The sequence below is a fragment of the Sebastes umbrosus genome, chromosome 23 (genome assembly GCF_015220745.1).
Source record: "Sebastes umbrosus isolate fSebUmb1 chromosome 23, fSebUmb1.pri, whole genome shotgun sequence".
Classification (NCBI taxonomy): Eukaryota; Metazoa; Chordata; class Actinopteri; order Perciformes; family Sebastidae; genus Sebastes; species Sebastes umbrosus.
The window spans coordinates 16,040,162-16,168,220 of record NC_051291.1 but is presented as its reverse complement, the minus strand read 5'-3'; the positions used below and the strand labels follow the sequence as shown (position 1 = coordinate 16,168,220).

Genomic DNA, 128,059 nt, shown 5'->3' with positions numbered 1-128,059 from the left:
ATTTATTTAAATGTATCTTACTTAATTGTTATTCTATTAGGCACTGGTGCTAGAAATAGTACTTTTTTATTTTATACACTTGAACTTGTTATTATATAATTTTGTTGTATTTTTGAGCAATCTCTGGCACAAGAATTTCCTTCGGGATTAATAAAGTTCTATCTTATCTTATCTTATCTTATCTTAAATAGATAGATAGATAGATAGATAGATAGATAGATAGATAGATAGATAGATAGTAACTTTATTGTTTCCGAGGGAAATTCAAGTGTGTAAAATTACTGAATATAGCAATATTTCTAAGCTGAAACAAATATATGTGAGAGGTGAAGAAATATGATGTGAGCTGTGCCACTCTGTATTTATTTATATTATAATGGTGTTTTAGTTGCGTTAGCAGCAGTCTTTCACAGAAACCTGTTTGGCAAGCAACTGCCATGTGGAAATTGAGCAATTTTTAAGAATGTTTGTTCAGCCAAAGACATGCCTAGATTATATAATACCACGTGATTGTGACATGTACACTACAGTATTCACATATTTAGCCTCCTTAAGTTGTTTAGTCTTTAAAATGTCAGAAAAAAAAATGAAAAATTACCACCCCAAAACCCAAAGTGATGTCTTTAAATTGCTTATTTCGTTCGATAGTCAAAAAAACAGAGATATTCATTTTCCAATGAAAAAAAAAAACAGAGCAAAATAAGAAATCTTTGCATTTAAAAAGCTGAAATTAGCAAATATTTGGTATAATTAATAATTTAATGTCGATAGACTTGTTTAATTGTTCCAGGCAGCATTAGTAGGCCTATACAGGTTACTACTGTAATATAATGTCTTCTAAACAAGACATTTCTGTAGCTGTAACAATTATATTTTTAGTAATGTTCATTAGTAGGCTAATTCATGCAGACAGGTCATAACTCCTCACCACATGTGATGAGCAGCTATACAGTATAAATTAAACACGTGCAGGTGGTGTGCCAGTTCACCTCCACCACCACATGTGAGAGAGGGAGTATGCAGCGTGATGAAAACGGCCTCATACTGAGAATCACACCACTATCGGATCACCTCACCCAGGCATGGGGTGTTCATATCCATGGGTGTATCACGTCAGAACACACACACACACACACGCACACACACTCTCAAAGAACACCCTGCTGCGCTGTTGTGCAAATGGATTTAATGTGTTGCAAGGGTCTGGGTGTGTTGCAACTCTCAGCATAGTTCAGTGCAGTTTCATGGTCTGGTTTATCAGGTTGACGATCCCACCAATACACAAGTTCAACAACATTTTCACCAGATATTTTTTGTTTTCAGATGAGGAGAGGCTCAGAAATACCATTTCGAAGAAGTGACTCCAAAAATGTTGAAAATCTTGCTGCCATTGCTTTGCTAATGCACATAGTTGTATCTCTGGTGAGACAGTGTATGACGTTATGTCTGCACTTTGACCCGATTATTTGTTGTGTGCTTCTGGGGCAATGAGTTTATCTTATCATATCTTACATGATATGAAAAGAATCGTTAATGATGAGTGTAAAGTTTCATTTCCTTTGAACTAAAAGGGCAGTGCAATGGATTAACTGTAATCTATGTAGTTTATGGAGAGAAATCCGACAACAAGTTTACAATCTGGTATAAAAATATAGTTATATAAGTATAATTATATAGATAAAGTTAGAAAGAAACTGGCTGTGACTCATCCTACACATTTAAAAGAGGTTTACAGTATTTTTTGGATTCCTGGCAGCATCTCACATAACTTATAATATTTGAAAATGATTTCTACATAACTTACTATTTACTCAACACACAGTGTAGGAGCCAAATATTAAGAAAGGAGTAGTTGAATTCCTTATTATAAGAGAAACATTATGTTGATATGTAATTGGTATTTTTGCCCCACGTGGCCAACCACAGCATTGAATTGTTTATAAATTTGGCACCAGTTGATGCCATCATCCTGTTGCCATCATCCTGATTTAGTATCAGCTGTGGAGAGCGCAGCTGTTTAAGGACGCCAAGAGCCGAAATAGTTTTTTAACGGGCTTTAATATAGTTTGTTCATTTCAATAAGACAAAGTTTAAGTTAATCTTTTTTCTTTACTTTGGGTTGCCGCGGCATATCCTGTTTTGGGTTGTTTGGGTTGGTTTATGTAGTTTAACACACACGCACACACACACAAAGGCTGCAAATCAATCATATGCATCCAATGACAGAAAGGACATCTAACCGTGAGTAAACCCATGAATGAGCGCAACTTTATTTAGTAGATGCCTTGTTGACACGTTTTCTTGGCGAAAGAAATATGGCTTAGAATAGAAATTAGAAGGAAGCCATAATACACAGTTTTATTGACTAAGGCAGAGTTTTTTCAGCTAATCGGTTGAACTGGCTGGCTGGCGTAGAGTTCGTCGACAGAGTCCAACCTCACATTTCAAACGATTGATTTTTTACTATATAACTGATGTGTTTTTAGAGTTCTGTGCCAAGGACTCAGTGTATGGAGGCATATAATGTGATGTGATTGTAACCCTGTCTAGTACTAACAGCGTGGTGCAACAGATGTTTCTCTGAAGTCGCAGGACAAAGTGCTTCAAAATATGGACTTGAGGGTTCCTTTAAAATTGTCTGTTTTAGGAATTTGTCTCAGTTATCTTTCTTTCTCCTGGAGACAGAAGATAATACAGAATGACGGCTGGTCGGCCAGATAACGAAAAAGGAAATAAAGATATCTCTATCATCATTTGTCAGCGTATGTCTCTGAAAAAATGTCATCAAATTGCATCATTCGTTTATAAAGTACAGTTTTATCTTATGCTTTAAATTTGAACGTGTAGAGTTTGTTTCCTCCGGCTCTTTTCGGGTTACTGCCATACAAATTCTCGATCATATATTGTTTGTTTTTCAGCCTTTTTTGGCAGATGATCTGATATGCTTCTCAACATATGGAGTTGCTGGTTGGGAGACCTTCAGCTCCACGGCCCCACAGTCAACAACATGCACTGCAGTTGGCAGGGTATTGCAGTTTGTTTGCATAACCTTGATTTCTGATTACACCATGTTCATGCTAATCCAGCATTTAAATGTGTCGTTGTTGCTCTATCAGTGTGTACGTGGGACCATATGTGTGCAAGGCCTTCCTGGTGTAATGTGGCCATTTAGATAAGTAGCTGCTGTACCAACAAACAGAGCAGCAAAACAGACTTGGCTGCTTTATAGATTATTTAAAACGTGGCTGGACTCGGTTAAAGGAAAATTAAAGATTCAATCAACACAGTTCAATGTGTCTTTAAACCTTGTGTGCACAATATGTGGGTTTCTTTCTATTGCCACCTTGTACAGTGTACACAATATCTGATAGTTCAAACACATAGAGGACCGAAAAGGACATTTATCAGCATTTGCAAGTATTTTAAATGACTTGAAAGTCCAGATCTTTTGTAAACAGCATGTAGAGAGTATACAGTAATATATATATAAATTAAAAATAAAAATTAAATTAAATATTTAAATATACAAAATCAAGAATTACAATAAATAAATAAATATGTTTACAGGTCACGTAATTCTTCTGTAGCTCATCATACATCATTTCCTTCAAATTCCACTTACCTTTAGCTGGCAGTGATGTGTGTAAGTAGTGTGAAGAGACTATGTGTTTCTGGGATGCTGGCATCCACTCAGTTGCCACAAGTCACATCATGTAGCTAGACCGCACCTGATATTAGGTGTGTGTCTGGGTTTTATGTATTACTTTTTAAATAATGCAAATCATTATTATGCATTTGCATTATGAAAATACAAATGCAACTAGGAACTGTCACTAAGATCAGCAGTGGGTAGAAATGGAACAAATATGATTAAAAAAAGTTATTTTTATAAAACGGTCACTATTTTCCCTACAGTAGTGCATGAGACAGGTAATCTGAAAAAAATCATGTGCCTCTGTGTCCTCTGGTTTTCTCTCAGAAAACTTGAATTACAATATGCTGAAAGGTTATTATGGAATTTTTGCCCAATGATGCCAAAAACATTCTGCCTACTGCAGGTTTAAGACCTTCATCATGTTAAGCTTCCCCGTGCACCTTCTGTAAACACTATGGAAACCATAGGCCTAAAGAGCTATAGTGATGACAGCCACGGCAAAACAAGCCACGCCTGAATGTAACGCATGACATATGGTCACAAACACCCTGATCTAGCACACACACATGCACAAACAGGGTGTGACAGAAGGGAAGACTACATGATGTGAATGGGTTCACACCTACCTCATTCTCTCACTCACAGGTCATGGAAAGTTTTAACAGAGTGAGAATAACATACATACGGGGTTTAAATTCATTGGTGTTCACTGGACTCTAAAGTGCCCGTAGGTGTGAATGTGAGCGTGAATGATCGTCTGTCTCTATGTGTCAGCTCTGTGATAGTCTGGCGACCGGTCCAGGGTGTACCTCGCCTTCGCACAATGTCAGCTGGGATCGGCTCCAATGACCCCCCACGACCCTGAATAGGATACAGATAATGGATGGATGGATGGATGGATGAACTCCATGCATGTCTTCACCTGCTGTGCGTGATGGTTCAGAAATTATGCAAAACTTTTCATGAAGCCTGGAGTGACTCTTTGCATACCTTCTGGTTATAACTGTTCATTTCAATAACATATTCATGGTCGCTGCCCTGAATTCAAAGTGGTTGGATGCTAGCACCATTAATGGATTTCATTTGCAGGTGATGACGGTTAACATTTCAATTTCGCAGTTTGTGCATGCATGAGCTCTTTTTTCAATGTTTTTGCAATGAAAAGCAACCCAGATTTACACTCGGTATGGCCACTGTAACAACCACGGACTGCACAATCTTTGAGAGAAATAACTGAAGCCATTATTGTAACAAGCTTTTGGTACTATTGACCCCTAAAAATTCAGTGAGCTGCCGTCTGCAGCATCGCGTGATGAATAAGAACTATTTGTGTGATCTCTCCATAAGAGAAGGGGTTAATAAAATGCACAAAATATTAATTAGGATGAATAAAGTGGTGCTGATGTGAGACTTACAATTTCAATTCACAGTACATATTTACACATTCTACAGCAGCATCCCGAGAAGATTAAATATTCTGTTTTTTACCGGGAACTGAGCGGTCCATTCTGCTCCAGCTACAGCTTGCAGAAAGCACATGGATGAATGAGCTTACAGATAAGTGGCTGAGCGTTTTGTGTTCGACTTGGTCTTTGAGCTCCACGTGGGTTTGAAGGAAGACAGAAGAAGGGGAAAACTGAAAAAGACAGAAAGAGAGCAGTCGACAGACACAGCAACAGAATATGAATGCATGTACAGTGTGAGAGACAGAAAATGAGGTTGTGTCTTCTTCACTTCGGCTAATCCAGATCAGAGTTCGCCTACGGATGTCTTAACTGCAACAGCTGCTGGCTACACACACACACGCACGCACACACACACGCACGCACGCACGCACACACACACACGATCCCATTGTACAGTTTGCCTCTAGCGTTGTACAGCTTGTAAAATGATCAAAAGTACCTTTGTCTCTGAGACAGCATACTGTACGTAGTATCAAAAATACTGCTGTATCCCACTGACATCCTTACCTATTTTTACACTAACAATGACTTCTTATAGGGAGCAACATGCTCTGCATAACTGATATTCTTGGCTTTTTTTTCCCCATTTGTCTACTTAAATGTTGTTGTTTCCCCCTGCTGGACACAGGAGGAGCAGAAACCACAGCTTCCACCTCCTCCTCTCCTGCTCCAACATACGGAGAGAACAGGTTGTAGAGGAATTACTGCACATTGCTCAATGCCAAAAAAACTGCACAGAAATGAGAAAAGATGTTAAGATAAATTATATGAGCCAGTCCTGCAGTAAAAAAAAAAAAAGAGCAATTCATGCCACTAAGCAGCTTCATAATTAAGACAGCTGGCAGTCAAACACTACAAGTCCCTGCAGGTTAAACCAGCGGGTCAGATAAGGACTCAAACACTGTACTGATGTTTCAGGCCAGTTTGCGTGCAGATGTGCAGAGACACTTTTTGGCTTTTTTTAAAAAGACCGGCGGCTGCATGTTTCGTGCCGCTCTGCTGCTTAGCTGAGAGCACAGTCAAAGCTGTGGAGAGGAAGATAAGGGGAGTGTTTATAATGAAGTCTAAAGCTGCAGGACAAGCTCCAGATCGCCAAACACCTGAGGAGACAGAAGTCAAACTGCAAGGTGATGGTGGTGGCTGAAACAAAATGGATTTTTCTTATTAATAAATGCCCCCTTTTGGGAACTTATGTACAAGATTGACTTAAGGCACAAAAGCTGCAGACAGACTGATGGCGAAGTCAGCAAAACTCCCTAATGTCAGAGCCAACTTTTCTGCCACAACAGCAGTACCATATCTTCCCTCTACAGAAGAACAGACTTTAAAGAGCACCTATTATTCTCATTTTCAGGTTCATACTTGTATCTTGGGTTTCTATTAGAACATGTCTACATGCTTTAATGTTCAAGAAATGCTTGAGCTCCTGACTCCTCCCCCTCCCAAAAAGCCCAGTCTGCTCTGATTGGTCAGCTGGCTCACTCTGTTGTGATTGGTCAACCAAACCAAACTCTTCGGACTCCGCTCCAGCTCCGCCCTAACTAGCTTTGTTTGAGGGCGTGCCAAACCAGGTATTATGCAAATATTGGTGCCTTCAAATGGGGTCGTGTTTACCGTGTTCATGAGAAGAGTCCATATGAACGCCCCCCCTCTTGTTGTAGTCACAACCTCGTAAGTGGAAAGTTTCTGAGAGCTCCGAGTTCACGAGTTGTGACGTGTTTGTTGACGTTGTCAGAAATGGAGGAAGCCATGGAGGTTCATTTTTCAGTACATAATAACTGAATATATTGTAATTTTAGTTGTATATTATTTTTCTTGGTAATTTTATAATATGTCTGAGGAAAATGTTGTCAATGTCATGTTATGCCTTTGCATTTTCTGCATTATGTTACCCACTTAATAGCTTGCTAAATTGTTAGCCTCTGTGGCTTCTAGACACCGACAGTGACGTTAATATTGCCGTTGCTTAGCAGCGGTGTTCTCACGACTTAACCACTTGAACGCCAAGCATATTGTGAACACGACTTCCTATGATGAAAACACGACCTCACGAGTTTCATTTGAAGGCAAAATGTGTTACTTGGTGACATCACCAGGTTACGTAAGAAAAGGCGGGACTTCAAGCAAGGTGTTTGAGGCAGTTCAGGAGCAGTGTTTCTGTGGGGGACAGTAACTCCCTTTGATGTGGACTTTGGGCTTTGTAACTTTGCAGAACTTTTACATGCACAAAAAAATTATATAGCACACTAAAGGAAAGGGAAAAAGCACAAAAGCATAATAGGTCCTCTTTAAAATTATTATTATAATGATAAGAAATGAAAGAACCATTCTCAAAAGAGCAAGAAAAGGCCTCACGAGAGAAAGATAACTTGACTTTTTTTGTTTTCTTTCACGGCAGCAGATGGCTGATGTCAGGTGAAAAGGATTAGAGACACCAGCAGGTTACACTTTCACTGGTGTGACATGTGCACACACATTTCACAACACTATCAGACACATGCATAAACCATCATTGTGGAATTAATACATTAATCTGAATAATCAGCAGCAGCACTTTTGTCTGTGATGAGGAAGAACACACAGAGTCCTCTATCAGGTGAAGAGGATTACACAGACAGAGACAGTCATGCTGCCCTGGTCAGCGGTCTAATCCAATTAGCCATGAGCGGCTGAAAGTAATGGGATTGTTAGTTAGGTCACTGTACAGACCTGCTCAGCCATGACTGTGCGCTTGACATTCACTGCTAAAAGTTGTAAAGGTATATAGCTGCTGGAGTGTTTTATAGAGTTTTATAGAGTTTTATAGAGAAGAGCTGGAGTCACACTGCTGGTGCCATAAAGTAGCCACAAGAGAGTCTAAAAATATGGACATAAAATGCAAGAGAGTTAAAAGCAGTCTGGCATCCACGGAGCAGACGAGGAGTCAAGCTGTTGGTCCATCTGATGGGATCAAAGGTGTCATGGAGGCGTGGGAAAATAAAGATGAAATCAGAGAGAATGACCATAATAAGGGCAAGAAGACGGCGAACAAGTTTACGAACATACATCATATTTTACTTTTTTTATGTGAGAAAACAATGCATACATATAAACTCAATGTGATGTGGTATAAAACATGAAAACACTCTGACTGTAATATTGATATGATCAAGATTGGTGGATGCACGGGTGATTTTACTTGAAAAAAAAAAACATTACTCGTTAATCATGAGTATTGGGTTTGAGGGTTGTCTGCAAAAGAATTTAAATGTAAATGTCAAAATGGACGCTAGGTATAGGTTTTATCCTGCACCTGAGAAAAAGTTATATTTAGGAATCTCAAAGTGTAATAAAATGCTAATTGTGAGCAGGTATAAGGAATTTAAAGAGGACCTTTTATGCTTTTGTGTTTTTTCCCTTTCTTTTAGTCTGTTATATAGTATTTTGTGCATGTAAAAGGTCTGCAAAGTTACAAAGCCCAAAGTCCACTCTCCCCCACAGAAACACTGCTCCTGAACTGCCTGAAACGCCTTGCTTGAAGTCCCACCTTTTCTTCCATAACATGTTGATGTCACCAAGTAACACATTTGCATAATACATGCCTCAATACTGCCCTCAAACAAAACTAGTTAGAGCAGAGCTGGAGCGGAGTCCAAAGAGATGGGGTTCGGTTGACCAATCGCAACAGAGAGGGCCAGCTGACCAATCAGAGCAGACTGGGCTTTTCGAGAGGGGGCGGGGCTAGGAGCTCAAACAGAGCGTTTCAGACAGAGGCCCAAAAGAGGCGCTGCAGCACAGCCGGTATAAGAAAAATAAAACGTTTTTTGAACATTAAAGCATGTAAACATGTTCTTGTAGAAACCCAAAATACAAGTATGCACCTGAAAATGAGCATAATAGGTCCTCTTTAATTTAAATATTTACAGAAATCTAATCTTGAACTAAGTATCTGTAAAATGTTTGAACAAATTCCCATTTTTTGATTATTTGATACAACACAGAAACATTCTGTTTATGTGAAAACAATTTAGAAGATCCGACTAATTATTTATTGCTCCAGAATATGTGAATTTTAGCCACCTAAAATATGACATCATTAATTGTAATTTTTCAGCAGAAAGTTAGTTAAATAGTGTTAGCATCAGGTGATTTATTCAAAGGCCTTGTTGTCACAACATTTCTGAAGAGTTTTGGTGTGGCAGTGTTGTATGTTCATTGCTACATTTTTGTAATTTCATGTTGTGGGACGATGATATTATGAAACCATTTACCAAACTCAGTTGAGCGTTGATTGCAAAAGCCAATTCTGCATCGTTGCCACCTCATCTGCAGAAGTTTTAGTACAAGAGATTTAAAAATACTGCACATTACATCACAAATGGCTTGCTAAAAACTATAATTCGTGACATAAAAGACATTTTGCCAGTGCTTCAGTCTAGAATGACTTACTATATTAGTAATTCTTTGGGGATGTTTCATTCCATTTATAATTTTGGCATTGTTGTTGTGAATGGCGCTACTGTAATTCAGCTTCCCGTACTGCATTACTTCCCCATTTAGCAACTGCAGCATCATTTTCCACAACACCCTGGACACGACAAAGACTCGTCTGTAGTTATCAAGTCGGTTTCCCCAAAAAACTGCAGCGGACTAAAGAACAGAACAAAACCTTGTTGTCCAAGACTACTTTATCAAAAGAATACACAATAATACTCATGTATAAAACATAGAAAATGAAAAACAATAATAAAATATACCTTCTTTTCTGATCTACTACTTTTTTTTAAGTAGCACGTAATAAATTGCAGTCCTCTCTGTTTTTCCACGCTCACACATTCATTTTTCCACAGCACGTTCAGTCCTCTTCATGTTTGCTATCAACCGCGTCTATCGATTGGATTACATTATACACTTAAAATATTCTCAACCCGACCCATACGAGTTGCAGAATTCATGGTATAACAGTATTATAAACTGTTAAACCGGTCACCACAGGGCTTTTTGTTGACTTTAGCAAGTTGCGTAACAACATGAGATGAAGAGGTCCACTCCAGTGTCTCTTAGTGCGGGTTCATTAAGGCAGACACGGCACATTAATCTCACTAATGGAGGCTCACTTCACTGTCAGATGAAGGACGCCCGGCCGTGTGTGAGCTGCTTGTTTAAACGTCCGCGGTGCCAAGATGGCCGCAGCCCGGCGAGCCTCATTAACCTGCACAGAAACACTTGTAAGGTCACAGGTGCTGCAAATCTGCTCTGACAGCAGTAGTTACACTGGAAGTCGTTAGTCCTTTTTGACTTGAAGATTAAGTGTTTTTACTGCACTTTTAAACAGAAATCTACAGCTGGAAATTCAGCCGTGTGGCTTGTGAGACTGTCTTCAGAATTTTGCTGCAAAGTAAGTCTTCCTCATTATATTTGAACTTTTTCCCTTTGTGATTCCTCTTCTACTCGCTCTTATCCGCCTGCCTCAGACTGGACTTTTTTGCCATTTCTTTCTGGTGTTCTTATTGCGAGTGTGTACGCCAACGTCAGCACGACTTATGCGAGAATCTCTCTTGCAGGGTTAAAGGTCAAAAGTTCTTTGAAAGAGACACCGCATGGCTTCAAACTCCAAAAGGACTGCAATGATTTGTGGGATTCCCGAACACATGAGTTTTATGGGTCCAAAGTGTGCCTCAAGGTTTGTTCGAGTCTCTTTAAATAACAATCAGAGTTGTATGTTTATTTATTATTTAATTATATATTTATTTAATCTCTCATGTCTTTGTCATCACACTGTGTCCACTTTCTAGGTCCGTTTATCCTCGATGTCCTTCTGTGTTTGTCCATTTTGTCCTTCCTTTCCTTCCTTCAGGGTTTTGATCAGGATATTTTACAGGATGCGATGATGGAGTGGTGAGAAACAGGAGTCTCCATTGAAAAAATAAAAATCAGAGTTGTCCGAAACTCTTACCTTTGTCCACCTTCCCAACCATCAATCTATCCATCAATGTGCTATTCACAGGTAGGAGATTTATGAATGGAGAAGAGAAGGAAACTGGTCAGAAAATGGAACTTTGTGTGTTTTAACTTATCCTGAACAAAACCTTGAAAATTCATCTACCTTCTCCCTCCTCCTCCCTCTTCTTCTACTCTCCCTTTTCATCCCCTTCCATCCGTCTATCGTCCGTCGGCGTGCTATTTACACACAAACTGGTCCACGAGCGTCGTGCAGCGCTTGCACTTGACGTAGCAGCACCAGTGGAACTTGCAGTGGCAGCGCTCGTGCTTGTAGGTCTTGAACTGGTCGTACCCTCGGCCGCAGCACATGAGCTCGCAGCCGTCCATGCCCTCCGAGGTCTTGTTGCAGAGGCGGCCCAGCGTGCCCAGCGAGCCCGTGGTCTCGTTGCGGAGGCAGTAGTCGGGGCTGGTGTCGATGTAGGTCAGATCCTCCGGTGTCGGGGTGTTGAAGCGTTTGTCCACCAGCTCCAGCTTGCCCTGGTGGAAGTGGAAAGAATCAGGATTATTTCTGTTCAGTGTTTTGTTCATGACAACTCTAGAAGGAGAGACGCATCTGCTCTGAGTTCAGTACCTTGCGTCCGATGCGCATGGCAGCCGCGCTGTCGTACTTCTCCTTCAGGAACTCGCCGACGCGTCTGAAGTCGGCCAGCTGGAGCCAACAGGTCTTCAGGCTGCAGGAACCGGAGACGCCGTGACACTTACAGGCCACGTTTGCGAGGTTATAGGCCGCCTGGTGGAATGAGAGAAAAAGACGAGATGTTAGATGGATGTTCTTGTTTTACTTATTCCTGATTTAATTTAATTTTTTATTTGTTCTGCTAATTGTAATGCACAAGAAAAGCGGGATTCACAATCAAAACACAGCTCTATTTACACATTCCTTGACCGAGAAGGAGCAGTATCTATAGAGAGGTAACAGTAAAACAATAAATTCCAGCTATATAGACTCAGTCATATTAAACGTCTGTGCTCCAAGTCAACGTTTAGGTTTAGAAAGAGACATTTTAGAGTGAGATTAGGGGTTGGATTTAGCTTGCTGAATATCAAATGGGAAATAAAAAGCCACTCATTTGGCTTCGACGTTGACTTCCTTAAAAATCAAATGATTATTGTAAAGTAAAAAGATTAAAATGGGGGAAAAAATAAAAACGTATTCTAAATAGAGCCTCAACGATTATTCGATTAGTTGTCAGCTATTAAATGAATCACCAACTATTTTGATAATCAATTAGGATGTCATCTTGGGCTTTGGGAATGATTGACATTTTTCACCATTTTCTCATATTCTATTGACCAAACAACTAATTGATTAATTGAGGAAATAATCAAGAGATTAATTGACAATTAAAATAATTGTTGCAGCCCTAATTCTTAAAAAAGTAAACTTGGGTCCAGTCTGAAACTTGTATGTTGTGCTGTGGCTCTATTATATATTTGCTGCTACGCTGCTGCCATCTAGTGGTCAACATGTGTAACCACTCTGAGTAATGCAGAAAAAAATATCCTCAACAAGCTGTCCCTGGAAAAATCATGTAAATCCAGATGATAGATATTAACACTGAAGTTGATATAGTTTTAATTAATGAACTTTGGAGCTTTGGGTCATTTTCACAATTCTTTAAGGCTACTGCTGCCAAATTAAATGGGAGGAAAAAATGTGAATAAAGGCTGACAAGCGAGAAACCACATCCACATACATAGATCCACTCTAATCCATGCACTGCTACACCTCCTCAGGGACTTTTCTCTAAAATTAGCTTCATACAGCAACAAATGTAGAAATATTCCTGTCTGTGGTTTTCTGTCACCATTGTGTGCTGATGTAGAACCCACTCTTGTTATAATGTGCGGTAAAAATAGGAAACCAAAAAGGAAAAATGCAAAGCAAAGAAAAACAAAGAAAAGACTTTTGCTCCATACATACAGACACGGCTGTCAATACTACTCCACCAAACTAAAACAAACAGCTGACTGAGAATAGACGGGCTGCTGTTAACCAGAGGAAACGTGGCTCTATTGTAAATCCAGTTTCCCACGCAGCTCATTTTAAAGAGAAAACTATAAGAAGACATATCATTAGCTTAGCTATAAAGTCAGGGAAATCGTCCCATAATAGAGAGATCCACTCATCTGCCATTTATTACTTTCTTTCATGAGACTGAAATTTCAATCAATCAAATTATTTTAGACAGGACGACTGGCTAAATGTCAAAAAATATATATATAAGCATAATTTGCTGTTCTAGATCCTGCAAAGTCCTACCATAACCAGGCGGCAACCTCCGGGTCTAAAAAGTGAAGCCAATGCCCAAATGCCTTAAACTTGTTTTCTTTCTAACAGCCAGCAGGGGGCGACTTCTCTGGTTGCAAAAAGAAGTCTGATTGTGTAGAAGTCTAAGATAAAATGAGCCTACATCTCACTTGATTTATTACCTCAGTAAACATTGTACACATGAGTTTATGGTCTCAATTGCTATTTTCAAGTCTTCTTCAATACAGCATGATGTTCATTTAGTAAATTATGGTCCCATTTAGAGTCAGATAGACCATAAAGCAGGGGATGCTTTAGGGCGTGGCTACCTTATGATTGACAGGTCGCTACCACGGCGTTGTCCGGTCTGGGAGTTGTCCGTGTTTTCGTCTTACAACTTTAACCCTTTCACAGTGTTTTCAGTTCATGAAAGTTAATTGTAACATTTTGGTCGCCTAAAAATGTCTTATTCAGTGTTCAGTTGTACTTAGCTCCACCCTGTCGTGTCACTACTGGTTGCAAAAAAACAAGATGGCGAAGGCCAAAATGCTGAACTCAAGGCTTCAAAGTGGTAGTCCATAAACCAAAGGATGACGTAACGGTGACTATGTCCACTTTGTATAAACAGTCTATGGCCATACATTAAAACTAAACGCCCTACTTTAATTAAAAAAACAACCCCATCATCTGAGACACCATATCTCTAAATATTCCTGATCCTAGCCAGATTGTTCCATTATCTTCATGTATTTTCGGTCTTTCTTTGCAATACGAGCTTCTAAATTGTTTAGCTGTGTCTCAACATTATGAATGATTTTTTTAAACATGTGTACGCTGAGAAAACAGAACAGGAAATAGAAGATTTATGGTGGACTTCAGAGGGAGCCCTTCACACCCCTGGAGCTCCACCAGGCCAGTTAAACAGCATTCAATAAACAAGTCACACACATGCATTATACCATGTACTATGTCACTAATCATGCATTGTGTTATGTTTGCACCGATTCCCACCATACTTACTGATTCAATTATTTCTGATTACTACGTTTTCCCCCCTCACACAAATGAAAGCCATCACTCCTCACGTTGCCTGATCTCAATTACCTTCTCACCTCTGTTAACCCCTGCATCCCAAACACCTCCCCTCTCCTCTACTTTACTACCCAGCAGGCATAGCACTCGGCACCCTCCAATCCTGTGACTCGACCCCAGTGACCCCCCTCAGACAGACGCATGGGGACAATGACATGTTGTAAAGCTAGAAGCCTTGTTTTGAGCGTTTCTGGTTCTTTTTTTCCTCACATTTGACAAACCTTTGAATTAAAATGGTATATAAAAAGGGCATATTTCTATTCTATTTCGGAAAGCATTAAGCGATACTCTTTATATCTCTATATTGCTCACAGTGAGGGAGGAGTTCAACGTTTTTTTCAAAGTTACAATTAGTTTCATACATACGTCACCAGGAGGAAATCCTCATATTTTATGACCCCTTGTTGTTTTACGAGCCCTCGTGTTTCCTCAGATCCCCCACTGTGGGGTTTATTAGAGGTTCAGAACCGCAGTAATAACAAAACTAGGATTGCAACTCTTTTTTTTTTTTATTTATGGCCCCAAACTATAAGATTTTCAAGGATATTAGGGAGGTAAAATCAGCCTTTTACTTAATTTGCAATCTTATCCTGTCTCTCTATGTAGTCTTTTATTTTATTTTTCATTCATGAACTTGAGCTACATCCTTCGAATGGTACTACTGTATAGAAAAAAGCTGATTATTATTCCTATTATTAATATTACAAGCTGCCAATAACCTCATGCTGTCAAAATCAAACCATGCATAGACTGTGTGTGTGTCCTGCATCATACTGAGCTATTTGGTGGGTCGTGCCTGCAGGGCGCAGCGACACTGGACCTGATAAACACACACACACAGACACACAGACACACACACACATGGTCAGTCATCCGTGGTGGAGACACGGTCTTTGCGTCAGGCACAATAGGTTCTGCTCAGACAGGGTTAGGGGTGAGGAGCCGTGGCAGAAATAGAGAAAATAGCCCACCCTTTGTGACAGGATCAGCAATGAATGAGGAGTAAAGATCGACAAGAAGAGGGACATGTTTTCTTCTTGTTGTCACAATCAAAACTACCGCTATTAAATGTAATCTCAGCTTTAGCTTTAAGGTCATTTTGTGACTTATTATTTCCTTTATTTACCCAGCTAGGGCTCTACAATCGGACATTAGAGTAGCTTTAATTCAGCAACTGCGGGTGATGAACTTTGCAGCTGTAGAGAAACTGACTTCACACACAGATTGTTGATTTAGTGATTCAAATCAGTAACTTTCAAATAAACAAAGGAGCCAACCAGAACCAGGGATTAAAATACTTATTATCCAGCCCGTTTGCATGAAAAGGCATATGAATGACATGATAATGCAAAAGGCATTTAGCGTGCAATAAAAACGCCATTCTTGCTTTTGGCGTGTCATGTGTACGCCATGTAGCCTGTACTGACTGCAATGTAAATGCATCAGCGTAAATATGCTACACTCAGAGCTAGTGGCGTAGAATAAAAAGCAAGAAAGACTGCTTATGACCTTAGGGGAGGGGAGTGGGTCCAAAAAGCACAGGACTTTTAACCATGAGACCGGTGTTTTGTTTCGCAAGTTACGTTAGTGAATTGTTTTTTTATGTTACGTTGTTTCCGTACGTATTGTACTTAGTTTACATACTTATTTCAAGCCCAACCGTTACGTTATTCCTAAACCTAACTACGAGGTCTTGTTGCCCCAATCGAACTGCGGATGTTACCGTAGTTTTCTTGTGTGGCGTACAAATCACACGCAAAGAGCCTAAATGTGTACTCACGACATGCGGAATGTCCGTGTGATATCGCACTACTTACTGTCTTTGCCACCGGGTTATATTAACAATTCCTTGTATCCATATTCTTCATATATATTTACAGTCTATCTACCTAATGTTGTCATACTGTCTCTCCATGATGTAATTTTACTGTTAGTATTTCAGGTGCTGCTAAAACTCTTTTGGGAGTTTTTCCTTATCTGAACTGTTGGTTTGTATGCTGTAAAGGTTGTAAAGCCCTTTGAGGCAAATTTGTGATTGTGATGAGGCGATGAAGCCTAGATAAAGTGCAGATAAAGACTAGAATATCTGTTGTAGGGCTGCTTGAAACTAAATTACATTTTAAATAGCTATACTATTGCATCAAATAGAAAAAAAACGCAGTATGTTTTGTGTTTTATTTTGTGCAATTTCTATGTAATTAACCATTAATCATATCACACATTTGGTATCTTCGGAAACAGAGTGTTCTTTATGAGAATTTAAAATACATTTGTGTGTGTTTGCACAATACTTGGGTGCCCAACATGCAGGATTTAAGACAGTAATGATTGAGGACCAAAGTGGAGATAAGTTCTTAGAGCAACACATTATTGTGCTTTTCTTTGGATCAAACATACATAAAACGTATAAAAATCAAAACAGTTAAGACTGGCCATTGTTGCAACAAGTGACACAGTGATCCACAGGTTGAGAAATAAATCTGAAAGTTTACTTCTGAGTTCAGAGCGCAGGTGGCACAGAAGTGGCCTGTTATTGTCTTTAGACTGGGAATGTACATCTAGTTGTTTTGGTCTCTATGTGTGACAAGGTCCGCCTCGTTTGATTTGTGTGAAACGGAGACAGTGGACCTGGGTGGCTGTGTGTGTGTGTGTGTGTGTGTGTGTGTGTGTAGGTCTTTGAGAGTCGGGGGAGTGTGACGGAGGTCCATCCCTCACCCTGCGTCTCTGTCTCCAGACGCTTGTACACACAGACGACCGCGTTAGCCGCCTTCCACACAAATCAAGTGAAGCTGAGCGTACACACACACACACACACACAGACACAGACACAGACACAGACACACACACTGAAACACACACACAGCGGCACGCCCCTGTCACCTCCACAAAAGCCCTGCGGTTTGCCTTGTTCAACCAAGCAAGACAAATCCCGCTTTGGGACAAACCGGCGTGTCCACGAAAGAAAAGAGCGAAGAGGGGACGTAGAGGAAGAGAGAAACTGTCTTCCTCTCACTCGCTCTCCTCCTTTTCATCTCTCTCTTCTCCTCTCTTCCGTTTCGACGGACGGACGACAATGAAGACCGGGGATCAAACAGGAGAGAGGAGGAAAAGTCATTCAAAAGAGTGTGTATGTGTGTTACAGAAAGGCAGAGGAACTGTGTGTGTGTGTGTGTGTGTGTGTGTGTGTGTGTGTGTGTGTGTGTTAATACGAGGCTGTAGCAGTAGATCTTTCTCTCTCATACACTCTCCTATAGCCCCAATGGGACCCTCAGCAGAAACACAACCTCTCCAGACCCTCACCTTTGACCCCTGATACACACACACAAACTCTCGCACAAAACCAGGCTCACTGTCTCTCACACAAATCAAATGGAGCTGAAACGACATACACACACACACGCACACACACACGCACACACACACACACACACACACACACACACACACACACACACACACGCACGCACACACACACACACACACACACACACACACACACACACACACACACACACACACAACACACAGCGTCTTTGTCTTGCAAACAGCTTAAACAAAGCTCCTCTAACTGAAGATAAACACATTCTCCTGATCCAGTGTGCACCAGAACGGGCAAATGGACCTTTTATGAGGAAGGTGTGTACGAATGTGTGTGTGTGTGTGTGTGTGTGTGTATGGCCTAGTTGAAGGTGAAAGGTTTCTTTTAGTGCATTTCTCCCCACCTGAAAGCATTTCCAAACACCTTTGACTCCAATATCGAGTGTAATCGTTGCTGTATGGTAACCAGAGAGGGACAAAAAACCCTCAGAAACATACCACATCCATCATCCATCATTTATCCATCATCACTCTCTTGTTCTCTTGCACATTTTCTTTTGCAAGTGTCACTTCTTAAATCTCATCATACAATCACGCATGTTATTAGCTGTGTTTCCATTCACATAGTTTTGAATCAGCGCGTATTGAGGCTTGTATCGTCTTAGACCAGTGACGTAATTGAAGACGCCAGAAGCCGAAACACAGTTGAGAAATTAATGTTCCTAAATAAAAATGAATAGTCTCCCCTCTATCATTGTCCTAAAGTTACACAAGCACATTCACTGCACTCTGCCCGGTTAAACCACTGCCTCACATCTGTCATATATCTGCCTGTTTTACACTCTTTGACCAATAGGTGGTTTTGTGAGCACATGAATGCTTGTCTTCGTCTCCAGACAGCATGAAAGCTGACCAATAGGTACCAATACCAGCTGACATGAACAACAATTAAAACTCGCCCAATTGAAATAAATTCCTGAAGCCATTTTTCTCTCGTAGATGGATTAAATGGCCAGGTTGAATTGTTTTGTTTCCAGTTGGCAACCTCTTCTTCTTCTACTCTGTTTACTGGCGGATTACAGCCATGTGTAGCCTATAGTGCCAACTTCTGCTCTAAACCAGTTAACGGGAACAGTCCTAAATCGCATTTCAAAAGCTTAAAATTCGCTTGACATGTGTTGCTGCATTTATATGTGTGTATTATGAGCTTGTGTGTGTGAGTGTGTGTTACTTCACTGGAATGTGCATTGACCCAGCGACCTAGCCAGACTCCAAGGGCGTTAGCAATTTTACCATTTGGACCCTCCCAATAAATAACTTACACACACACTCACAAATACTGCCAGGTCAGGCCACTTCCACTCACACACACATTCCTCACAGACATGCAGATGTAGGACGGGGTTAACAAGAACGGACTTCCTTCCCTAGTTACACTTCCAGTGTATATCAACTATATTTTTAAAGGCAAAAGTACATGTGTGTTTTTGTACCTGTCTCCCTGCTTCGTTGTTCTGCAGGTTCATCAGCGTTCGGGCGTGCTCGGCAGAACCGCGCGGGTAGTTCTTCTCTCTCTCCCTAGCGTCCACGAACTCCCGGGCGAATCGGTAGCCGTAGTGCACGTTGTCGCCGCAGCCGCCCCACAGCCAGTCGCGCGGCAGGTCGCGGGGTCGAGAGGCGCGGCTGCAGCCGCAGGTGGAGAGCTCACCCTCGCGGCACGCCCGGCTGATGGCGTTGACCACGCCGGCCGCGCTGATGGCGTAAGTGAAGGCTGTTTCCCTCGAGCCTGTTGGAGAGGAAAAATATATACATTACAGATATTTATAACTTAGAAAAGTTTTGTCTTTATGGCCATCATGTTTTTTATTTAGGGCTGTGGGGAATGTGTGTGTTCACTGACAGGAAACAAGGGTAACTGCTCAGGTTAACCCCCCCCACACACACACATACACTCACAGCAAACAGCCCCACACCCCACCTCACCTAACAATAGACAATAGATGTGATTTGAGGCTTTAACTCTGTACCTGGTTAAACTCAACAGCTTTAAACACCAGCTCAGCAATCCAAAATAGATGTTGAGCATTTAATGAAGTAAACATATCAGCTGTCCCGCGTATTTAGGTATACCTGCCCTAGATCTGGCTAGTCAACCATAATGATAAATTGTGAAGTCACCCAAAATTATTAAACATATTTCCTCACTCACCTCTAGTGGCATAGTTTCAATTGAATGTGTATTTTACATTTCTGCCTCCATCTCAGTACAGCTGAGGTGAATTGGATTTCATTTGTGGCGCTCACGGCAAAGAAAAAATACATCTGAATAATTTCAGATGTATTTTTTCTTTGCCGTGAGCGCCACAAATGAAATCCAATTCAGCAACATTTCTGTCTGTGAACAATGTTCCTGTTTACATTGGAACTACCTGATAAATCGTCTCAATAAAAACTGTGGTGTTCTGTGGATTATGCAGAGTAAAAAGTAGACATTTTCAGAAAAGATATGTTGCAGCTAAATGTAATTTTTCAACTCAGTGAGCACCGCTAATAAAATCCTCTCCATTGTGTTGAGGTAAAGGCAAACAACTCAGAAATGTGGACACATCAAAATCTTGGACAAATTAATTAAAACTACCTGCATGGTTACCACTATAGAGGTAAGGGATAAATGTAATTTGGGGGAACTGGCCCTTTAAGAGGAGCTCAGAAACTCTAAGTCTGCTTAATTGCACTGCAAAGACCTATGTGCAGGTAAATAGTCATTCACCTGTACTTACATACATACTTTTAATGTTAATGTTGAACCGTAAAGATGGATTCTTACTAAATCTAACCAGTTTAAAATAAACATCCACACTGCTGTAACTCTTTGTAGTTGCCTTAATGCATAGTGTTCAACAACACAAGTTCATATTAATGATTTCTCACCATCTAACAGTCTGTGGAATACACAACACAACCTGCATGTCTATTCTCTACATTAATACACAAACCATTCAGAAGGAAAAAGGACAAAGACAGTAAGAAAGGTTAAGTGCTCTGAAACTGAAAATTTACATGTGAACAGTAAAGAGCCCCGTGGTATTTCTGCTTGAGACTGCATTAACAAAGACCGGGGTCAGGTTTTATTAGATATTATAGGGTGACATTTCTCTCTTCAAATTATATTAGATATCACAGAGAAATCACAACAAGACGTCTTTATTCTACAGTATATGACTGTTTGCCCTGCTCCGTGATGAGTTTAGTGGCCTTATACATGATCAGATTCTTTGGTTTCACTATGATATTCATGTAATGTTGCTACAGAAAACTGTCATATGTTGGGCATCTATTGCATTTTTGAATGCTTCAACATTTCTGTATACTTGAAGTTATTTAGTTTCATATATTAGGCTATTATGTTGTTTTATGCCCGCACCCTGACAGTCCGCTGACTCTGTGGATTCTTTTAAAGGTCAGTTAAAGACTCACCTCTTTAGACTGGCGTTTGTGTTTTATTTATTCATTTATTAATGATGTGTGGTCACCACATCTTTCTATGAGCTCTTCCTTGTATGTTTGCATAATGATCTTGTTAAGCACTTTGTGATGCACGTCTGTGAAAAGCTCTATATAAATACATTTCACTTACTTACTTTTATTCTATTCTTAGTGTGCTTTGTTCAAACACAAGAGGCTTTTTAAGCTGGCTCACTTACAGTGTTTCTTTTCCCATTAATGTACACTTTCCCTTTCAAATAAACTACTAAAAATAAATAAATAATAAACAACTTAACAATAAAATCCCTACTGATTACTGTTTATGAGTGACACAGAATAACTTGCTTATGCTAATGCTTAAAGAAATAAGAAATACATATGAATAAGTTGCATAAATGAAAACAAATGGCAATATTGATACATTTATGGCTATATTGCATCTATATATTCCTGAGCAGTTCAAGTTAAAGCCAGTTCTCAGGTCCATTCTTACTCAACTCGTCAATCTTTATATCTTCATCCTCCTAAAGATTTAGGAGTGCCAAATTATGGAGTAGCTAATTTTTGTGTTTAAACACTATTTAGGTGGCTTCTTCCCAACTGGAACATTATAGGGTTATTATGGTGTGTTTGTTTATTTAACCCATAGTTTTAACACTTAAAGTGCTTTGCTTAAAGTGTTACTTAGCCTCTAGTATCGCTCTATATTATATTATAGGATGTCTATAGGCTGGAATCAACACCAGCCAGCCAGACAGACAGGTATGCATGCAGATGAGGCGTGTGCGCTCTTCATTCATTCATTCATGTTTTAGGAGCGGTCAGGATGCTCCTCCATCTGATATGCAGCAGGATAAAGAGACTTTATGGGACTTTCGGAGCAGCAGACTTCAAATAGCAGTCCGGATGTTTCGGCTCGGTGTCAGCTCATCAGCGCATTTCAAAAGAGGAGCCGCGGGACAATGGAGCGACTAACACCTCCAGATATAAACCTGGTAGAGAGACGGACTGTCAATAGAGAGACAGGCACAGAGACAGAGACGGAGCAGCAAACACCTCGTCTGACTGCCCGCAGCGGATCTGACACTGAGGTGTTGAGAGCTTTATTCCCACATCGCCTGCTGCGTAAAGACGCACTAGATACTGATCCAGGATCACAGCTACTGCTGGATACTCAATAAAACTGATGCATTAGAGAGATTACACGGCTTTTCTTTTGCTTCTTTACCTGTCTAGTTTGTGTGCGTCCTGAGGAAGCTACTCGACAGAGAAATACCATTACGCATGCGCAGTAATGACAAAAGTTTCTGTGCTACCAATCAGGGTGTGCTCAGTGATATTTAGGGCAAAATCAAATATCTGAAATGTTCTGAATATTACAATTAATAGGCCTTATTAAAAGTATTGTAGTCATCTTTAAGTATTTGTTTCCTTTACAACAAAATAGATAAATAAATCTACTGTAATCCTATAGACTAATAGATGTCATTAAAAACTACATACTTGCATCCTGCAGTAAAACAAATACAATGATATATATACATATATATATTATGGCAAGCCGTTCAGGATTTCATTCAATATTCTCAAATTTCACATTATATATATATGATAATTTCCTGAACGGCTTGCCATAAAAAATAAATATATATATATATACATATATATATATATATACTGTATATTATCCTGCTGCATATCAGATGTAGGAGCATCCTGACCACTCCTAAAACATGAATGAATGAATGAATAGCGCACACGCCTCATCTGCATGCATACCTGTCTGTCTGTCTGGCTGGCTGGTGTTGATTCCAGCCTATAGACATCCTATAATATAATGTAGAGCGATACTAGAGGCTAAGTAACACTTTAAGCAAAGCACTTTAAGTGTTAAAACTATGGGTTAAATAAACAAACACACCACCATAATAACCCTATAATGTTCCAGTTGGGAAGCCGCCACCTAAATAGTGTTTAAATTTCACAATGTTATAGAGAATAGAAGATTAATACACACAAATTTAGTACGGACTATACTTAAACACTCTAGGAAAAATGCCTCATGTGAACCTTTAATATTGTAATAATAATATGTTACTGAGATAAAAAAATAATAATAATAATTAAACACAATAAATAAATGCTTCATAATTCTGTATTACAGGAATATTATGACAATTGGCCCTAACTCTATCCATAAGGCTGTTTGACCGGTCTATTCGTTGGACCCTCAATACTCTGCTAGATTCAATTTCAGGCTAATATCAACGCACAATAAAATGCAGCATAAAGTGTTCTGTCAAACATTCAACATCCTGATCATGACCTGTCTAAACACTTGTTGTGTTAATAATCATAATAGCAGTCTAACAATCAAAGTAAAACAATAACATTGTTGCATCACTTACTGCCTCCATCTAGTAAAGAATACAGTTTAATACAACAAAAACTGTGAATTATTGTGAAAACATGACTGAAAACTCTTGCTTGGTATTCAGGACGAACCTGTTAATGTCACCTAGGGCTGCAAATAATGATTATTTTCAATGTCAATTAACTGTTTGGTCTATAAAATGTCAAAAAATGGTGAAAAATGTTGATTGATGTTTCCCAAAGCCCAATATGACGTCCTCATATGTCTTTTTTTTTTGTCCACAACACAAAGATATTCAGTTTACTGTAATAGAGGAGTAAATAAACCAGAAAATAATCACATTTAAGAAGCTGGGATATCAAACCGGTTATCGATTATCAAAATAGTTGGCCATTAATTTGATAGTTGACAAATAATCGCTTAATCGTTGCAGCTCTAATGTCACCTATAACGTTTTATTTCCTATTTAAAAATAGCCAATAACACAATACAGCTGTTGACATTTCTTGCATGTCTTATGTAACTTCTGGGCTTTTGCACACTTGATGAAATCACTACTTGAGGCAAACAATAAAACAAAAAGAATTAAAACCTGCCGTCACTGTCAAATTGATTAACAGGTCTGGAAAAAAAGACATTATGCAATAACTTTCCTCACGCTGTTCCTGATCCCATTAAACATTAAACTCACCGATCTGCATGACCCGTCCAAACACCGACGTGTTGTCCACAGTGCTGCAGTTCCACCTCCTCTGTCTGAACTGGAACTGACACTCCTTGATGCCCGTCTTGGCTCCGTCTCCGATGTAGACCATGTGGTCCTGGTACAGCTGGCACAGCTTCCTCTGGCCCTGCAAGCCGCGCAGCAGCAGCACAGGAGAGATTAGCAGAGATTAGCGTGTTAATGGTTGGATGCTTTAGCGGCCCCTGTGGGGAAATTCTCCTTTATTTGACCATTTCAGATTTCAGAGTCAGGCGGAAGATTAGGCGTCACCCTTTTCATTGATGCTGATGTTGAGAGAGCCATGACGTGCAAAACTGAGCTCCTATTCTAGCAGAATCTAATCATCACTGAATTCATGTTATAGGGAGCTGTTAGAGGTGTGTTTACAACATTTGAAAATGTATTAAAAAGAAGTCTAAAGCAGACAGGAACTTACCTGGGAGAGACCAGACAGCTGACTGCAGAGAGGCTGAGCTCCAATGATGTACATCTCCGGCCGCTGGATCGGGGTCAGAGCTAGTGACCTGAGAGACAGAGGCCACATTAAGTCTAAATTTGAACCAATAAACTCTATCTGTTAAGATCAAAGATAAGTGGTAGGAGACAGGATCTCTGTGATGTACGACTCTCTCTCTCTCTCTGTAGAGGACAAAGTTCAGACACAAGTTTATTAGTACAACTGGCCTATAAAGTGTAGATAAATAGACTCTTCTGGTGTTCATCTCCGCAGCCACTCCCCTCGTGCTTCCTGGAAGTCCTTTTTCACACAAACAATCATACATTTTGAATCACTATCGCTTTAAAAAAAAAAAAAAAGTGACAATTTGAGCCCACACACAGAGAATATGACCCTTTCATGACCATCTACTTTCCAAACAAATGGAAATCAAACTGTGTGAAGATCGTCCTTATACCTAAAGAGCTACAGGAAGATCAGTTCATGCATTATAATATGCATTGATGGCACAAATGGAAATGGCAAACTATGAACTACCTATTCAAAGCATCCACTAACCTGCACGCACACACACCCTCCACTACATTAAAGCCAACTGAACAGTTGCATAGTTGTCCTGTAAGTCAAGAACAAGTGTGGCTAATTGACGGTCCTATAGGCACACAGCAGCAGCAGCAGCAGGCCTCCATGCAGGGCCATTTGGGGCTCCGCCAGGGTAAATATTGTGACAGAGCCCTCACATTTGTTCCATTCACTGTTAGGGCTCTATACCACAGGACTGGGGACATCACCCCCCAAAACACACACAGACACAAGAGGCAACACAAAGTCTATTTGTCCTCTTATCAATAGCATACAAGCAAAAAGATATGGAGGATATGATGAGAAAGTTCACTACATTTTAGGAAATATTGTACTTTTTACTCCACTATACATGTATCTGACAGTTCCTGTTACTAGTTAGGCTACTTTTCAGATAAAGCTATGACATTTTTTGGGCTTGTAGCCTCTTATGAAAAAGAAATGTCTATAGGACCTGCAGTCTCGTTTCAGATGTCTATGAGCCGCCAAAGAGACATTTCTCCTCTAAACTTATGAGACGGTTTCCATTTAAATAACTGCTTGAGTCCCAAAGAAGTCAAATTATCCAATATTTATAAAGAGGAAGGTCCCCCCCCAAAAAATATCACAATTTGTGTAAGAGAACTTATTTTCTCCCCTCTTTTCTACCACATTAATCATCTTATTTTGTGACCCTTTGGAGGGGTTTGGAACCACTTGACTAAACTACCTAACTGTACAAATAGAAGTAGTGGAAAAGTAGTAAAACTAGTTCCAGCTCGACCAGCTACTGCAGTAAAATGTCACTTAAGCCCTAATGCATCAGTCACACTAATGTCACAGTCACAGGTGCCATTTGTCTGCAGAATGAGTACTTTTACTTTGACACTTTGAGTACATTTTGCTCAATATCAATAGCATACAAGCAAAAACATATGGAGGATATGATGAGAAAGTTCACTTTCAAAAAAACCTCCTTCAGTAACAATCAGCAGACCCTAAGGTCATATACTAAACCAGCTCCATTAAACAAACATGCATGATTGGAATCAAAAGGAAAACAAATAGCTGCCATGCTCGTGGTGATGCAAAATCACAGACAAATGGCACAGTAAACATACATTTTTGGACAGACAAAAAAGGACAAAATCAGGAGAAAGGATGTCAAAAAAAAAAAGAACAATCTGTCAATGCGTCACCACATTACTGAACATCTATTAAAAAAAACAATAAATCAATGCACCAGCAGTGATCACTCACCACCATGAGTTGGCATCCACCACCAGCACCTGGGCGCTGCAGGCGAGGAAGGCGGCTGCCAGCAGCAGATGTCGCCCGGCACCGTGTCGCTTCCTCCGGACAGGCCTGGTGTCCATGGTCCGCCGCGTCACCGACACACAGCCGGAGCTCAGGAAAGTGCTCTGCTGTTGAGACAATGATGCAGAGGAGTCAGGAGAGGAGTCCTGCTCGGTCCTGCTGGTTGACGATACTTGAGTCTTATTTTCTTATAATCCACTTGTCTTCTTTTTTTCCTTCCAGTCTCAAGTATTTAGAACTATAAAAATAAATCTGCCATAAAAAATAACATGAAAAAGTCAAAAAGTGCAGAGAGTTTGTAATCCCAAAAGGTCAGAGGGCTGCTTGTTAAAAAAAAAATCCACTTTACTGGTTAAAACTTCAGTTCAAAGTCATGCGTAAAATGGTTTTGGGTTTTACGCAAAGTGCAAGTCTTCTTCCCTATCTAAAGAAGACATAAACAAAGCAAAGCTACAATGTGAAAAGTGTGATCCCAGTTGTTGTCTTGAGGAAAGATTAACAAGGAGATTAACACACTAATTGAGCAGCAAAGCGACTGTTCTGTTCCTTTCCTGTCCTCTCACGACCACCACATCTCTCTCTCTCTCTCTCTCTCTCTCTCTCTCTCTCTATAGTCTACACTCCTCCTCTTCTCACCCCCTCTTCACCTCAGAAACCCCCCCTGCCCTCTCCCTCACTGGCCATACATTAAAGTTACACCAATTGGGTATTGGATGCAGTCAACATTGAATTCCATTCATTCATTCATTCATGGTTTATTTAATAGGGACCAATACAATGTACATAGACAACTTAAAAACAGCTATCATAGTGTGCTTATAGCGGATGCTAATTTGCAACACCTGTCCCTAGAAGGACTTTTTGTGAAAATAAGAGATTAAAACAGGAATGGGTACAGGAAAAATAAATAAATACAATAAAGCACACATTTAAAAACATTACAATTAATTAGTAAAAACTAGACATGACTACAGGTTTGTCGCTGAATTAAACAGGATTTGGTAAAGTTTGCAGCAGATTTTAAGTGATCAGGTATAGCGAGTTCCAAGACTTCGCTCCTTTCACAGAAAAAGCTGTCTGAGCAAAACATGTTCTGCAGAATTGAACTTTACAATTGCCACTTGAAGCTGCTCTGGTGGATCTGCTACAGCTCTGTAGTCTCATGATGTATTTGCAGAAAGGCAGAGGGGCAAGTCCGTTCAAACATTTAAAGCCAAGACTGGAAGACTGAAAGCACCTGTGATGTTGCGTTCAAAGGTTTTGAATATGGACAAAGTGCACAAAATCAATTGTGGTTTTTGGTGCAATCACTCCCTGATGACTCCAGACAGCTGATACATGTTGTATAGTGGCCATTTGTGGGAAAAATCAATATCAAACTTAAAGGTCCCATATCTTGTTCATTTTCAGGTTCATACTTGTATTTTGTGTTTCTACTAGAACATGTTTACATGCTGTAATTGTCAAAAATCCCGTTATTTTCTTCATACTGTCGGTTTGAATATGCCTGTATTTACCCCTCTGTCTGAAAAGCTCCGTTTTAGCGCATTTTGACGAAATTGCAACAGAATTGCGTTGCTAGGCAACAGCTTGGTCCATGTGTACTTCCTGTCAGCTGATGTTATTCACATACACTGCAACCAGGAAATAAACTGGGACAAATTTAGAATGTTTACGTTTAAAATTGTGTCAAGGGTCTAAATATTGTATATTCGTGACATCACAAATGGACAGAAATCCTGACAGCTTGTTTCAAATGCAGAGTTTCTGAATACGGGCTGTGTGTTTTTCCCTGTGGATTGAGCGTTTTGATACTTTCACAGTATTTATAAAGAACTTAAGCCTTCTTTATAATAAAAAAACATGAAAATCTCACTTTTTTATAATATGGGACCCTTAAATCAGAGGACCACTGACGCACCATGGGTATGTGGTTTACGCAGGCAAAAGACTCCATTGTCCTTGCAAAATGTGTGTGTTTCTGATGATTTATTTAACCAAAAAAAGCAAGCAAACAAAGCTCAAAGAAAACATGGATGTCACTGCCTCTCTTGTTCTGGTAAAAAAACATAAGCCCACCCAGGTGCATGCTGGTCCTCCCTGCCTACATAAACTCGGAAAAAAAGTTTTGAAATCTGTGTTTGGTAGATTATTTCTCTGTTTTTACAATGCTGATTGGCATTGTATTTTACATCATTGGAAAGCCTGTTTATTTACCTTCACAATAGTGTCGAACTTGTAAGGATCATGCATTTGCATCATTGTGAAGGTAAATAAACAGGCTTGCCAACGACGTAAAATACAATGCCAATTAGCATTATAACAACAGAGAAATAATCCACCAAACACAAATTTCCAAACTTTTTTTTCCGAGTTTATATAAACAAAATACTATTACGCAAAAAACTACATATACCAAACAAGAAAATAGATCAACTTAACAAATAACTAGTAAAAGAAAACATTATCAAAAAATCAAATCTAAATAAATCAAACAATACTACTCATTATTAGTCAAATAACAACTAAATACTAACAACAGATAAATAGCTCTTGCACATGTTTCTAAACAAGGTCTCCATCATTACTATCTGACCAGAGATCAGTTAATTGTCCATCCAGGGATCCTAAAACTTAAAAGTGAAATTTGTGTAGGCTATGCATCATAATGTTTGTGCATAATGGTCACTAAAGTGTTGCACCGACCGTGTTTTAAAGAAGAATCGACCTCAAAGAAGTTCACATGCGTCAAATTCCTTTTATTAGCTGAAGTGAATAATTTGTTTGAATAAAAGGTGAGTGCTTCCAAAACGGTCTAATCCCCTCTTTGGTCTGCGAAAATAAAAGGCAACACACACTACCACCCCGCCTCCCACACACACACACACACATACACATTACGCACGAACACACAGAGACGGCCAGGAGTCCTGAAAAGTCGTGGAGTAAAGAAAAGGCGTGTTGAAGCGAGCTCTCCTCAATTCATATCCAGCTAAAGACAAACTGGGCGGCGAACCTACAGCTCTCTGATCTGACTCAGTGCTTCTCAAAAGAGTGAGTCCACAACCAAAGGTGGGCTCAGGGGAGATTATAGTCTGGGCCCTCCACAACTTCTCTCCAAGGCTTTTAAAACATTCATCAATAAAAATGGAAGGTTATTAGTTTTAGTATAGCCTTTGTTAGACTAACATGAAAGCAAAAAGTAATTAAAGAGCCTTCTCTGAGCAGCTGTCAATCACTCGCAAACTCCGATCAAATGGTCAAACTAGGCAGCGCTGATCAAATATGAATCAATATCCTGTTACTGTAATGCCTATTTTTTGTCTCAAATGGTTTCAGAATCATCTTGTAGTGTACTGTTTAGCTGTAAAATAAGAAAGTTTGTGACCCCGGCAGCCATGCTGAGATCAGTTGAGGAAATACCAAGCACCGCCCACCGGCCGGAGCAATCTGGCTGTTTCTCATAGTGGCGAGCAACAGCAGAGAGTCGTATGTCACTTGCCTCTGCATGATAATAGACCACCTTTCATCTCCCGGGGGCCCTAAACTTCCCCATCACACACACACACACACACACACACACACACACACACACATAGTGAAGTGATCTAACTGGCTGCCTTCAATATACGTCTGATATGCTGCAGTGGGCGGGTATTGGGTCAAAGTCAGGTTGAGCGGGTGAATAAACAATGAGATACATTTTGGGAAACAGAAACAGGTAATTCTAATATGTAACAACACTAAAACTGGTCCAACTGATCGCTCAGTAAACGACCCTGAGGCTGAACTACATTACTTCCTCTCTGCTTTCCTCGTGTTTTTCCACTTTAGGCCACAATGTGCAGCCGTTTCTGTCAAGAGGTGATGCACCTTGTGATGCTGAAGAGGTTACCATGACAACAGCGACCCCATCTGGTGAAACATAGACATTGATTTCTCCCAACAGAAGTCCCAATACATCAGCTCTTGCTTTTGAAATGACATTACAAGGATCCATTTATTGGCCTATTTTGGGGATATTTACCCAAAGTATCATCTTATATCTTCATATACAGTATTGTAGTAGATAGTTTCCTGATACCTGCACAGTTGTACACAGTACAAATTTGTTGGAACAACAGGTTAGTAAGATAGTGCTCGTACAATTCTGAGGTACTTGTACTTTGCTTGAGTATTTCCATCCTACAGGACTTTATACACTACATTTTAGGAAATATTGTACTTTTTACTCCACTATACATGTATCTAGTTAGGATACTTTTCAGATAAAGCTTTGACATTTTTGGGCTTGTAGCCTCTTATGAAAAAGAAATGTCTACAGGACCTGCAGTCTCGTTTCAGATGTCTATGAGCCACCAAAGAGACATTTCTCCTCTAAACTTCTCAGATGGTTTCATTTAAATAACTGTTTGAGTCCCAAAGAAGTCAAATTATTCAATATTTATATAGAGAAAATTCCCCCCCAAAAATTATCACAATTTGTGTAACAGAACTTATTTGTTCCCCTCTTTTCTACCCCATTAATCATCTTATTTTTGGACCCTTTGGAGGGGGCCGACCCTCAGGTTAGGAACCACTTAACTAAACTACCTAACTGTACAAATAGAAGTAGTAGTAAAGTAGTAAAACTAGTTCCACCTCGACCAGCTACTGCAGTAAAAGGTCACTTAAGCCCTAATGCATTAGTCACAATAATGTCACAGTCACAGGTGCCATTTGTCTGCAGAATGAGTACTTTTACTTTGACACTTTAAGTACATTTTGCTGCTTTTGAATAACAGACAATTACTTATAAGCTTTTTTTTTAGTTCTTTGAGTACTTCTTCCTCCACTGTCAAACATCAATTCAGAACGATAAGTTAACAAGGTTTCAAAATGAGGAACTTGCGTATCACATGAAGTCTTTGAAACTTGAAATTCAAGTTGAGAAACATAGTGATCAAATACACCCAGCTTTCATTTCAGCTCAGCATACGGGATATCTTTGTATTCTTGTGTCTTGTATCACTGTGGTGGATTCAAGTAGGTTTGACCTCCCCGGTCAATGCTCTGTATTGTAGCAGCTAAATGATGATGTCATGATGATGACAGACTAATCAGTAGTCTGTAACTGACACTACAGCATCCCCTAGTGTTACTTTACCACACAGTCTTTCTTATACATTAGAGTAGTGGTTCCCAACCTGGGGTAAGGGTCCCCCTTAGGGGGGCGCGTAAGATCACAGGGGGTGCGCCAGTATTTGTCTGCTCTAAGGTTGTCAGTTAGATTTGCTCACGTATAACTAACATCATAATAACACACTTATACACATCCCTTATATTTATACAAAAGTCTGTATATAAAACTATCTGAAAATACATATTTCTTAGTAGGCCACATTCTGTTGAAACCTGGTATTTGTGCACAGTTGCAGATAAATATTAGGCAACCCTAATATTATTAGTATTTTGTAGAATTAGATTCCAGTGGTGGCTGCGTTGGATTGTTTCCGACTCGTGTAATCCAAACATTTCCAATAACTCCAGAGCGTTGTAAAGTCCAAAAGTCTACATTTATTGAAGAAAGATAGATGTAATCATTTCCAAATATTCACAACACATTTTTATCTAATGAAATACTCTGCTTTAACCCATATTTGTTGGCGTTTAGCCTTTAAAAAACTACATTTTCCAGCCATCAATAAAATGTTTGCTCCTGTATTAACGGGGCAGTCTAACAGCACCATAAATTACTTAATTTATTTAACCACAATAACAAATAATCTATTTCGGCTCAATAACGCTATTGTAGTAGTTTTCTTAGATACATGTAAGGGGGGCTTCAAGGAAAATAGATTGGGAACCACTGCATTATAGGAGTGTTGAGAAGAATTGCACATGTATTGGCAATAAACCTGATTCTGCTGTTGATGTTTTTACATTTCCAGATGATCTATATTTTGCTTGAAACTGAAATAAATAGGTTTCTCCTCTTGAGAACTCGGCTCATTAAAACATGCTGATTGTCTCGTCATTTGGGAACTGAAGAGAAACAGGCCAACAGCTAATTCTGGGACGACATGACCCAGAGACTCAGAAATACAGGACTGGACTGGAGCAGCTACACCAGCATACTGCTCTGTGATAGCTGCTGGTTTTACTGGTAGCTTGTGATGCGCCTGTTGAAACACAGGGAGGTGCAGTTCAGCTACAGTACAGCCAACAACTAAAGTGAGGCAGGGAGGTGGGGTGAGGGCACGGAGACAAAACTTGGACCAAGAGAGATAAAGAAAGAAAAGAGGTAGGAGGGAGAACAGAGAGGCTGAAAGAGAGAGGGAGTGTCCAAGTAATGGATACACAGAGAGAGAGAGACAGACAGAAATAGAGGGAGCGAGAGAGAGGACTTGTCCCCAGAGGATATGTGCAATAGCCGTGCAACAGGGAGCAACGCCTGAGAAAGTCGGCAGCTCCTCTCTGGATTAACAGCAGCCTCACTTTTTATTGCCTCCAGTGCCAGACTAGAGCGGGCGAAGCAGCCAGCTCTCTCCTGCAGGGAAACCAGCTGCGGTCGGCTGATGAGGCCTGAGCTGATCCCCTGGAAGCTGCTCATGCCAAAATGCTAAATATCCATTTTTAGAAATGACTGCCACTTAAAAATTGATCACCCTCTAGTTAAAAAGACAAAAAAACATCCTCTGAGTGTGCAGAGAAGTCGGGGCAAATTTATCCCTTTAAAGGTACCTGCTTAGCCGACAGTCCTCTAAAGTTTGAGGCAGAAATGTCCTGTTTGTCATGATTCAGCCTCCCTAAAGCAAAGTGGAAGGAGAAGCCAGATCTTTCACTACAATAAAAGTAGCAATACTGCAGTATAAAAATACTCCTACATTAAAAATGGCCCTTTTGGCGAAATGCGCTTAAGATTAAAAAGTAAAGTACTCATATTTTATATAAATGGCCCCTGTGAGCTGTGACTGTTATACTATTTATATTATTGGAAATGTGTAAAAGCATTTTACTGGTATAGCTGGTCAAAGTGGAGCTAATATTTACTATTTTATATGCTGTTGAGTAGCTTAATATATGATATTTTATAAGCTCGTCATATGTTTAGGGCTCAAAGGATTGCAAAGTAAAATGCTAAGTTGGACTATTAAATCTAGCAACTTCATTGCCCGATTGGGCAAAGAATTAATACAATTACACATGATAATTAACTTTGGTCTCTGTTGTTATTTGATAATTGCTAATAACTAAAACAATGTGTGTAGGGTCAAGTAAAATTTGACTTTGGGCAAGTAGATTTCTGACCCACTTGCCCGACCAGGCAATTGAAAAAAACATTAACGTTGAACCCTGATGTTTTTTATGTAAGACCTGGATCAGCAAAGTAACTAACTGTAGTCGTCGAAGAAAATGTCAATTAAAAAGTACCTCTGCAATCTCCTGCAGTAGAAATATAAAGCAGCATGAAATAGAAATACTTAAGTAAAGTACAAGTACTTCATTTGTACTTGAGTAAATGTATTTTGTTACATTCCACCACTGCCAACAAACTGTAAATATGAGTGGTAAATACGCATCAATCTCACAATACCCATACAGTATAAACTGTGATGTTCCACAACAACTGTCAACCTGAACATCTTTCTTGCAATTGACATATAAACAAGTTTCCATCTTTTTTCTGCTGCCTCCACCAGGAGGTCAAAGGTCAGACACAGCTGCAGGGCATTGAGCCCTGGAGTCTGCGGGGATTCATGGTTTTGCTCAAGGACACTTCAGCAGGGCAGATGTTTGTATAGAGAGGGGCTTCGACCACCAGTCCACCAGTTGAAGGATAGTCTAATCCATAATCGTGCCCACCCATCCAAAACACATTCTAACTACTTAAATAAAGGTTTAGAGTGGTTTTTATTCTTAAAATGATTCTTTAGATCAGACGCGGTGCAGATACATGGACACATTTATAAGAACCAAAGAACTCAACTACAAATGTGACCACAGCGAACCCATAGGATGATGAAACTACCTGCTCCACTTACTATATATATATGATATGCCTCTATCTCTGTCGCGCTCATGTCTTCCTTTGTCTCTCTTTCTTCATGTCTGTTCCTTTTCCAAAAACACACAACCGCACACACAGACGTGCAGCAACAAACTGCCAAATGCAGCTGGCTGCGGGGAAATTTACTACACACACACACACACACACACACACACACCCCTGGGGGAAATGCAGTGGGACTTGGAAGCAGCTGAGAGGGGCTTTGGAGAGGCCTTGGGCTTTCTAGCTGTCTCTTTGTTTTTTGTTTCAGTTTACATGTGTGGTTGCATGTACGACGTCCTATGGAAATCTTCCCGTTCCTCCCTCCTTCTCCTGTCCCCCCTTCCTCTCCTCTCTTCGTCACGCTTGCTCTCCTCTTTCACCCGCTCCATCTCTGTCCATCTCCTCCCTTCTTCCCTCCATCCATCCTTCTGTCAGCTGGCAGAAGATGAGTCATGCCTCTAGCTGGGAGGCTAAAACTCCCTCTCTCTCTCTCTCTCCCTCTAAATATATCTTCTCTATACTTCTCCTCTCCAGTCCTTCTGTGTCTCTTTTTCCCTCCTTCTCTCACACTTCTCTCTGCTCTGCATCACCATCTGTTTCTCTACGTCTCTCTGCTTTGTTCCGTCGCTCCGCTACCAAGCTCTTTCCTCCTTCCTCCTCTCCATTTCTCGCATGCTTTTTTTCCCCTGAAAGTCAGATTCATCAGCCATTTATGTTTCCATCCATCCCTCTCTTTCTCGCTCTCCAACAGTGCACCCAGGCACCTATAAAAAGCTGTTCTCACGCTCCCTCGTCTCTTAACTGTGATGATGTGAACGCTGCAATCGCTTGTAAAATCTCTGTATATAGTGGCTATACTTTTTCTCTGTACTGTAAATAAATGTATTGAGAGCTACTGATAACCTGACATTATTTGTGTATGTCAACATTATTCTGATAAAGGCATCAGATCTATAATGTAAAGGCTAGGTATGTTGTTGCTGTGTAATGGAGACGACGCGTGTCCAATTTAGGTTATTTACATGGTGCGATTCAAAACGAAACGATGCTTTTTGCTTGCCTCAGCCAAGAAAATTTGTTTTTGACTTGAAACTAGGCTATGCAATTTTACATCATTGTGGACCATTATTATTACTTTAGATAACGCCCGAAAAGCTTAAAGACAAAACTTGCTATAGTGAAGTAATAAGTGCAGCAGAAGCATGTTGTCCTGGCCAAAAGGAGGAGCCGCTGCTGCCGGGTGTGGAGCTCTCCACCTCCCGGCGGCGGCAGCAAAGCCGGATCTGGGTCTGTCTGCGGCGGGCTGGTTGCTGCCAGAGGCCCCGCTGGAGTTTGAGCTGAAGGACTTTCTGGTGAACCTGCGTGCTGCAAATTGTTTCTACTATATAGAAATAACCAATCTTCACGCTGATAGTCTCGTTTGCTTAGAACATATAGAAGCATCGGTATTAAATTGAGACGGTTTCATAACCAGATAAAGGTTCCTTGTAGTAACTTTAAATTTGCCAACAACATAAGCCATGATAAGCTACTGGTTACAGTAGCTTCATTAGTAAGAAGAATATTTTGTTTCTTCTTTAAAAGGTTTCATAGTCTCCCAACTAAAGTGCTTGGATATGGTTGAAGAATAAAGTAGGAGTCTAAACTGATGAATCGGTGCAGACCGAGCCATGTTTGGCACCTCAGTGGAAACGAAACAACTGAGAGAGCTCTGGCTGCCCTCGTTTGGCACTGGACTGGAACCGCGGGACAGGCCGAGTCCCTGATCAGGAAGCCCAGGGAGAAGCCTCTGAGGCTGGGCCAGATCCCCTGATTTCCCCCTGGTGCCCCGGAGCTCCGCTGGTCAAACTACACTGGTCTCCTGATCCCTTCTCTAGAGAGATTAACACACACACACTCAAACATGTATAAACACATGTGCAAGCATACTCACAAACACTCTGAAAGGCTCAATGACACAGAAACACACAAACCAACACACACACACACACACACACACACACATACGTTTGCTCTCTGTCTCACTCACTATTAAACACATACTCTCACACACGCATGATTTTAGTAAGCAAATTAAAGTCAAAATCAATCTCTCGGCCCTCTGGGTATATAAAACTTTTTTCTTAAGACTTAACACGCAAATTTTAAAACTGCACTCAACTAGCAAAGAGATACAAGTAAGGAATCTGCACATACACACTTATACTAAGAGAGGGAGACACACATGACACACACACACACACTTACAATGTGAATCAGAGGAGTTTTCTTCAGGGGATGAAGCTGCGCTGGTCTGGCCTGATTTACTGCTCATCTCTGAATTGATTCATTTGGTCTATAAATCCCCAGGACGCCTTGTACTGTGTCACGCACACACATGCTCATGCACACAAATGTGTACTGTCTTTCCAGTGCTCTCGCTATTTCCCTAGTTTTGTTGATTTTGCTGCTTTTGTGTTAACTTTCCACTACAGAATACACTTTCACAAGTCTCGCCATTCTTCCCAAATCTCTTCTTTTCCAAGCCACCCTCCTCCCTTCTTTGTCCCTGTGTGTTATAAACTCAGTGTTGTCATATTTAATTCGACAACAAACAACTTTAATAGTAGTAGTAGTAGTACTATATAAAGGTAATTTCTAGCAGACAGGGTTAGTTGGTTGTATAGGACAGTCAGATGCATGGTTGATTTTTTTTGTTTCTTTTGTTTTAGATGTTTCAATTTGCCGAACAATTTTTTATGTGGATGGAAGTTTTGATTTGACTCCAAGCTGCTCTTTGCACTTTAATGGTCCTGAGCGGCAGTAACATGTAAAGAACCTAAATTTGGACTTAAATGTCTCTGACTATTCAAATTTTGTCTGATGTGAGACTGCAGCTGGTGAGTAATATTGTTGACAGCACATTCAGTCACTGATGAGTCATCTTTGTCTCGATGGTTTGCTCACTTGCTGCTGTTTCTGTATTTCAGTCAGTTTTGTCGATATTTCATAGTTTTTTCTGAGAAATGTCTCGGTCCAAAAGCTATTTTGACTCAGACATGTCTTGGTCATGCACACTGGTCTCACACAGTTTCATCTTAGGTTTTCTAGCAAATACTGTATAATTTTTAGTCCACAATAATGACAAGAAAGAGTTGGGGAATCATGCTTCAGCCTACACTGCAGCTAGTTACAATAAGGAGGAAATTAACCCCTTAGCCTACGCTGAATTCACACGACGCAGCGGTAAAGAGCGGCGCGCCGCAATAATTCATTCTTCTACGGCCGGGAGGTGTGTTCTTGTGTTTCAGGCAGGGAAGAAATTCTTTGTAATATAGGTCAGCAGGTCACAGGAGTCACAGGGTCTGTTTACTGATTGGCTGCGGGTCCTCTCTGGCTGCATTTCACCGCTAAAAGTTGAACTGTTCCCAACTTTTAGTTTGGCCGCACTTCACCGCAGAATCAAACGGCCGCAGCTTGCTGAACTCGGGAGTGGCCGCCGCAACTTTTCTTAGACATTGCATGGCAGCTTGCCTCAGGCCGCAGTTCATCGCTGCTCTGGTGTGAATTTGGCTTTAAAATGCATTTCCGCTTTAGTAATTTTAAGGTTGGACAAATCAACTTACTCTGTATAATAATATTACAAATATATTCTGTATCTTCATTTAAGTGATATGATGTTTACAACCCAATTCTAATTTTTGTGGCTTCACCATTCCATCGAACATAGATACACATACAGATGTCTTGTTGATAATTTTTACACATTTCACGCTGACACATTTGGTATCTTTGGAAACTTTTCTTTACTTTAATTTGGGGTTGAGAGGTTAGATGTTTATAATTTAATTTCCAGTGGTGTGGTTCGCCAATTAACATGTTCTCACATGGATTTGAAGGGAGATTGACTAATTTAGCCTTTAAATTGACAGCATTTCCACTGCATCAGAAGAAACCACGATCTTGGTGAATTTCTGTATCTCAAATTTAAATCAAATGCATTGTCCTGGGTGAATCATGAGGGTGACACCCAAATAACAGAGTGAAAATGTATTGAATAGGTGCTGGTTAAAACCTTGGCAGAGGAGTCAATCATTCTCTCCGTCAAACTTGACTCTGCAGGCTCTCACACTTGCCTTGAACCCCATTTAATGGATCTTGCCTACAACTCTGGTAATGGTAGTCTATACGTGTACGTCCGCATCAAAAACCTGCCTAGTGCCATTTCTGAGATTGAAAAAGAGCTGTTTTCCACCTTCATGGTCCCCCGCACAAACACAGACAAACAGAGAGTAAAATCCAGCCAGATAAACACACACACACACACACACACACACACACACACACAAACAATATGCAGCCTATTCATGCCAACAGATGACAGAGCGCATTGAGAAAATGCCAAAATGCTGACTACTGAGGGAGAGAGAGCACAAGGCTGAAAAATCTCCTATGTCAGACTGCAGAGCTGGCAGAAAAGAAAAGCATTGTTGAGGACACACACACACACACACTCACACACACGCACACACCTAGCAGCCTGTGTGGTGCAAAAACTGGAGCAGGGCGGCAGTGCATATAACACACACACACACACAAACATATGTACACAAACACATTCAGCCTGTGAGGCGTTGTGGCGAGACGGAAGCACAGACGAGTTGTCAGAGGAAAGAGAACGAAAAAGGAAGAAAGAAGTAAAAACAGAGGTAGAGATAGATGGAGAGAGATAAAAGAGAGAGCTGCACAGAGAAAAGGAGGCTTGCATCCTCCTGGCAGTGACCTCTCTCTCTGTGCACATCTGCTCTCTTCCTTCTCTTGTTTACCTCCATCATCTGTGGTCTTTTTTCCCCCTTTTTCTCTTGTGCATCTCATCTAATACGTCACCGTTCACTGTCAGTGTCATCCTGTTTATTGTCATGCTGACCGACACCTCAACGTCGTCTAGTTGCCTTAAAATTTCAGAAGTCATATCGGGATGAAAAAAGGAGACTTTGTCAACATGTAGCCAATAATTACATGGACGACACGTCTAAACTTCCTCTCGCTTTACAAAAGTGAAGCCAAAATGTCCCGGATACGGGAGATGCCATCCTTTTTGACGTCATTTGGAGCCAGAGTCTGTGTAGTAGTGATCGGGGGGGGGCCGGAGCTGCGGTATCATGGTCCCGCCCACATATTCGCTCGAGCCAATCACGAGCCAAGCATGACCACAAATTCTTATCATGAGCCACCTAGCTGCTACGTTAGCACCACGGCAGCTGTTTGGCTAGAAAGACACAACAACTAACAATAATATCTCTATAAGTACATTTATTATCACATTGACACGTTCTATTATACAAACTCGTGACGGTTAGCTAACCACCAGGGGGCTGACAATAAGTTAACACACCTTTTTTTAAGAGATGTATTTGTATCATCCTATTTGTGCTCGTGTGTCCTTGGACCTGTCTGTCATATATACAGGTATTTTTTAAAATGGATATTTTCACCTACGTTTAAAAAATAAAGTCTGTCCACACGACCTTTGTTTTAAAAAATATACCCGTCCACACTTGGACGCAAAAACAACTCTAAAAGCTTGCCGCAATATTTACATGTAACCACAAGTGAGATCACAAGTTGAGGGTCAAGGAATTTTGTTACCACCCTTCTCACTTGCTTTCCTTCGGCTTCATTACAGTCAGTTCAATAACAGTTATTGGATTCCTGGTCCAACTGTATGACTGTCGTCACTCTGCTGTCATCAACTGTCATGCATAAATGAGGAAAGGGAGGTTATTCAGGTTTATGTCCATAGCCCTTCACAGTGCTCCAAACCTCTCCTTCAATCGCACAAAAGCAAATTCAATCACCATTCGGCTTCCACATGTTTAATGTGTTCCCTGCTTTGGCCTCCTGTGATTGGAACATTTTTCAAATGTAAAGTAGTCCGAGCAGTACTAACAAAATGTAAAAAAATCCAGTAGTCTGCCATCTTTGTTATTGTTTCTGGCGCATGCTCAAAGCAACAATGGGCATGTGCGAAATGAGGAGAGGGCGTCATCGTTTCCCAAACGCTCCGTTTTCAACGTCCACACTGATAGAAAGTAACCAGAGGTTTTAAAAATCTGCAACTTAGAAGGCGTTTTCAAAAATATCCGTTTTTGTGACCCAAACTCCGTTTCTTCTTCTAGTTTTGGACCCTCCAGCTCTCTGTTCCCTTCAAAGGTCAGCACTGTCAGCACTGTTTGTCAATTTGTCAGCGGCATAAATTCACGTGTCATAAGCTGAACTCGATGCAAAAGCACAGATATATTTTTGCCTTGGCGAGCGAATTAATGATGATAGACTTCGGTCTGAAAAGTTTAAATTGGTGGGGTGATCAGACCTGTATCCTCCGTCAGAACTGTGTTAACACTTTTCATTCATATTGTATGAATTAGAACGAGAGACAGAGGATGGGATGCAAAAAAGAGTTGGAAAACGATAAGAGAGCAGGGAGAGAGACAGCAGAGGAGCTTTGAAGGCAGCTACACTCACACACACACACATACACACGGGCCATGTTTCAGTGCTGTACAGGTGAAGCCCCGGTGAAGCAAGGAAACACCTGAAGGAACATAAAAGATTCATCACTTACAGTGTACAGTGAGCGGGCATGTGCGTATACACACACACACACACACGCACACACACTGTCTGCTTTCTCTTCCATGTACTGGTGTGTGTGTGTGCGTACAGGGGAGAGAGAGAGAGAGAATCTACAGAGTCATGGTAATATCCAGTCAGGAAGGTGTCTGCTTTCAGGGGGGACGTGTTGACACACGCCCACGTAACCTTGGCAACCAGCAACCGCTGCGGGTGCAGATGAAGCACGTTGTCGAGGCGAGCAATTATGCAGTTAGAGCCCTCCCCTGAATCACCAAACACAGGACACGTTAAGTCACACACATGCACAAAAAAGAGACGCCACACATGACGGGGTCACGTGACGAGTAGAATCTTGGGAGAGGAACACTTTGGGGGAGATGACACACACATTTATTTCCCTCCATCTCTTCTGACACATCCTCTAAAAATACTCTTCCTCCCTTTTTCCTCTGACCCATTCCTTATTTTACCCCTCTCGCTTTTTTCCTCTCCCTTGCCTCACCCATCCCTCTCTGGCTCAGTGTGAGTGCTAGCTAGGGCCCAGCGGGTTTTCTGGGAGAGGTATGACACACCACAGCAGTGCACACACACACACACACATAGGTATACACGCACACATACACAGCTGTGATGTGAGGCAGACAGAGGGAGACAGAAAAACAGAAAAAATGCACGCTGAGCAAGTACACACACACACACACACACACACACACACACACACACACAGAGGCAGGTCATGCAGAGAGAGACTCAGCTACTGCTGCTGAAGAGAAAGCCTGTGGCATATAGATCCGCCTCTCTCCGTCTTCTCCATGTCTTTTCTATTTCTTTCCCTCTCTTGTCTGTGATCGTCTCGTTGTACAGACGACAGCTGACACCGACATTAAAAAGTTTGCTAATAACCTCCCACACAACACAGTCTGGCTGGCACTTTTAAAGCCACATTGGCCGGGTATTATTTTCCCTTTTGAACCCAACAAACATAAATTCGTGGAGGCAAACTGCCGACAGGGCCAAGAATCCGTGTACAGTTTGGTTTAACAGAACATTTGGATGAGACAAATCACATTTTGGTTTATGACCAAGCTAGTTTTTTGTCTTTAATCCCGGAAGGTTGTTCCAGCAAACTGACTGCAATTTAGCCACATTTAGCTGGAAGCTGGTGTTAATCTCCCACTCTCTTTATAACTCAAGGTGTTTACACGATCATTATAAAGCTTGGTATTCATGTCAGGATCTCTATTTTGAAAATGCATGACACACTGTGTGCCCGAGTACCAAGGACGTAGGTGTTGGCAGCCACAGGGGACAGTGCAGTTAACTGCGTGTTTTTTTTTTTTTGCCCTTGATGAAGTTACAGGATAGAAGTTAAAAGCAGAGAGGGACATCAGAAATAGTCAGCAGACCATTTCAGTCCATTTTGTATGATCTGTATTTCGGAATCCAGCGTTTAGGCCGTTTTGGTACGTCAACGTTTACACCAAAGATTTGTATGCTTTTTATAACTATAGCGTTCCCTAATCTGACCCATGTGAGTTGTTTTTATGATGACCTGAAATAGAAAGGAAAACCTGGGGGACCACTTCTGATTAGTACCTATACTTGTGTTCTGCAAGTATGAATATGTGGGTTTGTAAATCTGGATTAGTTGTTTTCTTCTAGTTATTATTACAGTATTAATATAATTTTCTTGTGAAAAAACTCAAGCTAAGTGTTCTTGACTTTGGCAACATTTTGACCTCATTATTCATGCCAATAATGTGTATTTGAGAGGGAGGGAGAAACTAATGTGACCCATCCATCAGTTGGAGTTCAGAAAAAGAGAGACAGAAGCAAAAGCAGGTAAAAATAGGCTATAGAAGAGAAGTTCGGTTGAGGAAGATGATGATGAGGAAACAGCCTTTACAATTTTTAGAGGGGTCGATAGTAACAAAATCAGGGATTTTGTGACTAAAAAGACTGCAGCTTTCTTATGGTACATGTTCACAGGGGCATTTTTTATCGCGGATTGTCTCGCTTCCCAGCATTGGACTCTTGATGGGCTGCCACTAGGCACAAGGCAACTGACTGGACGAACACTTTCCCTCGTGGGCTGCTGCTGCTCCCAGCTTTCAAAGTTGAACCAACATGGCGGCTCGTTTGGAAACTTTCTTCTCTTATATCACGAAAATAGTTCATCGAAATGTGTTTCTGAAAACATTTTATAACAGAAATAAGCCATGCAGTTGCTGAATCTGTCTTTATTTTAGATGGACAACGCTTTGTTTAAAAGTTTCAAGGGAGTTTCCAAAGGCGGTGAATCGCGTCGGACGCCTGTGATTTGCATCTAGACCTCAATATTATGCAAATGAAGAGCGGCCAACGTGAAGCCCCGTCTCTCGATTTGTACCAGAATGCATTGCACTGCTGCTTACATAGACAATGAATGGGAAGCGTGGAAAGAACCGAGGCTGTGGACACGTACCATATAAGACACTCACTTGATTTGTCTAACTCCAACTGCTGACGTGTCATAATGGCTTCGGATAAACTTTGAGATGTATTTTTGTACAAAACGAGGGGTCTTTTAACGGCCAGTAAGAACAGAAGGGAAGATTACAGCAAGCATAAAATGATTAAATGTACACATGGGCATCTAACTATTGCTTTAAGACAGACTTGAAAAAAAATCTCTTCTTAAGGAGAACAGAGAGGATGAGAGGAGAGTTGCTGTCAGTTGTGCTCGGCTGCTTCTTTCCATGTAAAGAGGCCTGTTTCTGCAGCTCCTCTCCCTCTCCGTTATCCTCACCTGATCACTGTTGCCTCTCTCCTCCTATCGCTCTGCCGCTATGTTTCTCATCAGCTCTTCCTCTCTCTCTCTCTCTTTCTCCTCTACTCTTTCTCAGCCACTCTGCCACACTCCACTGGCTTCAGCAAACGGCTCCCCTGTCATATTATCTCTCACACACACACACACACACACACACACACACACACACACACACACACACACACTGAGAGAGAAGCCTACAAACAGTGAGAAAAAGCGTTGCAAGCGTATAAAAAATATACTGTTTATACGCAAAAACAACATATGCAAATACATCTGTTCTCCTGTCTGTGCACGCACACACACATGCACATACTGTACATATAGATAAACACTGACACACACATGTGCACACACACACCCTCAGACCAAGGCTACTCCGGGGGTGAGAGAGGCCCACTGCAGGGCATGAAACTTGGTAGAGAGTATAAAAGATGCACTGTTCACACTACCTTTGCTGCTGTATTTGATCATTTGCATGCTTCGATACATTACATAAGCAATTTAGGAAAATATCTGCCGCATATAGCTATCTATTGATACACACATATGCACTCTCTCAGCACCACCAGCTGAGACTAAAGTGAGTTTTCAAGTATCAAAACATAAAGCAATGGCAGATGTGAGACAACAGCTTCAAAGTGATTATTTCGGTGCTTTATGAGAGACACATAAGAGACGAGACTTTTACAGATTTAATGGATGATTTTACCACCACAGTCACTTAAGGACACCCCATCCTTTCATATGTGTGTACACAATGTATTCACTGGCAGTGTAACAACACAGATGTTACACAGAGACATGTTTTTTTTTGGTCTTATTTAGCCTACAGATCTCAAATTAAACTGTGGCACATACTATAGTTTTATACGTCTCAGTGTGTGTAGGGACATATGGTGCCTTCAAATGAGGTCGTGTTTACCATGTTCATGAGAAGAGTCCATATGAACGCCCCCCTCATGTGGTATTCACAACTTCGTAAGTGGAAAGTTTCTGAAAGCTCTGGGTTTACGAGTTCTGACATGTTTGTTGACATTGTCAGAAATTGCGAAGGACGTGGAAGTTCATTTTTCGGCACATAATAAGTTAATATATTGTAATTTTAGTTGAATATTGTTTTTCTTTGTAATTTTATGTCTGCGGAAATTGTTGATATTCCCAATGGCCTCATCTTTTTCCTCTTGTCATTATGCTTTTGCATTTACTGCATTATGTCACCAGCTTGCTAGCTTGCTAAATTGTTAGCCTCTATGGCTTCTAGACGCCGACAGTCACATTAATATTTCCGGTGCCCAGCAGCGGTGTTCTCACGACTTAATCTCTTGAACGCCAAGCATATTGTGTACACGACTTCCCATGTTGTAAACACAAGCTCATGAGGGTCATTTGAAGGCACCATCAGTCTTTATGCTAAGCTATAAGTTAATCGTCTCCAGGCTCCAACTTCATGCAATGTACAGATATGAAAGTGGTATATCAATCTTCTCGCCTAACTCTCGTCAAGAAAGCGAACAAGCCCGTTGTCCCAAATTGTCGGAGCAGATTCTTTACACGGATTCAAAACTGTTGAAATGTTGCGCTTGGATCTCACATTCCCATACATGACCTCCCGTGTTAAAAACACGAGCTCACGAGTTTCATTTGAAGGAACCAATACACTCATATTGCACACACACTGACACAGAGTCAGTATCAAACCAATAAAGTGCGTTGAAGTGAATTAAAATAGATGTATTTGTTGTACATTGTTTCCAATATTATCAATATTATTATACAAGCTGTGTTTTATCGCATGTTTTCAAACAGTTAATATTCCAATATTTGACTGATGAAATGTTAAAGAGACTGAAACTTCTTACACGTATAAATCACCCTGGTGGGTGTCCATGCGCGCTCGCATATGTGAGCTCGCGTGAGGCTACGCTGTTCAGACAAGACTCCAACACAAACTACACGGAAGCACCAAAACCGCAAAGTTATATCTAGTGAAGCCCGTCTTGCAAAACAGTGTTGGCGGCGGTCGTAGTACGCGGGGGAGAACGTAGCTTTGGTCTCCAGGGCCGGAGTCTCTGCTCCGCTGCTCCTCTGCCTGCCTGCCTGCCTGCCTGCCTTCACTCAGCTCGCTTCACCTCACGTGCATGCGCGCACACTACACACTGCAAAAGACTTCGTAGCTCTGAGAATATCTAGTGAATGTACAGTGGACGTTTGTGCAGAAATAACTGCTGCAGCTCCTCCAGACCAACAGAAGTTTTCCGTGTCTTGTGAAGTGACGGGACTCCGCAGCGAGAAACGTTATCGTCTCCGACCGGGTGCCGGTGTCTTCCCTGTGTCCTCCGACCGCGGTCAGGAAGTTGAAGCAGGAAAAGCCAACACTAGGATCAGCATTGATTCATGGAGAGACCTTTGTCTGGTCAGCTAACATTACTGCCAAGCAGGTGAAATATAGAGTGATATTGTGGTTTTAGCTGACGTGTGTCGCCCATGGATGTATTAATTGAACTGGATACACCGTTGGAGGCGGGGCCCTGGTCATTCCTATGAGAGTTGCTCATTGGCGCATGAAGCCTAAATGGCTCGACTTCCGTCTGGAAAAGTACCCGTATCTTAGCGGATCTTGGGCAACTGGGACATGCGCAGTAGCGTCTGCTCGGTCACATGACTCGGTCACGGGGTCCCAACGTCACGCCGTCTTCACGGCTTGCGCTCCAGCCTCGCTAGTCTGGGTCTCACTCACATGAACGGAGGAAGGGAAATAACTCTGGATTCAGCTATTAGTGCAATTCACAACTTTAAAAACTTAATTTTTTAAATAAGGGCTATTAGAGTGTACGTACTGGGAAGTTGATTCACCTCAAAACAAATTATCCGCTCAGTTACAGACGTCTCTTTCCCAATGTAAGTCTATGGGAAAAAGGCTTTTTGGGCCCAACGCGACTGACACGGAAGTTGCAGTACCACCGTTTGGCCACTACGAAAGTCCGGATCGTCGACCGGCGCACGTCCTGGGGGCTTGGTGTCGCCTCACTGTTTTGAGCGATGCTCGTTCATGTCTATTTAGAGCGTGCACAAGCTCGAGCCCGATGCTGACTTTCATTGACTTAGCGGCCACAGGTGTCGCTGTTAACAAGCATTTCTGATTCTTACAAACAGTCCCTTTAAAATAGATGTATTTGTTGTACATTGTTTCCAATATTATCAATATTATTATTCAAGCTGTGTTTTATTGCATGTTTTGAAACAGCCCAATATTTGACTGATGAAATGTTAAATCTATTATTATTATTATAATGTTTGGGGGTTTTGTAATAAAGTAGTCAGAGAGGAGAGAGTGGACAGAGAGAGAGGCTGTTTACAAGAGACAAAGAACACTGTATTCTGTTGCTGTGGCTGTTCTACTACTATCTCCACTACAACAATAACAACAACAATAATAAAGCAACATATTCATGCCAAGTTAAAGAGTGAAGTGGGCTTCTCCAGTGTGCTCTCCTGTGTTTCCTGTGTGGTCCTCTCAAAGGGTTAAAGCCCAAAGTGAACTGAATTGTAAGAAGTTGGTTTCCAAGGGAAACTGTTCGCACCGTTCCAGCTGAGGCGGGACCAACCAACACGGAGGCAGAGAGAGGGGTGCTTCGATAAAAATGACACAGTTAATGTCGCACTGCAGCTCTTTAATTAAATATATTAACACACTTATGTTTGCGTGTTAGCTTTGTAATTACGACGCTATTAGCTATTTGTTATTGAATCGAAATTGAAAGGTATAATAATGAAAATGTTTGTTGTAGTCACCCCTCCCGTGCTGCTAGAGTGCTGGGGTCCCTGCCAAGTCGGTTTGAAAAGAGCAGACAAAGGCTTTGAGCCCAGGACGCCCATCTCTCTCTCTCTCTCTCTCTCTCTCTCTCTCTCTCTCGCTCTCTCTCTCACTCTCTGCCTACAAACACAGCTCTATCTTTCTCTGCTCTTTCTATCATGGAGATGTTTTCTAATAGGCGGCGTTAACAGTGTTTATTCTTTCTTATTCTGCGATGTACGACCGTCTGGATCCCCGCTCGGCCGAGAGAGGGAGGCTTTTAGTGGGTATAAAACAAGGAAGCGTCGTCTGAGAGACAGAGAGAGAGAGAGAGAGAGAGAGGAAGCATTGAAGGCTTTTTCCTCCTCTCCTCCTCCTCCTTCCTCCTTCTTCCCTTGCAGCCCCCCTTTGCCTCTTCTTTTTTTGGCGGAGAGAGGAGTTGAGGCAGGAATAAAACGCTTTTTTTTGGGTGTTTTTCCTGCTTTTTTTTAATGCATTTGAATCCTACTGCGCAACCAGGCAACCAGAGAGGATCACGTGGTGGTGTTGGAGAGAGTTGGATCGATTCTTGCACAGTTCAATACTATTCAATCCTATTTCTTTACTTCTGTGGAGATAACTGGGACTGTTGATACTTTTGCATAATTTGCAAAAGAGAGAGAGGGTGGTTTTTCTTTTTCAGCCTTGGAGGTGTGGAGTATTAGTTCTTCATATGCCTGGGGTTTGAAAAACAATGGAGACGCACATTTCGTGCCTCTTCCCGGAAATTTTGGCCATGATTTTCAGCTATCTGGACGTGAGGGACAAAGGCAGGGTAGCCCAAGTGTGTATCGCTTGGAGGGACGCATCCTACCACAAGTCAGTGTGGAGGGGGGTGGAGGCCAAGCTGCACCTCCGCCGGGCCAATCCCTCCCTGTTCCCCAGCCTCCAGGCCAGGGGCATCCGGAGGGTCCAGATCCTGTCCCTGCGTCGCAGCCTGAGCTATGTGATCCAGGGCATGCCCAACATCGAGTCCCTCAATCTGTCCGGCTGCTACAACCTCACGGATAACGGCTTGGGTCACGCGTTCGTGCAGGAGATCCCGTCGTTGAGGGTCTTGAACCTGAGTCTGTGCAAGCAGATCACAGACTCCAGTCTGGGCAGGATAGCTCAGTACCTGAAGAACCTGGAGGTGCTGGAGCTCGGTGGCTGCAGCAACATCACCAACACTGGGCTTCTGTTGATAGCCTGGGGCCTCCACCGGCTCAAGAGCCTCAATCTGAGGTCCTGCAGGCATGTCTCGGACGTGGGGATTGGACACTTGGCGGGCATGACCCGCAGCGCGGCGGAGGGCTGTCTGAACCTGGAGTACCTGACCCTCCAGGACTGTCAGAAACTGACGGACCTGTCACTCAAACACATTTCCAAGGGGCTCACCAAGCTCCGGGTACTGAACCTGAGCTTCTGCGGTGGGATCTCAGACGCGGGGATGATCCACCTCTCCCACATGACCTCCCTGTGGAGCCTCAACCTACGCTCCTGTGACAACATCAGCGACACTGGGACCATGCACCTCGCCATGGGCACCCTGAGGCTCTCTGGGCTTGACGTGTCCTTCTGCGACAAGATAGGGGACCAGACCCTGGCGTACATCGCCCAGGGGCTGTACCAGCTCAAGTCCCTGTCCCTGTGCTCGTGCCACATCTCCGACGACGGGATAAACCGGATGGTGAGGCAGATGCACGAGCTGAGGACCCTGAACATTGGACAGTGTGTGCGCATCACGGACAAAGGGCTGGAGCTCATAGCCGACCACCTGACCCAGCTGGCGGGCATCGACCTGTATGGATGTACCAAGATCACCAAGAGGGGACTGGAGAGGATCACACAGCTCCCCTGCCTTAAAGTGTTGAACCTGGGACTCTGGCAGATGACAGAGAGTGAGAAAGTGAGGTGATTGGAGATGTTTGTGTTGTTTTTGTTTTTGGATGGGGACATGAGGAGGGGGAATAGTTGGGCAGGTACATTTCTTGTCTTATTTCAAAAGAGAGAAAACCTCCCTTTTCCCTCCTGTGTGGTCGTGTAAGGTGTGCTTCTCCCATGTGACCAGAATTTTATGTTCAAGTGTTTTTATTTTTTCTCTCTGTTGGCCTTGCAGGAGTTCAATTAGTGTTTGATATGACTTAATATTCTGCCTGGTAGGAAGCAATTAGAACTTTTTTGCAAGGAGCTCATGAAAATTAGCGATTGTTTTGATATCTCAGAAATTCTGACATCAGACTGGAATAACTTGCAAATGCAAATCAGCTCGTTTCACACATACTGACACTTGCTTCTAGAAAAATTCTCAAAGTGAAACCATCCAAAGTGGCATGCACCTTTTCATTTAAAGCAAAGTGAGGTTTTGAAACTTTTTTTTTTTTGGGTTCTTTTTACAGTGAGTCTGGATTTGAGACATTTACGACAAATCTCCGCTACAGCCATCACGCCTAAAAACATTTGGCTACCTCGTATGTGGTTGTTTTTAAAGGGTGTATACTGTTAAAAAAAAAAAAAACAGAAGGAAAGCGAGAATGAGAGACTGGGAGAAAATGTGCCTAAAGGGACTGTGTCTGCCCCCTCCCCCCATCCCTCCCTCCATGAGCAGAGCTGGAGAAAGGAGACCAGGACACAATCTAACTACCTTTGTTAATTTACCCCCATAAACAGCAACAATTTCCCACAGAGAGAAAGAGAGAGAGAGAGAAGGACAGCGAGCTGTAAAATGTATTCAGATTTTAATGACGACGCTTTATGCAAAAAACATAAACCCGCTTGTGTGCGAGAGCTTTTTTATCGTTTGTTTCCTCATTTTTAGGGATAAAGTCCAACTTTCACGCCCTTTCGAGACGTGTAGCTTTGGCCAATATAAAGGAGACAAGATTATCAGCTTACCCTTAGAAGAAATACCTATAGTCATCCCGTTAGAGCTGCAACTAACGACTATTTTCATTGTTGATTAATCTGTTGATTATTTTCTTGATTAATTGATCAGTTTGGTCTACAACATGTCAGAAAATGATGAAAAATGTCGACGATGATGTCCTCAAATGTCTTGTTTTGTCCACAACTCAAAGAGTTTACATGCATAGAGGAGTAAAGACACCAGAAAATATTCAAATTTAAGAAGCTGCAATCCGAGAATTATTACTTTTTTTCTTAAAAAATTACTCAAACCGATTAATCTATCATCAAAGTAGTTGCTGATTAATTTAATAGTTCTACAATAATGTAGAAGAAGTCACTTTGTCTTCTACTAAATGGACTAAAATCCTGATGTTTTTTTCTTAAAGAATTACTCAAACCGATTAATCGATTATTAAAATAGTTGGCGATTGATTTAACAGTTGGTTGATTAATCGTTGCAGCTCTACATCCAATAATAATACAATAGAGATATAGGAATATTGAAGCGCTATAATGCTAGATCAGAAATATGATCAGACTGTAATTAAACACAACATACGTCCATGTAAGTGTGTTATAGGAGTATTTTTTCTAAGGGACGCTGGTGGACATAAATGTCAGTGGAGTGTCGTACTTCAAATTGAAGTGATTTCTATATCTTACATTGATCGAAACAAATCAGGGTTTGTCTCATGGCTTTATTTTCCCACGTTAATGCCAACACAGGTCGCATTCATATTCATGTTGCTCTCACCGCTGAGAGAGAGAGAGAGAGGGAGGGAGAGGAGGGTAAGGATATCTTTTTTTCCCTCCTCTTTTTCTCCATCTCTCCCTGAATAAAAATACCCCGAATCCATTTTGAGACATGCTTAGAATAAGGAGCAATCGATTATTTTTTCTTTCTCCCTCTCCGTGTCGGGTTACAAGCGGAATGCGTCTCTTTCTCTCCCCATCTCCCTCTCTCTCTCTTTTTCTTTCACACACACACACACATTAACACACACACATGCACACATACACATGGAGGCCTGTGTGTGCGCGTTTTTAATGTAATGCAATGACCTGCTAGAAAAATTAATATACGGATGTGCGTCCTGCTGACAAAGCTGTGTGTGTTTGACAAATAAAAAAAGATGTACTGTATATTATGTGTTTGTAAAGAAGAAAAAAAAATGCAGAATCCCAAAATTTAAATTGTTTTATATTCTTACGGTTAAAACAATTAAAGATATTTATATAATGAACGAAAAGAGCGGTGTGGACTACTTTTGTGTAGGTGTAGCAATCCATTATTGTCTGTTTTTTCCATTAAGAATGTGAACATTTGGTAATTTGACATTGTTTATTCCCACAGTACTGCTATGGTGTTGTCCTACAATGAAGGCACATTTAGTACAATAAGGGCTTTTATTCTAATGCATTGCTCCTAATAACCGCCCACGCATTTCTGTGTATTGTCCCTGATCAGTCCAGCCTTGCTTCTCAACAAACAAAAAAAATCTGTTGTGTTGTTTTATTATTTACGAGGAGATTCAAAATGGATGCTTGCCGTCTTGATTTGGCTGCAGTGCCTGTGTAATTAATTATCACCAGGGCGTTTATTATAGGAAGCTGTTCTACCCTGCTGGCTTTTTTAATCATCAACGTCTGCTTTTAACCCTCAAATGCAGCGGAAAAAAAAAAGTTGTTTCAGCTCAACTGGTAGTTGTTGGGGTCTACATTTACGTCTCAAAGGTTTCAAAGCGCAAAGGTAGTTAAAGTTAGAGGTTGTATTTAGTGGATTTCATGGTTTAAATGGAAGGTTTTTGGGGTATTAGCTTTGGTTATATTTTTGCAGTGTTTCATTTCACATGTGGCAGAGCTGCGTCTGTGCGGCGTAATGAGATCTAAAGTTGGTTAGAGCAGATTTCCCCTCTTTCTGCTTTCCATCATGGACGTGTCCTGTGTGTGAAGTGACACCACACACACACACACACACACACACACACACACACACACACACACACACAGACACAGAGGGTTGCCAGACCAGTCAGTAGCCATTGTCTGTCTTTAGAAGTTAGGAAGGCAGGTTTTGGTGGGGGGATTTTTTTTCCTTCTTTTCCTCTCTTTCTCCTCCTCTTGTTCAGTCACGCATACCAGATCCTAGACCAGGCAGGAGACCCCCCTACCCCACCACTACCCCACCCACTGCTCCTTACTCCCCCCCTACACACACACACACACACACACACACACACACGTTTTAGCATTCCACACCATCATTCAAAGCATTTAAGCATTCTCCCTCCCCTGACTCTCTGTCCATGGGGATTTGGGGGGGATAAAGGCCAGCGGAGGGATTGTTGACCACAGGGACAGAGAGAGACGGAAAGAAAGAGGACACACAGAGAGACAGAGAGAGAATGTCAGTGTTTGCTGTTTCTTAAGTTTGCTTTAGCTGGCCTTTGGTCTTGTGCAATAGCACTGCAATGAGTGCACACTGAGATGTGAAAGATTTGTCTGTGACATTTTTGTGCCGCTTTATCCCAGAAACATCTGAAAATCAGTTTGGAAAACCACAGAAAGAATAATATGAAGTTGAGCTGTGCTTATTGCCTATATACAGTACTATTGTTATACATTGTGTGCCTTATAATAAGAGCTGGGACGATTCACCTATCTCCCGGTTCGATACTGTCACGATACTTGGGTGCCGATTCGACATGTATTGCGATTCTACAAGGATTGCGATTTGATATTATGATTTATTGCGATTTTTGTTACCTTTTTCACACTAGAAAAAGTTTAATCAAACACTTCTAGAGACTTTTATTTTGGAAAATATCTATATTAATACAGTGAGTGTTTGATTTTAAGCATATTTGTAGTCAGAGATGTCCTGAAGTCAAATATATCAGTCATTATTTATTACATTTTTTCCAACAACCCCAAAAATCAAAGACTAAAGACATTTCCCTCACAAATTAGTGGTATTTTCTTTTTAATTTATAAGGGACAGGTATTATGTGTTATACATCTGGTGAATATTATCCAATTAATCTTATCTCCATATTTGTGTTATACAGTTGCTTTTGTTAAAACCTTATTTTGAAAACCGGACATTCGTATACTTCCGCTAACTTCGCCAAGTCCGTCTCTAGCTCTCCTGTCAGCTCCGTTCTCTTTATACATCCATGGTCAGCTCCGTTTGAATGCATTTAACATAAATGTCAGTATATAGGTGCTCTACATTTGTAGCGTCGGTCAATTTGACCACGGAGATGCGAGTGACGGTTAGCTTAACTGCACGTTACCGCAATACGATAGCGTTTCCTGTCCATGACAGAGTTAGCATGCAGCTTTAGCCATGATATCTAGCTCTGCTTTTCCTGTCAATGTGTGAAACCCAAAGTGTTTCCATACTTTACTGTATGTGTAGTGTTTACCACTTTGTATTTAAAATGTGAGGGTGCAGGTCTTATCCATGTGGAGCCTCCGCCGTTTTCTACTTTCTTGTTTCGGCTCGCTGCGGCCGGCTGCTGTTTGTTTAGGTTGACGGATATGGAACGGATATGACGTTGCGTTTCTCAGACTACAACAACAAAAGCGGTAACTTCCTTTTACCTCTGTATAGACTCAAATGAAGCAAATATATCGATTCTGGCATTAAAAAATGTATTTCAAAATCGAAAAAAAAAAAGTCGCGATACATAGGTGAATTGATTTTTTTCCCCACCCCGACTTATAATGACCAACAAATGTGGTTAATCTGTATGCGAGTTGGTTTGTTTGAATCCTGAATGCTGCAGCAAGGCAACAACTAGAAACACAACTCAAAAGGAAAGAGGTGTGACGTTGTACCAAATTGGAGCTTGAATGCTGATAAATGACTAGAGAGATGGGGAGGCGTGCAACGTAGCCGATTGTTTCTTTATCATTTGACATTTAGTGTCTGCAGACCTTTCCCCGACAGATACAGGAGACCCACCGTGACAAGGTCACATCACGTGTCTCTACAGAAAGGTCCACAGGCTGAAATGTAGACTGACAAAGATACAATCAGCTGCATTCAAATGATAATGTGATACCTTATTAATCCCCATAGGGAAAATCTCTTTTTGTCTGCCACCCTCCACAGGGAGGTCAGAGGTCAGGCTCGGCTCCAGAACCCCACTGCTGCAGCTGTACTGGGGATTTGGTGTCTTGCTCAAGGACACATCAGCAGGGTGGAGGTTTTGTCATGTTTTTTACGTTAGGTCACCTTGTCTCGCTGTTCGTTTGTGAGTCCTTGGTGTTGGCCACCTGTGAAGCACCAATTTTAAAATGCTCTTTTTCGATGAAACAATTCTCCCATAACAGTCTGTGAGGGGAATGCAAACTCGTCCCTTATTGTATAAGTTGCAGTCTCAATTTGCATTTTGAATAGAGAGAGCCGGTTGTGAATTAAGCTCTGGAGTTTCACTGCTGGGCGTTCGGCATTATGTGGTTACGGAGCATGATATATCACTCTATTGTATACTGTGCGATTTAACGTTGCATTGCATGAAAAGAACTGTGGGCTATACTGAACACAGGTGCTACCCATATTTCTATCACACAAAAAAGATAATTTGCAAGAAAAATACCACTGATTTGTGTTTTAAAAAGACTACGCTAGCACAGAACATTTTGTAATTTTACACTTCCATACTTGCTCATCTTTAGTACAGTTCTGCTTCCCTTTTGTAACACATTCACACACACAGTAAAACCACTTTCCTACAGATGAAGTTGGATATTCCATCTGAATGACTTGTAATTTTCAGATTCAGGAGCGACATTACAATAGTTTCGAATCCACTAATGGAAACTGTTTGACAATTTGGGACAATGGGCTTGTTCATTTTCTTGACGAGAGTTAGATGAGAAGATTGATATATCACTCTCATATCTGTCCATTGAATATGAAGTTGGAGCCAGGAGACGATTTGCTTAGCTTAGCATAGAGACTGAAAGCAGGCACAAATAGATAGTCTGGCTCTGTCCAAAGGTAAAACATCTGCCTAGCAGCTTGCTAGTTGACACGTTTGATCTTGTTTGTTTAATCCGTAAAAACTGGAGTGCTCTCTGGTTGACATCATGGTGATGGCTGTTGCTTCATATTAACCGTACATACGTGACATTGGTATTGATTTTCTTGTCTAACTCTCAGCAAGACAAGCGAGCGTGTTTCCTAAAATGTCAAACTATTCCTTTAAGACACATAATCGGCCCGTCCAGGTGCTTCGGGGATCAAGTTTTACAGCTGTAATGTGTTTACAGTTTGTTGTGGAGATGATCAAATGTGTTAAAGTCCACGTACTAACCAACAAATGTAGCTACAAGTTCTGGCGTTATTCATCCACATGGCTCACGAAGAGAAATCAACAACTTGAGGATGAGACTGTGTGGATGAATATTTCAACAGATGCACACTAACACAGCCAGGTTTGGGGGTTCTAACTCAAAGGTTTTCACTGTGGCAGCCATGCAACACTGTAAGGCAGCTGCGATCAAAGCGCTCACCAAATGGCTTTATGTTAAGAATATACCTCGCTCTCAGTGCGATTCACTCTTCAAACCCACACATCCTGCCTGTCTGCGTGACTGACAGCCTCCAAACAAGTTAATTCAAAAGCTTACAGGCACCCAAATTAGACAAAGACGACACATTTCTGCCCCATATAGGTCACTAACATGTGTAACAAAAAAAAAAAACATTTCGTGCTATAAACGCTGCTTTTGCATTTGAACTTTGGTGTGTGAGTGAGTGCGCATCGGGCCCGTAAGTTGTAAAAGTTGAACTGTGACTCGTCACGTTGTTGCTCTGAACCACATTTCCTGTCAGGCTGAGAGGAACAGCAGTGTGTGTGTGTGTGTGTGTGTGTGTGTGAGAGTGAGTGTGTTTTACTGCTATCATTAAAGGAATTGTTCACCATTAAAAGGGGAACTAGGGCTCTTCACAACAAAGCAGCGGGGGTATTAGCAGCAGAGTGTTACTGCCCTCCCTCCGCATCATCTCTCCGTCTTTGGCTGCAACTCCTCGTCTGTCTGTCGGTCGCCTTTCATCCCCATTTCTTCTTCTTCTCGACTTATTTATGCCAAATTTTGAAGCTTTCCCCTTCCTGTCTCTTCATCTCCACCTGCTTACTTCCCACTCTTTTTCTTCCCTCATTTTCTAACCTCTAACTTGATTTCTTTCTCCCTCTTTTCATGCCCACGGTCTCCCTTTTCCTCCCTATCTCTCTCCTCTTTCTCCTCCCCCCCCCCCCTCAGCATTTCCATTTCTATCCCTCCTTCCTCCTCCTCCTCCTCTCTGCGGCACCTGGTGTTGAGGTGTCGCTGAGGTACAGTAGACGGCTCTTTGAAGTCCCAGGGGCCCTCGGGGGCTGTGTGTGTGTGTGTGTGTGTGTCAGGAAACTTTTTTTTTATCAGCAGCTCCAGTCAAGAACATTTGGGCGTCTCTAACGTTGAAACGACCTTCCCTGTGCAAGTGTTCCTACATGTGTGTGTACTGTATTTCCTGATTATGTATAGCGGGGGGAATTTAAATCCCTATTACCATTAATTTTTAGCTTTCTCAACCAATGAAAGCTGGACAGAGGGGATAGTTCAAGTTTTTTTTTAAGCTTTAGGAGGTAACTGTGACAAAACTATACTTTTTTGTGTGTATAATATGAGCTTGATTACATTCTATGAGCCCTTTGGGATATGAAACCACACAAAAACATATGTTTTCTATTCAAATAAGACTATAAAAACACCATTATAATCATGGTAGGAGTTAGATATTGTTTTTAAAGCTATTCAGAGTAGGAACATGGTGTGGTCAAATTGTAACTTACTGGGTTTACAGCTGGAACAGTCGGAGAAAAGAGGGGGGAGGAGCAGAGGAAAAAGCACCTCTGTCCTGAAGTCTGCTATGGTCAGCACCCAACCTGGAGAGAGAGAAAGAGAGGGGGCGGTAAGGCGGAGGAAGAGAGAGAAAGAAAACCAGGGAAATTGGTAAAAAAAAGAAGAGAAAGGAAAAAGAGTCAAGGGAGAAACAGATGAGGTTGGAGAGAAAGAGAGGGAGAGAGAGAGAGAGAGAGAGAGAGGAATCTGTGAGTCACTGTTTAACTGTGGGCTGCTAAAAGTCGGCTAGCCATGTTAAAATACCGTCTGGACACACACACACACACACACACACACACACACACACACAAACACACACGCACACACACACACACCAAACTCTTCCAAAATACAGAAATCGGCCTAAAATTCAACAATGGCTGGCACACACTCACCCACACACACACACACACATTAAAAGTTTATGCAGAAACCCTGCTTCTGCCTCTCTCAGACTCCGCTGCCCAACAGACCAGCTAATTATTTTCCGTCGGACACCAGGCACGCACACACACCTCCGCTGCACATTCCTCAGAAAGCAATGAGCTGCTTTTCTACAAAGGTAAGAAGAATTTAGGCGAAGGTTAGAAATAATTCTTTCCATTTCAGAAAGTCGAACTTTGCAGCAAAGGAGGAACAATTACATCATCCAACCCCTAAGTGATTAATTATTGATGATTTTTTTTTTCTCTCTGAAGGAGAAGAAGTCGGTGGATTACAATAAGTTCTTTCTCTACAAGAGCAATCCTTGCCAGAGATGGAGCTGTGGTTTTAACTACAGTATATGCAACATGATTCACTTTCTTCAGCTGTCTCTGCGACTATTATTCTCACCAACATGTTATTTGAACACTACTGGTTAATCTGATGATTGCCTGTTTGATTACCTCTAGTTAGTGTTGTTAGTTAGTTGCTACTGAACAAGTAATGAGGCAGTATGTTGCAGTAAAGGGCATGCATGCTCAGCAAACCTCTTCATAATAATATTGTGATATGTAGGACACAGTTAAAGCAACAGTGGGTAAAATTGGAGCAAATATGATTAAAGAAAGTTATTTTTATAAAACAGTCACTATATGCTGACAGTAGTGCATGTGACAGGAAATCTGAAAAAAAAATCATGTGCCTCTGTGTCCTCCGGTGTCCTACGGTGCTCCTAATGGCATCTGCAAAATTTCACAGACCGGAAGAAAACAACCAATCAGAGCCGAGCTGAAGCCTAGCATCCCTGAGCAGCTGTCAATCACTCGTGAACTCTGATCAAACGGTCAAACTAGGCCGCGCTGATCAATTATGAATCAATACTCTGTTAGTGTAATGCCTATTTCTCGCCTCAAATGTTGTCAGAAACATCTTTTAGTGCACTGTTTAGCTGTAAAATGAAAAAGTTTGTGACCCAGCAGCCATGTTGAGATCTGCTGAGGAAATACCAAGCACCGCCCACCAGCCGGAGCACAGCCAATAGGAACGCTCTCTCTGAAATGACCTGTGATTGGCCAAAGTCTCCCGTCACGTACTAGATTTTTCTAAAGCCTGAAAACAGAGCCATGAAGAGGTGCAGAAGTCTAGTTTTCTCTCAGAGCACTTGAATTACAATATGCTGAAAGGTTATTATGGATTTTTTTGCTCAATGATGCCAAAAACATTCTGCCTACTGCAGGTTTAACGGCTGTGTCAGGGTTGTAAATCATGCCCTATCGGAGCAGGTAGCACACTGGCCGGACACATTCTAGTTTCTGCAGTTCTATTATTTACTCCATCCTGCCGGCACAATAGATCTGTAGTCCTGGTTGTGTAGCCAGGCCTCTGTGGCTGAGTTATGTTAGCATAGTAAACATGTGTGGGTATAGTACGCAAACCTGCTAACATACTGTCATCATGCACATTCTTAATGAAATAACCACTCAATTAATTTATTGGTTATATTTAACTTCAATTGACAAAATGTTTTTCACATGAGCTCCCATCCATATTAACCTACCTGCTGGTCATGGGTTCAAACTGCCAAACAGGAAGTGAGAGCTTCCAATAAGCTTTATAGTAGAGGGAACGCAGACTGTACCATTCTGAGTAGAGTACAGAGGGAGGTTTCATTTATTTTGGGAATAGTCTTTTTAAATGACCAGTGTAGGATTTAGTGGCGTCTAACCAACTGAATAATGTTATGTAAACTTCAAATACAACATGCACAGGGTCAGCCAGTGCTTACAGGCTGTATTTAAATACCAGATGGAAATTTCATTGGTTCATAATTATCTTTTAAAGCAAAATTTCAGTTTATTTGAAGCAGTTTTTACAGCCATATACCTCAGTGTTTTTACTTTCTCTAAAGGAATGAGTAAAGAAGAACTCTGTTTTAAGACTCATTTCGATTGGAACAAATTTACCGTCACACATTAAATCCATGTTTCTATAACATTCAAAACTTTGTTTTCACATTTAAAAACAGTTTGGTGGTGCTCTTTGTGTGTGTCGGCTAAATAAACCCCATTAAATGTAAAAAGAAATTCTACATATGGATGCAGACGTCTAAGATTGTTTGTTTTTGTGGGATCAACAGTCAAAATCCAAAGATTTTCAATTTTACAGTGATATCAAACAGAAAAAAAAATGCAAATCCTCACATTTGAGAAGCTGGAACCAGTTATTAGATTAATCACTAATCAAAATATAATCGTTTCAGCTCTATTTTGGTGTATTTTCCAGCCTCTACAGACTGGAGAGCCCTTCACTCATTAGCTCCTCTGGGTGTTCAACTGCTTATTATTTTATCAGGTCATTTACTGCTGTAGGCCTTTTGCTCATTAGGCAACAAATGCAGATATTAATCCATCCTCTATGTCGCAGACTGGCATCACAGCTATATTAGTCCCACAGATTGTATTCTGTATTAGCCATGATAGAGATCCTTAGATGTTTTCTTCAATATTGATGCTATTAGTATGCTCAAATCATTATTGTTGTTACATTTTATATACCGTTCTGCTGTTTTGTTTGTTGGATCCAGCTGATTGGATGAGAAAACAACACACTAAATCTTTAATTTGAAACCATATAGGACCCTCGCTTCATTCACAATCAGACCATGCACGTTGTTGCTGAATCTTTTATAAAAGCCCCAGCAATTACAACGGGAGACTGAGAATTATGCAGCATGTGATGTTGACTTCTGCTCTGTATTCCTGCTTCATTCGACAGTACCCAGCGGAGAAAGACAGGAGAGGACGGACAGAGAGAAGGAGAGAGAGAGAGAAAGAGAGAGAGAGAGAGAGGAGGGGATGACATGTGGGTTCTTTTTGGGTTTCTTTGTCTCGATGTGAAACCACGTGAAGCTCTGACAGAAATGTGACAGATACCTGCAATGTCAAAAACCGGCGGGCTCGCACCCGTTCTAATTTGTCAGGTGAGACAGTGTTTTGGTAGCGTGGGAGGTGTGGTGCGCCTGTGTGTGCTTGTCTTCCTGTCTGTGCAGGTGTGATTGAAAGTGTATGTGAATAATGCATGTGCGTAGACACTCTGTGTGTCTCTCTGCCGGCTCTCTCTGCGCCTTCCTGTCAGCTCAGCTTGTCATTCAAGCATCAATAAAGAGAAACTTTTTCCTTTCTCTTTTACTCGGTTTAAAATTTGTCATGCTTTTCTCAAACAGGTGGAAATGGGCAGAAAGGGAGACAGAAAACTGCAGCAACATGTTTGACAGGAAACGCCGTGCATTGGAACAGAGAGATTTCACAACGTTAACAAGGTGGGCTTTTTTGGGTAGGTGTTAGGAGTGTTTGGAGGAACAGTGAGGAGGAAAGAAAAGAGCAGGAGGAAGAAACATGAGGCTGAAGTTGGATTTCTGACTAGACCCTTTGTGTTGGACTCACCCAAAAACCATACCCCACATTGGAATGAAATTATCCAATAATGATGATACAGTATCAATCACTTGAGATAAGCTGTGGGCAGTGGGTTACCTCTGGGTCTGAAAAGTGAAGCCAATGCAGAAGTGCCTTAAACTTACATTCTTTCTCCTCTGGTTGCAAAAAGAAGTCTGATTGTATAGAAGTCTATGAGAAAATGAGCCTACTTCTCATTTGATTTCGCACCTCAATAAACGTTGTAAACATGAGTTTATGGTCTCAATCGCTAGTTTCAAGTCTTCTTCAATACAGCATGATGTTCATTTAGTAAATTACGGTTCCGTTTAGAGTCAAAAAGACCATAAAGTAGGGGATGCTTTAGGGCGTGGCTACCTTGTGATTGACAGGTCGCTACCACGGCGTTGTCCGGTCTGGGAGTTGTCCGTGTTTTGGTCTTACAACTTTAACCCTTTCACAGTGTGTTTTCAGTTCATGAAAGTTAATTATAACCTTTTTGGTCGCCTATGTCTTATTCAGTGTTTGGTTATACTTAGCTCCACCCTCTCGTGTCACTTTTGCCAAGTTGCTACCTGTTATTTACACAAAAAAATGAGGAAAATTTAAATTTCAGTTTGCGTTAAATTGGAATGCCTCTTTAAGAAAAACTTCCAGCGTCAATCATTTGTCAAAATTTGATTAAAATCTTTGGAGCCCTAAAATATCATTGCATATATATCATGTTTTTAACAGCCCTGACCATGCTCATGTGAAATTGTGAAAATCAGATGAATAAAGCACAAATTGTACTTATTTAAATTATTAGTTTTCATGACAGGAACAAATAAATTGGCCTTATTTCTGAGTAATTATACACCACAGAAAATAAAACGGAAAGCTGCGAGGACAAAAGCACAAAGTATTTGCAGAGAAAACTGTATTCTAATTTACCAAAAATATATATAACTGATACAGTATATACTGATGAATAAAAGGAAGGCCAGAACTTCCACACCTGCACTGAATTTGATTGAGCCGAGAGTCGGGTCACTTTCCGTTCAATCCAATTAACCCAGGAAGTGGACATTCAAACCATAAGAAAATCCCCATCAAATGGTTATTTAATATTCAATCTATAAAGGCATTATTGAGACAGAGTAGCGCTCTTATCTGCCAGTAAATGAATTACAGTTTCAATTTGCATGTTGAGTGAATTGAACTGAAAGTGCCTCAGACCCAGAGCGTCCACCAGAGCTGCTGGTGTACCTGCTGATAACCAGGCTGCCAATTCAGGATTTGGCAAAAGCTAGATTTACACTTGTGAAAAAATAAGGTCCAATTTTTTGGATTGGCTTCTAGGTGTGAAGATCTGTAAGCCTATGGCGCGAGAGACAGACTCATGTTGGAAAATAGTCTTACAGTTTGCATCAATTCAGTTTCAATGCTGGATTTTTCAAGTTTTGTATGGAAGCAACGAAGGACTGTAAGGTTTTGAATCCTAAAAGTAACTTTTCATGTGCTTGTCATGTATGCCACTGCGATCTTTTTTACTTTTGTCCTTTCTTTTTACCCCCAACCCCCTTCCCTCAAGAGGCTTTGCCTTTTGTCAGGCCGCCATTGTAAATAAGGATTTGACTTGCCTGGTTAAATAAAGGTTAAATAAAAAAATCTAAAAGTAACTGAACACCTTATTGGAAAATGGAATCACTGCAAAATACATTATTTTGGAATTTAAATAATGTATTCCATTGAAATATTTTATTTTGAAAATCATCTGAAATCGCCTAGTTTGAGACCGCTTTTCCAGTAGGAAAAGAAACTAAAACTTGATTTTATTTCATGTAATTATTTAATTGTTCACAGCCTCAAATAGATAATTCAATTTTCAAGATGCTCAAATTCCTCCGTAATATCATAAAAAATCACTTTCGGATCCAAAAAATCAAGTCAAAAATCCAGTAACTCAAAATCGATTGCCAACATTTAGAAAATTCAAGATAAAAAAACCCATCCTATCAGGTTACGCTCTGTCAGTCACATAATCCAAGAAAGAGAAGACGCTTGAATTTTCTGAATTATTTGTGAATCCGGGAAAATAGAAAAGAAAAAGAAATCTATAAAAAGACAGACATTTTCAAAACTTGAATTGACCTCCTGGACATTTTCAGAGAGGGGAATTCAAACCATGTCAAATCAGACAGATGTTTTTAAAAAATAAAATTATTATTACAGCTCTTTCTCGGCTTCCATACATGTGTTTTAATTTCCGAACATGCATTTTGAGCAGCACATGTGCTGAAGGCTGCACTCACATGTGTGCCAGCAGCTGAACTTTCCTCACCGTGGAGCGGCACAGACCTCGTCTTTCCACTGCTGCTTCGACAGATGTGATCAGACTTAGAAAAAGAACCCTGCAGTACCAGGTTTGTTTGCTACTTGAACGCAGCGTGTCTCTAATATTGAGTCGTGGTTGGAGAGTCAGACCTGACCTGTGAAGCGTGAACTCAGTCCCTCACGCAACCAGCCTCCACAATTCAAACAAACAACCTGAGTTTGGATACAGAGAGGAGGAGGACGCAGAGGAAAGGAAGGAGAAAGACCAAGAAAATTAGGCAGTGATGTATCTGACTGAAGCCTTGAGAGGACGAAAGAGAAAAGAGTGAGATAATTAGTGTGTTTGTGTGAGAAAGAGAAAAAATAGAGGAAAAGAGAGAAGCATGGAGAAAGAGACGTGGAGGTAGTGTGAGAGAAGATAAAGAGAGAAAGTGAGGCTGGAATACAAAGAGGCTCTCTCTGTGTGTGTGTGTGTGTGTGTGTGTGTGGGTGTGTGTGTACACCAGGTGTGTATCTGCCGTCCCCAAGGTCCTTCTAGCTGTCTTCTCCCATTGATTAGTTCATATTGATCTGGCCTGGCACACACACTCTGACACACACACTTATACACATACACACACACACACACACACACACACACACACACACAAACACACACACACACACACTCACACACGCACACACACACGTAGCATGGTTGACTTGATTTAGCCGGGCTTTGACACAGGGGACACAAGGGTACATTGTTAACACACATGCAAGCATGAACACACACCCACACACACGCTATCCTCCCATCATTTTGCCTCTTAAAATGACAACCATCTTCTCTCTGACACACACACACACACACACACTTGTCAAACACTCTGGCTATTTGCTTCATGTGTGCATTGACTGTCTGGCAAACAGGCGGGAGAAACAACGAGAACATATGAGACGGACTGTCAGTAGAAAACTCACTGTCTTCTACAAACCTGATAAATAAATCTCATCTGTTTCTCTGGAAATTGAGGAAATTGTCAGATTTTCCACCGACTACCGTATGTAACAGTGTATGTTTTAGACGATAAAGAGATCAGTTTAGCTTGCATGAAGATAAACTAATGTTTAAAGCAGCTGTAATCAATATCTTTATGTTAACAATGGATCACATGACTACTTGTATGTGAACCTCCCGTCGGCTCTATTGAGCTTTAAATGCAGCACCAGCTCCTTGTGGCCCGCAACTTCACTGTTTTGATTCACTCTCACGGCTCTCATGGTGTTGTTTTCTACAGGAAGGCATTTTCAGCGACAAATCTTGAAAACCCCACTGCACGCTACCTGCACAGGTGAACCAGCCCGGTTGCACAAAAAGGCTTGCGAATGACTCGATAATGTGCAAGGCAAAAGCATGTAATAAGAACGCTGTTCTTGCTTTTGGTGGGTCATTTGTACGCCATGTAGTCTTTACTGACTGCAATGTAAATACATCTGCGTGAATATGCCACGCTCAGAGCTGGTGACATAGAATAAAAAGTGAGAAAGACCGCTTATGGCGGGTGGGGAGGTGGATGGGTCCAACAAACACAGGACTTCGACCAGTGTTTTGTTTTTTAAGATATGTTTTTAATGTTTGTCACGTCTTGTGGTGACATTTGTGACGTGTTTTCCATACTGATGTTATGTTGTTTCCGTATGTATTTTACTTACTTATTTTAAGCCCAACCATGACATTTTCCCTAAACCTAAGCGAGTGGTTTTGTTGCCCCCTGCAACCTGCACCTTCATACGCATGTGTAATATTCACGCCTCGGCGAGGCAAAACGCGTCACTGACACACTGTCCTCTGGCGGACAGGCCGGTCTATTACACGCTTTGGCATGATACCGGGTTGGGTGAACTTAGTAGAGCATTTAGCAGCTAAAAATCCAGATATATTTCTCTGATATTTCCCTCAAGAGTTCGTGGAGATCAAAAAACAGGGATGCTCCATATCTGCTGAATGAATAAATACACAACTGCTTGCTAACTATCATGTGTTTGAAGCTTGTTTCCACATCCCCCAAGATGTCAAAAGATCAGTTATTACATGTTTCATTTAATTGGTCAGCCTTTTTTTACGAAGAGCTTTTGTATCGCATGATGTTCTAAAGCTGCTGTTTCCAAAACTTCTGGGTCACAAAACATTAGTTGTCAATTACAGACAGCTGCAGCAACAATGGCCTACTGTAAAGGCAGCAGCCAAAAGTAGCTGGGTTGTGACTAGAGGGTCAATGGTGCAAATCTCCAGACTGGCTAGGGAAATGCAGGTGATGTGAATGAGTCTCCCGTCCTTTACATAAAAAAAAGTGTAAAGTCAAGGTGCCCTTGAGCAAGACGCCTCACCTCCAACTGCTCCTGAGCTGCTCAGTGGCAGCTGCAGAAGACTGTGTTTGTTCGGGGCAGCTCCCAGTGTGACAGAGCTTGTGTGAAGGTGAAGTGGGGCGAGGTTGATGAAGAGTACGTATGCTTCCTCTGTCTTTACAGTGATGAGAGGAGAGAGGAAATAATGTGGAAAAACATCTTTCAAACAACCTGGACACACTGTCTGCTCATCAACAGCCCTCTAATGAGGAGGATTTACTTGTCGTGACCAGAATGATGAATGATGGGACCATGGTGGCAGGCGCCCTGACACATATCAATATGTATACGCCACATTTATATACACCACACACAGATACAGTCTCACATCGTCCCTCATCCAGGCTCTGTGCTAGACTTCCCTTTTTTCCCTCTTTGTCTCTGAATCAGGAGAAACGTCACTGTCTGTCTCTGCCTTTAGTCTTTTGTGTGCATGCAGACACACACACACAAATACAATGCGTGCACAAACACACCTGCACCCACACACACACACACAGCCTGCCTTCTGCTGCTGTGATGGCTCCGAGCTGTCAAAACATCCCTGCTTTCTCTGCCTCTCTCTCACCAAAGCAGCCTGACTGAGCTTGTCTATGCAGGTTCACAGAGACGGCTGTCTATCCACCCTCACTCTCTCTTTTTCCCTCCTTTCTTCTCCTACATTATATATCTTAGCATCTTGATTTTGCTTTCTCTATCTTTCTCAAACGTCTTGCTGTCTTTTGCCTACACGGGGATCTGCATATATTCAAAAAAAGACTTTAGTTTCATTCAAGATGTGTGAAGGAAATACATAATGTATAGCTGTTTATAGTAGTTCATACTGGCTGTTAACCTATCCGGAAGACTCCCATTTGTCATTGCCCTCTCCCGTATTTCTCCTGATTTATTTACAATTTTCCCACCTTTTTTTCCCATTTTGTTATCTCAACCTGATTCTGGCACTGTACAGCATGTACTGTATAAGCCCAACTGTTTCCACCCGGACAACACTAGAGCTACACCAAATGTCGTTTCCCAGCCGAAGAGTAGCTTGGAACTTGAAGAGAGCTGCTCGCAAGTCGCGACACAACGCAGTTTGAGCTGCGCTCGCCGCACATCACAGCGCACAGCACCCAAAGTTTGGGTATTGCTGGACGCAGCAAAAAGCCGTTGTGGCGTCGCGCAATCCATTGGAAATAACGGGTTTCAGAGCGCAGTAGTGCCGTTGTGTCTGAAAGGGCCTTCAGTGAGTGAGAGATGGAGAGAAAAATTTAAAGAAATACTCAGGAGCAAAACATTTGTGAATGAATAAAAACTGACGAAATTAGTAAAAATTAATCGCACACTTTTTATCTGTTAAAAATGTACCTTAAAGGGAGATTTGTCAAGTATTTAATACTCTTATCAACATGGGAGTGGGCAAATATGCTGCTTTATGCAAATTTATGTATATATAATACTGGAAATCCATTAAGAACACAAAACAATAACAAATATTATCCAGAAACCCTCACAGGTACTGCATTTAGCATAAGAAATATGCTAAAACCATAACATGGTAAACTGCAGCCCAACAGGCAACAACAGCTGTCAGTGTGTCAGTGTGCTGACTTGACTATGACTTGCCCCAAACTGCTTATCATAAAGTGGGCATGTCTGTAAAGGGGAGACTCGTGGGTACCCATAGAACCCATTTTCATTCACATATCTTGAGGTCAGAGGTCAAGGGACCCCTTTGAAAATGGCCATGACAGTTTTTCCTTGGCAAAATTTGGCGTAAGTTTGAAGCGTTATTTAGCCTCCTTCGCGACACATAATTATGTCATGGTTGGTACCAATGGATCCCTTAGGATTTGTAGTTTCATATGATACCAATATCTTCACTTTAGCTTTAAAACTGAGCCCGCTATAGCCTAAAAATCGCAAGCTGCGTTAATGTGTTAACGAAATTGGCGTTACAACAAATTTGCATTAATGCTTTATTATCGCATTAACTTTGACATCCTTTTATAACACTAATCTAGTTTCTAATATATCCACGTCCATTAGTCTACAGCTAGTGTAAACTGGTCAAATCACCCCACAAGGACAAATTATATTAACAGTTCAAGAGTGAAAACATTGCAATTTTTTCTTTTAAAACATGGCTTTGTGGTAAAATATGTTCCTGTCTTCTCCCTCTCTAGTGGTCTCTCTCTCTCTCTCTCTCTCTCTCTCTCTCTCTCTCTCTCCTCTCTATTTTCACACAAACACACACACACACACACACACGGAGAGCAGTGTGTTTGGCCTGCAGGGTGTGCACAGCGGGGAGGAATCAACCGTATGGCAGACATGAGGACGGAGCCAAATCTGGCTCGTACACATGGTGTGTGGCCGTGCTGCCCTGTGTGTGTTTGTGCGTGTGTGTGTGTGTGTGTGTGTCGCTTCAGGCTGCCTGCACTTAAATATATATCAGGGGCAGTGGTTGCCTAAAGGTGTGCGGTTTTCACTGGAAGGCTACCAAACGGATGAATGAAAACCACTCTCCATTCCCTCACCAGCTACTGTCAGCGTGCCCCTGAGCAAGGCACTTAAGCTGCTACTGCTTCAGCACAGCATAAGAGCCTCAATGTGAATGCAGGGAGCGTTAAAACATGTGAAGCAGAGCAATATTAAGTAGGAGGACTTCTTCTCATGTAACTCATAGCATTTACTTGGGTTATAGCTATCATGTCTATGTGTTAATGACAACATGTTAAAGTAAATGCTGATCTGGAATCAAAGAAACAAGAGCAGTCAGATGATCAGACAGGTTGTTAACAAGCCAATAGATGTTCTAAACCACTTTAATTGGAGGTAAAACTTTAACTGAGCACACCTGAAATGGTGGTAATAACCCCTTATTGCACAGCCAAAGTGTGCCAAACAACTAGTACAAGTACAACGTGTCAAAGTCTGAACCAGGAAGTCGATCTGATCATCAGTCTGACTCTGATGTATGTTTATGTTGGGTAGTTTAGACAGAAATTTTACTTTTTTTTTTCTGTTGAGGATTTGTTTTAAACATGTATGATGTATAAAGCCCAAGTTATAATAACAGACTGGAAATATTCTTTAAAATCTGACTTAATTAATGTTACAAGTTAATGAAATTTTGTTTGTTTTGTTTTTTTGTTGATATCTTCACCAACTGTCTATGCTTATTGTGGTCCAAATGACAGGATTTTGGATATTATGTACAGTATATACAGCGTATTCTCATACAACAGTTCATATACCTTCGAAAAGTTATTTCTCATTTTTTGTGCGTTTTCCTAAGAATGTCCAGCAACACGAGTCTTTTCAAAATAAACTTCACAGGAAACAACTTGGTTACGTTTAGGCGACAAAACTACTTAGTTAGGTTTAGGAAAAGATCGTGGTTTGGGTTAAAATAAATACGGAAGTGGTGTATCTTAAGTACAGAAGTTACATGACAAATAAATCAATGTTGACTTCTGGTTTCACACTGGTACAAACACCGGTCTCCTGGGCAAAAGTCTGGTGTTTTTTGACCCACCCATCCACCCCGACCTCAGCGTTTGTCGCTCTTTATACTTCCTGATTCATGGTTTAGTGGATTTCATATGAATTGATTTCGTGGGATATATATACGAATTACAGTGCATAACTTTAGGTATAGCTACGAACGATGTATGAGAACAGCCTGATGTGCATCATAAAAGCTTAAAAGAAGTATTGAAAGTAGTAGCATTAGTCTGCATGCAACCATGTAAAAGCTGACTTTACAATATATACACTGCTTATGTTACAATTCCATGTATCGTGTATGTGACAGGCGTGTACATGTGTGTAATGTCGAAACATCTCCCGTGCCAGTAAGCCCAGGAGAAGCATGTGTTTCTGTGTGCGTGTCCATGTCCGTGTCATTGCATGCTGCCTGCATGAAAACATGCATGTCATTTAATTGTACGTGCACATGTTGTGTACTGCGTGCGCTGCCGGCATGCAAACACACATTGAGCGCATGTGTGCAAGAGCGTCTTGGCTCGTGGTGGTTTTTGTCTGTGCATGAAAATCATTTATTCATGTTTCATTCTGTGTGTTGGATACAGAGCCATTTGTGTCTTGCATGCACGCTCTAATGGATACTCTTTGCTTACACGTGTAGGCTATCATGTCTGTGTCTTTGAATGCTGAATTGTCTGTTTATGTTCTCCTTACTCAACCTCTCTGACCCTCTTACTTCCTTGCCACATCTCCTCTCTCCGACTCCCCTACATATCTTCATCTTTTTTCCCTCTCATGACTCTTATGTGTGGAGGTTAACCATTCATGCGGCGTTTCTCACTCTGTGTGAGTGTGTCTGTCTGTGTGTGTGTGTGTGTGGGCGGGTTTTTAAAAATGCATATATTCTATAAGAGGGAGGAGGAAACAGAGCGTGGTGAAAAGAAAAATACAGCCTCTGTGTGTGTTGTGTCAGTTGAGTTGACATCTGATCTTGCTGAGTATGGTAAAGAAGAAAGTGCTGAAAGTACTCTGGGTGTGTGCGTGTGTGTGTGTGTGTGGGGGGGGTCCTGTGTGTGTGTGTTTTGTGGCCTGTATGTGTCCTCGTTTCTGGGTGGGTGGTAAGAGAAGGGAGTAAGGGAACAGGGTGTGTGTGAGTGCACTTAGTTTAAGTGTCAGCATGGCTTAGTGTGTGTGTGTGTGTGTGTGTGTGTGTGTGTGTGTGTGTGTGTGTGTGTGTGTGTGTGTGTGTGTGCGTGTGTGTGTGTGTGTGTGTGTGTGTGAGACGAACGGAGAGAAAAGAGTCGGAGTGAAACCGAGGCTGAGAGATGGATGGCAGGGAGGGTGATGAGGGAGGGAAGCAGCCGAAGAGGAATGAAGGAGGGGAAACGAGGAGAACAATTTGAGTGATTGGGAAGAAAAAAGAAAAGATGGAAAGAAGTCAGATGAAGCGAACGCCTGCTTTTTCTTCTTCTCTTTCTTTCTTATTCCAATTTATGTTTCTCCACTACGGCATAAATGTTATATGTTATTAATGAACGTTGAATAAAAACTCTTTTCTGCCCTCTCTCTTTGTCAGAAAATCTGTCTCTCTAGAGCTTTTTCCGACAAATAGACCAGTTTGATCACACATTCACATTCGCACATTACACGTGACCGCCTGCTTCTCTAGACGTTACCTCCACAAGCAGCAAAAAGTCCTCTACCTCTTTCTTCATTCTCGGTGTCCTTGCGTGTATTTTATGTTTCATGCTTTGTGTCCTTGGTGTGCTGTTACATCAATAGGGAAGTGTCTCCCCGAAGAAAATCTATCAATATTTCATTCCATAACTGCTGAAAATGCAAGATCGACAAGCGAGAAAGAGGCGAAGGGGAGAGGAGCTCGGCTGTAACAAGAGAGTCGTAGCGACTGAATACAGATCCGAAAGCAGAGAGTCTGGAGACGGAGCAGGTGTAGCAAAAACTGACTTTACTTTGTGAAAGGGCAAGTTTACAGGCGTCAGATTCAGAGGGGTAGGGCAGGTAAAGCCTCGGTTATACTCCCAAACAGGCGCCTACGCTACCACTTGTAGTCATAAAAAAATTGGCGGTACCCGGACGTCCGCACAGAGCCTACACATACACCCTCTGATGACGAAATTTCACATGGATCCTATTGGACCCAAGTACAGGCAGGTCGAACAGAGCACTAGTTCTGGTTTTGGTTCCTGCTGGAAAAGTCCAGGAACTAATGGGCTGAAGTTTGTAGTGCTGGACTTTGCCGACTGGTCAAACTGCTAAAGTATTCATTCAGAGTGTAAGAAAGCACTGGTTGTTGCTAGTATCAATATTAAGACTGGATGGGAGTTCCTTGTAAAATATTGACATTTTAACAATGTTTTGTACCTGATAACCAGACTAGGTTAAAAAAAGAGTAAGGTTAAAAGAGTAAACTAACAAGTCTTAGCGCAAGCAAGTTTAGTTATTTTTTTCAATGCAGTTCTGTACTAAAGCAGAATATAACCAGAGGAAACAGTCAGCAGACAGCGTCGTGACTTCTTGGCATTCGAAACTCTCTCTCTACCTCTGCATTTCTACTTTCCGTCATCCAGTAAAACATCAGACAGTCGCACGACAGCGAATTACAAAGAACATCTCATTGTGTCTCAAACAAAGCAATCCGTCATTAGTCTAATTTGCCTAATCCCAGCACAGTCCCTCAGATGTGGTGGGGCACAAAAGGGACTTCTGCTTCTTTGGGGTCGGCCAATAGATGACCTGGTGATGAGAAAATGCTAAGTGCCTCAATACGCTTCAAATGAAGTGCTTGTCAGATTGTTTAATAGTATCTGAAACTTGCTCCTCACACTTTTTTTATGAGGACTGGCTGCATCAATATATCAATCTTAAGTAAAACTGACGATCCAACAAGCATTCCCACTTCATGCAGCGATTGGTCAGGCGTGTGGAGCAAGCAAAGCAGGTTTTGAACTTTAAGACTGCCAAAAAAATGTGTTACCTTATCACCATTTGTACGATTAATCAAGTTTCGCCCCTCTCGCTTATTGTTCTACCTTCAAGTTTGGCCTTTCGGAACAGGAATAAACACTTTTGCCTTTAGAAGTGGTCAGACAACACGTCTTATGATCTAGTTTCACTAGATTTTCATCTAGATTTCACCCATTGCAATAGGGCTGGAAGATATGGCCAACATGTTAACACAATATGTTTTTTATATTGATCAATCATGATATATATTTATTAATAATAATAATAATAATAATAATAATAATAATAATAATAATGCTCAAATGACAGTTTTAAGAGTATTCTCCTTAGGACATAACCCTAAAGAAACCAGAAGGTTAATAATATTATTATAATAGGGATGCACCGATCCAACTTTTTCAGCCCTGATACCGATAGCGATACCTGGGCTTCGGGTTTCGTCTGATGCCGAGTACTGATCCGATACCAGTGTTTAATTAATAAGCTGTATGCCTCACTGTGTGGAAGAGACTGTGATCATTCTTTTATGTGTAAGGCAACATCAGGCTTGACTTAAACATTGCTTTCTTAACTTTGTAAAACAAAATGTAACAAATAAATAGAAAAATAAATGTACTGAATTTATATTTATTATTAAAATAATAAATCGTACACCAGCAACTTGCTAAAAAATCTTCAAAATTATCAGGAATTACAATTCAAGTGTAAACCTTTTTACAGAGATACCACGTGATACCAACGTCATTTTACTATTGGCTCACAAGCCTTGTTAGAAGTGGGAATCCAACCTCAGATATCCTCCACAGAGATAAACAAAACATTTATTTTGGGATCCGTCAAAATTTTTAATATGAATTAATTCACAATCACAATAATTTTGTTTAGGAAAAGCCGTACTTTTTTTTGGGTAACTTTCTAAAGTCAGTTATTTTCTTAGAAATATAAGTCGACATAAAAATGTTATCAATAAGACCTTTAACGCCTTTATTTATACAGGGGTTGATGGGAGAACATGGAGCAACTGGGTCAGGTGAGGCTGATGTGGGAACCAAAAGGAGACAACTGACGGGCTGAATGGTCTTGAACAACGACCAATGACGATGAGATGTTAGTATGCAGGATAATAAAGAATGAAACAGTGGTGTTAGAGAAAGAAGAAGGAGAGGATGAACCAACTGTCCATCCCACCTACACATGTATCTTGTTGGGCTCATGCAGATTATCTATTAATCAGATAACACAGGTCAGTTGTGCTTGGCTGAGTTACAATGGAAGCCAATACGATATACGTTAAATACGGTAAAGCGGAAAAAAAAGATAAAAAAACAAAGGTAAAAGGACATGAAAGACATCATATAGATACATCTATATCCCTCTTATAGAGAGGTGAAAGTTAATGTTAATACATCTACTGAACATCCCATAATCTGTGTTACTGTGGCGCTGACACAGGACTTCAATTAAAACTCACTGGCCACACACACACACACACACACACACACACACACACACACACACACACACACACACTGCCATAGCGCAGACAGGCCTATTGATTTTTGTGGTAACACTGTCCTGTCACCACATACAGTGCGAGTCTACCTCTGTGACCTCCCCTCCATCCCCTCCCTCACCCACCTCCCCTCGTCTCCTCCCCTCCCACACATGTGTAAATGTGACACTTGACACTACTCACCTCCCCCTCACCTCTCCGCCACCTCCCCCCCTTTTTCTTTACCATCTCTCATTACGATCTCTACTCCCCTTTCTCCTGCTGCTTATATCCTCTTGCTCATTATCTCATTCCACTCCTCCTCTTTCTCCCACGTTTTTTTTCCTCACCCTCCTCCCTCCCTTCCTTCCCTCCATCCCTGCACCCTTTTTCTTCTAATAAAAGGATTATTGTCAGGATGAGAGAGACAGAGATTTGAGACATGGAGGTGGGGAGGGAGGGTGCAGTGCTGCGCAGGCACACATATAAAAACACACACACAACATACATACGCAGATAAAAAAGGACAAATAAGAGAATGTTTCACCAATCCCCCAGAGAGCGAGGAAGAGGAAGAGACAGAGATTTCCCGCTGTGTTCAGAAGCTTTGGCAATACTGCTCCGCAGTCATGCCAATACATGAACAGAAAAGAACAAGAGAGAGAGAGAGGAAAATACAGATACGAAGAGATACAATGGGAGAGAAAATAGGAAAAAGCTAAAAAACATTCCTTAAAGATTGATTACAACCCCTATGTTATTGTGGATTATGTCTTACTATAGTATAAGATCATCAGTTAATGGTATTTCAACAATAAAAGTATTGTCAAAGAGTACACATTTTGCATAATGTATGTTTCAGTACATGTAACCATGCAGACAGATTAGAGAAAGAGCCTGAAAATAGTGATTACATGTTTTCAAGCCAACTAGTTTATCCTTTAGCAGTATGATTTGAATATAAACTCAATTAACTGTCTTTGAATAAATTACATTTGTATACTGAGGAACGGGCCTGGAGTTTCATCATTTTAGGGGCAAGGCCACTTGGCCTTTGGTGATGGCAATTTTCTGACGGTACAAAGGCCAAATGCTGGGGCAGCAAGGCCATCGAATAAAACAATGATTTTAAGTCCACGGAAATAATGAATTTAACTTGAGGGTTAAGGTTGATTTTATTTTTAATACATATAACTGTCAGTGAAATAAAAAAGCTGTTTAGTTCACAAAAAAAATTATTGGTATTTACCAGGGCTGTCAAACGATTAAAATATTTGATCGCAATTAATCACATGGTTGTCCATGATTAATCATGATTAATAACAAATTATTCACAAGTTTTCCATCTGTTCAAAATGTACCTTAAAGGGAGATTTGTCAAGTATTTAATACTCTTATCAACATGGAAGTGGGCAAATATGCTTCTTTTATGCAAATGTATGTATATATTTATTATGAAATCAATTAAGAACACAAAACAATGACAAATATTGTCCAGAAACCCTCACGGGTACTGCATTTAGCATAACAAAAATATGCTCAAATTATAACATCGCAAACTGAAGCCCATAGGCAACAACAGCTGTCAGTGTGTCAGTGTGCTGACTTGACTATGACTTGCCCCAAACTGCATGTGATTATCATGAAGTGGACATGTCTGTAAAGGGGAGACTCGTGGGTACCCATATAACCCATTTTCATTCACATAACTTGAGGTCAGAGTTCAAGGGACCCCTTTGAAAATGGTCATGACAGTTTTTCCTCGCCAAAATGTAGCGCAGGTTTGTAGCGTTATTTAGCCTCCTTCGTGACAAGCTACTAGGACATAGTTGGTACCAATGGATTCTTTAGGTTCTATAGTTTCATATGATGCCAGTATCTTCACTCTAGGTTTAAACATGAGCACTACAACCCACTACAACCTACAAATCGCAAATTGTGTTAATGCGTTAAAGAAATTAGTGGCGTTAAGACAAATTTGCGTTAACGTGTTATTATCGCATTAACTTCGACAGCCCTAGTTCTATCGAATTCAACTTTTAAGCCAACATGGACGAGAAGCCGTAAAAGTGCTCAGGAGGATGGAAAGTTTGAACATCTACAGCCCCATGACAACTCCATCTGCTGATGAAAGATTCGGTTGAAAGCTCTGGAACAAGTGAGTGAGTGAACTTTTTCTCAACTGCTGTTTCCGAGGTCAAGAATGAAAGAACAGTCAAACTAAACTTTGTATTTGATTAAATGATCTGTCTGTCTGATTATAAATGTTTTTCGTTCTTGTCAATTCTCACTTGGAAAGAAGAATTGTTCTCAGTGAGGATTAACTGATTTAATAAAGCAACTGAATTAAAACAGAAATGATTCCTTTGCAGGTCGTGCAGGTTTGAAAGATCATATCCTCATCTAACCTCCTTGTGTGCACTATAACACCACATCTCTCCATGGAAATATTGTTTGTCATAAACCGTCAATCAAGTCACTGAACAGTGAGTCAAAGGAGGAGAGAACAGAGAAATGTGAGTGGGTGGAGGCAAGATTGCAAATGTTGATGTGTTGCACATGTAGAGATCTAAGGTTGAATGTGCAGAAATGTGAAGGTGTGAGAGGTAGCTAAAGAAATGTAGCAACAACACAGACACACACTGTTTTTACATACCTTATAGTATCGACCACCCATTCAGAAAACACACATTCACACACACTTCTGTCTTCTGTATTCATATTTAAAGATTTAAACTCTTTTAACTGAACACAGCATGGAATAGACGATCACAATGTGCACACACACACACACACACACACACAAACAAAGGCAGTCTGAATAAAAGAAATTAAAATAAATTGTATTAAAACTGTATTAAAAGAAACAATATAATATCTTTGCGTTAATATTTGCCCTGGTTAAACTTTACGTAACGCAACACTGGCACTTTTCCACTGTTGATCAGTGCTGCTTGAGTCACTCTGGCTATATGCTTAAAATAAACCATGTGGAAAAAGACATTCACCGGTGCTCTTAAATAACGTTGAAATGAAGAAATAGGCCACATCTTGTCATTGGGTTTACATTTGTGTGGATGAGTGCTGTGGATAAATGACTCAACAGAAAGGTCTCTGCACGGCAGAAGTGTAGCAAAAGTCAACTGAGAGGCCTGCTGAGTTGTAACTGAGGATTTGTCTGTATTTCCAGCTCTTGGAGCAAAACACATTGGCTTTTCAGCCGTTAATATCTATGTACGCATTTACAGATGTGTCTACACATTTACAAATCTCAATACACACAGATTGAGATACAGTTACACAACTTTCCACGCACATTTACAAATAGTTCTGCTACAATAATGGCCCAGATAGAAACCGATCGGTCGTTTTCATATCTGTAACAGAGCTGAGTGCCTGGTGAAAAAGTCCCTTAACACATCTGGATGTGTTGAGTGTCTACAGAGGAGGAGTTAAAGTGAAGGAGGGAGGGAGGGAGGGAGGGAATAAATTAGAGGAGAGTTTTGCAGCGCCTTAGGTCTCAAGGATCTCCCACCCTTCCTCCTCCACCTCTCTCCTTCTCTTTCCAGCCAGAGGAAAACTCCTCCATTCCCTGCATTCCTCTCACATTCCAGCTCTGGGTTTACCTCCTCTACCTCTCTTCCTACATCAACATCACCTCCTCCTCCTCCTCCTCCTCTTTCGCCCATGGCTGTCTGTCTGTCTCCACCTCTTTCCCTCTATCCCTTCTTCTCTTCCTTTTCCCCTCTTGGGGTCTCTCTCTCTCTCTCTCTCTCTCTCTCTCTCCCTTCCCCCTCTCCCTCCTCCCCTCTCTCTTTCCCAGCATGCTCTAGTAGGCCGGTGGAGGCAGGGGGCTCGCCTGAACCCTCCACCCCCAGCAGGGGCCCTGCAGCTCAGCCTTGCTGGCTGGCAGGCTCCCTGGCACACCTCCAGCACACACACATACACACACACACACACACACACACACACACACACACACACACACACACACACACACACACACACACAGAGTTTTTTTTTCTTCTCTGCTTGCTTGCTGTCTCTTCCTGGCTCCTTTCTATATCAGCCTCTCGCCTTCAGCCCTTCTTCTCTATCTTTTAACACTTTTCTTTTTTGCTCCCTTCATTTATTTCTTCTATCATCTCAATCTAAATTTAGTGATGTCTGATGATACATCTCTGCTGCTCATCTTGGTCATTTGGTGCTACAAGTTTGCTCCTTAAAGATTACAAGTACCTCTTTATGACTTAATATATAAATTGGCAGAATTATCAGTGCTGGTATCTTCATTTTAAACTGTTCTCACAATAGTGTTACAAACTAGACAATCTAAAAAGCAAGAATAAGGAAAAGAAAGATGGTCTCCAGCTCCTTTCTGACATCCTTTGTTTTAGTATTTTATGGGAACAGCAGGCAGCTATGGAGGAAACTCTCCGTGTGAGACATTCTGGGAATTTTCCAGCTCAGGATCTTGTAAGATTTCTGTAAATCTTTCATCGCGACTCTTGTGGGAACAAAAAACTGTAACATTTTCAACTACAGCATACAGACGCTCACTGTAAAACATTTCTATTTTAGGTAGTGACCGTCTCACAAAAAGGACTGGAAACAACATGGAAGAAAAAGAAGAAATCCAATATAAAGCAACATGTATCATAATCAGATGTTTGACTAATAAGGCAGCCAAACATCAACATAATGTGTAATTTGAATCAGATGCTGTGGCCTTCACAGTCACCAGATCTCAACCCAACTGAACACCTATGAGGTGACCAAATGAGGGAATAATAATGTTCATCCCTCCGGTAGAGCTCAAGAGATTTTTAAAATCTATGACAAATTCGTTTTAACGCCACTAATTTCTTTAAATCATTAACGCAATTAATTTTTTGAAAGTTGTAGCGGGCTCAGTTTTAAAGCTAGAGTGAAGATACTGATATCATATGACACTACAAAACCTAAGGAATCCATTGGTACCATGTCACACTAGCCAAATTTATGCTAAATTTTGGCGAGGAAAAACGGTCATGGCCATTTTCAAAGGGGTCCCTTGACCTCTGACCTCAAGATATGTGAATGAAAATAGTTTCTATGGGTACCCACGAATCTCCTCTTTACAGACATGCCCGCTTTATAATAATCACATGCAGTTTTGGGGCAAGTCATAGTCAAGTCAGCACACTGACACACTGACAGATGTTGTTGCCTGTTGGGCTTCAGTTTGCAATGTTATGATTTGAGTATATTTTTTATGCTAAACACAGTACGTGTGAGGGTTTCTGGACAATATTTGTCATTGTTTTGTGTTGTTAATTGATTTCCAATAAAAACAAATATACATACATTTGCATAAGGCAAGGATATTTCTACACTGCCATGTTGATAAGAGTTTATACACCATACATGTAAATGTATGAAGCTCATATACACAATATGTGTTATTCACAAACATTATATGTTTACATATATTTGCATACAAGCTGTAACCATTTGATTCATATCAACATGTGTTCATTAGGAATGGGAATCACCAGATGCTCCATGATATTATATTATCACGATACTTAAGTCACAATACGCTATTATTGTGATTTTAAACATTTTTCTGAGTATTGCGATTAGATATATTGTATTTTATTACCTTTTTTTAACTACAAATTATGCAGTTTGTCAACATCAGTTCTCTCTCTGTTCATCTCAAAGTTTTCATTCACATATCTTGAGGTCAGAGGTCAAGTGACCCCTTTGAAAATGGCCATGCCAGTTTTTCCTCGTAAAATTTAGCTGAACTTTGGAGCATTATTTCTTCCCGATAAGCTAACATGACATGTTTGGTGGTCACAATCGATTCCTTAGGTTTTCTAGTTTCATAGGATACCAATATCTTCACTCTAGCTTTACAGTAAGACTGAGCCCGCTACAACCTCTGAAAGACAGAGTAGCGGCCAGGCCCACCGGCAAGCCGTCGGATTGTTAAGAGTTTAATAGTTTATATAATCAAACATCGATACTTGACGACGTCTGTGTATCGATACAATATTACCACGCAAAATATCGCAATACTATGCTGTATTGAGTGTTCATACAAAAGAAATGTCACTGCACTGTCAACTTTCTGTTTAAATAGGAGATTGATGTTTTTACAGTAATAAAATAACAGAACAGAGAGAATACAGAATGAAGGAAATTTAATGTTAATGCAACAGTTTGACTTTTCATGTAAGAACTGAAGATTTCTTTTTTGCCTTATTTGACAAAACTGCCAAAAAGATTGTATGAAACATTGATGAGTATAGAGAGAGAGAGAGAGAGAGAGAGAGAGAGAGCGAGAGAGAGAGAGAGAGAGAGAGAGAGAGAGAGAGGCCCTCAGTAATTTGGTATTTCCTTTTTAGACAGTGGAGGAATGGCCAATGCCCTCGTTTTTAGTATGAAGTGCACACACACACACACACACACACACACACACACACACACACACACAGAGCTCCTTTAATGACCCATACATCCGGCCTTAGGCACTGGGGCCTCAGAGAGAGAAAAGAGAACGAAGTGAGAGAGAAAAATATAGATAGATAGATAGATAGATAGATAGATAGATAAATACTGTAGATAGATAGATAGTTAGATAGATAGATATATATATAGATAGATAGATAGATAGATAGAAAATACTCAGTTTAGTATTCGGTGGGAGTTGAGCTGTAAGTTCAGACAGGTATGCACTGAGGGGCAGAGGTGAGGGTTCACAGCCCTGATACACACACACATACACACACACACACACACACACACACACACACACACACACACACACACACACACACACACACACGCACACACAAAGCTATGGCTATGGGAGTTCAACTGGAGGTTAGACCTTCAGGCTCCACGGCTCAAAGAAAGAGAGACAGACAGAATTCATAAGCAGCTGATTCAGTCAGTTCAGCTACGGACTGGTGTGATTGTTGCAGGAGGAAAAGGAAGAGGACGTTTTTAGGAGCTTGGATAAATTCAAGAATAAGAGGCTGAGGGTCTGACGTTTGGGAGTTTAAGAGAACAGGATTGAAAAAAAGTCTGAGAAATGAAGGACAAAGAAAGATAGGAAGCCAGAAAGCACTGAGTGAGTGACAATGACTCTTTTACAACTCAAGCAACAGCTGAAGATGTTACTGTGTCTCCAGACTGTCTCTCACACAAACATACATACACAGGGCCCTGACCTCGCTGATGGCAGCTGTTGACGTCACTCTGTGCCCCATCCACAGCTACAAACTCCCCACTATGCACACACACACACGCAAGCACGCACGCACGCACGCACACACACACACACACACACACACACACACACACACACACACACACACACACTGGATAAACAGGATTACACAGACAACACAGAGATCAAATCCAGGCCAAAACCTGAAATGAGCTTCCAATAACTAACAGTATTAAAGTCCATTCGTTTGTCCTCAAGTAGACAAATATACTCAAACACAATTTGATAAAGAAACATCTTTGCAGAGGCATATTGATGAAGTGAAGTAGAAGTAGCCAGTGTAATAAGCACAAACTGTCAGTGATTTTCTCAAGCCCACTGGAAGCTGTGTTGACTGCAGGGCTTTTCTAATTAGCTCTCTCTGAAAAAATGGACTCTAAAAACTGCAGGCAATGGTCGGCCATAGACTGTCGGTGATGGCTGATTGGGTTGTAGGGCACTTTGAAATGATGTTCTCAGAGGAATCCTCTTATCAGAAGTCAAGTCAAGTGTCAAGACACTCTTGTAAAGTAGCTCAAGGATTCAGACTTCCATCCTAGTGTCTGAATCGCTTTTTAAAAGCACTGACGCCCAACGTGGGGCTCGAACCCACGACCCTGAGATTAAGAGTCTCATGCTCTACCGACTGAGCTAGCCGGGCCACAAAATCCAATTTTAAGCATTATGAAAAGAAGATATTTTCAGCATGCTTTGTCATCAGGTAAAAATTCTGGAGTTGCAAAATGCTCAGCTACAGACTCTTAGTAACAGCTGACTGGTAGCCGGACTGCCAAGCATGTCTTTTGCATCATGTAATGGCATGTTGGGAAGAGACTGTATGGCATTATATGATCAACCATATTCATGGTATGCATGGGACGACACCCAGTCTGTGGCGGGTCTTCACTATTGTCTCTGTTGTCATCAAGAAAACCGCTGTGCACGCTGCAGAAACCAGAGACAATTGTGGGCGACAAACAGTAGTGTGTGAGGGCCCTTTGAATTATTTGTGAACTGTTGCTACACTCTGTTCAACAGTGGCCAAGGTCGGCTGCAGTTAGTATAGTTGAAGCTCGAGGACTTCGGTTCTACCCCCGTGTTAAACCACCCTTTTAAAAGCACTACCGCCCAACGTGGGGCTCGAACCCACGACCCTGAGATTAAGAGTCTCATGCTCTACCGACTGAGCTAGCCGGGCTACAAACCCAGCATCATGTGATGCACCACATGGGCGTCTGAAGTAGGGGGGCCACTTTACAGCCCTGTCCCATTTTCTTGAGTGTCTGCAGCTGTCTGCACGACTGGTGGGTTGGCTCTCGCCGGGCGCATCGTCTGATGTGCCATGACTGGCTCTAGGTCAGCTTGGAAAAGCCCAACTGTGAGTTTAACAGGACCCCTCGCCCAGACCTTGCCGCTGCCCGGGGCCATGGAGTTCTAGCTACGCAGTGTGCCATCTCTCCCTGCAGGGAGGGACGGGATTGCCGGCGCAACCGACAATACTGCAATCATACAAAGCCAGTTGCAAATCGGCAAAGTAATCTCCATCAGAGGCCAAGGTTGGCTGCAGTTATTGTAGTTGCTCGAGAACACACGGATGAAACCTGTAGGTAAAAATCTTTGTCAGGAGTGGGATTTGAACCCACGCCTCCATTCGGAGACCAGAAGTCCCTTTGATCAGGAAGGAATTAGACCTTGAGTCTGGCGCCTCAGTCTTCACTATTGTCTCTGTTGTCATCATGAAAACCGCTGTGCACGCTGCAGAAACTACAGACAATTGTGGGCGTCAAACAGTAGTGTGTGAGGGACCTTTGAATTATTTGTGAACTGTTGCTACACTCTGTTCAACAGTGGCAAAGGTCGGCTGTAGTTAGTATAGTTGAAGCTCTAGGACTTTAGTTCTAACCCTGTGTTGAATCACGCTTTTAAAAGCACCATCGCCCAACGTGGGGCTCGAACCCACGACCCTGAGATTAAGAGTCTCATGCTCTACCGACTGAGCTAGCCGGGCTAAAAAAACAAGCATCATGTGACCACAACATGTGAGCCTCAAGTAGGGAGGGGCACTCTACAGCCCTGTCCCATTTTCTTGAGTGCCTGCAGCTGTCTGCACGACTGCTGCATGACTGGTGGGTTGGCCCTCGCCGGGCGCATCATCCGATGCGCCATGACTGGCTCTAGGTCAGCTTGGAAAAGCCCAACTGTGAGTTTTACAGGACGCCTCACCCGGACCTCGCTTCTGCCCGGGGCCATGGAGTTCTCGCTACGCAGTTTGCCATCTCTCCCTGCAGGGAAGGACGGGAATGACGGGGCAACTGACAACCAGCGCATCAGGGGTCTGTCACTCATACTGCAATCATATAAAGCCAGTTGCAAATCGTCAAAGGAATCTCCATCAGAGGCCAAGGTTGGCTGCAGTTATTGTAGTTGCTCGAGGACACACAGGGATGAAACCTGTAGGTAAAAATATTTGTCAGGAGTGGAATTTGAACCCACGCCTCCATGCGGAGACCAGAAGTCCCTTTGATTGGGAAGGAGTTAGACCTTGAGTCTGGCGCCTTAGACCACTCGGCCATCCTGACGACTGAAACCCTGAATCCAGTCTGGAGTTCACAACTTACATGTAAACAAAACCTATGGGCTTACAGACTCACAGGAGACTTGGAAAATGTATAACATCACCCATTAAGCTATTTATCATTGTCAGCTTTAAAAGTGGCATCAAATTGCAGTTATTTCACTAATATTGCTTATACCATTGTTCTTTGAGGGTCACTCTGAAAGGATACTGGGAACTGAGACTTTCCTGAACATCTGCAGTTATTGTTGTTGTCTGACCAAACAACTGGGAATATTTCCTTTTCAGAGTTTCAATCTAGAGTAGGTCTGGAACACTCCCCAGTTGAGGTATCCGGTAACACGTATACCTCAAGCAAAGTCCTAGTCTAAAACACCAACGCGGGGCTTGAACCTGTTGACGTCACTCTGCGCTCCCCACCCCCCTAGCTCAAGGATTCAGACTTCCATCCTAGTGTCTGAATCGCTTTTTAAAAGCACTGACGCCCAACGTGGGGCTCGAACCCACGACCCTGAGATTAAGAGTCTCATGCTCTACCGACTGAGCTAGCCGGGCCACAAAATCCAAGTTTAAGCATTATGAAAAGAAGATATTTGCAGCATGCTTTGTCATCAGGTAAAAATTCTGGAGTTGCACAATGCTCAACTACAGACTCTTAGTAACAGCTGACTGGTAGCCGGACTGCCAAGCATGTCTTTTGCATCATGTAATGGCATGTTGGGAAGAGACTGTATGGCATTATATGATCAACCATATTCATGGAATGCATGGGACGTCTGTGGCGGTCTTCACTCGTCTCTGTTGTCATCAAGAAAACCGCTGTGCACGGTGCAGAAACCAGAGACAATTGTGGGTGACAAACAGTAGTGTGTGAGGACCCTTCAAATTATTTGTGAACTGTTCTTACAATCTGTTCAACAGTGGCCAAGTTAGTATAGTTAAAGCTCTAGGACTTTAGTTCTAACCCCGTGTTGAATCACGCTTTTAAAAGCACCATCGCCCAACGTGGGGCTCGAACCCACGACCCTGAGATTAAGAGTCTCATGCTCTACCGACTGAGCTAGCTGGGCTACATCTCAGCATTATGTGATGCACCACCATGTGATGGGAGTTTTACAGGACCCCTCGCCCGGACCTCGCCGCTATGCAGTGCGCACTCTCTCCCTGCAGGGAGGGACGGATTTGCCTGCGCAACTGACAACCAGTGGAGGAAAGGAATCTCCATCAGAGGCCAAGGTTGGCTGCAGTTATTGGAGTTGCTTGAGGACACACAGGGATGAAACCTGCAAGTAAAAGTCTTTGTCAGGAGTGGGATTTGAACCCACGCCTCCATTCGGAGACCAGAAGTCCCTTTGATCAGGAAGAGTTAGTCCTTGAGTCTGGCGCCTTAGACTACTCGGCCATCCTGACGACTGAAACCCTGAATCCAGTCTGGAGTTCACAACTTACATGTAAACAAAACCTATGGGCTTACAGACTCAAAGGAGACTTGGAAAATGTATAAAATCACCCATTATGGTCACTCTGAAAGATACTGGGATCTGAGACTTTTCTGAACACTCTTGTGTCATCCGCAATTATTGTTGTTGACTTACCAAACAACCGAGAACATTTCCTTTTCAGAGTTTCAATCTAGAGTAAGTCTGGAACACTCCCCAGTCGTGGGTATACGGGAACACTTATACTTCAAGCAAAGACCTAGTCTAAAACACCAACACCCAACGTGGGGCTCGAACCCACGACCCTGAGATTAAGAGTCTCATGCTCTACCGACTGAGCTAGCCGAGCTACTTTAACAGAATATTGGGTCGTTAATTCGTCGCCCCCCATGTGCGATGGTATTTTCTACTTTGGACTATGGTGCTAAAGGGTTGCCTTCAGTCCTGCAACATGGATCAGAGAAGATATTAGTTAGTACAACCCTTGAGTCTGGCGCCTTAGACTGCTCGGCCATCCTGACAACTGACACCCTGAATTCACCAAAAACCAGGAGATCCAAAATCCATCTGCCATTTGTTTTTGCTGAAATTAGTTACTGTAAGGAGAGTAAAGTAGAGTTTTAGTATCTTATTTGGTTGCATTGAACACAATAGGTTTCTATCCGTCTATCTATCTGATAGAAGAATGGATGGAGTGGCTGATGAATGCCTGGACAGATGGACTGGTGAACAGACAGATACGAGAAGGATGGATGGATGGATGGATGGATGGAGGATGGAGGAGGGGGTTCGACGTCTTTGATCCTCCCAGCAGAAATAATCAACAAAGCCCTGGAGCAGGCCAGCTAGACCTAAATATGTGTGTGCGTCTGTTGTGTGTGTGTGTGTGTGAGCGCCGTGGGGTTTTCTGGCTGCATGCCAAGACCAACTCCCACCAGGAGAGAGATCAAAGACTCTCTCTCTCCCTCTCTATCTCTCTACCTCTCTCGCTCATATTTCTCACACTCCTTCCTCCCCCTTCCTCGCTCCCTTTCTTGAAAAACACTCGTTATTGCTTTTCCTGATTTCTTCGACATTCTCTCACTTTTTTATTTCACCTGAGGGCAGAGAGATGAGAACAGTTTCCTATATGCAAAACAGGAAGGAAAAGATAAAGGGATGAAAAGAGTGGAGCAAAGAAAAAAGACGCCGAAAGAGAAAGAAACTGTTGGTTGCACTGATGTTAAGACACACACACACACACACACACACACACACACACACAACTACTGACCTGTGCTTCAAAGCCCTCTTGGTTGCCAGGTTGTCATGGGAGCAATTGTTCTGGCAGGTGTGTGTGTGTGTGTGTGTGTGTGTGTGTGTGTGTGTCAGACTGTTCTCGATGAATCTCATGACAACACTTAAATTTCAGACGCTCAGTTCAGATTGAATTAGCCCGTTAAAGAACACACTGAACGTCTGCTGTTTCAAATTAAAAGCTCCACTGTGATTGAATACATGCCTTATCCATTCTCTTATCTCTGACATTTCAAAATAAAGCACTTTTGTAAATTGACAAATCAAATCTGAGGCAGCCAGTTGCTTTATCATTGGTTCACTGTCTGGTCAAACTATTACGTCATAACTGAGACAATGTTCATTGTCTTTTGGCCTAACACTATGGTCACAGTAGACCCATTGATACAAAAACACGTATAAGTCACAGATTGGTTTATTTTGGGGGAAGTGTGAGAGGCATTCGTTATCCATTTACCATGTGTTTAAAACTGCGATCGTAATCCGGGAGAAAATATGTTTCCCTCGAAAGGTAAATGACAATGCAGTTTAGTTGTATGGGAATGTAATTTTGTAGGAGACAGGGTTGTTTCACGGGTTAATTTGTACGCAACTATGACGAATAAACTGATCTTGATGTTGAAAAATGGTGGAATGCCCCTTTAATGCAATAACCTGCTCTGTTAATCCATGTTGAAGTACAATACTGTATCTAAGATTGGGGGGAGTACAAATTAAGCCTGATGGGGTAAAAGGCCACACCTATATCTACTTTAAGGATATATTACTTCAATAAAAACTTATAAGGTGGCTTTGGGCCTCAGGCCTCTGTTGAATGTCATGTCTCATCTCTCTCTCCCTCAGCTATCTAAAAAAGTCATAAAATTACACAAAATGGTATTTAAAAATGTTAAGTATGGTATAGTAATGAAAGACTAAACCATAAAAGCACCTGTTTGCCATTTCATATCAAAACCAACCAGCCTTAGAACTACATCAACCCTATACCCCTTTCACACCGAGGACTCAACCAGGGTTAGGTATCCCTGGTCCAACCCTGATCATTGGTATGAAAAGGGTACTAGTTAGAAGAAGGGTCATGAGGTCATTAACCCTTTGAGATCATCTGCAAAAATGAGAGTTCATTCTCTGGTCCAGTAAGACGTATAAATCGTTGTTTTTAAGAATCAGCCAAATGCAAGATAGAAGATTCATAATAATATGGTAGTGCAAGACCCTGAAATATTTGGTTAATAATATACTTTCCCATCTCACACGTACATGACAGCTGCTGCTACCAAATACTTGATAAAAAAGACTGCATTTGTAACAAAAAAAAGCATCTATCATCTCCGTAGCACACTTCCTTCCTCCCTTCTAGGCGGTCACAGTAATCGTCAGAGCTCTTGAATGTTCTCCTGGATATTGTTCGCTCCGCGGTTGTTGCCGATCTGGGAATTGAAGCTCATTTGCACTCCGTGTTTGTCGTTCTGCATAACAACATCGGCTAAATGTCTAAAAATGTAAATGTAATTGTGGAGATAATGTTATTTTCCTATTGAGACTCGCAGAATGCTGCACTACGTGAGCCGAGCCCGGCGCTGCTCGTCATTAAAACATCTCACAGGGGCTCCTTCGCAAATAAGAACCAAACTTTCTCTCCGCCTCTATCTCTTTCTCCTCTATCCATCTTTTCATGCCGGTAGTAGCTTGCAGATTGTTCCTCTTTCTTTCTGTTATTCTTAGCAATATAGGCATCTTAATCCCACTCCCACAATCCCAATCAGTCTCTTTTCTGACCTCTTTCCTTCTTTTGCTTTCTTCTCTCTTACTGTCCTGCTTTTCCCCTCATCACTGTCCTCTTTAGTTCTCTCTTTCTCTGCATCCCCTTTTTCTCTCATCTCTCCCTCTTTCTCTCCACCATCTTTCCTTCCCAACCCCGTTTTTGCATCCCTCTCTACCATGTTTTTCTCCCTCACACTCTCTCTCTCTCTCCAGCAGTAGCAGTCATTCTACTTATAGCCTCGCCATAAATCAACCTGTCATTCTCCGTCATGCTCGCTGGATCTCACTGGGGCTTGTGGCAGACACACACACAGCAAGGGATAGCGTGGGCCCACACATACACAAACACAGGCACACAAACACTGACAAATATAAAGACTCAAACAGATCACACACACACACACACACACACACACTCAAACAAATGCAAAAACACACACACACATCCAAGTGTAAAACTACCATACAAACACATTTTTGGGCTCTCACACAAACTCTTCAGTGCAAACTGAAGACGATCTGAAGACACACAAGATTGATTGAGATTGAGAGGGAGAGTGAATGATTAAGGGAAACAGAGATGTAAGCGAGGATAACAGAAAGATGTTCACCTGTCCCTCTACCACACACACACACACACACACACACACCATGACCACACACAGCAGCTGAAATAATGTCCACAACGCCCTCAGGGCCTCAGCTTTACCCAACCATCTCCTTAAATTCGCCTACTCCTCCTGCTCTGTTTATATATTTTCTCTCTGTTCTGTTCATCTCTCTTCGAACCCTAAAAACTACGGTCATAAACAAAATAATGTGCATTGTTAGCACAGTAAAATGGTTATTTTTAAGGTTATGTTTAGGCAACACAGAGCACTTGGTTAATGTTAGGAAAAGATCGTGGTCTTGGTTCAATACTGAAAAAGTCAACACTGACTTGAAGCACTAAATGGGACACTTTTTAAATATTTAAATGTGTCTCTATACCAAGCCCCCAGGAAGGGCTTTGAATCAAATTTTCGAAGTGGCCAAACGGTGGTACCACAACTTCCGTGTCTTTCACATGATGCCATTTGGCCCAAAAAGTTTTCCCATAGACTTACTTTGGGAAAGAGACGTCTGTAACTCAGCGGATAATTTATTTTTGGGTAAATCAACTTCCTCGTATGAACACTTGAATAGCCCTTATTTAAACGATTAGGTCCTAAAAGTTGTAAAATGCACTAATAGCCAAATCCAGAGTTATTTCCCTTCCTCCGTTCATGTGAACGATACCCAGACCAGCGAGGCTGGGAGTTAAAGGAAACGCTACTGCGCTTGTTCTATGGGCCCAACGGTGATTTTATCACTCGGCAGTCGAGCCTTTTTGGCTTCATGCGCCACTGAGCAACTCTCATAGGAATGATCGTGAGCTCGCCTTCAACTCTGTATCCAGTTCTCTTTATACATCCATGGTCTATACGAGATTGGGAGCATTTCTATGCCTCAGCACGGCTCTCAACATGGCAACGGCGACTCGCAGCTAACAATGCTGACAGTGGAAACAATGCAACAGTGCTGACACAAATAACAGTGTTAACCTGGTTGGGGGGGGGGACCGGAGGAAGGGTGCTACGCCGTTATCAGCTGTAGCCGCCGAATGAGCGCAGTGCAAAACGGCGGCCGTGAGCTAGCCAGTGGGGCATGCTCACATGCACTAACATGCATTAAAAGGCCGGCCCGGCGATGTCAACAAAGCACAGAGAAGCCCTGATTACAACACACACACAGAGGGAGAGTGACTTCATTCTCTGCTCAGGCAGACATTACTCCTCTATATCTTTACCTAGCAAATAGCTGTTTGCTGCTTTATTAATGCTCTGGATATCGTACAGCGAACCTTTAATCAAAGCTACAATCTTTTCCTAACCTTAACCAATTGTTTCAGTGGCCTAAACCCAACAATAGATGGGTCTCTGGTGCAAAAGTCCTGTTCTTAATCCGTCAGATCATCCACTTTGACCTCCTCCCTATGACTTTGGTGTATAATGAGGATGTCACACTTCCTGGATGGGAAAAAAAGGTTTCCAGTGAATGTGATCCAAGCCGAAATTCGATACAATTCCACCAATTCCTAGTCGTCCACATCATCTTTGGCGAAGGAAATTATAAACATATAAATGTGTTATGTAGCGGATAAGGTTGCTCTTTCCACATTTGCCTCTTTTCGCTTCTCTGCCTTCTCTTCTTTTTCCTCTCCCTTCATTCCCCTCTTGTCTTTTTCTTCCCAGACCAACATCCCCTCTGGTCTTTCTCCTCTTACACCTCTTCCTCCTCCTCGTCTCCAAGCTCTCCATGACCAATGCAAGAGCCTCATAAAGACCCTTAGGAGTCAGAGGATTTCATGGGGCTTTGTGTTTGAGAGTGTGTGTGTGTGTGTGTGAGTGAGTGGGAGACAGCACATGTGGCATGCAAGGTCACGTAATCCTGTGGCCTCCAGATACTGTTATTGATACACGCACACAGCGCTCTATGACCTGCACTGCCCTTGCACATGCAGATCGTACATGAACGCTCACACACGCAGATGTCCTCATATAACCCACAATGCCCTCAGTGTTATCAAGGATGCAAACACGGGTTAAACCTTGACTTGAGCACTATAATTCTTTGTCTTTTTTTGAAAGGGTTGGTATTCTAAATTTTTCTTATTGCCAACAAATCGTATAAAGCAAGAATGAATTGATCCTATTGTCTGTGTAGCCAAAGCCTGATATATCTTATTCCTCTGTGATAATAAAAAACACTTCACTGAGCCATGTTGTTCCACTGCATGACATATTTGACAACTGTTTCCGTTGGTTAGAGAAACAACTGACCAATCAGAGCTTCGTCAGTTGGATTAAGAATGGGGACGTCATCTTCCTACATAGCTCATAAAAAATAACTACAGAAAAATAGTGACAAGTGTGTTATTGGCGCAGCTGCACAGGTTGCTGTCATAGACGGTATATAAGAAGTGGACGTAGTCACCATGACGTCACCCGTTTGTGGACTGCTGTTTTGAAGCCTCAAATTCTGCATTTTGGCCGTTGCCATCTTGGTTTTTGCCTGTCGCTGTGTCGTTTTTTTGCAACCAGAAGTGATACAAGAGTGTGGAGCTAAGTACAACCGAACTCTGAATAGGCATTTTTAGGCGCCCAAAATGTTACAATTAACTTTCATAAACTGAAAACACACTCTGAAAGGGTTAAAGTTAACGCCGTGGTAGCGGCCTGCCCATCACAAGGTAGCCACGCTCTAAAGCATCCCCTGCTTTATGGTCTATTTGACTCTAAATGGGACCATAATTTACTAAATGAACATCATGCTGTATTGAAGAAGACTTGAAACTAGCGATTGAGACCATAAACTCATGTATACAATGTTTACTGAGGTAATAAATCGAGTGAGAAGTATGTTCATTTTCTCATAGACTTCTATACAATCAGACTTCTTTTTGCAACCAGAGGAGTCGCCCCCTGCTGGCTGTTAGAAAGAATGCAAGTTTAAGACACTTCAGCATTGGCTTCACTTTTCAGACCCAGACGTAGCCCATTGTTTGCTGTAAGTCCACTCACAGAAACAGCAACTGTTAAATCAACATATTTCTTTGATCAATGTGAACAACGTCAAGTTTACTCCTTACTCCTAACAACCACTACAGCTTCCATGGCAACTGAAAAAGATGGAGGCAGGACAGGTATGTCGCTTCCCGCCCTTTCCTGAACAATTAGCTAACAAGAACAAAATGTGAGGCTGGATGAATGAAGTGAAACATTTGCAACACTAGCTGTTTTTAGGAAATGACTGAACTTATTGTGACACAATTCTTCAGGAAAAGGCAGTGGGCTTGAAGGTGAAGGCCTCAGACAGAAGTATCAGAAAGTATTGAGAGACGTACTATCACACTGTTGGCTTTTCATGATATTTGCATAGGCGCAGTTTGAACTTCAAGGTTGGGGGTTCACAAAAAAAAATCTAGAGGGGATATAATGTGTACAACGCAGAGAGGTCTAATGTATTGGGATGTGTGTACATATTACACCCTACAAACAAAATGAAACGCAAGTAAGCGTCAGTGACAAAATCTGTTGCATTGTTTTTTATTGGAATGAACTAACTGGCTGCGAACAACAAAGCGCTGTGCATCCTGCCTTTTTGAGCTGAACTTCTGTCAGATGCCTTGTTTCTGTGTATTCCTGTTGCTTGCGGTGAAAGCGCCGCAACGGATGAGGAATGGCTGATTGGTTTAGATGAAATGAGGAGTTATCTGTACGATATCTCCTCATTTCACAACAAACACCTAAATAAGGCGGCAGCTGGCAGGATGGAAATCACCAGGAGATCGTCTGAAAGTTTACTGAGGCTACTGTTGGCTGTAGGCTATTGTAACCTATGTCATTTTCAGTAAATATCACAGTATAAAACCTGTGCTTTCTGTTTAAAAAACACAAATGTCAAAAGATAACAAGTACTACTCACCCATCTTTTAAGTGGTAACGACTCTAGTCTGATCTTGACCGCACAGCTGATAGGTACGTGGTTTATTTACATGGCACAACAGAAAGTGCATATTTAACGGTGTGTGGACAGAGCGTCCGATGTTATTAAATAAATAAAGAGACCACAAATCTATCTTCCCATCTTGTTGGTTTCTTATTCTGTCAATAAGAAGACACAACAAGGCTGATATTATTCATCATTAAGATAAATTATTAGTTCTGTGTTATTATAAAAAATATAAGACACATTTCCAGGGGGTTCAGTAACCCTTTGAACAAACGCAAACTGCGCCTGTGGATATTTGTTGACTAGAAGAAAAAGCCAGCATCATCCTTGACTGTAAATGTATAACACGCAGTACAAAAGAAAAAAATGCCATCGCATGGAGACACAGACACAAATACACAAATATGGATTTCCAAGGTCGCATTTCAGGCATTCAGTATGTATCTTATACAAGTCCTCCTCTCTGTCTCTGCGCTCCACTGCTCTCCTCTTCCTCCTCCTTCTCTGTATTCTTCTCTCCTCCTCCCTCCATCTCTCGCCGACACACACACACACACACACACACACACACACACAGTCTCTCCAGAGATGTGTCCATTGCTCTGACCTCTCTCTCTCCTGGGAGAGCTGGCTGTCTGCCCAGCTCTCTCTCTTTTTTCTCTCCCTCTGCCTCACACTTTCCTTTTGCTCTGTATCTTTCTTCTTCTTCTCTCCGTATCTCTATCTATTGATCTATCTATCTTTCTAATCTCCTTTTGTCTCCCCCCACCTCTCTTATCCTCTCCTCTGTTGCATGTCTCCCCTGCTTTTACATCCTCTTATCTCTTCATCCTCTCTCCGCTCGATTCCTCGCTTCTCCTCATCTTCCCTCTCTTCACCCTCCTCTCCTTTTTTAACCCTTCCCCCTCTTTTTCCTCCTACACCTCGTCTTCTCCCTTTCTCACTTCCCTCCTTTACTCTCCTCCTTTCTAGGCTTCCAGGGGGCTGCGGGGCTCTGCCTGGGGCTCCTCGCCCAGCTCATGCTGCCTCTCTCTGGGCACGGCGCCCACAGAGGGTGGGCAGGGCTGAAGGGGGAGTGTGTGTGTGTGTGTGTGTGTGTGTGTGTGTGTTTCTGTATCTAGTGATGGGGAAAGGGGGGGGTAAGAAAGTGAATAGAGAAGGAAGGGTGGATACTGAAAGAAAATGAGAAGGGGGCTGTTGACAGAGACAGAGAAAGAGACACTGACAGAGATTTCTGTTGAGTCACGCTTTGCTGGCTGGAGTGTGATCGAAGCTACAACAGCACTGTGTGTGTGTGTGTGTGTTTACTTCTATTACAGTCAACTATATGTAGCAACCTGCATACAAAGGCATCCTTCTCTCAAATATAAGTCTTATATTTGTAGATTTGTCCATCATTTCTATTGGTTATCACTAATGATTATGAATTATGAAGTTTCCAGAGCCCAAGGTGACATCTTAAAGTGTCTTGTTTTGTCTGACCAACAGTTCAATGATGTTGAGTTAAATATCATCGAAGACTAAGAAAACCAGAAAATGTTCATACTTGAGGAGGTGGAACCAGTAAAAATTTGGCATTTTGCTTAAAAAATGACAACACAGGGCGTCCCAGTAGCTCACCGGGTACAGTGCGTACCATTAAAGCCGAAGTTAAACCTTTCGCGAGTGTCCGCATGACGTAAATTACGCTCATCAAAGGGTGTACGCGTACTAGCAATTTGTTGTGACCGCGCGGCCCTGTCCCTGCAGCCACTACACTACAAGCTGTAATAAACTAAAATGATCCTTTAAAATTCCAGAATTATCATATCCGATATGAGCATAACCATGTGTGACTATACTGAAACTGATGCTGAACGCACGCACACACACACACACACACACACACACACACACACCAACACAGAGTGACAAAGCATCAGCACACCTGGACCCAGCTGCATGCAGAGAGCAACAATTCCCCTGCTGGTCACTAATGGTACGGCCCTGCTGGAGTGGAAGCAAATGGCCTGGACCCAACCATGCGTGCTGGAGGAGGGCGGGTGGAGGTGGAGAGTGATAATGGTCAGATGGAGGGAGAGAGGAAAGTGAGATAAAGGAAGAAGGATGGCTGTGCCTTGTGAAATTAATTCGGTGAAAGAGGCGATGTGATGAAGAATTCACACCTGTATTTAAAACGTTGTCTTTTATCGCTTCATTTATCTCGTCACTCTCACTTCAAAACTTTCTCTCTCTCTTTCTGTTCTCTCCATTTCGGTTCATCCCTCCATCTCCCCATTTAACTCTCTGTCATTCTCTCCTCTCACCTCCCTCCTTCTCTCTCAAGTGTCCAGCAGTGTGTCAGTGGTGAGTCTCAGTGATGTAGCGCCCTCTGTCTGTGTCCACGGTTACTGCAGCAGCACATTTTAAAACTTCAACCCTCCTGACCAAAGGAAATATTTATAACATTTGACAACAAACATTTGAGTTACTTGGAGAAAGTCTAGGAGAACAAAATAATTAAAATTGTTGCAAAAATTGAATATTTTTTTCTTTCATCTATGTGCACAATTTGTCTGACATTTTGCACATAGAAACATATGATAAGCAGATGTATAAATAAAGTTATGATTGATGACGGTGTGTCTTATGAAGCCATGTAAATAGGTCAATTAAATATGTGAATTAAAAAGAGTTAAATTACAAGTTTAAGCTCCCATAAAATTGTGATTCACTTACAAATAAACATTTTGACTATGTAATATTCCCTTGTAGAGCGTGAAAGTTCATTGTTGACCCTGGAAATAGTAGTTTGACAAATTAATCTTCACTTAAGGTCCATTTACTACGCCAGTGTTTTTTAATAATAATAAAATTAAGGCTGTCAATCGATTAAAATATTTAATCGCGATTAATCGTATGATTGTCCATAGTTAATCGTGATTGATCGCAAATTAATCATAATTTTTTTATCTGTTCAAAATGAACCTTAAAGGAAGATTTGTCAAGTATTTAATACTCTTATCAACATGGGAGTGGGCAAATATGCTGCTTTATGCAAATGTATGTATATATAATATTGGAAATCAATTAACAACACAAAACAATGACAAATATTGTTCAGAAACCCTCACAGGTACTGCATTTAGTATAAAAAATATGCTCAAATCATAACGGGGCAAACTACAGCCCAACAGGCAACAACAGCTGTCAGTGTGTCAGTGTGCTGACTTGACAATGATTTGCCCCAAACTGCATGTGATTATCATAAAGTGGGCATGTCTGTAAAGGGGAGACGCGTGGGTACCCATAGAACCCATTTTCATTCACATATCTTGAGGTCAGAGGTCAAGGGACCCCTTTGAAAATGGTCAGTTTTTCCTCGCCAAAAATTTAGCGCAAGTTTGATGTGTTATTTAACCTCTTTCCCGACAAGCTAGTAAGACGATGATGGTTGGTAGCAATGGATTCTTTAGGTTTTCTAGTTTCATATGATACCAGTATCTTCAGTATATCTAGCTTTAAAACTGAGCCTGCTACAACCTCAAAATCGCAAGTCGCATTAATGTGTTAAAGGAATTAGTGGCGTTAAAACAAATTTGCATTAATGTGTTACTACCGTGTTAACTTTGACAGGCCTAACTGCAACCTAAGATGAAAAAGTGCATTTTCATTTATATACCGCCAAATGTCTCAACTAACGTCTTTTAATGAAAGAAAAAACAATACCCTGGTCTAGAAGTAGAGCTGATAACTGCTGTCACAGTGCTGCTGCTATACAGTATACGTCCTTGCTCCAATGCCAACAGGACAGATCCCCGTACATTCATTGAATGCAATGAATAACACAATCCTGATCTTGATTCAAGCGGCGTGCGAGTTTGACAGACGACTCAGCAGCTCGGCAGACGCTGACGTGAAATATATGCTGCTGCATGTGTTAAAATATGCAGGATGAAACTCAGGAGATACGGCGCCACAGAAGTGTTTTTAACCCGTTTGTATCCAAAGATTAGCAGAAAGCTTTTTGAGCAGCTGCCCAGATAGCAGTTGCTGATGGATTGGAGAGCATTGTTGATTCAGTGTTCACATTCTGAATCCCAGAGACTCAAACAGATTTTGTTTCTCTTCCACAATCCCTCACTGATTCAAACACAAGCAGACAAGAGATTCAGCAGCTCGGAGAGATGCCAAGTGCTCTCTGGTGCTGAGACACAAAAACACCTCGGGTACTATTAAAGACAAGGCTAGAATATCCTCCTCAGGTAGAAGTACTGTTACTTGACTTTACTCAAGTCTCTCATCAAGTCAGTGATGCTTTTAAAAGCACGGGCAGTGTTTTCCCAGAAACCTACTACACGTCAGTATTGGATGATCCTACACACCCAGGAATGAGGCACTAGTGGCAGCCAGAGATGTTGTATTCTAGCCGTACAATAAAATAACAACATTTCAGCATTAAAGTCAATATAAGCATATGAACAATGGATCACATATTGTTTATGGCACCAAGCTCTACATCCATTTTTCATCTTTCATCAAAGTTCGAAGATTTATACACACTAGAATGTAAACTGACAATGTGACATTGCTCTGCCGCTAGAAAACCACTTTCAGGAGCCTTTTATTCACTCTTTCTGTCTGAATTTGGCTGAATTTTGTTGATGTTGAACACAGTAGCCCTTTCAACGGCAAAACATTGTATATCTTTCTGCTTCTCAGGATGGAAAGCCTTAAAGGTAGGGTCGGTAATACTGAGAAATTAGCAAGAGTACACTAGATTTTAAAAATGATCCAACCAAAAAACCCAGCCCGGTGTTACCAAATCTTTTCCAATGAAAGTAACTCGCAGCACTAGCTCCAAAAGTCTCTAAATCTAGAGAGAAAGTAAAGTCGGCAACACTGACAGTCCGTCCCTTCAGGCCTCCCTCCACAGCCACTCCCCCAAAATGATCATAATGAACATAAACAACCAACATGGCTATTGTTAGTACTAGCTGTCAAGCTAGGACTCCGGTGATGCCCAGTGAGGGCACGGGCAGAGTGCGCAGGTAGACAGGCAGGTAGGTAGCCTGTCCAATCATTACGTTTGGGCCGAATGAAATGATTGGACGGGTTTATTACAGTCCTGTGACAGCCACAGATACCTGATTCTTTTCATTTTTTTTGTCAGAGCATTTGATTTATTGATTGCTGTTGGGATAATGAAAATTTCAACAAATATAAACATTTGTTTATTTGAACAGCACTGCCAAGAAACCTTTAAATCACAGCTCCGTCACCAGTGTTACCATGACAATGAAACGCCAAGGTTTTTTTCCCAACACATCCTTGATATAATATTCACCCCCATGCCTTTTAAGACTGGTAATGTTTGACTGTAACCATATACATTTAATTTGCTGTGATAAATGTAATTATCATGATTTTTTATAAGCTCACAGTACATTTTCTTTTCAATCAATGATCTCAGATGATCCGCTGTGGCAACCCCTAACGGGAGCAGCCAAAAGATGAACAACAACATTTTCTATTCAATCACCTGGACAAGAAGGCAGCAACCAGGATTTTCAAAGTAACTGGAAAGTACACTTCCAGTTATTTCTTCCTTTTCCAAAAGTAGTTGAGTAAAATATTTCATCAAAAATCTCTATATTAGGAATACACTATACAAGTACTAAGTTACACTAAGGTGAGAGCTTCCTTATTTTCTTTCCCCAATTAAAGAAAGACACTTTCTTCATCCCAGGATTGTGCAATGGTTTCATACTGTAGTCCATGCCGTGTGTGGATGTTCAGAGGACAGTATATCATAAAACCACAGAGAAACAGGACAGACAGAGGTGATGCTGCAACGCTCTCCTCATTATCCAAAAAGCTCATTTGGCAAAGAGTCAGTATCCTCTTTTAACGCAATGCAGTGCTGTCAGTCCGGTCTACAGTCAGGCGACCTCAGCTACAGTCAGTACACTTATTAATAAATCATCTCAGCCAATCAGTGATGGATGGTGTTTTGAAGAACAAAAAAACATGCATGAATCAATGTTGTCTGCCTCTACCTCTTCCCCCCCCCGACATCTGACTAATGTTTTGTCGATTCATCTTCTGCACACACACCTACACGAGAGAGAGAGAAAATGGAAAAAGAAAAGAGAAAGAAAGTAGAGATGAGAGAAAAGAGACAAACGCAGGATTGACAACAAAATGATTGAAAAAAAATCTAGAGCTAGAGAGGATAGGAGAGCAGCTATAGCTCGCAATCAGAAACAAGATAGTGGGAATAAATTTAATTTGATGCTCTCTCTCTCTTTGTATGTGTGTGTGTGTGTGTGTGTGCTGACAGATTTGGTATTGCTTCAGTTCGGAGATTGGCTACAGAAAAACACACTCAGTAATTATCTAGAAAGAGCACCTGGGTGCTGGGAATCTCATTATATTACACACACATGGCAGAGGAAAAGAAAGAAAAGGGAAAAGAGACAAAAAAAGGAAGATGTTGAGGGAGAAGAGAAACAAAAGATGAGAGGAAAGAAGCGACAGAGAGAGAGGGAGAAGCCTTTCTAGTTGTTAATGTGTTTGTTTAAAACTCACTGTTGTAAGGATTTTTGGATCAATGTGGTATGACTCACAAATACCAGGGATTTTGAAAGAATAATTCAAATCTCTCTGTTGTCGCTTCTCTACCTGACTTTTTTTTTTTGGTTTATTTCATCTGTGAAATTCTGAACAGTGTTGCAGCAGTGATCAAAACCCATGAGGCGTAAAAGACGGAGCCACAAACAGGAAGTGATATGAAACCCAACAGATTTAACCAGTTTTGTTTCTCCCCTCTCCATCTATTTTCTTTGATGTGTTGTAGTAGCAGACAATGATCAGTAGGAGGCAGTGTTTCCTCTCATCTATTCTCCATCGCTCTTTTATTACCTTCACTCTTTCTCTCTGTGCCTGGACTTCTACTTTCTTCTCCCCTCTTTTTCACCCTAAATCCCCAACACACACACGCACACACTCACACACACATACTCTGTTCACCTGTTTTTGCCAAACTGTGTTGCCTCTGCAATGTGCTCAAATGTGTGAGTCAGTGGGTATACAGTGCGAGTGTGTGTGTGTGTGTGTGTGTGTGTGTGTGAGGACCACCCGGCTGATCTGAACGGCTTCATTCATCGCTGTGTTTTGACTGGCCGACGGTGACAGGGTGAAATGATTTACAATGGGTCAACACAGCGGGAGGGCCCAGGACACACAGTCAACGCCCCAAAACCCTGCCAGGACATCTGAGGTCATGTGGCAGGAAGCAGTTAACTGTACAAACATTTATTATACTATCACCTTTATGATGTATCAGAGATCTGAAGTCCAAACCAAACCACAGATACTGATATCAAAGTAGTGATACGTCTGAAGTCTTCTTTGTCCATAAATATGAACTATGAGAGTTAACACAGCTACGAAATATGACCCATTTTTCAGTCAAATATCGCCCGGCTAGCTCAGTCGGTAGAGCATGAGACTCTTAATCTCAGGGTCGTGGGTTCGAGCCCCACGTTGGGCGTTGGTGTTTTAAAGTTGGAATTTCAGAGGTAGAAATATAAAACTGCTGAAACTATACAGCGGTGTTAGTTCACACTCAATACAAAGGACCTTCACACTTCAGCTATCTCTGAAATCAACAGAGGTACAGCAATAAGCAGCATACACAGAAAACCACGCCTACAGTAGGAGAAAACAATATGCAACCAAAGGCTGAAATGCATACAAAGTGCCTGTAGCTAGCAAAAAATGTTACATTACAGAGAAAGCCTCTGTCACAAGCAGTCTAGTGCCAACGATGCACGCCAACCATTGGCTAGATGTGTCAGGGCCTAAAGGGTCATCAAGTGCTCAAAACGTTTGTGTGGGGTATGAGGAGAGTCAGCCCAGAAATCCAACCCTTCGCCCTTCAGAGTGTTCTCAGCCCATGAGCGTTAAGACAGCCCCGAAATATGACCCATTTATCAGCCAAATATAGCCCGGCTAGCTCAGTCGGTAGAGCATGAGACTCTTAATCTCAGGGTCGTGGGTTCGAGCCCCACGTTGGGCGCTGGTGTTTTAGGGATGGAATTTCAGAAAGGCAGAAATTTAAAACTTCTGAAATCTGTACATATTTCTATCTACACAGCTGACTTGGAACTTGACCTTGTCTTCAAAGACAAAGAAAGTCGTAATTCAAACTCAATACAAAGGGCTTTCACACATCAGCTGTCTCTGAAATCAATGGACACATAGTGCTACGTGTCACACGTTGCAGACCGCGCCCACCGTAGGGGAAAACAATCCGCGCCACAATATGCCACCAAGGGTGGAAATGTGAACAAAGTGCCTCTAGCTAGTTGAAACTTTTACATTTCAGCATGTCAAAGGATTATTTTAGCACACTGTGTCCAGAAAGGGTGCAGTTGAAAGCTAAAATTATGATGGGATGGGACAAGTTAACTGTTAGCGAGCTAATGTTAGCTATGTGTTGGAAAAGTCTCGGTTCCCAGTATGATTTCGGAGTGACCCTCAAAAAATGATGCCATCAGCAGAAATAACTGCAGTGTCATGCCACTCTGAAAGCTGACAATGAGAAATAGATGAATGTGTGATGATGAACATTTTCCAAGTTTCCTATGAGTCTGTCAACCCATTGTTTCTGTGTACATGTAACTGGTGAAGTTCAGACTGAATTCAGGGTCTTAACAGTCAGGATGGCCGAGTGGTCTAAGGCGCCAGACTCAAGGTTGACTCCTTCCTGATCAAAGGGACTTCTGGTCTCCGAATGGAGGCGTGGGTTCAAATCCCACTCCTGACATACACTTTTACTTGCAGGTTTCATCCCTGTGTGTCCTCGAGCAATTATACTAAGTGCAGCCAACCTTGGCCTCTGATGAAGAGATTCCAGTGTAACAACAGCTCACGGATAAAGGGCCTTCACACACCAGTGTCTGTGGCCCACAATTGCCTGTCCTTCCTGTACGGTGCACAGCAGTTTTCTTGATGACAGAGCAGAGCCAAAAATGAAGACTGCCACAGATCGGGTCTCCTCCCAAGCATGCCATGAACATGGTGGTCACATGATGCTAGGGGCAGGATGTGCAGAAGAAGAGGACTCTTAACTGTTAAGACGTAATAGCCTACTATAAACGTTTTTGTGACCAACCCTCTACCCTGTTCTCAGCCCATGAAACTTAATGCCGCATGTAAATCTGACCCATTTCCTCTGTTGGGCAGCCCGGCTAGCTCAGTCGGTAGAGCATGAGACTCTTAATCTCAGGGTCGTGGGTTCGAGCCCCACGTTGGGCGTCAGTGCTTTTAAAGTTGGAATTTCAGAGGTAGAAATATAAACCTGCTGAAACTATACTGTGGTGTTAGTTCACACTCAATACAAAGGACCTTCACACTTAAGCTATCTCTCAAATCAACAGAGGTACAGTGCACAGCAGCATAAACCCACGCCCACAGTAGGAGAAAACAATATGCAACCAAAGGCTGAAATGCTAACAAAATGCCTGTAGCTAGCAAAAAATGTTACATTGAAGCATGTCAAAAACTATTCTTAAATGTAGCAAAAGTTGAAAAAAGTAGAAATAAATGTAAGATATTTATTTATCAATACCCTATTTAATTATAAAATTGTATTTATTTATGTATGTCAATATTTATTTATTCTTGTATTTCTTTATTCGTACATTTCTCTATTTCTATATCTATTTATTTCTTACTGTAATTATTTATACATTTCTTTATTTCTTTATTGATACCTAAGTCCTTTTTCGTCCTCCATAAAATGCTAGGGGCAGGATGCACATAAGAAGAAGACTCTTAACCGTTAATAACCCAAAAATCCAACCCTCAACCCTCGTGAATGTTTTCAGGCCATGAGAGTTAACGCAGCGAACAAATCTGACCCATTTTCCATAAAATATAGCCCGGCTAGCTCAGTCGGTAGAGCATGAGACTCTTAATCTCAGGGTCGTGGGTTCGAGCCCCACGTTGGGCGCAAGTGTTTTAGAGTGGAAGTATGGAATTCGAAAAGTTTAAGCTACTGAGAAAGCCTCTGTCACAGGAAGTCTAGTGCCAACGCTGCTCGCCAACCATTGGCTCAATGTGTCAGGGCCTAAAGGGTCATCAAGTGCTCCAAATTTTTGTGTGGGCTGTGAGGAGAGTCAGCCCAGAAATCCATCACTTCGCCCTTCAGAGGGTTCTCAACCCATGAGCGTTAACGCAGCCATGAATTCTGACCCATGTATTAGTCAAATATAGCCCGGCTAGCTCAGTCGGTAGAGCATGAGACTCTTAATCTCAGGGTCGTGGGTTCGAGCCCCACGTTGGGCGCAAGTGTTTTCCAGAGGGTGCAACTCCACAGAACTGTATTTAATGCACAATCCTATCAGTATATTAACCCTGTTTGAAGATTAATATCACAAAAAGACATTACCCCACACAACATACAGAAACTGAAATGTGAGCAGGGCACAGGAAGAACACTGTAACACTTTATGTTTATTTACTGAAGGCTTTACCTAAACTGCAGTACGTGCTCTGCAATGAACCTGTTGAACCTGAATGTTCACCTCTGTCTGTATCATCACATCAGCATTTACAACTGAACCTCACTGAAAACACTGAGCTTGATATCTGTTAAAGGAAGAGCAGGAACATTGGAGGGAAACAAAAAGGACAAGCTCTACTATGTAGTGATATACTGTATATCTTATAATATTGAGTGATACTCCCTTCTAACCTAAATATGTCTTCAACTGAAATCAACAAAGAGGTGTTAAGAGAAAACATGGAGGTGAAGAAAGACAGAAAGAGACAGATGGGAAGAGTGAAGAAGAGAAAGAGTGATGGAAACAGAAAAAGTCGGAAAGAGAGAGTTAAAAGCAGCAGAGAATAGGCTTATTGTTGTGAGCACATGCTTGGGTTTGTGTTCATATATGGCCTACAGTGTGTGTGTGTGTGTGTTAGACAGCTTTCCAACCCGGTGCAGGTGTGCTGTTGATAGTTTTATCAGCGCTGGATCGGGGCTACTGAGAGGAGGAGAGAGGAGGGAGGAGAGGAGGGAGGAGAGGAGAATCTGTAATGATTTTGGTGTTTATATGGGCTGTTCCATTCATATCCACTTATCATACTATGGAGCAGAGCCAAAAGACTGAATGCATGCTCTCCATATTACGTTACAACGTCATAGTTTCCCTCCAGTATTCCTACCTTTCTGACATGTTGCTCTCTTTGCGTGATGTTGGTGCAAACATTGGAAAAACTGTGCTTCACAAACTCAAGTGACAGTAGATTTAGATCGCAGTTTGCCAACTTCGTCAACCTTGGGGCTTGATCTAGAGTCAGGACTGGGTAAAATACTTATATTTGTTTTGTAGATTCCTTCCCTCTACATATAATAATTATCAAATTCACTTAAAAAGCACATTCTACATAAGGTAAACTGCAGTTCTAACTAGGACATAACATGAAAATCAAACTTTTCAGTGCCCGTGCTCATACATTTTGGTAACCTGAGTGCCTACCGACCCACAAACTGTGAAATAAGACAACCCAGTCAGTTTTTTGTGGGCTGCCTAGATCAGAAAACATGTGATTAAACCATCCAGATTTGGCTCCTCTTCCTATGTCACATGCAGTCTCAGAATATACCGCCCACAACTTGAGAACTACCTTTGCAAAGGTGCACCATATTTTTCTCACAAGCCAATCAGAGTAGACTGGGCTTTTTCGTGAGGGGAATTTAAAGAGACATGTGCTAAAACGGAGCGTTTCAGACAGAGAGAGAATACAGGTATATTCAAAAAACATGTTCTAGTAGAAACCCCAAATACATGTATGAAACTGGAAATTACCTTGATATGTCCCCTTTAAAAAGATTTTTTAAACATTAGAGAAAAAATACTTTGCAGATTAATAACTAAAGCATGTTAAGAATTTTAAATTCCCTTTCATTTACTGTTGGAGCAAATAATAATATAGCATATAATCAATAAACAATTATTGTCTTGAAACACAGAATTCTACCTTTATGTGCCCCAAAGAGCCATACAGTATAATTACAATATACACCTGCCAATTTATTAGGTACACCTAGCTCAAACTACTTTAGTCTGACCTCTGACATAAATGAGATGGACAAAATATTGGAAACATAATAACAAATACAGCCTCCAAAATGACCATAAGTTTATTGCAGGGCTGTTTTGGTGGACCTAATAAAGTGGTAAATGAGTGTATTTAGAGAATTGGCCACAATCACAGCCAGATAATACTATAGAACATACATAAATTGAAAAAAATGAATATGTTTGAAATTTAATTAAATTATATATTGTCCATTTGGAGCTATTTCTGTGCTGTTGACAATATAATGTAAATGACTACAGTTTTGTAAAATGTTCTTAAAAGTTAAAACACTCTACCTGTTGTAATTCTTCAACGGCGTATTAGAAACATTGTAGGTAAAAAAATAAATAATTACAGAGCCGGGGAAGGAGGGTAATATTCTGAGAAAAAACTCTGAATTTACGATATTAAAGTAGTAAATTTACAAGAAAAAAACAGGGATATTCTCTAAGATTAACGTGGCAAATTTCTGAGAAAAAAACCTCATAAATTTGCGTGATTATAGAGTTGAAAATTTACAAGAAAAAAAATCAAAGTATAAGTCATTATTCTTGGTCAAGGCATTTTCTTATTGTTGATTATCGGGTTGGAATACTGGATTTTATGTGAATTAAAACCTGTGGTGAGCCTTTAACACACCAGTGCTCAGTGACTGAGGCTCCTCTGGTCTTGTGGCTGTTTGGTCTGTGACTGTCCCTCGTACCGGCCGGCCGGATTTATAAAACAGTTTCAGGCTCTATAAAGTGTCCAATAAACCACTTTTACTATTAGTGTAGGACACTGCTAGCACACAGCTGGAGACCGCTACCACTGACCATACACCCACACTCACAACACACACACACACACACACACACAACACACACACACACACACACACACACACACACTCACTCACACACACACACACACACACACACACACACACACACACACACACACACACACACGCAGACAAGAAGGTACAGTCACATACTTCCTGGTCAGACACATTTTGAGGGCTGCTGGAGTCAGGACCTCTGCCAAACTCTAACCCCATGTCACCCCACCCTGCCGCCCCGATGACATCACCGCATAGCCCTGAACCGCCGGCCCAGAAAGGCCCAAAACACGCACACACAAACACCTACACCCACACACACACACACACACACACACTCACACACACACAAATACATACACACATGTGCAGGCGTCGAGAATGCAGGAAACGCAGACACCGTAACGAATACCACAGGGTCACATTTTGACTGCACACATACTGTACATGCAGAAATGCACACACACACACACTTGACCATAATGACTACTGCATGGCCACACTGCATTGTCAACACACACACACACACACACACGAATGTAGCAGCTTAAGTGCGGCTGCTGCCTCTGAGTCAAGTCATAAACGTGTACATATATATTTATTTATTTACAATAGAGCTGCAACAATTAATAGATTATCTGGTTAGCTGGTTTCTTTACTCCTCTATGACAGTAAATGATCTTTTACTGTATCTTTGAGTTGTGGACAAAACATTTGAGGACGTCGTCTTGGGTTTTGGGAAACAGATTTTTCATCATTTTCTAAAATTTTATAGACAAAGCGACTAATCGATTAATCGAGAAAATAATCGACAGATTAATCAATAATGAAAAATAATCATTAGTTGCAGCCCTAATTTACAATGACGTAAATCAGAGAAAAGCAGCAAATGTTCATATTGGAGAAGCTGGAACCAGTGAATATTTGGCGGTTTTGCTTAAAAATTTAAACCACAAATCTGCACAGGTCTTTCTCTGCCAAGTCAGCGCCTTCATCCTGAAGACCAAACGGACTAAACATATGCAAACAAAAGGCACACACACCAGGAGTGGAGGGGTTAAGCCGGCCGCTGTCATACACCGTCCTGGGAGGAATTCCCAGGATCCAAGCGAACCAATCGGAGAGCAGCGTTTAAAATACTGGCTCTTCAACTGGAGAGGCCATCCTCTTCACATGGACCGCCGTCTGTGGCTAGTCATTAGTGCTCCCAGTGGGCGAAAATACACACATGTTACACACTAATGTAACACATCCAGTGTTAAAGACCCCCCCCACACACATACACACACACTTAAACACACACACACACATTCAGATACTTAATGCTGTGCTAAGTGTCCCATTTTAACCGGTTTTCATGCAGATTTTTCACTTCAGAGTTTGTGAAAATCCTTAAACGTCTACTTAACGGTCACCATACATCCATATCCATTGTGTCTGAACATATGGGACACACACAGACTTTACATCACACTCTTGAATGACCTTGAGGGTCCATTGATGCTTGCAGACATCCCATCTTCTCGTATATCGAGCGTGGAGACACACAACACACACACACTTACTCCCCCTTCCCTAATTACCGAGTCCCGAGGGACGAGACACTCAAGCAGCACTTCAGTGTTTGGTGGAGGAAAAGCTTTTTCTCACCAGTTAGAGGGCAGACAGAGGTAAAGAAAAGAAATAACAATGACTAAATGGCTACTTCTCAAACACGAACGTATAGGCAGCCATGAGCCAAAGGCATTCTTGAGTTCATCAAACCGGTTTAGAAAGCAATATAAGCCCCAAACCATTTCATCTCTCAGCTTAAATGAAAATGTTGACGCCTTGTCGTCTCGAACATCAAATCCAACATGATACAGGACTGACAGGAAGTAAAGAAAGGGCAGAAAAGTGAACAAAGGGCAGAACAGAAAGAGAAAATTGATGCCCTGACTTAAGCAGCGAGAGGGAGGGAAGAGAAAGACCAGAAATTGACTTGGTCGACAGGGAGAGAGGGAGGAAGAGAGATTATCTCTCTCTAATGGCTAACCTGTTGACAGCAACACTTTTCACCACCTCTATCTACACATCTAACGTTACTATCTACCCTCCACACACACACACACACACACACACACACACACACACACACACAGTTCCTCAGGGTTTATCAGCCTGGCTGTCAGTCCGCTCCACGGCTCAGGTGGGTTTTTAAAACCATTAGAAATGCAACGCGAACCGGAGACGTCACCGCCAGAGACGACCTCCACTTTCTGTCAGAACCTGATTCATACAGTATTTCACTTTTCTCTGCTATGTCTGCTCTTTACAAACAAGAATATGTGGGAAAGATGTTTGTCTCCAGTTGATTATTGATTACTTATACGCACATCACGTAGATCAGAGCAGCGTCAGTAAAGGAAAAAGTAACGCCTGCTCCCTACTTCATGCCACAATATTTTTATTGACTACGTTTTGATCCTGTTTTGATCTTTATCAGGTCAAAGTGTTTGAAAAAGTGAAAACCACACCCATATTTATACATGAAGCAAACAAGCTCTATGATGTCAGGTGTAGTTCATCCAAAACATCCACAAACAATTCACAATTTGATAAAGTACATAAAAACAGTAATACAAAAGCCAAACTTCTAAATATCAAACATGTTATTTTATGTCATCATCTCATATATCAGAAAATCCATCACCTATGTTCAAAAAGGGGAAAGAAGAAATATGTAATACTTGTTCAATAAATTGGGTTTAAAACTGGCTTCTAAATAAGTTATCTATAGGAACTCCAAAAGGTTTTTATGTACTACTATCAAGTTGTGAATTGTTTGTGGATGTTTTTAATCACGCTGGTGTTTTGGATGAACTACACCTGCCATCATAGAGCTTGTTTGGTGTGCTTCATGTATGAATATGGGTGTGGTTTCCACGGTTTAAAACACTCTGACCCGACGAAGATCGAAACGTAGTCAATAAAGATATTGTGGCATGGAGTAGTGTGCAGGCGTTACCTTTTTCTTTACTGTCTCCGGTTAATTAAACATGTTTTATAACTTATAATGATGAATCAAATGTTCTTTTATTGTGAATTTACTTTTTTATGAATGTTTTTGGCCCTACTGAGAAAGGCATGTCCATCTCAATGATATTGGTTGATTAAATGAAGGATACATTTTAAAAATGCATGTTTTGGGGGTTTTGTATTATGACACTAAACACAGTTTTAAGTTTTTCCTGCCTTTGGGCCAACAAACGTACTGTTCATAGATCTAGCAAAGTTCAAAGGTCACCATAAAGCTTCAATAGGTCTACTGATGTGTGGATGTCTCATCGCCGAACAGGAGGAAACACACACAAGCTAGAACATTAAATCAACCACTCATAATCAACAAATACAGTCCATACATGCATATTATTACATTTATAAAGTCACAGCTTTTTGATCTTGTTAACTTTAAATATGTTTGAATCCATTTTCGTGATGCCATTCACATAGGGCTAGTCAATATGACGATATATATTGTCTAATGGATATGAAAATGTCTATTGTATAAATGTTTCTATATTGTTTCTATTGGCTAGGCTTATGTTTATTTTTTTTTCTCTATAATTTCACTTTAAACTGTTATACTGTTATGCAACATGCCATTTCGTGATAGAAGATTTGGGCTATATCGCCCAGCCCTACATTCAGTTACAACCTGTCAATAAAAAAAAATGTTGTAGTCATGGAAAAAACAAACAACAACACTAAAGTTGAGTCTCTGCTTTTCCTAGAGCCCATTGTAAGTTATCACGTCTAGTATTCCTTGTCATGTGTGTACAAATGTCTTTACAATACATCGCTCTAGCATCACAAACTACAAAATGTCCTCACTCCTCTATAGTCTCTGCTCAGGGTATATTGATTAATTGCAGAGCTGACCTCTGTCCTACAGCTGCCACCTACTGAACACAGCCACATATGCTCATACAGGCCAATAAACTTACTGTAGGTGTACAGTAGAGCCGAGCGCCTACCATCTGTTATGTGCCAGCTTTTCACTCAAAAAATGCCATGTAAATTTCACTCCTTGTGTTTATAATACCTGTCAAAGTTAAAAGTGAACTTGTTCCTCCCAGAGTTTACAGTCAGACTTGTGTCAGTGTTCGATGCCATACAGCCGCTGGCCCAGATGAAGGCAGCCGGAGCAACTTCTCTATACTGAGAGAAACATTTGTGCAACATTTCGACCCAAAAATAGTCCTGGTCTCCACCGCAACGCGAGAGGGCTGCCTTCATTTAGGCCGATGGGGTTGGCAGATCATACACACACACACACACACACACACACACACACACACACACACACACACACACACACACACACTGCATTTCACCACTGTGTCATATGGGAGCCAAAGTCATGAAATAAGCCCATTCTGTAAGTAGACTGTGACAACGGAAACATTGTGGGGACAAGACGTCTACAAGTTCAAATGGAGCAACTTTAAACCAACTTTGACTTCTGATGTTTGTGTGTGTGTGTGTGTGTGTGTGTGTGTGTTCTGTTCAGAGGGTGCAAAGTCACTCAAAATAGTGAGTTCAAGTTTAAAACTTTCCATTTAAATCCTAAAAACTCATGCAGACGTCTTACAACTGTCAGGACAAAGATGATAAAGCCAAAAACTGACAGAAAATATGACATACACATATGATATCAACTACTAACTATCATAAAGTTGTAATAAATGTGTGTATCATTGATAGATAGATAGATAGATAATAGATAGATAGATAGATAGATAATATATAGATAATAGATAGATAGATAATAGATAGATAGATAGATAATAGATAGATTTAACATTAATGAAAACGTGAATGTGTTTCCTACCTGCTCTGCTGTGCTTGGATCCAGTTGTTGCTCAGCTCTCCAGGAAAAGTTTCTCCTCCCGACCATCCGAAGCTCTCTAGTCCGAAAAAGTGACTCTCTGTCCGGCTGGGAAGCTACAGACAGGTCGGTGTTTTTTATGGAGATCCCACAGCAGCCTGCTGCAGAGAGCAAACTCTTCCAGGTGTCACTTAAATGTCCTTCACTTCTCTGCTCGGTCACCTTCACAGATATGCCACAAAAAAGTCGATATATGGGAGTGTAAGTGCCCAAAAAGTCCCAATTTGTCCAGTAGAAATGTGGAAATAAAGTCAGAAACCTCCTCGTTGTTGTGCGCAGTGTCCTCAGCAACAGGTGTCAGAAACAAAGTGAGATTTCTTCACGGACATCACAAGTTTCCAAACTCCAAGCTCTCCAGCTAATTACGCACGCATGCAAGGAAAAAGGAGGAGGAGGGGGAGGAGGAGGAGTGAGGAAGGGTGCTCTCCAAAAGTTTTTACGCGTCGAGAAACACGAGTTTGGAGTGAAACAAAAGAAAGTTCACTCTCCTGTGTGACGACTCTCCTCTGCTCTGGAAACTGCTCGCCTGCCCACCGGTGGAGACAGAGAGAGAGAGAAAGCTTCACATAGGAGGAGAGAAATGACACGGAGAAAAAGTCTGTCAGAAGCGGGATTTGAACCCGCGCCTCCATTTGGAGACCAGAAGTCCCTTTGCTCAGGAAGGAGTGAACCTTGAGTCTGGCGCCTTAGACCGCTCGGCCATCCTGACAACTGAGAAAAACAGTTGTTTAGATAAAGCACAACTTTTACTTCATTCTATCTCAGTTCAATTCAATTTGCTTTATTGGCATGACAAAAAAAAGAACAAAATAAGAACAAAAACACACACACATATATACAATTCATTAAGCAAATTACAATATATAGATATTTAAAAACAACATGCAAACACACACATTCTTCAACCTGCTTTTATCCCCTTGTGTTGTTTTAGTTTAGTTTAGTTTTGTTGTTGTACTTTGTTATTTGTCTTTCTCTGTATAATATATTTTGGTCTTTTTTATATATGTCCCTGCACATGTTTTCACTTGTTTTGTAATCACTTTATAACACAATAAAAAAATAAAAAAAAGAACATGCATGTAAATGGAAGAAAACAATAAAGAAGTAATTAATGTTTGTTGTGTCAATAAAACAAACAAACGAATAAAAAACAATTAATAACAATTGCAATATCAAAGGATAAAGGTAAAAAACAACAACCCTCCACCCCTACCCCCCAAAAAAACCATGAAGTAGAGGAGTAAATAAAAGGTAGAGTGAGTAACATCTATTATGTGTTGTTGTTGTTGTGGTTGTCTCTTAGGCTGTGACATGCACTGACATTCTCTCTCTACACACATTACAACCAACAACTACCTTGTGTTTCATGTTGCCTGTAAACTCTGGTAAAGTCACATAAAAAAGATGTCAGACTTGTATTATTGACATATTCTGCTAATTAGCTAGTGTAATTTGGCTCACCTGTGCAGCTGACTCAGTGTACAGGTACATTAGTCATGATGCGTTCAAGTGAAACTCAACAATATTGCTGTTGCTTAACAGCAGTAGTTTAGAAAACCCCACCTTTTACTTCATTCTCTCTCTACACACATAACAACTAATGTTAACTACCTTGTGTTTCATGTAAACTCCGGTAAAGTCACATAAAAAAAGATGTCAGACCCCTTTGTATTATTGACATATTCTGCTAATTAGTAGTTAATACAACTCACCTGTACAGCTGACTACAGGTACATTAGTCATGGTGCGTTCAAGTGAAACTCCTGAGCTGGTATTTACAACAGGTTAACTCGTGAGAACACTGCTGCTAAGCAACGGCAATATTAACGTTACAGAGGCTAACAGTTTAGCAAGCTAGCAAGCAGGTAACATAATGCATAAAGGCATAATGACTAATGTCATTTTAGTCCTGTATTGTTTTGTAATTTCAGAATATGTCTGAGGAAAATGATAATATTCCCAACGGCCTCATCTTTTTCCTGCCTTTGCATTTTCTGCATTATGTTACCTGCTTGCTAGCTTGTTAGCCTCTGTGGCTTCTAGATGCCGACAGTAACGTTAATATTGCCGTTGCTTAGCAGCGGTAGTTTAGAAAAATCCCACCTTTTACTTCATTCTCTCTCTACACACATAACAACTAATGTTAACCTTGTGTTTCATTTAAACTCTGGTAAAGTCACAATAAAAAAGATGCCAGACTCTCTTTGTGTTATTGACATATTCTGCCAATTAATAGTTAATACAACTCACCTGTACAGCTGACTACAGGTACATTAGTCATGGTGCGTTCAACTGAAACTCCTGAGCACCGCTGCTAAGCAACAGCTATATTAACGTTACTGTTGGCAACTAGAAGCCACAGAGGCTAACAGGTTAGCAAGATAGCAAGCAGGTAACATATCATGCATAAAGGCATAATGACTAATGTAATTTTTGTATTGTTTTGTAATTTCATAATATGTCTGAGGAAAATGTTGATATTCCCAACGGCCTCATCTTTTTCCTCTGTCATTATTCCTTTCTTTGCATTTACTACATTATGTTATCCATAATACCCATAATGCAGGGAGGACAGCTGGATTTATACTGTGGGTGTTTACCGCTTTGAATTATGTTCAACAAGCTATTTGCCATAGTGTGTTTATATGACTTTTGTATGTTATTATGTGCACAGAGAAACTTACGGTATAAGGTAGTTGTCAGGAGCGGGATTTGAACCCACGCCTCCAGGAGACCAGAAGTACTCTGGAAGGAGTTGACCCTAGAGCCCCGGCGCCTTAGACCACTCGGCCATCCCGACAACTGAGAAAAAGGTGGAAAAGATAGCAAACAGTATTTGTTCTACCTTGTCTTACCTGTCCTACCTGCCCCCACCTTTATCTCTGTTGGGTTTAAGCCTGGGGGGAGATCATGCGTTTGGTCTTGTGTGAGTGTATCTGTCTGTCCACGGCTAATCTCACATACTACTGGACCCATCAGTGTGATCATTTTGCTGCTCATTTATGACTGTATGCTCGAGGACCTCTCGTGGTTGTGGTGATTCATAACTTTTGCAAAACCTATTTTATTGACCGTCATTGACCGCTGACTCCTCACTCCTCTTAACCTCAAGTGATCAACAACTGCTTCACTAGCAAAAGGCATTTCCGGCACTCGGCTAGGCTAAAAACAAGCCTTACAGTAGTCTGTTGAAGGCCAAATTTTGGCATAATTAGGGCTCAAAAAACAGTTAGTTAATTGTTCAATTCAAGTAGAAGCTTGTCTTACACATATTTGTCAATCAACATGGATGAAACCTGTAGGTAAAGTATATGTCAGGAGTGGGATTTGAACCCACACCTCCATTTGCTCAGGAAGGAGTGAACCTTGAGTCTGGCGCCTTAGACCACTCGGCCACCCTGACAACTGAAAGCAAGTGAAAAAGATAGCGGACAATTATTTGTCCTACCTTGTCTTGAAAGCACCTTTGTGAATTTGGCTCCCACTTTTATCTCCGTTGGGTGTAAGCCTGGGGGGGAGATCATGCATTTGGTCTTGTGTGAGTGTATCTGTCTGTTGAAAGGCTAATCTCACATACTACTGGACCCATCAGTGTGATATTTTTGCTGCTCATTTATGACTGTATGCTCAAGGACCTCTTGCGGTTGTTGTGATTCATAACTTCTGAAAAATCTATTTCATTGACCGTCATTGACTGCTGACTCTTCACTCCTTTTAACCAGTCGGTAGGGGCCTCAAGTGATCAACAACTGCTTCAGTAGCAAAAGGCATTTCCGGCACTCGGCTATAGGCTAAAAACAAGTCTTACACTAGTCTGCTGCAGGCCACATTTTGGCATAATTTGGGCTCAAAAACCAGTTAGTTAATTGCTCAATTCAAGTAGAAGCTTGTCTTACACCTATTTTTCAATCAACATGGATGAAACCTGTAGGTAAAATATCTGTCAGGAGCGGGATTTGAACCCGTGTATCTATCTGTCCACGGCTAATCTCACATACTACTGGACCCATCAGTGTGATATTCTTGCTGCTTATTTATGACTGTATGCTCAAGGACCTCTCGTGGTTGTGGTGATTCATAACTTTTGAAAAACCTACTTTATTGGCCGTCATTGACTGCTGACTCCTCACTCCTCTTAACCAATCGGTAGGGGCCTCAAGTTATCAACAACTGCTTCAGTAGCAAAAGGCATTTCCGGCACTCGGTTAGGCTAAAATGAAGTCTTACACCAGTCCGTTGCGGGCCACATTTTGGCATAATTGGGGCTCAAAAAACAATTAGTTAATTGTTCAATTCAAGTAGAAGCTTGTCTTACACCTATTTGTCAATCAACATGGATGAAACCTGTAGGTAAAATATCTGTCAGGAGTGGGATTTGAACCCACGCCTCCATTTGGAGACCAGAAGTCCCTTTGCGCAGGAAGGAGTGAACCTTGAGTCTGGCGCCTTAGACCGCTCGGCCATCCTGACAACTGACAATATGGACTTTTCAAAAGAGCTTCATCCATGTTGGATTTCCTGCTGTCTTTGGTTGTATTGTACAGTCACTTTAAACTTGAATCTATCTGTCCCTATCACTGGTTGGGACATGGCAGTTTGGGGAGAGGTTTCCTCTCAAAGCAGTAAAAGTCACAGGAATGCACAGAGGAGGAACAGAAGATAAGGAAAATGTCTTCAGTGCTGGTGGATGTTTGGACCGTCCGTGGCTAACAGCTTATTTTAGGAGCTCCACTCCTCTCACATTGTTTTTATTTCCTCTCAGAAGTTTTTCCTACTGCTCACTGCCTCCTTCTGTCCCGTCCATCTTGCCAGTTCTCTCCATCCACTCCCTCCTCCCTCCATCCGTCCCAGTAACTCATTTACTTTACAAACCATTTATTAGAGAAAATAATGTATGCAAAAAGCAAACATCCAAAACCAACAAGCAACAAGTTTATGCCTTCGAACCACAACTGAAGTCATTAATTATTAAGCTCGAAAACATGTAATATAGACCGGAGAGTGTGTTTTAAGTCGAGCTGCTGTTTGTTTTGGTCTCGGCTCTCCCTCTCCTCTCTCTGTTTTCTCTTTCTCTCCGTCACCCTCTCCTTCTTTTTCTTTTGCACTCATGTGTGATGTGATGTGTGATGATTGAAACCACATCTACCCAAAGCCAACGCAAGCCCTCCCCACTTCCTCTGCAGTCACTCACTTTTTATTTCTCCTCCCTCATGTCTCAGTCCTCCACTATATCTTATATATATATACAATATATATGGAAAGACTGTGTGGAGATAGATATTTAACTACACACGTTATCTCAAGGACATCTTGTGTGTTTTATTTTGTGTTGTGAACCGGCAATATCAGCAGGATCTTATCAACGCTCTGCAAAGAAAGGTGTGGTGTGAGGGTTTGAATATATTCATTGATATTATTGTAATTCATGTCAATAATAGACATGTTGGAGATATTAATACTTGCTGACAGCACAGGTGTAGTTATTATAGTGGCATGATTTATAACATATTATTACACGATGTTGTTGAATACTTGATTCTGATTGGTTAATCACAGCGTTCTACGGGCTGTTATTTCTTTATAGCAGACCGTTGCTATGTATAACAGACCGTTGCTATGGGTGCAGTTCTGATGTCGGACTCAAATTATTGATTTCTTAACGAAGTATCCGTGTAATAAGCGGGATAATATAGCTAGCCGGTCATTGTTGTGAAATAAACCCCTTCAGGGCGATGCAAGACCTACATCACCCTGTCGGGGTTTATTTCGCAACAATGACCTGCTCGCTGTACATTATCCCTTACATACTAATTTTCATAGTAGGCCTATTCTGTTTTTTCAGCTACTATACGAAACAATCTGTACTTTCTGTTTAAATATATTCACTGTTATGATTGTAATTCATGTCAATAATAGACATTTTGGAGACATTGATACTTGACAGCACAGGCGTAGTTATTATAGTAGCATGTTTCATAACATATTATATACAAACAATCTGAAATTAGAATAACTGCCTTGAGGTTATATGCCTCCGCCAACCAGTCAAGTTGTAGTTTCCATCCATGCCGTCCAAATAGGCATCACTTAATCATTTTATCCTGTTGGACATTTGTTATATGAATTCATGAGTTATAGCGCAAAATGTGTTTTGTGAGGTCACAGTGACCTTTGAACACCAAAATCTAATCAGTTCATCTTTGAGTCCAAGTGGACGTTTGCGCCAAATTTGAAGAGCGTTCACGAGAATGGACCGGACGGACGGACAACCCGAAAACATAATGCCTCTGGCCACAGCTGTCGCCAGTGCGGAGACATAAAAAGAGAAAAGAAACAGTGAATGAGAAGGATTATGATTTGGGAAAGTGCCAATAATATTTCCCAGCTCCTCCATTTTCTTCGGTCTACTTTAGAATATGTTTTGCAAAAATACATTATACATATGTGTCCCTCGTTGACATAAATGTGTAATAGTTGACATACTTCTTGTTCTGAAACAAGACACTTTATGAGTTACAGCAGAGACAAGAAGATGAAATGTTGTCTGGTGCTCAGTGGGTTATGTCTGCACTCTTTCCTATCTGTCTCTCCCTCCCTCTCTCTCTTTCTCCATCACATAAATCAGACAGTCATACATGCGTATCTCATCCTCCTCCTCTTTCTCGCTCCGTCCATCCCTCCTGTCTCCCTCCACTGGCTTTTATTAGGACAGTAGATGGAGAAAGCAGAACGGATCCTTCTATGCAGACCCAGGTAGCGACGCAGTGAACGAAGCGTTGCCACATGTGAAGGTAAACACCAGGACACATGTTACAGTTACAGACTGTCAGTGAGCTGCCTCTGATGTGTTTTATTGTGTGAAAAACAGAACGAGCCTAATGGCCTGATGATGTTTTCACTCTTCTGGGGAATTCTTCAGGTCAAAGGTCGGGTCAGGGTCGAGGTTCAAGATCAGTCAGGCTGGGTAGGTCTGTTAAACCAGATTTTCTAGTTGAATGAACAGATTACACTGAGCTGCTGCCATATGCAAGATGCAAACATTGAGGAATTGTGTGTGTGTCAGGCACTTTCCTGTGTCTTATAAGCTACATTCACCCTTATAACTCACAGACATGCACAAACTCCCACCTTTTTATATCCTCAAATCTTTCCTCATCTTCATTAGTACATATTTAGCACCAACATTTTTTTAAAGTTATTAAACAGGTCAAGTTTAAACTGTCAACACATTAATTTGAGTCCAGGCTATTGGAAACAATGCATTTTTGGATGAGTTGTTGGACATTTAAAGGGATAGTACGTATTTTTTGAAGTGGGGATGTATGAGGTACTTATCCAAAGTCAGTGTATTACCTACAGTAGATGACGGTCGGCACGCCCCCAGTTTGAAGAAGCAGACAGGAGTTAACACACGGGAGCAAAGCAATGTACTGTTGTGGGCGGGGCCAGCACCTAAAAAAAATACATTTCGAATATTTTCACTGCTTTATCTTGCCATCACACAACCCTTTCCGATGGGGAACTGAAGGCGTTATAGCCATCTATGCTCTCTTCAAAGCCACCAGACTCCATTGACAAAAACAGTGATTTTACCTTGTGGAACACGGGAGTTGCTGGTCTACCGCTGCCTCGATCGGCTAATTTGTTTGTACTATTGTGTGACTTTGCTGAATCTGAATTAACCCTTTAAAACACCAAAGTCACACAATAACACAAACAAACCAACCGGTCGAGGCAGCGGTAGACCAGCAACTCCCGTGCTCTGTGAGGTAAAACTACTGTTTTTGTCAAAGGAGTCTGGTGGCTTTGAAGAGAGCATAGATAACGGCTTCAGTTCCCCGTCGGAAAGGCCCGTCTGTTCGAACTATCCCTTTATTAACATAATAGTAATGGTACGGCTGGACTGTGTGTGTGTGTGTGTGTGTGTAAAGAAGTGGAACAGGATGAGGCCTGGGCTATGGAATAATGTCTGAATTGTGGGCGGATAGGAAAATAAACCACTAGTGACAAGATAAGAAGCACAGTTTAGAGGGAGATGGAGAGAACGAGGGAGGAAAGAGGAAAGGAGAGGTCACAAAAAGTAAGGAAATTAAACGAAAGGAATGATGTTCAAAGCTCTGTCTTTATCATTTGTACTCAAGTCAACAAATCAGTCCTGACCTCTCTCACGTATCTAACAAACACTCACCACTGTGTGATGGTGTTTGTGAACGAGGATTAATCAGAGGGGTCACCAGACGATTTACGCAATGACAAAAAGTTTATTCTTCATGGCTGTTTCCCCTTTTATCTTCTTGTGAAATGCTGGATTCTTTTACTTCTTCCTGACTATAAAAATCCTTCAAAAGAAACGATATGAGAAAGAAATATCACTCTTAGGTTAAATTGCTTATTAGTCATGTCCACACTGACGCTATAAAACCTGTGATGAAGGGTCATTAGTAGACATTGTTCTGTTTTAAGGGCTCCCAAGTCAAAAAGGTTGGGAACCACCGCCACAGCTCTCACCTGTGAAACATTTTAGTAAGATAGAAGAAATTATAAACAGAATCTTTTCACAATAACATAAAGATAAATCCATATTTTATTCCATTCTCTCATTTTTCAATCCACAACAAAGTCACGGTGAGTCCCAGTCGTCACCGATCCAAAACATTATCAGTATAAAACAGACGACAAAATGCTGGATTTACAATACGAGCTCATATCTGATAGAGTTTCATTTCGTTTCAGCTTTTTAGCAATTTCAAACTGGTAACATTTGAGGGAACATCATAAAACAGTAATATTTTGGAATGAAACTACGCAGCTTAGGTGCCACAATGAAATCTTTTTTGACTACTTCAGAGAGCCTTATAATGTGTGTAAAATCAGATGTGAGTGTGCAGTGTAAATCCCCATCTTTAGGCTTTGTCTCCACCAGGTATTTATTTTTTTTAGGGAGCAGCGCTAAACAGTTGCATGTGGCGTCAGCTCTCACTACATTATAAGACTTTTAAAAAAACAACCTGTTAGAGGAGCTTTTGATTGAAGTTGAAACAATTGGGACCTCTAGTGCTCGGTGCTGTTAGCGTTTAAATCATGCTAAGGCTGTCAGCGCTGTGGGAAACATGCATCAGAGTGTCATTTCCACTGTAAACAACAAGAAACTGTGAGAAAATGCTCCCGGTGGACACAGAGCCTCATGTAGGTGCAATATACGACGTTCCCAATAACAGTCTCCTGCTTAGGGGACAAATCTGTGGTTACTTGCAAATCACAAAAAAAAAAGACACATTATGTAACAACCAATACATGACAATATTTTTTTCAATTAAACAAGATTAGTGTTTTATATATATATATTACCAAAAGCAAAAAAATATATAGCAATTATTTTATATTCCCTACCTCCCAAGAAAAAAAGGATGCTTCAATAAGGGAAAAGAGTTCAGATTTCTCCACGTTATCTCTAAAGGGATTGTCACAAAATGGTAAGAGAGGGATTGTCTGAACCTAATTTCAGCATGGACACAAAACATCTACACTGGTGTGTTTCAATAAAGGGAGTATTGCGAGATCTGTTGTGCCTTTCATCAATAATGGGGAAAAGAAATAGACGAAAGTGTCTCGTTCCCCTGACGAAAAGCTGTTAATTAAAGTTCTCTCTTTACAATATGCACAACTATCTAGAGGTTACGGCTGAAAGAAACTGCAAGTTGGGATGTTTCATCAGAAAAAAAACAAGAAATGGAAAAATAAAATAGAAACGATAGCAGCAAATGATGTAAAGAATCAAAGGCAGCTGAAATAAACACACTTTTGTATCTGAACCAATCAAATAACAATGTGGTAACAGCGTGTAAGTCTGGCATCAGAAACAACCTGGCAAGCTCGACTCACTTTCACTCTTTTCATACAATATTCCCCCCCCATGAAATACATCAAGTCAAGTTTACAAGTCTGCTGATTTGCCTGGAAGGACACAAGATGGCCGCTGTGAAGTGTCACAGATGGCGAGTGCAGTGAAGGCTCCTGTTTTCGGAGTAGTCTCAAAAACATCATCTATTTCCAATTAACTTTAAGCACTATGAACTGAAAAATGAACACTATTTCTCTCAGATGGCACCGTTTGTTCAAAATGATAGCGATAAAAAGACATAGTGGAAGAATAGTTTTCAGTAATTATGTTTTTTTGTAGATCCCCCTTTTTACAAAAATGAGAGTGAAGAGCGGGTGGAAGAGACAGTCTTCATCCTGTGATGCTATTTGTGAATTGGGATTATGGGGGCTTTTTGGAGACTTCTGATAGTCCTGTGTATGTTTGCTTGCTAATTAATGTATGTACGTAAGCTTATTTATGTTTCTGTCAGTGTGCACTCGTGTGTCAGCAGCTGTCCTCCAGAGCGTTGACCACTTGTTCCAAAATGTCGGGGCATCCTTCGGCGATCTGCTGCAGGACCTGATTGGCGTACTCCTGGAGCTCCGCCCCCTCCCTCTCACACAGCGCTAACTCCGCCTCCAACTGAGAGAGAGAAAGACACAGAGAGACAGAGAAGGGAGACATTTTAGACATTTTGTAAAGCAACACGTTGCAATAAAGCCAACATAGTAACATGGAATTTAAAGGAATAGTTTGTCATTTTTGGGAAATACGCTTATTCGCTTTCTTGACGAGAGTTAAGCTAGATGAGGCTAAGATGGTAAGCTTAGCTTAGCATAAAGACTGGAAACAGAGAGAAACAGCAAGCCGGCTCTCTCCAAAAGGTAACAAAATCTGCACAACAAAAGCTCACGAATAAACACATTTTTGTTTAACGCGTATAAATCGTGGATTGTAAAAACAAGTTGGTTTATACAGAAGTTAGTTTAGCCAGGCTACTAGTTTGCCTCTGTTCCCAGCCTTATGCTAAGCTAAGCTAACAGGCTGCAGCTTCTTAAATGAACACATATGAGTGTGGTATCTATCTTCTCATCTAACTCTAGGGAGGAACGCAAATAAACGTATTTCCTAAACTGTTGAACTATTTCTTTAAATTCCACATTTCTGTGTTGTTCCTTTAAGATGAGAAAGAGGAGCAAGAAAATGGACATAAAGGAAAGATAAAAGACTTTTAAATCCGATATCAGTCAAGCACACAAGCACAGGCAGAAAGACAAACTCTCCTTGTAGCCCCGTGGATGATCAGGGAGCATGTTTAAAGGTGACACACACACACACACACATACACGCATATCAGACTGTAATCTGCAAACGCCACAATGTAGTTCTTTCTGCCCGTACAGAGTGGAACGTTTCTGTGAGAGAGCGCTGATGTTATTTTCTTTGGCTGCAGCCGAGCTGAGACGTCAAACCTAACTGACTTAATGACCAATACATCTGTATCAATAAGAGCGCCGCTCAAACAGTCATGTAACACAAGCCCACATTTATGTTGCTGTGTGTGTGTGTGTGTGTGTGTGTGTGTGTGTGTGTGAGGCCTGGGTCAGATATTGGCAAAAATATTTCCTCGTTAAGTCTTAACCTCTTCCCTCTGCTCTCATCTCTTCGCCAGCAAATCTCAGCGGCATTTTATATTACAGTGGCTTTATTCGTGTGTAAAACTGCTGCAAGTAATAGTGCTGTTAATGATTAATGAAAATTTGTGCAATAAATCACACAGAAGTATAGTCCCTTATCCATATATTATGTTGTTACATTATTTTTGGAGCGTATGCAACAATTTCCTTTACAATTTTCTAATATACAGAAAGTTTAGGTCAGTTTTCACACATTGCTTTGGCAGTACTGTACGCATTGTTCGTATGGAATTTCAATTTGGATTTAGTACTTCTGGTTCAAGATTTGCAACAGAAAGCCTGCGTTAAAAACTGTGTGTGTGGATGTTTACCAGGCAGGCAGTGTCTCATGAAAGAAGTTCTTTTTAAAAACCTGCCTCTTAAAAATGCAATGGAAGTGCAATACTAAACTGAGGGATATCCCTTTAAAGTGTCCATACACTGATTGATCAATATGGTCATGGCAATAAAGCCTTTTGAAGTTGAATTTAATTTTATAGTGTAGTTTAAAGTACAACAAACCGTAATCAATGCATACACAACTAGAAAGCTGCCCTCAGTAGAGTACAGATCTCTGCTAGTTGCTGTAATATTTGATTGAATGAATACAACCGACAATTGTCTAACCCCCCGTCCAGACTGCAAGTGTATCAGACGTGTTTTTCACTCGCACATCTCACACAACAGATACATTTCTCATTTTAATCTATACAGATGTCTGCACCGGCTCTGTGCAGCCGTGCGTCTCAGCTCCGTCTCAAGGACATAACCGCGATTTGAAGCGATTTTTATTTAGGCTTCATGTCAATTGTTTCGACAATACGCGTGTAAACATGAGGTCGATGCCCAATAAAAAGCCATGGAATAGCGATGTCTCTGAGCAGCAACTGACTGCCGGAAATGCACTCAGCTGTGTGATCACTTGTGGCCCCTCCCGGCCGAGGGGCGGTTAAGAGCAGTGAGTGAAAAACAGGCAATAAAAGGTGTTTTGAGAAAGTGCAACCACGAGAGATTCTTGAACATGTACCCATAGATGACCATCCAAAATATTATGCAGTTTGGTGCAGCAGTATGCAAGATTAGGCATGGACAGACACCGAGACTCACACACACGCACAATCTCATTATCTCCTGGCAGAGACAACAATATGTAAGACTAAGTACTTATTTTTCATGCACTAAAAGCCTGATAAACAGACATATACAGTACGTACACTACAACAAAACCTGAGAAGTATTTGCCAATACTGGTTTAGAAAGACAGAAGAGTGAGAGACAGAGAAGGTTAAGGGAGAAGTGGAGAGTGAGTGAGGAGGTAAAGGAGAGTACCCTTCCCTGTGCAAGCGCGTTTGCAATATTTTATTATCTATAATGCCCAAACATCTTCTGGCCAATATCCTCATTTTTTGTGTGAAGTATATACACACGTATATTGGCATATTTCCCACATGTCACTTTATGTGTGTTTGCAAGTAATTCAACTTAATGACTTGCTATTCCCCAGAAAAACACGGCAGTAAAGATAAGGTGGTAAGACGATTGAGAAGAGATAAATGGTTTAGTATGTGTCTGCTGTCTTCTGCTCTCTGACTCGTGCAGCCTTGACCTACACCACAGAGAGATGTTTGAAAAAGGCGTTCAAAAATCAAGATTACACGGGTCAAACACAGCGCTGATACTGACATGTACCTAAAGCAAGATCATATACACTGAAAGTACAAAATATGAGAGATACCGACATGTCATGATAATACATAACAGCACTGTCTGCATAATGCATAACTCACAGTTTAAAATTGGTGATTGGTACAGTTTTTAGGTATATTTTTTACATTTTGTCTAAGGTACTGCTGGTTCTGGTGATATTTTACTCACTAAATTCAGTGCTGAGATCTCTAAACATAGCATTAGCAAGGCTGCAAGACAGAGTTCTAGAAACACGAGCAGTAAAACAGTTTTAAGGCGGTGTTTTTTTCGCATGTCTATATATGTTTTTGAACAGTTGTTTTTGTCATGAATACTTTCACACAGAACACGAATATTACGCAGCGAAAAAGCAATGTACTTTTTATCAGAACAAGGTCGATTTTCTGAGCTTTCACACCGCAAAATAAAGGCGTCGACCAATCACGCTGTGCTTAGCTGCGCCTATATTTATGAAACAACAACACGGAGGCTATGTAGTCTGAACCAGGACGGCAAAACCTTATTACTCCTTTCAACTTTGACAAAGGTAGCATAGACCAGATCCACTATTTCTGTTCTTACCTTTCACAATAAAAGCCCATGACATATAATATTTGCAGGCGAGTGTTTTGCATTTTCGTTTGTGACCCCTAAATTAACGATTAAATGCGTTTCCTTCTCACAGATCAAATATGTCTACAAGCTTTGAGCAGCTCCACCAGATTTTCCCATGAATCACATATGATTTCATGTTTTTGTAATAATTTTTTGAAAACGTAGCAAAGATTAGATTAAAGTCAGACAAAAATGATGCACCACAATTGTTTCAATCTTTTCCCTGTTCCATTATTCATCTTGCAACTCATTCTTTATGTGCCCCAGCAGAAAGATCCCGACCCCCCAGGTTGAGAAACAACGGATCTGAAACACTTGTTTGGTATTGAAATGAAAGGGGAGTGTACCTGAAATCTGAATGTGTGCACACTCACGATGCAGTCAGTTGCTAGACCATGAAGCAGTTCTGCAAAAAAGCTCCTAAAAGTTTTTTTTTTAGATGTGGTTAAACTGAGGACATGTTTAAAACCTGGCTGACTGCTTGCCCTATAATGGACTTCATTGCAAAGCTGTGTCTAACAGAGTCGCCACATCCGTAAATCACTACAATCAACCTGGTGGGAAAAATGTTCTCATAATAACTGATATGAATGATAGCCAAAACTACAGAAATAAGACCCAGTTTTCCTCGGAAAGCAATCATAATTTAACCCTCCGTCCCCACGTTGCTAAGCAGTAAACTTCCTCTCTTGCTACATTCACTCCCTGTAGCTCATTTATGGCCTGAAGGAATTAAACATAAACAACGTTGCACGATACAGTTTCCAGTTATGAGGTATATACGTTTGGATGTTGCTGCTCCGATGGATCACGTCTCATGTGATCACAGTGTGTGTGGTCAGAGAGAAATGTGGATGAAGAGTGTGTTGTTTGATTGGTAGTGTTTGTATCAAGGTATGTGTGTGTGTGTGTTTAGGAGATGCATTTGGTGTTAGTGAATGTGTGCGTGTGATAAAGTGCTTTGGGGGATTGACGTGACAGGTGTGTGTGTGAGTGCACGGCATGACGCTAAAGTGTATATGTTGCAAGCTCAAGTTCTGATTTAGTGAGTGACAGAGAGGATTGTGGGAAGCAGAGAGATAGACGGAGGGAAGGGATAAGACGTGTGTGTGTGTGTGTGTGAGAGTGAGAGAGAGGGTTTGTTGAAGATGATTTTTACTGCAGCCATTAAAGCTCCATTATCGTGATGGATCATTATCTGCCTTATCAGGGGCCTAGACACACACACACACACACACACACACACACACACACGGACATGCACAGCACACACCGGTTATCAGCTTGAGGATGAGGGTAAGATGTGTGTGTGTGTGTGTGCGCACTGACCCCTTGACACACATTGCAGCGCTTGAACCTCTTTGCAGAGGAATGCTAATGTTTTCTAAAGAAACCATAACTCAGCAGAGAGAGAGATAGAGACGGAGAGATTAACAGAGAAACGGGTAGAGGTAGAGAACGAGAGTACAAATATATGATCCAACTGGAGTGCATTAGCCTCATGCTTGAGCAAGTTAACTGCCCGGTGCAGACAAAGTTACTTGACTGGAGTGTTTTCCATTTACAGATGATTGTGAGGCCAGAGGTCTGCTTTAATCAGGAAACTGTCTCTGTTCACTCCGTGGCTGTGCGTGTTAAACAGTTAACTCCACCTTGTTGTGACTGGTTTAGGGGAAATGATGTTCTAAGAATCATGAGGTCTTCATAGATCAGGGCTGCTTACAGTGAGGCCCACTTCCACAAAGAACTGGACCAAAGGCTGCACAAATTATGTAGTTATTCCTATAACGTACTCTTGAGAATGTATCAGATTCTGTTTTACTTAGAAGCAAGAAAAGTAATTTTGAGAATAATACTGATTACTGATATAGCATATTAAAGCCTGGCAAGCAATTTATGCAACCCTGTGTCCTATAAAATTATATTCCCATACAACTAAACTGCATTCTCAATTACGTTTTGAGGGAAACATGTTTTCTCCCAGATGACGGTCGCAGTTTTAAACCATTTTAAGCAGTTTTAAGCAGTTTTAATGTGGTTAATAATGTAAACAAAACACTACTTCCTTAAGTTTAGGCAACAAAACTACTTGGTTAGGTTTAGTAAAAAAAACTTCATGGTTTGGCTTAAAATGACTATGACATGAAAGTCCTGTATGTTTGACATACCCGCCAGTAGTGGACTTTCTTTCTTCATTATTATACCACAAAACTTTCATTAACGGTCGCTCGATATACTACGTCACCTGCTCTACGCATCGCTCGTTGTACTACGTCACTTGCTGCGGACTTCCGCAAACTATCACAAACATAATCCGCGACAAAATACGTTTCTCTCCAAACGTAATTGAGAATGCAGTTCAGTTGTATGGGAAGGTAATTTTTAGGACGCAGGGCTGTATGAAATAACTAATGTTGAGAGCCAAAAACTACTATAGGAAGTTGGATCATAAAATGTAACAGTGGGTTTTAATGGTTTGACCTTCACATTTTTACCTTAATGAAATAATTGAAAGATTTGGTCATGGACCAAGGAAGAACTTTTCAAGTTTGGGTGTAATTAGAGTCACCATGTGAGAATTTATACATTTTATTTTATGCTTTAGGTCCTGAACTATGTATAGAAGCAAAATGATGTTTTCCCTAAGTTTCTATCCTATCCATGGGGCCCATTTCCCATGCCCATTTTTAAATATTAAAAAATTTAAAAAACGTTTGCTACAAATTTCATTCAATCTTAACCAACTTTGGTACATAAAATATTTGGATGACAATGAAAAAAAAATGTGTTTACCAGCTTTTAAATATTCCAAACTGTTACCCAATAACTGCATGCTTGCCTGAACATTAGCACGTACAAGTGCAAGTGACAGAGCAGCACTGCCTGGTGGGAAATGTGGAGGGTAAGAAAATAAAAATCTGAGGTGAAAAGGTTGACTGTTTTATGACAGACTCTTATTCAAACAAAACCAGCAGGAAGACATAGGGGAAGGAGAGGATGAGCGTCTGGACACAGAAAACGTCTGGAGGGCAAAGTTTGACCTACTATTCCTTCACATATAGCGTCCCAAGTTGCATGAGCAAAGATACGATCAGGAGGTTTAAAAAGGCTCCAGACGCCTCAACGGCAGCCCTGAGTGGTGCTATAGAAACACCATTATGAATAAGAGCAAAGGGATAAAGTATAATAGGCCTATATTGG

The 128,059-nt window shown here is 41.3% G+C and overlaps 3 protein-coding genes and 17 non-coding genes across 31 annotated transcripts in view; 7 read left to right on the top strand and 13 right to left on the bottom strand.

Annotated features, from left to right (window-relative positions):
• Positions 1-9,770: 9,770 nt before the first annotated feature.
• Positions 9,771-113,764, bottom strand: wnt5b (wingless-type MMTV integration site family, member 5b). 7 transcript variants are annotated; one of them, XM_037760426.1, is made up of 10 exons: positions 112,732-113,037; positions 110,960-111,727; positions 57,706-57,798; positions 44,119-44,267; positions 26,627-26,790; positions 24,785-24,872; positions 24,316-24,475; positions 19,258-19,550; positions 11,675-11,833; positions 9,771-11,580 (listed from the first exon to the last, which is right to left on the bottom strand). In XM_037760426.1, exons 5-10 carry the CDS (start codon positions 26,740-26,742, stop codon positions 11,281-11,283), a joined length of 1,116 nt encoding a protein of 371 aa, XP_037616354.1. In that variant the 5' UTR covers positions 26,743-26,790; positions 44,119-44,267; positions 57,706-57,798; positions 110,960-111,727; positions 112,732-113,037; the 3' UTR covers positions 9,771-11,280. The 7 variants fall into 7 exon arrangements, with proteins under 7 accessions (XP_037616354.1, XP_037616353.1, XP_037616356.1 ...); XM_037760425.1 differs by lacking the exon at positions 44,119-44,267; XM_037760428.1 differs by lacking the exons at positions 110,960-111,727; positions 112,732-113,037 and adding an exon at positions 64,431-64,613.
• On the top strand, positions 47,985-50,820 carry fbxl14b (F-box and leucine-rich repeat protein 14b). The gene has a single exon (XM_037760431.1). The coding sequence runs from the start codon at positions 48,669-48,671 to the stop codon at positions 49,869-49,871; it is 1,203 nt and encodes a 400-aa protein (XP_037616359.1). The 5' UTR covers positions 47,985-48,668; the 3' UTR covers positions 49,872-50,820.
• On the bottom strand, positions 82,116-82,188 carry trnak-cuu. Its single transcript has one exon. It is a non-coding gene; the product is annotated as a tRNA-Lys (tRNA).
• trnak-cuu lies at positions 82,653-82,725 on the bottom strand. Its single transcript has one exon. It is a non-coding gene; the product is annotated as a tRNA-Lys (tRNA).
• Positions 83,463-83,535, bottom strand: trnak-cuu. The gene has a single exon. It is a non-coding gene; the product is annotated as a tRNA-Lys (tRNA).
• trnal-caa lies at positions 83,996-84,106 on the bottom strand. Its single transcript has 2 exons — positions 84,069-84,106; positions 83,996-84,041 (listed from the first exon to the last, which is right to left on the bottom strand). It is a non-coding gene; the product is annotated as a tRNA-Leu (tRNA).
• trnak-cuu lies at positions 84,585-84,657 on the bottom strand. Its single transcript has one exon. It is a non-coding gene; the product is annotated as a tRNA-Lys (tRNA).
• On the bottom strand, positions 85,100-85,172 carry trnak-cuu. The gene has a single exon. It is a non-coding gene; the product is annotated as a tRNA-Lys (tRNA).
• trnal-caa lies at positions 85,403-85,512 on the bottom strand. The gene is made up of 2 exons: positions 85,475-85,512; positions 85,403-85,448 (listed from the first exon to the last, which is right to left on the bottom strand). It is a non-coding gene; the product is annotated as a tRNA-Leu (tRNA).
• Positions 85,818-85,890, bottom strand: trnak-cuu. The gene has a single exon. It is a non-coding gene; the product is annotated as a tRNA-Lys (tRNA).
• Positions 100,596-100,668, top strand: trnak-cuu. Its single transcript has one exon. It is a non-coding gene; the product is annotated as a tRNA-Lys (tRNA).
• Positions 101,124-101,196, top strand: trnak-cuu. The gene has a single exon. It is a non-coding gene; the product is annotated as a tRNA-Lys (tRNA).
• Positions 101,837-101,946, top strand: trnal-caa. The gene is made up of 2 exons: positions 101,837-101,874; positions 101,901-101,946. It is a non-coding gene; the product is annotated as a tRNA-Leu (tRNA).
• On the top strand, positions 102,365-102,437 carry trnak-cuu. The gene has a single exon. It is a non-coding gene; the product is annotated as a tRNA-Lys (tRNA).
• trnak-cuu lies at positions 103,062-103,134 on the top strand. Its single transcript has one exon. It is a non-coding gene; the product is annotated as a tRNA-Lys (tRNA).
• trnak-cuu lies at positions 103,397-103,469 on the top strand. Its single transcript has one exon. It is a non-coding gene; the product is annotated as a tRNA-Lys (tRNA).
• On the bottom strand, positions 111,616-111,725 carry trnal-caa. Its single transcript has 2 exons — positions 111,688-111,725; positions 111,616-111,661 (listed from the first exon to the last, which is right to left on the bottom strand). It is a non-coding gene; the product is annotated as a tRNA-Leu (tRNA).
• A 567-nt stretch (positions 113,765-114,331) lies between the features above and the next one.
• trnal-caa lies at positions 114,332-114,422 on the bottom strand. The gene is given in 2 exon segments: positions 114,332-114,366; positions 114,385-114,422. It is a non-coding gene; the product is annotated as a tRNA-Leu (tRNA).
• Positions 114,423-115,379: 957 nt separating this feature from the next.
• On the bottom strand, positions 115,380-115,489 carry trnal-caa. The gene is made up of 2 exons: positions 115,452-115,489; positions 115,380-115,425 (listed from the first exon to the last, which is right to left on the bottom strand). It is a non-coding gene; the product is annotated as a tRNA-Leu (tRNA).
• Positions 115,490-119,585: 4,096 nt separating this feature from the next.
• The window catches only part of LOC119482486 (ELKS/Rab6-interacting/CAST family member 1-like), a 175,987-nt gene continuing 167,513 nt past the window's right edge, over positions 119,586-128,059 (bottom strand). For all 6 annotated transcript variants that reach the window (XM_037760013.1, XM_037760015.1, XM_037760016.1 and 3 more), the window contains one exon: positions 119,586-121,523. In XM_037760013.1, the coding sequence (XP_037615941.1) occupies positions 121,386-121,523 (138 nt within the window). In that variant the 3' untranslated portion in view covers positions 119,586-121,385. The remainder of the gene's footprint in view (positions 121,524-128,059) is intronic.

What these genes read in the sequence shown, in the direction of transcription:
- wnt5b (XM_037760424.1), bottom strand. Translation starts at nt 111,025, where the DNA reads ATGGTCGGGAGGAGAAACTTTTCCTGGAGAGCTGAGCAACAACTGGAT. An exon ending in AGCTGTCTGGTCTCTCCCAG is followed by an intron (nt 24,476 to 24,784) that starts GTAAGTTCCTGT and finishes CGCGGCTTGCAG; the next exon opens with GGCCAGAGGAAGCTGTGCCA. An exon ending in ACAACGAAGCAGGGAGACAG is followed by an intron (nt 11,834 to 19,257) that starts GTACAAAAACAC and finishes TCATTCCACCAG; the next exon opens with GCGGCCTATAACCTCGCAAA.
- fbxl14b (XM_037760431.1), top strand. Translation starts at nt 48,669, where the DNA reads ATGGAGACGCACATTTCGTGCCTCTTCCCGGAAATTTTGGCCATGATT.